The 142,999-nt window shown below is 34.7% G+C and overlaps 11 protein-coding genes and 2 long non-coding RNA genes across 30 annotated transcripts in view; 7 read left to right on the top strand and 6 right to left on the bottom strand.

The window, feature by feature from the left end:
• Positions 1 to 11,377: 11,377 nt before the first annotated feature.
• Positions 11,378 to 13,949, bottom strand: LOC138132979 (uncharacterized). Its single transcript, XM_069050736.1, has 2 exons — positions 13,494 to 13,949; positions 11,378 to 11,691 (listed from the first exon to the last, which is right to left on the bottom strand). The coding sequence occupies exons 1-2, from the start codon at positions 13,843 to 13,845 to the stop codon at positions 11,642 to 11,644; spliced, it is 402 nt and encodes a 133-aa protein (XP_068906837.1). The 5' UTR covers positions 13,846 to 13,949; the 3' UTR covers positions 11,378 to 11,641.
• Positions 13,950 to 17,806: 3,857 nt separating this feature from the next.
• LOC138132977 (enolase-phosphatase E1-like) lies at positions 17,807 to 22,553 on the bottom strand. The gene is made up of 5 exons (XM_069050735.1): positions 22,401 to 22,553; positions 18,876 to 22,072; positions 18,675 to 18,822; positions 18,432 to 18,596; positions 17,807 to 18,375 (listed from the first exon to the last, which is right to left on the bottom strand). Exons 1-5 carry the CDS (start codon positions 22,453 to 22,455, stop codon positions 18,212 to 18,214), a joined length of 3,729 nt encoding a protein of 1,242 aa, XP_068906836.1. The 5' UTR covers positions 22,456 to 22,553; the 3' UTR covers positions 17,807 to 18,211.
• A 22,243-nt stretch (positions 22,554 to 44,796) lies between these two features.
• On the top strand, positions 44,797 to 67,905 carry Hipk (Homeodomain interacting protein kinase). 10 transcript variants are annotated; one of them, XM_069052013.1, is made up of 14 exons: positions 44,797 to 45,399; positions 45,456 to 45,536; positions 55,185 to 55,478; positions 55,883 to 56,027; positions 57,005 to 57,198; positions 57,457 to 57,687; positions 58,013 to 58,603; positions 58,714 to 59,007; positions 59,058 to 59,318; positions 59,374 to 59,865; positions 59,922 to 60,161; positions 61,528 to 62,084; positions 62,458 to 62,640; positions 63,248 to 67,905. In XM_069052013.1, exons 3-14 carry the CDS (start codon positions 55,188 to 55,190, stop codon positions 63,435 to 63,437), a joined length of 3,669 nt encoding a protein of 1,222 aa, XP_068908114.1. In that variant the 5' UTR covers positions 44,797 to 45,399; positions 45,456 to 45,536; positions 55,185 to 55,187; the 3' UTR covers positions 63,438 to 67,905. The 10 variants fall into 10 exon arrangements, with proteins under 10 accessions (XP_068908114.1, XP_068908113.1, XP_068908117.1 ...); XM_069052012.1 differs by having other exon boundaries at positions 44,797 to 45,536; XM_069052016.1 differs by lacking the exon at positions 55,185 to 55,478 and having other exon boundaries at positions 44,799 to 45,399.
• LOC138133974 (uncharacterized) lies at positions 64,175 to 70,585 on the bottom strand. Its single transcript, XR_011160592.1, has 2 exons — positions 70,211 to 70,585; positions 64,175 to 70,152 (listed from the first exon to the last, which is right to left on the bottom strand). It is a non-coding gene; the product is annotated as an uncharacterized lncRNA (long non-coding RNA).
• Positions 70,586 to 70,746: 161 nt separating this feature from the next.
• LOC138133975 (uncharacterized) lies at positions 70,747 to 72,921 on the bottom strand. The gene is made up of 2 exons (XR_011160593.1): positions 72,736 to 72,921; positions 70,747 to 72,678 (listed from the first exon to the last, which is right to left on the bottom strand). It is a non-coding gene; the product is annotated as an uncharacterized lncRNA (long non-coding RNA).
• Positions 71,972 to 75,611, top strand: LOC138133973 (nuclear transcription factor Y subunit alpha-like). 2 transcript variants are annotated; one of them, XM_069052018.1, is made up of 6 exons: positions 71,972 to 72,361; positions 74,017 to 74,411; positions 74,464 to 74,636; positions 74,857 to 75,030; positions 75,081 to 75,293; positions 75,345 to 75,611. In XM_069052018.1, the coding sequence occupies exons 2-6, from the start codon at positions 74,051 to 74,053 to the stop codon at positions 75,396 to 75,398; spliced, it is 975 nt and encodes a 324-aa protein (XP_068908119.1). In that variant the 5' UTR covers positions 71,972 to 72,361; positions 74,017 to 74,050; the 3' UTR covers positions 75,399 to 75,611. The 2 variants fall into 2 exon arrangements, with proteins under 2 accessions (XP_068908119.1, XP_068908118.1); XM_069052017.1 differs by having other exon boundaries at positions 71,980 to 72,361; positions 74,464 to 74,654.
• A 437-nt stretch (positions 75,612 to 76,048) lies between these two features.
• Positions 76,049 to 81,753, top strand: pod1 (coronin pod1). 2 transcript variants are annotated; one of them, XM_069052252.1, is made up of 11 exons: positions 76,049 to 76,411; positions 76,466 to 77,357; positions 77,459 to 77,666; positions 77,936 to 78,080; positions 78,158 to 78,589; positions 78,776 to 79,454; positions 79,507 to 79,620; positions 79,673 to 80,610; positions 80,672 to 80,807; positions 80,863 to 81,008; positions 81,057 to 81,753. In XM_069052252.1, the coding sequence occupies exons 2-11, from the start codon at positions 76,508 to 76,510 to the stop codon at positions 81,147 to 81,149; spliced, it is 3,741 nt and encodes a 1,246-aa protein (XP_068908353.1). In that variant the 5' UTR covers positions 76,049 to 76,411; positions 76,466 to 76,507; the 3' UTR covers positions 81,150 to 81,753. The 2 variants fall into 2 exon arrangements, with proteins under 2 accessions (XP_068908353.1, XP_068908354.1); XM_069052253.1 differs by lacking the exon at positions 78,158 to 78,589 and having other exon boundaries at positions 76,053 to 76,411.
• Positions 81,745 to 83,641, bottom strand: Ufm1 (Ubiquitin-fold modifier 1). 2 transcript variants are annotated; one of them, XM_069052261.1, is made up of 3 exons: positions 83,392 to 83,606; positions 83,277 to 83,333; positions 81,745 to 82,056 (listed from the first exon to the last, which is right to left on the bottom strand). In XM_069052261.1, the coding sequence occupies exons 1-3, from the start codon at positions 83,397 to 83,399 to the stop codon at positions 81,855 to 81,857; spliced, it is 267 nt and encodes an 88-aa protein (XP_068908362.1). In that variant the 5' UTR covers positions 83,400 to 83,606; the 3' UTR covers positions 81,745 to 81,854. The 2 variants fall into 2 exon arrangements, with proteins under 2 accessions (XP_068908362.1, XP_068908361.1); XM_069052260.1 differs by lacking the exon at positions 81,745 to 82,056 and adding an exon at positions 82,067 to 83,180 and having other exon boundaries at positions 83,392 to 83,641.
• Positions 83,642 to 84,069: 428 nt separating this feature from the next.
• LOC138134156 (protein tumorous imaginal discs, mitochondrial) lies at positions 84,070 to 87,080 on the top strand. Of its 3 annotated transcripts, XM_069052256.1 has the most exons (7): positions 84,071 to 84,434; positions 84,589 to 84,794; positions 84,853 to 85,399; positions 85,871 to 86,064; positions 86,122 to 86,335; positions 86,792 to 86,857; positions 86,907 to 87,080. In XM_069052256.1, exons 1-7 carry the CDS (start codon positions 84,269 to 84,271, stop codon positions 86,915 to 86,917), a joined length of 1,404 nt encoding a protein of 467 aa, XP_068908357.1. In that variant the 5' UTR covers positions 84,071 to 84,268; the 3' UTR covers positions 86,918 to 87,080. The 3 variants fall into 3 exon arrangements, with proteins under 3 accessions (XP_068908356.1, XP_068908357.1, XP_068908355.1); XM_069052255.1 differs by lacking the exons at positions 86,792 to 86,857; positions 86,907 to 87,080 and adding an exon at positions 86,543 to 86,748 and having other exon boundaries at positions 84,070 to 84,434; XM_069052254.1 differs by having other exon boundaries at positions 86,792 to 87,080.
• On the bottom strand, positions 86,683 to 109,327 carry LOC138134157 (uncoordinated protein 58-like). 3 transcript variants are annotated; one of them, XM_069052258.1, is made up of 6 exons: positions 108,317 to 109,327; positions 107,928 to 108,012; positions 107,688 to 107,879; positions 97,771 to 98,097; positions 94,124 to 94,369; positions 86,683 to 90,456 (listed from the first exon to the last, which is right to left on the bottom strand). In XM_069052258.1, the coding sequence occupies exons 3-6, from the start codon at positions 107,863 to 107,865 to the stop codon at positions 89,987 to 89,989; spliced, it is 1,221 nt and encodes a 406-aa protein (XP_068908359.1). In that variant the 5' UTR covers positions 107,866 to 107,879; positions 107,928 to 108,012; positions 108,317 to 109,327; the 3' UTR covers positions 86,683 to 89,986. The 3 variants fall into 3 exon arrangements, with proteins under 3 accessions (XP_068908359.1, XP_068908358.1, XP_068908360.1); XM_069052257.1 differs by lacking the exons at positions 107,928 to 108,012; positions 108,317 to 109,327 and adding an exon at positions 98,343 to 98,363 and having other exon boundaries at positions 107,688 to 107,865; XM_069052259.1 differs by lacking the exons at positions 107,688 to 107,879; positions 107,928 to 108,012; positions 108,317 to 109,327 and adding an exon at positions 98,164 to 98,336.
• Positions 109,328 to 117,123: 7,796 nt separating this feature from the next.
• LOC138133227 (beta-1,4-glucuronyltransferase 1-like) lies at positions 117,124 to 119,651 on the top strand. The gene is made up of 5 exons (XM_069051061.1): positions 117,124 to 117,805; positions 117,862 to 118,314; positions 118,360 to 118,939; positions 118,990 to 119,115; positions 119,163 to 119,651. The coding sequence occupies exons 2-5, from the start codon at positions 117,923 to 117,925 to the stop codon at positions 119,370 to 119,372; spliced, it is 1,308 nt and encodes a 435-aa protein (XP_068907162.1). The 5' UTR covers positions 117,124 to 117,805; positions 117,862 to 117,922; the 3' UTR covers positions 119,373 to 119,651.
• A 3,851-nt stretch (positions 119,652 to 123,502) lies between these two features.
• Positions 123,503 to 132,006, top strand: LOC138134122 (nose resistant to fluoxetine protein 6-like). Its single transcript, XM_069052204.1, has 11 exons — positions 123,503 to 123,900; positions 123,954 to 124,150; positions 126,040 to 126,254; positions 126,305 to 126,381; positions 126,431 to 126,624; positions 126,678 to 127,007; positions 130,811 to 130,998; positions 131,054 to 131,379; positions 131,432 to 131,574; positions 131,700 to 131,814; positions 131,899 to 132,006. Exons 1-11 carry the CDS (start codon positions 123,543 to 123,545, stop codon positions 131,928 to 131,930), a joined length of 2,175 nt encoding a protein of 724 aa, XP_068908305.1. The 5' UTR covers positions 123,503 to 123,542; the 3' UTR covers positions 131,931 to 132,006.
• A 5,664-nt stretch (positions 132,007 to 137,670) lies between these two features.
• The window catches only part of LOC138133419 (U8-agatoxin-Ao1a-like), a 14,799-nt gene continuing 9,470 nt past the window's right edge, over positions 137,671 to 142,999 (top strand). The window contains exon 1 of one of the 2 annotated variants that reach the window (XM_069051327.1): positions 137,671 to 137,860. In XM_069051327.1, coding sequence (XP_068907428.1) covers positions 137,767 to 137,860 — 94 coding nt within the window. In that variant the 5' untranslated portion in view covers positions 137,671 to 137,766. The remainder of the gene's footprint in view (positions 137,861 to 142,999) is intronic. The other variant, XM_069051328.1, reaches the window with a different exon arrangement.

Below are 142,999 nucleotides of genomic sequence, written 5' to 3' on the forward strand. Positions count from 1 at the left end.
GCCAAATCAAGTGAAACTGTGGCGGGGCTCTCATTTGGTGTCGCGATTTACGACGCATGATTGTTTTTTCTCATATTTCACGGCGGACTCGGTCGATCTGCCATCTGCTCTCTTAAAATCACCCATTAAGGGACACGTTCACCTTAACAAGGTTAATGCAGAAAAAACGATGGAAACCATAAAAGTAACAAGATCCGGTGTGCAGGGGAGACACGTCGTTCCACAGGGTATCGGATCCCCATGTGTGGGCGCGTTTCCGGTGAAGGAAATTACATATGGCTGAGATGCAGGCCAGATTGAGCTGGAAGCGTGTGTGCTACACACCTTGGTTTACCTCAGGAAAGGAAACCGCATAAGTATTCGATAGATCTATAGCGGTGTGGTTGGTTCAAAAGCTATTTCCTGTCTTTGTAGGGTTTTGTCAACATCGGAGGCGCGACACGTTTGGTTAAGGCCAAGATTATAATATTTTTTCCGATTCTCTTAAAGGACTATTTGTGGAGCTATTTTAGAATCAGATTTACTATAATTGTCCGTTATTACTCCGTCCTTAACCGCCCCCAGTCATCCTCCCTTTTTCTGGTAGTGCCGTGACAACTACCGGGTGTTCATTTAATTTTATCCTCAAAGTAGGCGTTGAAGAGTCGATTGTGAATGGACCACGGACTACAGATCACGGATCAGCTGCTTAAATGTAACCTCACTTTTTGCGTTGTTTGTGTTTTTACTCTACAGACTGACTGGTGCGTTCACAATCACCTCTTCAACGCCAACTTTGAAAATACATTTAAACGAACACCGATATAAGCATAAAATCAAATCACTCAGGAAATCATTCCTAGTGCTGCTGACTGTTGCCGCAGTTCTGATTTATCAGGTGAGTGTCAAATTTTTACTTTCAGTTACGCAAATTTTTCCCAAAAATTACATTACAGACTGTTGAAGGTAAATCGCATGGAAAACACGATAAAGTTGACAAAGGCAACGTATCAAATGAGAGCGATGACAACCAAATTCCGGTAGTTCTCTTAAAAATGGCTACCATCAAGGTTACATTCCCAAACATGAAAAGCTTGATGCCCAAGAAAAAGATATTCATAAATGACATCCATGAAAGAAGAGAACTAATTTTGTTAAATAAAAAATAAACAAACTTGTGAAAAGTAATAAGTGAATATTTTTTTACATCTTTCTTTTATGTCGCTGGTAATACAATCTAAAATTCATGAATATACACATTGCACAGTGTATGTACAAAGTTAAAAAGGATAACAGTAGTGAATAGGATTCGGTACTAAATTGGTTAATATTGTTTCTTCTTGCGGTTTGTATGATTCGAGTTGATTCTTTGAAATACTCGTTGTAACCTGCAGCAACTTGTTTCATGTGTTTGACCTCCCGCACTGGTGACTGTTTATAAACATAACATTTATTTACTCTTTACATTAGATAAAACTTGTAATAAGTGCAGTCCAGTTATCGTAAAAATATTACTAAAATGTCCTAGATGTTCTCTTCGTTGAAAACATTTACTTGTTTGTTTCTGACTGGCACGAATTTGGACATGGTATCGTTGGAAACTCGGGCGTAGGTAGCATGTAGGATTTGCAACGACCATCGAGTAATAATTTGTAGACTTCCCATTCAATTACATTTTTAATTACATGACTGCACTTCCACTAAGTTTCAGTTATTCCAAGAAAATGTTTAAAACAAATTATAAAAAAAATAATTTGTTGTTGGTTGAAGAAGTCCGTTAGAGTCTTTGTATTTTGACATCATCTACCAATTGTGAGTCTATGGCTGAAAGGCGATAAAATCCCACGTAGCGTAAATTCAAAAACCTGGATTAATTTAGCCTTGATCTTAATTAACCAAACATGATGAATTGATGATTGTCCTGTCTTCCTACAGAGTATCAAGAGTTATGAAACAAAGCGGAATTTGCTGTTGCAAGTTACTGTTAAATATAAATTAATCATAATTTTATTAGCTTAGCGTTAACCATATGCACAAGTGTAGGTTTCTGTTGCTATGTTGTTTCGTAAAATGCGAACTATTTCTTCTATCAGTGACTAATTTTCATTGTTTAAAAATAACGTTTGTTTCTCAGGGTGGCCACATAACTGTTGTGACTTTATCGTTCCTGTGTATCATTTTTGCAGTAGTACAAAATATTTTTTTAAATAAAATATCTAAGTGTTAAATCAGATTAATACATATTATAATGTTGACTTATCTTCGCACGATCGAACGCACAAACACCTACATCTTTAGTTTTCTTTCATTAAATCTTTGTAATTTTCTGTCAAGAACTGAATACATTTTCAACGTCTTTTGACGTATACTATAACGTATCAAATAATCTTCACATTAAAAGTTAACCTATTTATTTAATAGGTTAATTTAATTTCTTCTCAACTGAAGAATTTTTAAAGGGAAGTAGATAACACTTTTGGATGACCCCTCCAAAGAGAACTGAAGCAAAGAAGTATTATAAGTGCTGCATAATATTATATATTTTAGCCAATTAACAAATCTTAACTTTGTGTCAAAATATGTGGAAGCTAAACATAACCTCACTAAACATTTTACAAAATTCCGATTTTTTTCACATTTTTCGTTACCATTCAGCTCTCTAGCAAATTGGTGCAACAGTTTTCACTAAAATCAAAGTTAAACACATATTCTAACTGCTATTAATGATGACCTCAATAAAATACAATTATGAAACTACAGTATGTTCGATAAATCTGGGACAATTTTATTTTTTGAGGGTAATGTGGGCTGAACATTGGACAATATTTCCATGGATTTTTTGCTGCCAGAAAAATTAGCAGACTTCATTTATTTGTCAAAGTTAACAAGTGATTATGATTATACTTTTCAAAGCAATTTTACTGCAAAATGCCTAATGATAATAAAATAACAACCATTGAATTGTTAATTTTAGCCAAAATATTTTTTAAAATAAAATGTTAATTAATTAACTGCTTGGAGTCACATTTAAAACCCAAAAAAAAAGTTGTTCCAGATTGATATGAACAAGTGAAATTGAGATCTACAGTTAATTTCAAAATTATAGAGTACACCTAATTATTCTACAGTGAAATACACTTATATTTTTTGCCAATGATCAATGTCAATTTTGACAAACAAAATATCTAATTTAACCGAAAACGCGAAAGTGCTCATTCTTTCGAAATGAGATGAAGGGTGGTCCGATAGCCCAGTACTATAACATCGCGAAGAGCACCGTGCAGAGCATAAAACAGACAATATAATGGTGTTCTAAAATATCAGCGACCTTTTATGTTGTCAACTTACCTAACCTATATAAAAAATATGACGTTCAATTTTCAAAAAGGCATCTTTACATGTAAAAAAAAACTGTAATAAATCGACTTGATTTTTGATTTTTCAGGTGTACTTTATAATTTTGAAATTAACTGTACGTTACAACAGTTGTCCCAGATTTATTTGAACATGACTGTAATTGTAAAATATCTCTCGTAAGAAGGTTTCACACTATGAGAAAATTGTAAATAAAGGCTTTGCCATTTCTATTGAAACACCACCTGTTGATTGTCAGTTTGGCAATGCTGCAAATATGTTTAGTAATTTTTTTACTATTATTGCCAATCTTGATTTTTGTTGAATGTCATGTCATATTTGACTTAACGCGTCTTTCATTCAATTATAAACCAATAATTATCAAGAATTTATTGTTTTTTCGCGAAAATAGAGCAAAATAGAAAAAAAAAACGAGTCCTTATGGGTGCTGACATGAAGAGAGTTCTTATTAAATTATATGATAAACTGCATTTAAGTCACCCAATGTGGTCAGTCAGAAAAATTTGTGTTGAAATTTCAGAAATCTTTTCCGTAAGTTAAAAAAAAGCGTCTTTCTATCATTCTAAAAAGCGTCAGCTTAGAACGTATTTACATTTGCTAACATTTAGGTATAACATCAAAATTAAATCCCGCACTTTTTATCACACGCCACTTGGCACATGCGCCTTGAGGGGACATCTTAAATTATTGTTCTAAAATCTAAATTGTAACTTTGATTGTCATCTCTTCAGCTAAGCTTTCAGCGAGTGCAGTTTTATTCGTTATTAATTATTATAACTCATTTAACTTTAACAGCAGAAAAGTGAGGTTAGGTGTAAGTTTGGTTCATCCTCTGTGGTTTCACCATAAGAAAAATTCAATAAAAAAAAGCATTTCAGCAAGTGTAGTTTATTAAAATACTTAATACATATAAGTACATTGAAATAATCCAAAATAAATATTTTAAATTTTTCCCCAAGTCATTCAATATTCAATTATGAGTTTTGAGTTCCTCAAACTCCTGATTTTTTTTTAATCCTTACAATCTTACCCCACATTACCAACATACCCCCATAACACCAATTTCTTTTTCCAGATATCTGATATTACTGTCTACAGAATTATCCAATCACACCTGAGAGGCGAAATCCTTCAAGATTCCAAAATTGGCGCCAATCCTTTGATTTTGTAATTTCCTTATTCATTGATTAAAATTCTTTGAGTTTCCCTTGGGTTTTACCTTCCAGCAGGAACATTAACAACGACAGATAACCATGCTAAAAACCACTCGCTCACATTTGTAGTGGTAGGATTCGCAGGCGTAAAATTTTTAGATTTCTATTAACATTTATATTAAATTATATTAAGAATGCACCATGCGTCGACGAGATCAATAATTGCTCAATGTGTAGTTAGATCATTGATTTATCAATTTACTGCATGTATGTCAAATGTGTGAACACTGTTTATTTATAAATTTTTAAATTGTTAGATTGTTGAGAGTTGCCTTTTCCATAAATTTGTGAATAAAAGTTTGAATTGTGTTTGTAGTAATTGGTAATACTTGCCTAATAAATAAGGCAAAACATTTACACACATTAAAATCTCTGAAAAATACATCGATCAAATCCAGCTATCATCACGGGTTTTGATACAGGTTTCTAAGTAACAACAACTAAAAGATAGGTTTACGATATGGCAATCTAGCCAAAGTTGTGCTCACTACTGGTACGTTTTTTTTTTAATAGAAGTGTACCTATTCAGAAAATATAACCCTAAACTGAAAACAACCTAACACAAAAAGATCGTGAATGCCTTGTACAATTGGTTGCAAAAAAAAACGGGAAACGAACCTTTTCCTAATGTAAATTTGGTTTTGTCCATTTGTCAATTAATTGTATACTTGACAATACCTATCAAATTATTTTTTTAAATGTCAGTGAATTTTGACGTTAATCTAACCTATCTCTCGTAAGAAGGTTTCACACTATGGAAAAATTGTAAAAATGTGTCAGTTTTATTCTGACAATTTCCATTTTTTTGCAACCAACTGTACCTACCTTTTTTTATTTATTTAATTAACAAAACTGTAAAACGTCAAAATTGTTTGTGGCTAAAACTCAATGACAATATTCGTCAATATTATTTGACATATTTCTGCTGTAGTACTACTCCACATATTTAACCTTTGACGCAGTTTATTTCTTCAAAATGATTGCATGACGACATACAATTATGGAGTTTTTGAACACACTAACCTAACAATTAAATTATGAACAAAAGCGTGACAGCATATAAAGAGCCAGTCAACGCATTATTTTTAAAGAGGCTTGAATTTGTCACTTTAAAAAATCCAATGAAAATGTATTTTCCATGGGTATTTTCAATATACAGTGTATTGATTATTACTGTAAATATATGATAATAAAATAGTTGTTTTTATTGGTAACCAATTTTGCTCATTTAAAACACGCCTGAGCGTGTATAAATCGAACTTTAAAAAACGCTCTTTTCCATGCCAACATCGCCCGTTTTCCATGGAAACATCACCAACCCGAGAGGACCGGAGAAACGTGAAGTCTAAATGTTAACTCATTTCACATAAAAAAAAATATATATCGTAAAGTATTCGTGGATAACTGGTCTTTAAAACACTTGCTATATTTCTACATACAAAAAAATTAAGTTGTATCTTTTCTGATAAAACAAAATAGAAAGTATTTTTGATTTTAAACCATTTTTTAATGAATGAGAACAACAACCAAATTAAGACTACAATAAAATAGTAAAAGTAAACTACTATTTTATTATGAAATCTTTATTCTTGATTGTTTCATTTTTAATTATAAGTGGATTAATCCTACACGTTACTGAGGTTTAATAACATTTAAATAAAAAATAACAAATCTCCAGTGAAAGGGGAAAACAAATTAAAATGCTAAAAATCTCTTTAACGTTATTTCTACAAAGAAAATAGAAAATGAGTGTTTTCAACAAAATAAAAAATATAATTCAATTAAACCTGCTGAATATCTGGCAGAATTTTTCACTAGTTTCAAGACATTCAGTTGAAGCACAAAAGAACCGACATGTGTCGTTTTTATTAAATTCGTTCATTAAGTGCTACCCTTGCACTTTGTTTATCGTAAGAGGGTGCTTTTAGAACTGCTTCCGCCACTTTATTATTTAATAGCAGATCCCTTGTGGTTGAATTAGATAAGTGGTACAATGAAAATAAGTCTTGATCATAACAGAAGAGAAAAAATATATTTGTACTTGTCACACTCGGTAAATAAGATACACTTTTCATTAAAACAATATTGTGGTGAGGAAGTTGATTATCTTTTCAGGAAATATTAGAGATACAATATAAATTATGTATTTTGGCTTGACCTCATTATGCTGCAGCACGCTGCGATGTATTGAAAAAAATGTAAGTTTCATTGTCAGAAAATCAATTTTGTCCTGACTGTTATTCAGTGTAGAAATGAAATGCAGGACGAACAAGACATGATGAAGAATTTTCAAATAAACCACGAAAAATTGAAGAACGGGGACCCTACATAACATATTACCTTATTCACTAAACAATTTCAATCAATTATTTATTTTCACTATTATTTTTAACACATTTTCAACAATGTTTTTGAAAAATGTTTTCCAGATATGTGTTTGGATTAGAAAAAATATATTAACTAGTCGCTAATCAAATTTTTGCGTAATTTCCTCTCCTTATCCATTCAAACTTCCAACATCCGTACAGATGAGTAAACTGCAACATTAATCCATTCAATAAAGATAAATATTAATAACATCTCGTGGATAACGTTCAAATTATCACTTCTATTTAAACACATATAATTAATTACATCCTGTTTATTAAAAAAGTAAACCAACTTATTGCATCAGTATTAATTTATTCAAATGCAACTTCCTTTCAAAATGATTTGCACGTTAATAGAGAGAACACGGTGTGAATACAAACTCGTGCCATATGTAAACGCAACACGATGCATATAAATAAAAATAATCCATTACAAATATTTACAAAGATAGAAACCGTCAAACCTCACTGTTTGCGATAGCTTTGTTGTAAATATTCGTTATTTGTGAACAAAAAATAAATCAAACATTATTATGTCATTAACCGATTTTTGTTTCTTTTAGACGTGAGTCATCCTCACGCAGTACACCTCCGTTGGCGTTGCGTCTTTTATTTACCTGTTGGGTGCTTATGAGCAACGCTCGAACTATGCGAAGCTCGAGATGAAGCTTTCATGTCCAGACAAGTTCGCCTGATGATCGCACGAGAAATAAATTTTTTACTCGACTCGACTGACTCAGTTCATGTGATGGAAATGAAGCGGTTGAACACCGCCTAGGCCGTTTATCCTTCTTGTCGAAGGTAGCAATTCCAATTGTGAATCCGGCACGGGCCAAAAACGGAGCACGCACTTCCATGCGGGTCCAAGAACGCCTCTTTATGCAAATTTTCGTCCATCTGTCACGCTTGTGCGTTTTTGAGCGAAGTGTTTTAGGCGGGACGGCGTTTAAAGGCCCGTTTCATCCCCTTTGATCCGTCCCCGGGTGCCCCATACCATGCGGGTTGCACCTGCCAAATTTGGATCAAGTTAACACAGTGAAAAATAATATCGGTTTTACATTACCTCTTGTGCATCTTGTGTTGGGCGTTGGGCGGATCTAAAGTTACCGTAACGGCTCATTGTGTTATTCAAAGCGAAATTTTTAAGTTGATGGTTCCGATCTTTTATCTAGGTTATTAAGATAATTACGATTGTCTGATGGGGATATAATTATGATGAAGTCATTATTGTTAGTGATTTTTCGATAAACCGACGATCTTTCGTATGGAAACAACAAATCATCTGCGGGCGCAGCAAATTCAACGATTTCAATTCTGGATGGATTTTTCGCCAGAATGTTTTTCTACAGTTTCATTCCATTTTGGAATGGACATAGATGGAGATCTAGGTCACCACAAGTCTGCAAAAATTAATTTTTCAATGTTTTGCGAAAGAGCGTGTAAAGTTGGGAGTAGGTCAAATTACAATTTTCTTTCACACCTGCCGTTTTTTATTGTTCAGGTGGTGTGCAAAAATTATTACTTGTATCAAATATTTCGCGTAAACTAGGACATGGTGCGTGCTGTCAAAACTGCAACCTTGGAAAAAAATGTGTTAGTCATAGATATAAATTACCTAAAATAAACAGGGAAAAAGTGAATCTTGTAAATTTTATGGTAACGCTATATCTTGTATCGGGTGTTCATTTAAATGTATTCTCAAAATTGGTGTTGAAGAGTCGATTGTGAACGCACCACTCGTCAAACTGCAGAGTAAAAACACAAACAACGCAAAAAGGTTATATTTAAACAGTTACCGTGAGCTGTAACGTGGCTGTAATCCATGGTACGTTTACAATCGACTCTTCAACGTAATCATAAAGTTTTTAGTTTTTAAATTAAAATATGTATCATTTTATTAAGAAAAATAAATACATACATAGTAAATAATTTCCTGACGAACTACTCAAATTGTTGTCGTAAATAAATTCGTTATATTTTTTATTTCTAAATGAATTATAAACGGAAGCAATAATTTTTTTTCAACAAGTCCAGGTTGATTTCTGATTGCCGGTGATTTTGGAGATGGACAAAAGGCTTGGCTTCATAAAAAAGAATAAGCGGGACATAACAAATGAATTTTTCTTATTAAAAAATCTTTCAGTTTTGGAAAAATGTTTCAATATACCTATTAAGAAAAATGTAAAATACGGGGTGATCAAGAAGGACTGTTTAAGTTGGTAACACTGGATCGTATTTTAAATCGTATAACAGGAGTAACTTCCGGTTGTTGGTGGCTTGTCGTTGTTAATGCTACCTATACCTATATAGTTCATTTCAGAAATATATGCAGTGACGTCACGTTTGAATCAAGAAGTCGACATGCCGTTCGTCCGTATTTGACATTTGACAGCAAGGCATAATGAGTTGTTTATGTTACCGCTATTGTCAAGAAATTATAGTATTTTCTAGTGTTGGGCATAATCGATATACATATTTTGATAATCGAATAAATCGAAATAATCCCTGTGAATAATCAAAATATCATTCGACTCTCCTATTATGGATGATGCGCATGCGCAGTTGTGCATTTATTTCGAATTACTTACGCCGCGTCGAGTCAGACGCATGTCAATAGTTCTATGTTACTCAAATCGTACGGTTGGGAGTGAGATACATAGAGCGACCATCTTAATAGCGCACGTAGCAGAGGCAACTAACTTGTTTAACATGTGTTGAAAGGAGATAGCTACATACAGGTAGTTCGTGTTATAAACTGATACAACTGCATATATTTTAGAAATAGACTATATCAGATATTTGTCAAATAAACCAACAAAACATATCCAGTTGCAGTGTTATAAATAACCGAATAAAAAATTTTTCTTAATTGTACTGCCAACTTAAACCTGGTATAAACAAGAGCAGCAGGACTTTTTTTGGAATACCTATATTGTGTAGCAACTACTTATGGAATAAATTCAGTCATTTCAAAACTATGTAATGACATTTATCGAAAACGCTGAAACATGTCCATTTTTACTTCTCATTATGCTTATTTTAAGTTGCTTCACTTGTCCATGACGTCATCCATTTCATCCATTTTTGAGCTATGTCGTCACACTCATTTTTTTTAATGCAATGCAATAACTTTAGTTTTAGTTTTGGATAGTACTCTTAACAGCCTTTGTAAAAAATCCTGCATGATATTATATTTAAAAAAATACGTATAACGTCACAACTCTGAAGGAAATGACGTCACAAATAGGTGCAGTAATTTAAAACCAGCGCACTTTAAAATACAAATTGACCTGTTTTTGCGTTTTACAAAAATATCATTCATTTTGAAATTACTGAATTTATTCCATAAACAGATGCCACATTGTATAATAAATTAGGACGGTCTGCAATTACCCATAAAATACTCTACTTTTACCACTATCTTTTTCTAAATTTCATTAAACTTCGTTATTATTAATTTTCTTTATAATTAATCTCAAATACACCATACTGCTATGAAATTAAAGAAATTGAAAATAATTATTGGAAAAACGAGCTTTTGCATGTATATACGATTATACTCCTATACATGATTACTATAAATTGAAAAAAATATCTTTATAGCTAGAGTCATTTATCCCACTTGCCTTGTTTTACTCACCTATATTTAGGGAAGCGGTTTATTTATTATGAAACCAGTGTGGTTAGTACTAGGTACTTTGCAATCACACAAGAGTATTATAAAATTGTCATTTACATACTTGGTTTACAAGCAAATTTTTTCAATATTTAAATTACGTTTAATATTTTACTAAACTCTCAAAGAAAATTGTAGATCTCTATTAGCGGGTAGACAACAAAAAAAAAACTTTCCTCGCAGTGTGACAAACTAGTACTTTCCACGCTAATTTGAGTGTGGAAAAACTTACTTTCAGAGATAGACGTCGTAAAATTACGGTCTTATCTTGTCTTATTCCATTAACATGTTACACTCACGAGTTAACTGTAGAATTTTTTTTTGACAGCTGGTCTAAAAATATCTTGTTATTAATTATGAACTTAATTAATTTACTCCATGTTTTCAACTTTCATTACAAGTTAGTTCTTTTCACTGAGAAGTTTTAGTACGCGGAATAAAAGGTAACAAAACCCAAAGTATGTATGTACTAACTATTGTATTATTTCCTTGATCGCTTGCGTGAAAGAATTGCTAGAATTAGAAAAAGTAATGCCTCTGCACTTTTTCTGTTTAAGCTTTCATTATTTATTAAATTTAATGAAATTTTCAAACATAATTTTTTGCGTTTGTATTTTTTTGTTGTACATATTATGTAGTTGTATGGATATTAGATGTGTGCATTAGATAGAGCTTACGATTAAGACTTGAAATTTTTATTCTAAAAAAATTCAAACGAAAGTACATTTTATAAGTTTCATAATGTGTCGAAGAGAAACAAGGTATCAATAATAAATAATTTTATTTTTATATCTATATACAATATTAATAATTACAATAATAAGGTAAGAGAATTTACAATTCATAGTTAACCAAATTCTTGAAGGACTAGACTAAAACGGCAATGTTTCTATTATCTACCTAAAGAACTTTGGATTAAATGCTGCATGGTAAATAACGTTAGGAAATCACACTTCATAATTATGTACTATATACATAATGAAATAAGTCTTTAAAAGTTACAATTAATCTAGATTAATTGTTCAGGATTACTTTTCTTTCTTCTCAGGTTGCGTCGCTTTCCTGACCTGGTAGAAATCTGCAACAAAAGAAAATTTGCGTTAAAATCTACCTCTTCAGACAAAGCACAACGCCGACAATGAGTAACACCCGTGAATTTGTCAGCGTAAAATTCGTATTTGTCGCATTTTTTCAGCAAACCTTCACGGTGTTATAACAATTCGCAAGAGAAAAAAGGTTCGAAAGAGTTGCAAAACAATTTCCCATCCACCTGGTCCAAAGCTGTTCATCGAAAAAAGAACGCCCGACATAGGGGCCATATGGCTGAAGCCTCCTCTACCTTTGAAATATTTTTAGATGAATATTCGCAGATGCTATTCCGTCAAACATATGATTTTACCAGATGTTCCCCTCTAATTGGATGCAGCAAAACCTATATAAGGCGATGCACGGCGCATCGGCCGATTCTAAAATTACGATTACGTCAATTAAGCCTCATAATTGGCTAATCGTGTCGCTTTTCTCAACACTTAGATAATTGTGCACTTGTGCCGAGCAATTGCTTCGCATTCGCCGAACATAAACATCCGAATTCGCCGCTCGACGACAAGGTCGCCACATACGACGGCCGTTGGATTAAAAGAAAATTGCCTGGAGGCCTCGAAAGTCTAACGTCACCCACTTATTCTTAGCACCTTGCTTTTCCCCAGATTTCACATGTTACAGCTTGCACTCGGATCGACCTTCGAATTATCATTCTCCCGCCGAGTTTTGGCGCCAAAACGCACCATCAGGTAGTTCGATGAATGAATCACCGGTGCTCGAGAGAGTGCACCTTTCTTTCAGGAATGATGGGCGCACGCTGGTTGTTGGGCGGGAAGGTGCGCCACAGATTAGGTCCTTTTGTGCGACTGATCAGGATGCGATGGGTGGAAGTCGGAATTTTTTATTGGAGCACTCTGCATTAAATTAATTAAGAGCAATTACGTAACTGATCTTCACAGTCAGTTGAACATATGGGAGATGGCCAACAACGAATTAGTTTGCAATTTTTAGAATGCGAAGACCTCTAAGCGTATAATTTTTAATTTTGCTTTGGTACTGTTCAAACTAGTTTTCGACACTAATTGGATCCGTTGTCACAATACAAATCAAAATTATGTAACGAAAATGAATCGGTCCATTGTGCTCCAGCTTGTTGGTAAAATAATGAACGTTCAAAATTCGTTAGACGAAAATTTGTTTTCATAAAAATCTCGTTAGGGCTCGTCATCAGCAATAATTGAATCTACTAAATAGAGGACAACACTTTAAGAGGTATCTAATGGATTTTAAATTGTCGTATTATTTGTGTACAGTGAAAGCGGCTAGACTGGATGGAGACGAAGCGATTAGAGTGTCTGCATGTCACAATAATTCATGCAGTTATTACACCAAAATGACAATAATTGACAGCGAGTCTGCTAGTCTGGCAACCCGACGAAAAGTTGCGCCAAAAGTACCACCACAAACAATTTATAAGTTGCCATAAACAACTTATCGTGGAGCGAAATATTCGGCCAAGAACAAACAATTCTAAGGGTTATTAAAACGCCGCTCTACTTCTTTCGAGGGTCGGGGGCGTCCCAGATTCAGACCAGATGGTAAAATCACACGATTTTCACCAGACCGTAACTATGTGGTAAATAAAACCGAGATAAATATCAAATAACATTCTTAACGTAACAGGAAAGCAATCCTGGAGTTCGCATGCTTTAGAAAAATTATTATTACCATGCATTGTGTTTTTTAACGGTCACTTCAACAAATATGGTACAGTTAAGCACCGCGGAAGTACCCAGACGGAAATACTAATTAGAATCGTTTAATGCAGTGACTCACCTGTGATTTTCCTGTCGTTGTAGGGTTCGAAAAGTCGCCGTTTTCTCATCGTCACAGATCTTCGACTCGCACTAGACTCCAGTTTCCGTTTTTTAGGAGTGTGCGATTCGAGTCTTCTCGTTTCCATATTTTCGATATCTTCTATGTTGATCCCGAACCGACTTTTGATTCTCTCCCAGTCCTCTTTGATCTGCTCGTGGAGTAAATTCTCGACGTCTTGCGCTTCAGGTACTCCAAACAAACATTTTTTTATCGAATTCACTTCCTGGAGGTTGTTGTTATTTTCGAGCGATCTTCGCGGTTTCAGAATCCTGAGTTCTTGGGGATTTTTGGAAATGTGGATGATTTCCATTTTTGCAGGACGTACACGTACGAAATGTCACGAGTGTGCAAGCACCACCAACACGCAACACCGAATGAGTACCACGGTACTATAAAACCAGCAGCATGCTGCAAGTTCTTTTACGAACGGTTCCCCACTATTAGGTACTCATGGAATTTGTCCAATCAGACGAAGGATCCGATTTTGTGGCGGGGAAATGTCCGTAGGAATAGGAGGACTTCTTACGTAACAATAAACGTGTATATACCTGTATATAGAGGTCCCTTTTTTAAAAAATACCTACGTAAAGAACAATGTGTTCGTCGGAAAAGGGAAAACAACACATTTAAGTCGATCAGACTTTTTTTTCGAAACTTTCCAAATGTCACAGTCCTTTTGGAAAACTGAAGGGGTTATGTGTTTACTGAGCAATAGATTAGTAAAATGAGCACAAATGTCAGTAGGTTTGTTTACGTATTATGTAATTAACAATCCTAAAAAGATAAACATTGAAGAAAATATTCGACTGTTGGCAATTGTGAATGATTTCTTTAAATAAGAATATTGTCATCATCAACAGTCATCTCAATCCATAGTAGTATCGAGGTAATCTCATGTCAAAACTCTCCTTGTGATATAAAAAAAATGATGACTTTGCCGTTAAAGAGAAAACAAAGCTAATTATAATCATACTTGTTTCAATTGTTTATTGTTATTAATCAAGTAATTTAAATATCTCTGACAAAGCAGTTCTGCAGTGTATTTTTTTACATTTTGCATTGTGTAATGTGTAGTAATTGTAGTAGTGTAGGTGGACTAGTAATTGTTTCATAATTGTATTACAAAAAGGAAATCTATTTTAGAGATTAAGTGGAGAAGTATAAAATAAGTCGAGTAAGATCAATAAAATTTGTTCATCCTTTTTTTAAGAATACCTAATTACTAATTAGAATTTAAATCGCGTTTAAGAATTACTTAAATTTGAAGGCAAATTATAAAGAAGAAAGAAAGGAAACGGACAAATCTCTGGTTTCTTGTCATATTCTACTCTTTTAACTGTTCTTATAAATTTAATATGTAGGAGTATTTTATTTTTTCATTAAGCTTGCAGCTGATGTGCAAAATTCAGAATGAAACTACATAGATGTATTAACAAAACAGAAATATGTATAACAAAGAAATAAAAAAATTTAGTTTATAGTTTAGATGTATGCATTCAGCTTTGAGTTAAATTAATAAAATTCTCTTATGTAATTTTGTAAATTTACGTGATAAAATTAATTGCATTTATCTGTTATTTCTTTTATGTACCGTTTATTACACAAATAGCTGATAACTTAGTGATTTAACGTTTGAATAAATACATTTAAAAATAGCTCAAAATTCTGTTCTACATTTTTGCCCTTGTATGCACCCAGGAATGATAAAAGCGGCGGAAGATGTGACGGTAATTAAACACTGATTGCGGCAGCTCTGTTTTCTGTACGTAGAGACAAGTTTTATGAACAATAACTTTGTCGGAAGTTTACATTTAAGTTTTTTATCAACACGTACGATTAAAAAATCCACCGAACATGAAAGTTACGCTCGCGTACCGTGCGTTTAACTTTTCGGTTACATTATAAATCAAATGGTAAAGATGCAAGGTTGTTAAAACTTAGAAGTGAAATGATTTTTCTAGCAATTAAATTTTAATGATTTACTCACTTCACTTAACTAGCAATCAGTGCCTTAATTAATGCAAATAAAAGTAAATTGCTTCACATTCCCGACTTATTAAACAAATGTTCGGTTGGGTAAATACGTGGTAATAACACAATTTGGAAACTTTCGTCAAAGCTGTGCTTGGATTTTTTGTGGCCATAATAAAATCTGTGGATCCCTAACTTCGTCATTATCGTCCCTCCTTGCACCTGTCTGGTGCGGTCGAGCAACCGCGACTTAAGGAAAATTGTGTGCACCCTGGCGTGAAAAAACTCCGCCAAAAACGTTTAGACGAAAAGGTTGTTGGCTAAGCCCAATTTAAATTAATCTTCTCGGACTAGTACTTTACTAATGATATAATTAGTACTTCCAGGTGACGTCGTCTCGACGTGTAATGAAGTAGAGACAGGTATTCTGTTATAGAGACAGGTAATGATATGTGAGAATATGTTGAAGGGTACAGTTCGCGTGGGAGTTGTAACCGTCACTAGCACAAAAATCTCTGCATGTAAATCAAGGGTAAAGAAACTATTGTGTATCTTCTAGTTTTAAATTATAGGTTGTGCATTTAAGATTTAATTTCACTAACGACGCACGCACGAAACAATCTGATCTTCTTCCAGAGACCGTTGAAATTTTCAGTGGTGTCCAGGATGTACAGTTTCCAGCGAATTTTTAAAATTGTGCCAGAGTGTTGGCAATTAGTTATCCCACCGTGGCCCCTGACGATGATAATGATACTGTTGTCAAAGTGGAGTGTGCATTGTGAGTGGAGACAGGATGTGATATTCCGGTAAAGTACGGGCGAGTGTCGTCACACTTCCCTGCCGATGACGGTTACAATCATCCACCATAACGTACACCACTGGAAGAATCAAACATTCCCATTACCAAACACAAGCACTTCAGACCCGTGTAATTACAACAGATTGTCGGAGGATATGTGCAATGTCAACATAAAGAGTTCATCTACCTGCATAACCACTCAACTTAAACCTAATAGCTATTGTCTTGGGGATTTCACCGCGATGACAGTTGTCGATGATAAAGCATTACTAGATTACTTCCAAGAAAGAAGTGTACTCATCTTGATAAAATGTACATTTTTGTTTAAAGTTAGGCAACCAACATTACACGGAAAACACAAATGTGTATTGTTGAATTGTTTTTTTTTATATCGCGTACAGTTTGAATTGTTACAAATTTAACATTAATTGTTGTTTAATTATTTGACTGATTTAATTTATTTTGTGATTATTATGACCTTGCAAATACAATTTGTTGTAAAATTGTAAAACGTCAGAAGCTCCAAAACAGTTAAAAATGGCACACATTTTTGTGGGTAATAGTAAAATAGTTGCTCGACAGGGGTGGACTGGGCCAATTTAAAGCACCCCTGTTTCCCACGACTATAAATTTATGGCATAAGATCTACATTATTTATGATATCTAATCAATTTTACATATTTTGAACTGAAGCAGGTACTGAAATGTGTTAAAGAGGAAATGAACTGGTGCACATGGGGAGAATGTAAAGCGTTCCCATGTATAGAGTTCAGAGAGTGGTGGGCGCGCCCCATCCAATACTTTTAATCGTTACAATTCAGTAATTTTAGTTAATGTGTCCGGTCCACTAAAATTCGTTATTAAGGAAATAAAATCAACCGTTGAATGTAAACTTTTAATTGTTTGGGCCGCCCCACAGTTCGCATTTTTACGAGGGATGTGATAAGATAACAACTAATTAAATTGTTGCAACTAAGTTTATGTTTACTTGTCCCAAGCACTTCTGTTTTAGTTAGATTGTGTCCAAGCATTCGTTCACTCTGCACCTCTAATTAATAGGCTTTTTGCATGTCCGACAAACGGTCGTGCAGTAAATGATTACGTGCAGACCATTTATCAGAATTTTTGTTGCTGATGAAACCGCCGACAACAAACCACATGACTCGGCGACATCACCGCCCACTCACATGTCGGGGTGCTCTTGGTAACCCTCTCGATTATTGTCAACTAACATGAAGCCTTATCATCAACTCGTCATCACAACATTTGCACCAGTTGTGCAGAATGACTTGAATTTTGTCAGATTTTGTGAATAATGAAAAATATCGATTGCTAGCGAGCAGATGTTTGCAACTATTATGATATAGATTACATCTGCATCATCATTTCGGGCAGGTGACAATTATCTACCACCAAAAAACTATAAGGCACGAGCTCGTACTATTATTATTAAATTAGTTCGATGCGTTGCAACACCTAATTCGCTTCAGCTGCCTGTTAAATGGGGGTGGGATGAGATACTTCAACACTTCGGTGACGCTTGTTTATTGAATGTTATGGCAGATGTAACTGACCATTGTTATAGATACACATTTGGAATTCAAAAAATACTCCTAATTAAGGCCAGCGAGATATGTGGTGTATAAGTGGTTGCCTAACAGCACATAAAATTTTTAATCTAAACAAGAAATTTAATACAAAATATACGAAACTTAACTGAGTAAACTAACATTAATTAACGTGTATTAATAATAAAAAATATATACAGTTTTCATAACGCATTCATACTAAATTTTTTGACCAAACTACAACTAAATATTGTACTTACGAAAGCAGTTACAAAAACAAAGCGTTTCTGTGGCTTTGTTACAATCAGTCCAAAGTAAGATGAATTTTGTTAGCTAAACTATGCAGGATCTGAACTGTTAGGTTTAAAGTTACGAGTGTTCCCTTTAAATTTCTTTATGGCCCAATAAACCAAAATCCCAGTTATCACAGACGTTCCCAAACAACCTCCTATTATTTCTGCAGTAAGTGCTCTTGCCTGCTTTGGAATCGAGGGTAATGCATCTATAAACATGTTAAATGAAAAATCTACTTCAGATTGCAACCCTGGTGAACTTAACCTGCTTGAAATCTAGCTTTATCTCCATGATCTGTTGCGAAGAATTTTGTATTGGAGAAATAAATCTTGACGCCATCGTCCAACGTAATTAACTTTGTGTCAACATCGTTTAATTTATTTTCGGTTTCGGGAATAAGCGCAGTCTTATGTATGTGCATTTGGGCACCTAAAAATAGGAAAGAATTACCGTTTGGATGGATAAATATAGGCAACATAATATAACAGCTGCAAATACGAAACTTACCTTTAACAATGTTGAGTTGCACCGATTTTCCCATTTTTAATTCAATTGAATTGTTTATATTAGGTATCGAAGATTTCCAAGTGATATTCACTGCATCTGGTGGAGCAATCGTTAAAAAAGCGTCCGAAGGAACGAAGAAACTGGTTTTCTGGAAACATAAAATACGATAATGAAAATTTACAATATGGTAGATTTACTCACATTGTAGACTATTTTAATTGTGAAATTAATATTCTTGTCGTCTATTTTCGTTGAAATGTGCGATTCCTTTACTTCACTATTTTTAAAATCATGCGAAGACAACGTTTTAAACTCTTTTCTAACCGAGTTGACAGAAGTTACTGAATTATCCGTTGCGCTATAACTTTTCAGATCTGTATATGTCGTTTCAGGATTCGTTGTAGTTGTAGGGTATTTTCCAGAGCTAAGTTCTTGTTGTGAGTTAGATGAGTCAGTGTTATCCATAAAGCATGGGCTTGGAGTAGTGGAGACAGCTTCATATGAATTAACTTCCGTTTCTGTTCTTTCAGGATTAATTGTAGTTTTTGTGACGAATTTTTCATAATTAAGTTCTTGTTGAGATTCTGGTAAATCTTTGTCATCCTTAGAAAATGTACTTACAGTAGTGAAATCTGCATCATTTGAATTCATTTCGTTATCATATCTCTCTGTAGTTGATACCACAAATTCATTTTCTGCACCAACGAAATAAGTAGCTGTTGTTTCCATTTCTTCGTTAATACCTTCGTCTTGTTTTTCCCAACGCACATTTTTTATTTCTCTTTTTGTTGTCGGTAACATTATAGTCGTTGTGTAAACCTCATAATTATCTCTAAACACATTTTTTTCAACTTCACCTTCACTTTCTATTATTATTCCACTTTCACTATCGCCTTCATCTAAGTGATCTTCTTCTTTAACCACACTCAATTTGTTTGGATTGTTAGTGGTTTCTTCATTTAAGAAATCCGTATTTTCTAAATCCTCGTTGACGAAAGACGTTTGAATTTCAGTTGTTGATATTGAATCTTCATTGTTAAAAACTCCACTTTCTTCATTAAATTCTTGATTTATCCCTTCTCCTCCAGAATTTCTTGTCCCTTTATTTTTTTCTGTTGGTTGCTCTCTATCATCTAATGTTGCCACTCCTTCATTTTCAGTTGTAATTATTACGGAAATTTCGTTAATATTTTTATAGTTTGTCTCATACTCCTCAACTTGACTTGTTGCTTTATCAGCTTCAATCATTCTCATTGTATCTTCATCTAATTCTTTAATTTCATTATCAACTTCATTTAAATTATAAAACTCGTTCAACTCTAATTCATAAACACCAGTTTCTGACAGTTTAAGGTTATCTTTGGAATAATACAATTCATTTTTATCACTGTTATCATTTGTACTATTTTCTTTCATAAACATTTCCGTAGATTCATAATCGCTTATCTTGACTGTTGTACTATCAATTGTATTATCTTGATTTTCGACAAACTCGTCAGTTTTCTCACTAAATAAATTTTCTTCGACTTGTTGCGTTGGTTTACTTGTAAATGATTCCATAACTTTTGTCATTTCTGTTGTGGTTTCAGCAACATATCTATAGGTAGATACTGTGTAGTATTCTTCTACTTCACTCACAGTACTTGCTTCGGTACCAATTTTATCGAATACTGTTGTAATCTCGTTCATTCGTTCAAAAAATTCTAACCGATCATTTACTTCTTCTTGCTTAGCCAATCCATTTTCTGTAGTACTCCTAAAATTCGAGCCTTCTTCTAATCTCGTAAGAATCGACGAAACATCTTCAATTGTTTCTTCTAGTTCTCTACTGTTAGTATTTTCATCCAAAACTGTACCGAGAAATTCTTCATCGACGTTAATAAATGACGATAAATCCTCAATATCGTCATGATCTTGAGTCAATTCTTCAGAGGCATCAACAACTCCACTTGAATCAGCAATCTGAGTCAGAATTACCGCACTCGCTGCATTCTCTTTAACTAAACGATTAGGTTCATTGAAAAGACCGTTCATTTCTAGTTCAAAGTTTTCAATAATGATGTTTTCTGTTGATACTGAAACACTCTCTTTATTATCGAATTTATCGCCGTTACTAGAAACAGTAAATGCGTCATCATACACTGAATCGGTTCCTTCATATTGGTAACTTGGACCTAAACGAAAAGTACTTGTGACTGACGGTTGGTGACTCGATGAGGTCTCAGCTTCACCGTAGTTTTGATTCCTCACTGTTGACATTTGAATTTGTTGTGTTAAAAGATCCATCGGCACAGTTTTGGTAGTTGCAAAATCCGCAGACAGCTCTTGGAATTCACTTGCACTTGTTGTCGAAGTAAATACTTCCTCATCATCTGAAACACCGTCGCGAATCTGACTTGCAATTAAAATAAGAGGCTGGGGAGTCGTTGAAGTCTTCGTTTCGCCAAATTCCTCGTGGACTATTGTTATTTCATTTGGTCGTGTTGAAATATCGGACAATGTAACTTCTGGAATTGCAAAGTTCGTCGATGTTTCATTTAGTGCGTTTGCGTTTGTTATTACAGCTGTCGAGTCCAAGATAATTTCGGTAGTTCTTGTAAACAAGGCACTTTGAGTGTCGGTTTTATCTACAGGTTCTTCGACCCTTTTTGGCTGATTTGTTGTGGACAACGTTGCAGTCTCAGGCTGCTTATCGCGTAATTGAAACGAAGTAAGCGTTGTTATTTCCTTCGGTGTTACTTCGGTGAGTGCCAATTTTGTGGTGTCTTCGCTTGGTTCGGTACCATCGATAAGATCGAATTCCGTCGCTACCGCTTCTTCTGTGTAATTTTCCGACTTGGCTTCAGAACTTGTGTCTAAAATTATACGTCGTGTCGTACTTCCAGTCACTAATTTTTCAGCAGCAGCGGTACCTACTGTTTCAGCGAGATCAGAATCATGAATTAGTTGGAAATGTAATGGCGTGACAGCGATTACTTTTTCTGTACTAGCCTGATCGGGCAAAGTGCCAGATGTGCTGTTAAAAACATCCATCAAACCGAACGGTCCTACACCATCTGTCGAAGCTTTTGTCGTATCTTCGGACAATAAAACAACTTTCTGTTGATTTTCCGTGATTGTTTGAATTTCGTCTTGTTTATTGCCGGTCGATGTTACCACCTCATTGGTGGTCTCGTCAGAAATATCCTTTTGTTCATTTTCAAACTCTTTGTTTATTAATTTATCAAGTGGTGTGTTTGTAGAAAGTACTTCTAAAGTAGTTAATTTGACATTACCACTTAAATTTTTAGTGCGTACATGTGTTAATTCATTATCAGCGGCCATTGTCGAATTTATGTCTGCATCTTCGGTACTTTCTTCCATTGAATAATAATCATCCAAACTTTGACATTGCACCGCTGAAAAATAATCATCTGCAAAATGAACTCAGAAAATGCTAAAATTGTTAATATCTACTTTTTCCTCTTTTAACACTGTAATTCAACAACAAACACCAAATGTGACTGTGGCATACAAATTTTAAATAATTAATAAATTGACAAAAAATGAGTAAATAACAACGCCACTTGTTCGTTAGTAGAAATTTATTGAAAGCTCGTTAAGTAGCAAAATTTTCAAGGGAATGCTAATTACTAAAACGGAATTTATCATTTTTCAAATTGGCAGTGGTTGCAGTTACGTGAATTGAAAGCAAATATTTTTTTAAAATAATGTTAAAAGACTCACGTGTTTCCTGATTCCCAAAAATTAAAAATAAAATCAGTATTTTTAACACTGCCATAGCACACCACTTATAAACTGCTACACAACGACTAGATGTTGAGCGTCTGGACCGATCTTTTCAGAAGAGCACCCCTGTCTGGAAACTGTCCGTAACGTCTTGAGTTTTTACAGTCATCGACGGCCTAGGGTAGGTCTGAACCGATTAGAACACAATGCGTGGCACCAGTTCGCACAAAATTTTACAACATTTGGAGCCCGTCGCCAGACTTTCAAATATTACGACCTTTTGCATATTAAAATCTCATTAAGCATTTTGTTCGGAATTACTGGACGTAATTTTGCATTTAAATGGTATTATCACTTTTTTGTGGGGATTGTTTGATGAAAAATTCCACATTCGCATGAGTTTTTGAGCCGACACATGAATAAATTAGTTTGGCTTTGGAGATAAAATTGATTTGGTGTAGGGAAATATCGGGGTTGGAGCGTATTGAAAATTTAATACCGAAGTGTTGGCGTGTTATAAATGGATGTACCTCGCATAAGCTGCAATAACAGTACTTTGTAGGTAAAATACAATACATAATATTATAACGTATACCGCTAGAATTTTACATGTAAAAATAAAGAGTTTCAATTATTGGCTCCCCTAACAATTTTATGGCAAAATAGTTAAAATGAAAGTTAGAGAGAATTAAAATTACTGTCTAATTTCAATCTTAGTTTTATTCTAACATCTTGTGGTACTGAAAGAAAGGCAAGAAAAGAGTTAACACAAAAATACGAAAAAGTACTACTAGGCATGAAATTTTATTTCTTTCTTTAAATGGTATTATGGAGGATCTTCTTTAAGAAACTTCCAAGCAATATTTGCTTCAGGTTTCCCAGACCGACTAATTTCAGTCATAGAAACAATTCGAAGAATTGGAGAGAAGTTTGAACAGTTAATGGAAGATACCTTTTCATTGGTCCTGTAGTCCTGTACGAGTTCATTTGAAGGTCAGATCAAAAGAAAATTAAATAATAGTGAAACCACCCGACAAATAATTTTTGAAGTCAAATTTCATTGCTATACCAACAGATATAGTAATAAAACCGCCCCCTAGTGCCCGCGTATTTTAAATAGCAGCTTCCAATTGGCTTATTCAAAACGTGCGCAGATTTTCGAAAACCTGATGTACATCCACAAAAATTACTTGACGGCATCCGGCATCTCATTCAAGTATAGTACTGCTTTTTAGTATTTTTGTCTTAACTCCTTTCTTGCTTTTCTTTCAGTACCATAAGATGTTAGAAAAAAACAAAGAGTGGAATTAGACAGTACTTTTAATTCTCTATAACTTTCATTTTAACCATTTTGCCATGTAAAATCCTATGTCTCGTATACCAATTCTACACCCGGTATAGTACGTATAAATAATCAATTTGTAGCGTTTTCCACTGTCAAATTCGATATAAATGACAGAAAAATATTTTTTTTAAATTAGTATAGGTACATATACAGGGTGTATCTGAAATACGTGTGTTAATTTTAACCAGCCAATTTATAAAACTTTTCAAAATTTGCAAATGTTTTCCAAGATTTTTTGCCCCCCAAGTTTTACCAAACGAGTTGTTTTTTGTGATTAACTACATAGTCTCTTTAAGGGGCTTGTCGAACAAAAAAAACATTGGATTCAACTCATTCGTGTATAAATTGGGCTGCTTTTGGCACTCGTGGACCTTTAAAACGCTCGTTTCACTCGCGTTTGGCGTTTGGCCTACTCATGCCAAAAAAAAAAAACAGTTTAAAGTGCGTCTATCGATATTTTAAAACGACCTTTTGCTTCCTTCAGTGGTTAATTGCCGGATAACAAAGATTGTCGTAAAAGTAGTGAGTAACCGATCCTCAATAATCCGCAGGTACTATTACGATCATAAAATTTTGGACATCAAACTTCTCACATTAAAAAAATTACTCTAAATCATGCTTTATTGAAACTGTCACATGAAATTGTTGTCAATTTGACACCGGTTTAAAATATATTTTTTTTAATATGCTAGTACATTTGGGTATTTGTTTTATATTTTTTATTAATTAAAACCTCGTTCTATTCCATTTGTCTGATTTTTACAACTTTTTGTATATTTTCTCGGTAAATCTGACATTCACATTTTCAAAATTGACACAATCAAAATTGAGGTTATGAATACATAAGGGCCGTTTTAGAATGTATGACAGCACGATGACATTAGTGTCCAAAATTTTTTGATCGCAATAGTACCATCGAGAGTTTTTGTTACAGGGTAGGTAAATAATGCCCTAGTAATGAGACCATCATAAACGACCCAAAATGTTAACTAGTGTTTAAAAAGTCGTTTCAAAATATCGATAGACGCACTTTACACACGAACTCGTTAAATAAACTACTATAGAATGTACAATCGTTGGCCAAAAAAAACCTCGTAGGTACAGTTGTGGACAAGGAATTTTAAACGTCAAATTTATATGTATCAATTCAAAAAATGTCAATGTAAACCACGTTATTTGTGATTATGATTGACGTTTCAAACTATTTGACATTTTAAAATTTATTTTTGGCATGTCAGTATGATAAAAATTACAAAAACGAAAGTTTTACATTTTTATGTCAATCGCATGACAAATCGTCCAAGATTCCGTGTCCGCAATAGTACAACCAAAATTTTAGCATTGTAAATCAAAGTCTACAACGTCAAATGTTACTGTCAGTGTCAAAGTCAATGTGAAAAAATGGGTTTAACTGAAATTCAAAAACAGACTATAGCACAACGTTTAAAGAGACTGGATTTCGATACCGACAATTGTTGCTGAGGTTGGTGTTGATAAAGATACCGTTTTATTGGCCAAACAAAAAATCAAATCTATGCATACATAACCTTCACTAAAAAAAGCGATGTTTACACAACTCAAATTTTTAATTTTTGGATCTGTTATTCTGTCATCTGTGTACAAGTTTTTTTTTTGGCAAGCGATAGTAGAGTCGATTGCAAAAAAAATCGAGTACATTGAATTTTCTATAGTTTCATTCATCCTTCTTGTTGTCAATATTGATGCTACCGGGACAAGCAAAACGACAAAACTTTTCTTTTCTTACGTCAGACATAATGACATTCCTTGTGTCAGACCTATTTGAAAAAGCATGCCATTAAAAGTCAGAAAAACCTGATTTACATGTGTAAAAATATGAAAATTCAATGCTCTTGATTTTTATAATGTACAGTTAATTTCAAAATTATATGTAAAGTACACCTAAAAAATCAAGAAGCCGATTTATTACAGTTTTTTCCACATGTAAAGATGCCTTCTTGAAATTTGAACGTCATATTTTTAAATAGGTTAGGTAAGTTTGACAACATAAAACGTCGCAGATATTTTAGAACACGATAATATTGTCTTTTTTATCCTCTGCATGGTGCTCTTCGCGATGTTATAAGAGGGTTACCCTCCGGATCGACCACCCTCCTTCTAATTTGGAAAGAATGAGCACTTTCGCGTTTTCGGTTAGATTACGCATTTTGTTTGTCAAAATTGACATTGATCATTAACAAAAAATGTAAGTACATTTTGAAATTAACTGTACTCGATCTTTTTGCAACCGACTGTATAGTTACGTTTTTACACGAGTAGTGCGTTCACAATCGACTTTTGAACGTCGACGTTTGATCGGAAATTTAAATGAACACCCGATACATATTATGTGCAAAGAATGTTTTTCTGTAATTACCTACTCTTGTTTGGTTTCGCTAAATTAAAAATTAGTAAATATGTATTTGTTGGTATTTGTTTTTATGATAAGCAAAATGTTTCATCTTCAAAATTTGAGTTGTCATAAATAAGCAAAGAAGACCGTAACTAATGTAGGTAAATTTACCTGTTATCAGTATTTTCGGAACTTGAAAGGTTCGAAAACTACCTTCAAATCAGTAGTTGTGTTGTGGTGCCGCATGGCCTACCTGTGGGTTACTCTTCAGGATAATTTAGGTAAGTAATTTTGTTCTATATTTTTTGTTTACTTGAATATTTTATCCGAAACCCCTTTATTTCCTTGTCAAGTTATGAACAATCGAAACATTCCAACTACAAATTAATTTTAATTTGATTCATATCCTGCCTGTGCCACGTGTTCTATCCACATATCAATTTCCTGGTTAATTAGTGGTTTTGTATGGAACAGCAATCAAACGTGGGGCACGCGAACTGCTTTTCAAAATCGACATAGCTAGTAGCTACCGTAATTAAGATTTAGAAGGGTTGGTTTTCAATTGATCGAAACGACTATTGTGAATGTTTAATTAGTGCAGATTTGTAAACAGCTGTTTTTATGCTTTTGTATGTTTGTCTAGAAACGACCGTAATCATTCACGTGATTTTTTTAGAGGTTAATGTAAAACGTGGAGAGGGCACTTAAGAACAGACATTTTTCTCTGACACGTGATTGACACATCACATGACATAAAACATGCTTTTTCTTCTTTTAGAAGACACCGAAATCATTTATAACTGGAAATTTATCTCCTTGTAGTTTCGGATTATGTTGAATGCCACCCCGGAGATGAATAATGGTTGGCTCTGTTTACGTATAAGTAATGTAAATTAATTCATAACTACTGAACCCGAACGTGTGCTGCTGAAGGCAAAATATAACTGGAGATGAAACAACTTTAAACAATGCGAGTTCGTAGTAGCTACATTTGTATTTTGTAGACGAACATATTATGTATATGTAAAATATTAAATATTGCAAACATGGGGTGGTTCAGGTTAGAATTTAAGAAATGTTGCAGTTCTAAACCAAACTTTAATTGATTTTATAAAAATTTTCTTGTCTTATCTAAGTTACGTCATAATAGATCTCTACCACTGCTTTTGAAATTTATTTACCCATTTTGCATAGTCAGCCAACTGCAAGATAGATATAAACATACGATAGATAATAATTATTTTATACAGTTTTTACTAAAATAACAAAAAATTGGTGGTTTCATTCTATCACCAAATTTCAGATAAACATGCCTTGTTGTAGATGATGTTAAGATGATATTTTTACTAGGAACAATATAACAATGATAATCCAACTCAAAATAAAGCGACTAATCAAATGCTTGCATTTGTGTGCAGTCCACCAATAACCTCCTTTTCTTCTTTCTAATTCTAATTTCTAATGTGAACGTTAAAATACCCGACCATTCGGTTTAAATTTGAAATAAATTTAATTTGTATTTGTCATAAAAAAAATTAATATGTAATACGTCGTGAAGTACTGAAGTACACAATTGTTGTAAATTACGTACTTCGTTTTCTTCACTGAAGGAATTCAGTCGTAGCCCTTGGATAGTGTTGTTTTTGACATATTGTTTAACATTGTCAATTGTTGTACAATATATTGTTTGTTTCATAAATAATTACAGTCATCATAAGACTACTAAAATTCTTAAACTTAAAAAATACGTTTCGATTCATTTCATCTTTTCATTGGATTGCCTTGCTAAATACAATTCGTGGTCTGATTATTTCTTAGAAATTTGTCGTTCAGACTGTATTTGAGCAGATTTTCATTAGTAATACAACGAGAGGGTACGAAATTGCCGGAAATTTTCGATCTCATTATACGAGTATTTGTTTCGACGACAATTGTCTAAAGCTAGTTTGACACGATACTAAATTTCACAGAAAATTCTGTAAAAATGACAAAGACAGACTATGATCCTGATCGTTCATTGGTCCTGATCGAGGGTCTCTCTCATTTTCTAACAAATTTTCTACAAAACTTAGAATCGTGTCAAACTACTAGATCAGGATCATAGTCTGTCTTTGTCAGATCCTGATCGTTCATTGGTCCTCTCTCATTTACTAGTAAATTTTCTCAAAAATTTAGTATCGTGTCAAACAAGCTTAAGAAACAAATACGATAATTCGCATTTATACGCCAAATGGTACGTCACAAAAATAAGAACGTTGAATAAATTTGATATAGACATGATTGTGTGCATGTAATAGAAAGTACGATAGCAGTTTTCATACTGTGAGACGAGTGGAACGACTGTTTTAGGAAATTTAATTAATAAAAAATTATCTGAAGAATGCCTCAAGGTAACTTCCGGCGCCGGCGGTGGAATTTATTATAGGAGTTGACAACCCTGAAATAAACGTCTTCAGATTGATCGATAACTTGGTTAGTGCTAAATCAAGCGAATTCTTATATCATTAATTTTGGTAAAGAGTTTTTTTTATATCTTTTACAAAACTGATTTTATTTTCACGTTTTTTTTTTAATGTGGCATTATGGGACCACAGAAAATTCCAGTATGTTAACTAATTAATAGTTTTTTTTTTTTTGTTTATTCATCGTGGGGAAGTATTTTTTTCCGTTAAGGATAATTTTTTTATTAAATTTATATATTTATAATTTTTACATTAAAAATAAATTTTCAGAAAGTCTTACTAATGTACTTATTATACATATTTAATTAACTTCCATTTACATTTTCTATTTTTTTTAATCCTATTTTTAAGCCCCGTTTCTTAATACAATTTTTTGTTAAATTAATTTAATGGCATCGACGGTTAATTAAAAACAACTTAGTAATGTTGAATGAAGACGCAACTGCATTGTTAATGAATATTAAAAAAATTGTAATGCAACCAACAATACATATGCCCCATATTTTTTTAGTTTGTGTTTTTATTGATTATTCCACATAATGATTTGGATTAAATTTGACAAATGTAATGTTGACTACGTTTTATAAAAATTAATAGTAGTTTATTTAACAAGTTCATGAGTAAATTGAACGTTTTAAGTGCCAAAAAGGGCCTAATTTACACACGAACGAGTCGAATACAACGTATTTTTGTTCGACAAGCCCCTTAAAGACTCCACATCGCTTAAATTAGCTTGACGTTTCGTTTTGACAAGTCGTGACATTTATCGAAATCCGTTCACACAGGAGAAAATTCTCAAGTTCTGACAGTGCCGAACAAAAATAATATATTATGATAAAAGTTTATAAGGAAGCCTTTAAAGGCCCTTATACGCGTGTATCATATGCTATTTTTTATTACACCTTTTTCGAAATCTGTGTCATTAATCATTGATATACAGGGTCATTATAAATGATTGTCCCATCGCAGCTGGCGTTGAAAACCCACACAAATTTGGAATGTGCCGCTAGCTTCGCAACGTTAGACAAACTAGTAGACAAATTTACACTACCGCCAGCAGCGCTACCTATCGGCGATGCTAGTCTCACTCATGTTATAAAGCTTGCGGCACATTCAACTACGTCACCAACGCCTACTGCGATGAGACAATCATTTATAATGACCCCGTAGAAATGGTCAATTGTTGTTATTTCGTTGTTATGTATACATATTTATTATAAATTTTGTATAAATGTGTATTTATCATTGTTCAAAATGCAGGTGAATTTGTGCTTATTTAAGCAATTTTAAAGCTTTAGTGCTTTAAAGGGACAATTTTAGTGTCAAAAATTCAAAATAGTTATTAATGAGCCAATCGTTTTTGTCAAAATCATTTTCTTCAGAAATTAATAAAACAAGAAGGAAAACTGAAGAAATTAATAACACTTCATTTAATTGCACGGATTATGAGAAGCAATTCGGATCTCAAGATAATCATTCTAGTGGACAACAAAGATTAAATTGTAATTTGTGTCCTGGAAAATCTTTTAAGTATAATACCAGATTGAAAATTCACGTAGATAAGTATCATACAAATAGTAACCTACCAACTTCTTCTAATTTCTCTTCAACGGTTTCTATCACAAAATTGCTTATTAATTTAAAACAGCAGCTACCAACTATTAGAAGATTGCCTAAAGCTTGTAGACATTTAGCTGCTGATAAATTAAGTTCAATTATTAATAATTGTCTTTCGACCAAATCAATCTCTTCATTTGAGGATCTTTTGCTATTCTCTTATAGAGCTTTCAATGTAGCCGAGAAATCTGATAAATCATTGAATAAGCATATAAAAGAAAATTTTAAAGTACCTCAAATACGAACATCTTCTAAGAGACGAACACATTTATCACTAGCTAAGAAAGTGGAAGCAAAAGTAGCCGATTTTGATATCAAAGGAGCTGTTAAATTATTGTCCTCGGATGACTCATTAGCTTCATTCAATGAAGATGTTGCTGAAGAATTAAAAAAAAAAAATCCTTCACCATCTCGCGAACTTTTTTTTCCAGACGCTTTCAAAACGGGAGACTTTTCTTTAATAGTTAATGAGCAAAACGTTCGAGAAGCTATCAATTCCTTTCCTGCCGGTTCTTCACTAGGTTTAGAGGGCATGAGACCACAATATTTAAAAGATATTATATCTTTATCAGCGGGCGAAGCAGGTCAGCGGGCACTAAGAGCTTTAACAAAACTGTGCAATTTTTTATTGTCTGGCCAACTTCCTTCAGAAATTTGTCATTTATTATATGGTGCGTCTTTATGCGCCCTTAATAAGAAAGATGGAGGAATTAGACCGATCGCTATAGGAAACTGTTTACGAAGATTGACTTCAAAGCTTGCTTGTTTTCAAAGTCGTAATATTGTAAATTCGTATTTATCTCCACACCAACTTGGAGTGGCAACTAAGCTAGGATGCGAAGCAGCAATTCATACTACACGTACCTTTGTGAATAACGACCTAAACCGTAGCAAAGTTGTTCTTAAATTAGATTTCAAAAACGCATTTAACTCAGTCGAACGAGATTGTATTCTAAAAGAAGTCCAATGTCATACCCCACTTCTTTACCCTTATCTTTATCAATGCTATAGGAATCCTTCAACTTTATTTTTTGGTGATCATTTAATTTCTTCTTCTGTTGGAGCTCAACAAGGAGATCCTTGTGGTCCTATGGAACCCTAGCTGATTACCCAGAAGTAGTTTTGTCCGACTTTAAGAAAGTTATCAATTTATCCAGAAAAATTGGTCTTGAATTAAACTTTAACAAATGCGAGATCTTTAGCTGTTCTGGAGACACAGATTTAAAAGTCATAAAGGAATTTCAAAATTTAGCACCAGGTATTAAAATTTGTGACCGAGGAAGTTTATCTCTTTTAGGCTCTCCAATCTTTGACCAAGGCTTCAAAAACACTGTCGAAAAAACTATTATTACAGTTGAAAATCTTTTAAATAAAGCTGAATTTCTTAGCAGACACGTGGCTTATACCTTAATCAAGAACTGTCTTACCAAAATTTAATTTTTTATTAAGAACAACTCCTTTTTGGAAATTTTCTAATTCCATTGATTCTTCTTTAAAGTCTTCTTTAGAAAAAATACTTAATTTACGTTTAACTGATTTACAATGGTGTCAGTCCACTTTACCGATTAGATTTGGTGGACTGGGAATTCGCCGCATTTCCGATATTTGCCTCCCTGCTTTCCTATCTTCAGTTCATGGTGTTAAAAAGCTTGTTTCTCAATTACTAAATTCAAAGGATAATGAGCTTATTATTCACCATTATGATGAAGCTTTAGCAGTCTGGGATGTAGAAAATGAGAACGAAAGACCAACAATTCCACAATTTCAGAAGAATTGGGATAATATCAATATCAAAAGAATAATTAACAATGACTTAATCTTTAATTCATCTAGGGACTTGGCTCGTTTTAAGGCTTTGCAATGCAGAGAATCAGGATCTTGGTTACATGCAATACCTTCTCCTAATATTGGTACTCTTTTAGATAACACTTCCTTCCAAGTTTGTATTGGTTTAAGATTGGGTTGTAATCTTTGTACACCTCATATTTGCAAATGCAATGCGAAAGTTGATGAAATTGGTATTCACGGTCTAAGTTGTTCCAAAAGCAGTGGTAGATTTTCAAGACACACTGAAATTAATTCTATTATCAACCGGTCTTTGACTTCTATTCATGTTAATTCAACTTTAGAACCAAACGGACTATCTCGTGATGACGGAAAACGCCCTGATGGGATGACTTTAGTACCGTGGAATAAAGGTCAACCTTTGGTTTGGGACGTTACTGTCGTAGATACACTTGCAGACAGTTACGTATTGAAAACATCTGAAGTCTCAGGTTTTGCCGCTGAAATGGCTTGCAAACGCAAACATAACAAATATCGTTCAATTATTTCGTCAAACTACATATTTAAAGGTTTAGCCTTTGAAACCTTAGGCCCTTGGTGCAAAGAAACAATAGATTTCATTAATGTCATCGGAGACTGACTTATCGCGGAATCAGGGGATTCAAAATCTAAGAAATTCCTTTTTGAGAGGATTTCCCTTGCCATTCAACGTGGAAACGCTGCAAGCATTCGGGGCACTTTTCCAGATTCCGCATTATTATCGGAAATTTTCGCATTGTAAATTAAAAATGTTATTTTATGTTAAATTTTAATAAATAATTATTTTTATTAGAAAAAAAAATAGTTATTTAAAAAAAAAATAGTTATTTATTATACGAGTTTTATAAGACACCATTTTGTCGCACGGGTTTTTTAGAGCACGATGAGCGCAGCGACGAGTGCTATAAAGCAAACAAGTGCGAAAAAATGGCTTGTAAAACAAGTATAATACAATATTTTTTCTATTTTGCCCCTTAAATTTAAAAAAATATAATGCTAGGAAAATTATATTTGCCAAATACAGGGTTATTCTAAATTATTGTAGTCGAAGCAAGCCATGCCCATGTTATGAAATTTTTGCCGCCTCACTGTGAACGGTGTATATTCACTTATTCACATTATTTTGAAAATTTTTATATGGAGCGGCAACCATAAATTTTACATTCAGTTTTTACACCAACTTGGACTACAATAATTTAGATTTTAGAATAACCCTGTATAAGGGTTGGTAACGCTGGTAAATAGACGTACAATTGTAAGTTTTGAATTTAAAGTGTCGTGAAATGCAGTGATCACGTAGCAACAACTCGCTATGAGTCACTGCCAACATTAAAAATTTAAGTAAAAGAGTTCCTTTTCGAAACCCGTTTGAGTGTTATACTGACTGTGTTATGCAAAATAGAAGTACAGACATTATGATTTAGATATAATAAAAAATATATTTTTTTAAATTCACATAATCAGTGCAAATGTAATGTTGACTGCATCACAAATTTCGTTAGGATAATTATTACTCGTGAATCACCCTGTAGGTACATATTTAAATAAAAATCACTAATTTAACTTACCTACCCCCAATTTCATAATCAGCCTAAAGTTACTTTAACATTAAAGTTTACCATTTACCATAGAAACATATTGTTGCAACAATCCATTAAAGTCACTTTAAGATAAAGTCGACTTTAAGTTTATTGTGAAACTGGCCCTTACTTATTTTGCAAGCCATTACTATAGTTCATTTTTTAATGCTGTAGAAAAAGTCAGGCAACCCAATATACAGTCATCAAGGCTGCCTAGATACCTTAAATTCATTTATAATTGATATGAATCCACGATGCCGCTAAAAATTGTTTGTCAAAATCTCCGTCAGTCTGACAAATTTTTGACGTTCGATAAAAAAATTTAATTGAAATGAGAAAACGTGTTTAATAATGGGTTTAATCTAGATTTCATGAATAAAAAAGCAGTAAGTTAGTAAATAGAAACAATAATTAACGATAACTCAGACATATTATGGATTTAAAAAATCAACTCTCATCTTCGAATTCTTCCGGTTAATCCGAATCGTCATCAGACTCGCCAAGGTGTATAATCAGTGGTTCCACGGTCACTTCAATACGCACATCCAATTCCCACATCTGCTCTTCTTTAGTTTAACCGTATCCCCACCCCTTAAGTTCCACATGTTCATCATAGACATGTTTGTAAATGTTCAACATCATGTTTTTTCGAATACGGATAAGGGCGACTTACTGTTTCGTTGAACATAATTTGTTCTGTGCAGCCCATCGATAATCCCCTTGACCAAACTAGCCTTTAAATGAATACCTAATTGACAGTGACACAAACTGACATTAATGCATTTATTGTGACATATGGCATCATGGATTGAAGTAACTTACAAAATTGAAATATTGAAAGTGTATATTTGGCTGCCTGACTTTTTCTACAGCATTAAAAAATGAACTATAGAATATTTATTTAAAAAATGTGTTTATTCTAAATATAATTATTGTTCATCAAATAAATAATACATATGTTAACTAATATTTAATTTATAAAATTACATAAACATTTTTGTTTTATAATACAAAAATTTCCGATAATATTGCGGAATCTGGAAAAGTGCCCCGAATGCTTGCAACGTTTCCACGTTGAATGGCAAGGGAAATCCTCTCGAAAAGGAATTTCTTTGATTTTGAATCGCCTGATTCCGCGACAAGTCGGTTTCCGATGACATTAATTATAAAATTAATAAATATAATAGGTGTTAATTCGATGTGTAATATGTGTTGTCTGCTTTTAAACTTTTTGCCTAATGCCAGCACTATACGATGCGTCCAATGCTACGACATTCTACACATCGTGTGGTGGAATGTTTCTTTCACACCATTCGATTTTATATAATTTAAATCAGGCAATGCGCAATGGATAGATTTTAAAACGGCCCCAAGTACATACAGTGCCTTTTTTTAACGCTGGCCATAGGGATTTACATGCTAAAAAGATTAGGGTCTGTTAATGAGCTTTTTAGTGGGAATTTTTAAATAAGTGAAATTTGGTAGGATATTAGATTAGTATTCTATAAATCAATTTCAGTTCGGCCCATTGTACAAAACAAAATAATCACGGAATTAGAGCAAAAATAAGTTTATTAAATTTACAACGTGGCTTGCCAAGTAGGCTGACGTAATGTAAACTCAACAAACGTCAGACAGTAATAATTTTCAATGGACACCTTTTCAAATAAAGAAATGATTGAATAGGATATACTTTGAAAAATGTGCAGTTTTATTTCATAAACATTAAACATAGGAAATCATAATTACATCAAAATAAATAAAATTCTGCTTCAACAATTTTTGTTGCTTTAATTATTTTTAAATTTTCATTTCATAATTTCTTCATACTGTCTTCCATAGCCTGCAAGACACTAATCAAGACGATCATAAAAATTTTGTCGAACATTTTATAACTGTCTCTAACGATTATAAAACCTTCTGGGCAAGAAATAATGTAATAAATTAAAAGTACTTTTTTTAAATTAATTCCGTAATTATTTTATTCTGTAGTATAAAATAAACTTAAATTGATTAATAAAATACTAATCTAATATTCTGCAAAATTTCACTTAAAAATTCCTGCTAAAAAGCTTATTAACACGATCCAAAGTTTTTGTCATGTAAATCCCTATGGCCAGCGCTAAAAAAAAGGCACTGTATAGAGCTTTACAGCAAGTCATGATGAACATCCTATAGTTGGCAATTCTGATTTTCAGTCTCTCATTTATCGGGTGTTTTTTAAATTTCACCTCAAAATAGGCGTTGGAGAATCGATTGTGAACGCACTATATGGATTACGGATCACGGATCAGCTGTTTAAATATTACGTTTTTACACGAGTGGTGCGTTCACAATCGACTCTTCAACGTCTAAGGTCAACGCCTACTTTGAGGTGAAATTTAAAACACAGCGATATATAAATGTTATTTCATCGGCAACTTCAACAAGCTAAGGGTTATATTCATTTATAATAAAATAGTTATTTAATCAACAAATGTATTAATCGCCCATTCACACAAGAGTTGATTACAATATTTTTTATTCGATCGAATTCTTATTAAACTTAAGTAAATCGTAAATCTAAATTTAAATGCACGCTAAAAGACCACGTTTACACATTTATAATTTTGCAAATTGTATCTTGCCTTGAATTGTTAAATTATTATATAAAATTGACAGTGAAGTTATTTCGCAATTATGGCAATTTCAGTGCGATTTTCAAATATTTTATCAGTGTCCTATCAGTAGTACATACCTACCAGCTTCCTGAAATATTACACTTATTTATTTTTCTATAATTGATTCAAAAAATTGAAATTCACGCATAGTTATCCGTGCATGAAGTGGGTCATTTTTTTACGTGTATTTTTTTTTTGCATTGTTAGTAAGATCGAAACCATAGAAACCATACAAAACAGTGTGTGAAATGCGATTTCACGCACAGGACTATTTCTGTGTTTCACTTCACGCACTGTTTTTTATTAGTTACCTAGCAACATGGTCACTGCATTGAAACTTCAGAGTTCCTTCAAAAATTTGAATTTTTAATTTCAATTTTTTGAATCAATTATAGAAAAAATATTGTTTATATTTCGTGCGTGAAGATGTTTTTGTGCATTCAAAGGCTTATACTGCCTCGACCTTCGTCTCGGCGTAAAAGACCTTTTCATGCACAAAAAACACTCTCTTCACGCACTTAATATAAAAATAACTATTTTTTATTTTTAAATTTAAGGTGCATAATAAATGTAAAATTGAAAATCTGTATTTTTTTTACTCGTTTTAGAATACGTACATAATATTGCACTTGTTCCTTTATGGGACAATAGGTACAACGTATGTACCTACCTATCATAATATTGTACTTTGTTTGTTTGTTTTGTTTTTAATATAAATAATAATATATTATTTGAACTAGTAACATCCCGTTTTAATTTTTACCTAGATGCATCAGGATGAAAGTCGGTAATTAGTTTGTGGTTGCATCCCTTTATCAGGTAATATTATACGGACCGGTGTCTTAACCTTTTTTCCTGGAAAATTGTACACACACAATCAACATCTTCATGAAGAAAATTAATACTACCCCTTTAAAATTATTTTGGTTCTAGAGAATTTCTGCGAAAATTTTTCAGAAGTTAAAATAATAGCAAATTTGTCATTATACATGCACTACAATCTGAAAATTATAACAAAAAAGTAAATTGAAATACTTTTCCCGAAGTAATCTGTGTCTTTAATCGTTGTTGTTTCGTTGCCATACATATATTTGTTATAAATTGTGTATAAATGTGTATTTATCATTGTTCAAAATGTAGGTGAATTTGTTGTTACCTTGGCAACTTTAAAGCTTTAGTATTTTAAAGGCCCTTTTTCGAATTTGCGTCTCTAAAAGGTGTATTTATTATTGTATTCAAGTTGGAGTCGTTTACTTATGGCTACGAGTATCTATTAAAGCACTCGTGGTACTGGTACAGATACGAAAAGTACTGGTGTTTTTGGTCTCGTAATTGGCACTGACAGGATTTTTTAACTTGAGACGACATTAAAAATATTTTTGGTTATGTCGGTTATGTTTATGCTATTACAGAAATGGACCTTTCATGGTAAATTTCAAAATTGCCAAATTTCATTGTTACCAACAGATTCAGTCATTCTTGATCACACCGTAGCAACCTTCAATTCTTTTTTGCAGATCTGATTTATGGCCATGCATGACCTTTGGTCCGATAAATTTTTAAAAAGTAAAATTCCAGTTGTGCCTAAGAATTTATTCAAAAATAAATTCTTGCTTGTTTGCAAAGAACAAAAATTATTGGGTACAGCTTCGAGGTTTCTAAATACATAGTTCGTTTCCATGGTTGAAAAACCACTTCTCATTTATCTGTTCTTGTTTATTTCCTACTCCAAGTTAGCAACAGGACACATTTTCCGAATTATAAAATTTTATAACAATATCTCATTTCAATCGTGCATCTTTCTTTAGTCATATTGGAAGTGCTACTGCTAAAGATGTCAGAAGTCATTACTAATTCTGATCAACGAGAAATAAGAACGGTATTTATTTATTTTATTTTTAACTTTTTTATTGTTAAATTATTCACATTCATCAGTGCTTATTCACAATGGACATAAGACATAAGAAATAAATAAGAGATACCTAAGAATAATTTGTAAATTTGGGCAATTGGAAAATAATTTATGAGTCCATATAACTCGAATATGATTCTTCATGCCTTTTTGTACACAACAACAATGTTCACTGAGGTCACTTCTCATAAGTTACGTAAAAATTAATAGTATATCCACTGCATGTATCATGAATTTCTTATGCCTTATGTCAAGCTTATGTCCATTGTGAATAAACACTCATATTAATTGTGTATTGGTACCTTAAAGGATAGATTGTAATCAAATGTTGTAATAGTACTATATTATTAGGAAATTACTAACACAACACTACTACTATGTACCTACTACTAAAAATATATTGCATTATTTTGACCATATTTGCTGAAAAGTATAAATTTATGTAAATTCAATAATTTTGCAATAACAAATAATTACATTTTAACCGATTTAATAGTATATTAAAGAATGAGTTTTATAAGGGTTGATTTGGCGCACGAGTCCCAAGTGTAGAAAACGAGCCGTAGGGCAGTTTTCTATGGGACGAGTGCGCCAATGCCCTTATAAAACGAGTTTTTTATGTTATTTTTTAGAATTTGCACCCTTCTTTTAATTTTTAAATAAAAAAATAAATTTTCAAATTCTAAGGAATTTTGTATTAATTGGTAATTCAAGGTAAAGGATGCAACTACATCTGCAACAGATGTTAAAAAGTAGAGTTTGAACATTAATATTGGAAGTTTTTTGGTGTAAAGGCTGTATGACACGATGCTAAATTTTGTAGAAAATTTGTTAGAAAATCAGAGAGGACTAATGAACGGTCAGGATCTGACAAAGACAGACTATGATCTTGATCGTTCATTGGTCCTGTCGAGGGTCTCTCTCATTTTCTAACAAATTTTCTACAAAATTTAGCATCGTGTCAAACAAGCTTAAATGATAATAATACACTGAAATATTGATAAACATTTTCTCAGAGATCTATTACACCACGAGTGCTTTAATAGATAGCCATATTTAAATAATTGCAAATGTAAAATTAAAATGTTATTTACATTTTATACAGTGTAATTACTAATTACATAAAATAATTACATACATATTAAAACAGGGTGAGAAATCCAACTGACTCCTCTTTTAATTATTATCGACTTATTTCAAAATTACTTTCTACTATTCCTAGCATCAGTTTCTTTTAGTTTTGAATTCTACTTTTCCAATGTTTAATGTTTACTAAGAATTACTTATCCGATTAACTAGACCTTGTTGTTTAGCCTTTTGCCCCTTTTACCTGAAATTCATAAACAGACCAGACTCTTAACGACCATTTCTCAGAAACTATGCCTGGTACAGAAATTTTTATGAAAAAATTTATTTAACACTCAATATGCTACAAAATTGGTCTGAACAGTTATTACCAAAGGAATGATTCTAAATGCGTTACTGTCAACAATCACTAGGGTGTATCTGAAATAGATGTCTTAATTTTAACACGTAGCAGCCTAGCAGCGCTTTTTAAATGAAACTTTTCTTCTATTTGAATTTTTTACGAAAAAGCGTTACAAATTGATTTAAAATTAGGGATAAATTAGCCATTAAAGTGTACGCACCTATAAGGGCGAACATTTTCTGTTGTGGTAGAAACGGAGCCTTGTCCAAAAAGTTACATTGTTATGGAAAAAAATTAAATAAAGAAAATTTAAAGTTCTCATGGTTACAAAAAAATTGAGACTAATAGGGTCGAATGCACCAACACCAGGTAAAGTTAACTGGAGGTTAAAATGCTTCGTTACTTTAGTTACCTATTGTTATTATTATTATTATTATTCTTTACAATGTCCAACAGGTGAAGCCCATGTTATGTTATAACAATGTTTTCGCATATTTTAATCTGTAGTTAAATTTAACTCACGTTGGTGCAACCGGACCTAATCATACAAAACGACTCGTTTGGAAAAAATTGTGTGGTAAAAAGTCTTGAAAAACTTTTGCGAATTCTGCAAAATGTTATAGAGAAAAGTTTCATAAATTGGCGAGTTCTTCCACTGGTTAAAATTAGCACACGTATTTCATATATCCTGTATATTTGTCATTAAAATATACATATTAAAAAATAGTCAGTTATAATACCACGAGTAGTCAAAGATTGTCGAATATTTTTGTGGTGGTATCTCGCTTTATGAACACCATGAGTGCGTAGCACGAATGGTGTTCAAAAGCGTAATGACCATGAGTGATACCATCGGAAAAATATTCTACTATCTTTGACTACGAGTTGTATTCAACAGACTATTCAATGAACCAAATCAATGATTAAAATAAAAATTTTCAAAGCTAGTTCGCAAATCTGCGTTACAGATGATTACATTGTTCAGTTAACTTCGTAAGAAAGTAATAATTTCCTTGAATAAAAATAATAATCAAGGTTTGTTTAAAATATTCACCTCGACCACGAGTGGAATAGTCAGTTATATTTTCACTAGTGGAATATTCGCTGAAATTTTCTGTTGCTAGGCTACGAAAGTAAATTTCTGCTATTTTATTGGTTAATATTTGAAAAATGACAGGTGAATTGAATAGTCAAAAAAATTTGATGCACCAGGCACCTACCTATACTTCAACTCCTGAATTTAGTTACATAAAGTTACTGTTTTTGTTGATGATTTATGATTACGGTTAATTTCAAAAATATAGAGACCGTTTGAGGAAATGTCTGAATCTATTTAATTTTTAACATATTTTTGACAAAAAAATCAGTAATTATCTTTATTTGCGTTGAAGAATGCTTGAAGAGAAGTAGTCACAATTATTTCCTAGTTCCAGGAAATCTTAAGTAGATATTTACCTAAAACTGTTTATCGGGTGTACAGCAACCCCTCCTTTTTGACCTCCCTCCCTTTAGTGATTATTTTCTTAAATAGTCAGTGCCTTTTTGAGTTTCACTCGTGTAGTGTCAGTTTGTTGAATTGTTGGTGACTTCGAGTGATAATTACTTTAAAAAATGTCGCGACCCTTTGAGAAAGTTTCTGAATCTATTTGGAGACCATTTGGGGGTAGAGAAGAGTCGATTTCTCGTTTTCAAATCAGAGAGGTAATTAAATAATTATTATTATAACTAGAGAAAAATCTTTTCTTCATTTTTTATCTCTTACAATAGTTTCTTTTTAAAATACAGTACAACTTCGATAATCCGGACAGATATAGTTTTGAGCCTCGCCGAATTAGAGAGTTTTCCGGATTAGCGAGGTATATACATTTTTGACTACTTGGGTTAAGAAAAAATCATGAATTCATCAATGACAATCTACATAATGTATTGAAGAATAAAAACGTACATTTAGAACGAAAAAAAACTGTCATCAGAGGTTTTTTTAAATGGCAATGTCGCATTTTTACTACCGTTTTTAATAGATCTTTTAATTGCCTACTCGACGGTCAAAAAAATCTTCAATTTAAATAAGAAATTTCCTGAAAAAAACAAATTTTTTTAAATAACATAACTTTTTCAAGGTCATCGAAAAGACCAAAAAGAAAATATCAGCAGAAATCTTTTTTAAAACACTAATTCACCAGTCTAGATTTTTTCAAAAATTATGTGTTACGTTTTCATTTGGGTGTTTCCAGACTATTTGGACACACTGTATGTATTTATAAACTATTTTATGCGGGTTTAAAATAATATGTGATAATTTTTGTTTGTTTTCGTCTAATTTGGATTATTCACATTCGTTTTCATCATCCCCATGATTATTGTTTAAAGTTTCTTGGACTATTTGTTCATCTGTTAAATCACAATCGACATTATTATTTTCACCGAGTGCCCATTCTTTTTTTTTATTATTGGAACTTGTCAACAGTTGCACAATATTGTCATCTTCATGTGATATTATGTAGTTTACCAAATCTTTTCGGTAAGAAACCTTAATGTTTTGATTTGTCCGAATTATGGAGACAAAAATTGCAAAGTGTCCGAAACGTGGAAGGCGCCGAATTATTGGAGTGTCCGATGTAACGTGTGTCCGGATTATCGAAGTTGTACTGTACTTAATTAAATTGGTGACACAAATACTACAAATTGGTTTTACTTTAGATTTTCTTGGTTGTAAATTGGATAACTTATGAAATTTCAATTTTTCTTTATTTCACTTATTTGCATTAAGTACATAATACTTTTTTTAGTCATAGCCTCAATATAAATATTTCCCGTTTATCCTCGGAGTGCAGGAAAACGTTTTTTAAATACGCGGGTGTTTTTTACTTTGCAAAGAAACTACGGCAAAATGCTTTGTAAGATTGGTATTAAATGACGTAAGATCGCCGGAAACGTCAATTCACTTTAAACAAAATGGGCGCTTCATCAGAAACATGAGAAAAAAAATTATGGACTAAGAATGACGACTCTTAAATTTTAAAAATCTAGTTAGTAATCGGCACGGAAAGTGGTAACAACCCAATAGTAAAAAAGTTACTATGATAGGTTATTTGCTTTTTAATTTTGTTTTTCAATATTTTTGAGTTATTCGTTACAAAAAATATTATTGTACCTCCCTGCGGTCGTAAATTAGGTAAATAACTATTACGTTACAGCCTTACCAGTTGTTATGGGAGTCATACGGATTTCGATTCAGACCTCAAGATTTGGAAGTTCGAAGAAACCTGACATTTTGTGATGAAAATGAATGTGAAGAGATTAACTACATGGATTTCACGAACAATGAGGAGACGACAAGTTCAGATTTAGATCTTGAAGGTATTATAATATACAGGGTCATTATAAATGTTTGTCCTATTGAAGTAGGCGTTGGTGACGTAGTTGAATGTGCCGCAAGCCTCATGACATGAGTGAAACTAGTATCGCCGATAGGTGGCGCTCCTGGCGGTAGTGGAAATCTGCTACTAGTTTGTCTAACGTTGCGAGGCTGGCGGCACATCCAAAATTTGTGTGGGTTTTCAACGCCAATACGATGGGACAATCATTTATAATGAGCCTGTATGTATGCCTATACTGAAAAATATCGTATGATCAAAAAGTTTTTGGATCGCGATAGCCATGAAATGTAAAACCCTCGATAGAATTTGGGTTTATTCGCCTCGTTTATGTTTAAATGAGTTCCGTGAGAGATTAGCGCTAATTTGAAGTATACATAAAAACTACGGGCAGTAGAAGTAAATAATTCTATAGATGGTTTTTACATTTCATCGCTATCGCGATCCAAAAACTTTTTGATCATACGATACCTATGTAAAAACACCTGACAATATTATTACTTGATCATCTATAGAGTACCTAATCTTCAAAATTAAATTAATATTGATATTAATTACATATTAGCGATAGAATAGTTATTTATTTAACGAGTTCGTGTGTAATTTGGGATTTTTTTGGCATGAGTGGACCAGTTTAAAACTCGAGTGAAACGAGAGTTTTAAAGGTCCACGAGTGCCAAAAAAGCGCAAATTACACAAGAACGAGTTGAATACAACGTTTTTTTGTTCGACGAGCCCCCCCAAAGGCTCCAAATGGCTGAAAATCTTTAAAATTAGCTTGACGTTTCGTTTTGACAAGTTGTCAAATTCATCAAAATCCGTTCACACAGGAGAAAATTCTCAAATTCTGACAGTGTCGAACAAAAAAGTTGTTTTTATTATGTATTTTTAAGGAATTGCAAAAAAAAACAATATTTTGGTCTTTTTTTGGAATTGTTAAGCAGACTTTCAACTTCCTTTCAACAATTATTAATTGTCTTTGTAGAATCCCCAGAGAGGACCTGCGTTTTCTGTGGAAAAATTATTCCCACGAGATATTCAGTGCTGGTGGAGCCAATAACTCCTGTGCAATTTGAAGAAGAGGTAATGTGTTAATTTTGTACTATAACTACTCGTACTATGATTTAAGTACGTTTGTAAAACTGACAATGTTACCATTGTTAGTAAAGTGACTAAATAATTACTTTAGTTGTATCAAGAAATTATGAAAAAACATGAAAAAGTTAGAAAAGTTCTTTCAATTGGGTCTATTGTTTATCTTTTCATAACGACAGCTTTTGCCTAACAAGTGTTGATTTATTACACATTGTTAACATTGAACAACATAATGTAAACAAACTCAACCACCACGTATATTTATTTATACGATTTTAAAAACTTGCTATGTTGACAATTTAATTGAAATAAGAATAATTACTTTCGTCACACATTATGGATTACATTGCATTTTCACATAACACCAGTTAAAATTCTTGCATGCTCAAAAAGTTTGTAGAAATTCGTGTCGAACAAGTGCTTGACGACAATTATTTGAGAATGACGGACGTTTGCCAATGAGCTCGGAATTAATGGAATTCGTGTTGCCGACATCATATTTTTATTTATTTGGTTTACAAACAGGGAATTCCTTCTGGTGAATCACCATGACGTCATTACCCCAACAAATTTAGAGCACACCGTTCACGCGGAGTAAGGTGGGTCATCTATAGAGCAGGCGTAGAAGCGGCATCGGATTGCTCTAAAATTACAATTTTCTCGAGCTCCAGCTCAGAACTGACACAATTTTCAGTCGTCTCCGCGTACAAACCGTAAATAACGTTGTGAAAGTGCGCTTTTAAAACGAAATCACTTGAATAGCATGAACGACTAAAAAACTGCGCATTAAAAAAATTGTGGGTACGGACAGAATTGTGACAGGACCGCAGCCGCGTCGTGCGTTTTTATGTAACACGAGACAGCACACGACCACATTTAAATTTAGCCCCACTTTATTTTCCCAGTTTGGTGAATTTTTGATTAGTGTCAGGGGCGGGACGGCACTTGTTGCTCGATTGTTTTCGGGTTGGTGTTGCAGATGTTGCAAGGCGGTTGCAATTATGCGGGAAAAGTGCACGGTTCTCACATAGCGACGGTTTCGGTTAGTTTTCTCGATTTAGGCGGCTAAATACGTAGAAGACGACCGCCAACCCACTTACTTATTCGATTTTCGTCCCCAATTTATCGACAGGCAGCGCCGTCCACGGCCGCGGTTCGAATCAGAACGAATACGTAGATTCTCGAAAGCGGACGTGTGTGGCACAGCATGAAGAAAAACGCGAAATATGGTGTAACCGTGCGACCGAAGTGATTAACTGTGGCGACTTCGTGTGCATAAGATGCGTGTGTTTGCGTGTGTGGATGGGAAATGTGCAAAACGGTGGTGAGGACTCGAAAAAGTCGGTTGTAAACAAACTGAATCAAGTCTGTAATTTCAAGATGGCTGGGTTTTGAAGGACCTCTTTGTCCGTATGTCAGTATGAAAGTTGAGCTGTTTGCCCAAGAAAGGAGGATAGAGAGGTAAAGATATTATTGCACAGTTAAATATATCGCGGCGCCTCTCCTCAATGATAAGACGGCCTCGTCGCGGCGCTAGCCGACATCTTGTTTGTCTACTCCCATCCGACGAAATTTTACACCTTGCTGGCCTCGTCCTCGTCCGCGCTAATTACGCATTTATTCTTCACCTCAACAGCAACACCTTCAATAACCAGACCGTCGACCGTCACTCCTCAACCCCGTCCCAGCCAACTCCGCTCGCACCCCCGGAAGTGCCGCAGGTCCTCGCGACAACCAGCACTGGACCGGTCAAGTGCCCCCATTTGGTTCTTCCAAATGGTTATCTCTATTTTGAAACTGCGCCACGGCGTGTGCGAATTGAGCCATATGGATCCGCGAACCAGCCTGTTTACGACAATATATTCAACACAAACATCGGACCGTTAAACATGAACACAAACACAATTATTATTGCCTCTATTGCGTAAGCTCGTACCGGGAATTAGAGATAACTAGGACGTTAAAATTTTGGCCGTAATTAAATTAGATCATTAGCCGACGTTGTGGGTCTCTTCCCCGAAGCACATTTGCGCCGGCTTTCAGATTTTGCTCGTCAGTCGCTCCGACAAATTGTAAAATACCAGACGACATTCGTATCATGTTTGTTACGTTCCTATCTTCCCAAAGACCACCAACTTGTTGCGGTGTTCCTCATGGGAAATTTATCAGAAACCGTGGTACGGAACGTTTTCAACACTAGCATATGTTGCTAGGTTGCACTAAGTTGTTGTGCAATTGCGTACGCTAGTTAACGAAGCGTCGTTTAATTGTTTAAAAAATTGGAAAATTCTGAAATGAAATCTGTTTATAGCACGAACTCTGTATATATTTCTTTGCTACATAACCACGTTAAAATTAGAAATTAAATCTGTTTACATACGGTTTGGTTAACATGAAATAACTTAAATATGTTGTGCCAAGATGGAAACAAATTAAAACAGAACATCAGATATCGATTGCATTATGGTTTATTTTCGAGCATTGAGAAACGTCACTCGTTTATATGTTGTTTGACATTTATCTTCTTCGAACTGGGTTTATGTGGTAGAAAATTTCAAATCAGTCTCTACACTTTTATCACATCTGAATAAATGAATAAAACACTGAAAAATTCAATTGATACGTATTGAACATTCTTCGAGTTGTGCTGCGCAATACCGTTATTTTTTGTTTATCCAATTTCATCTATTTGCTTGCCAAGTGAATTAAAGAAATTAAATGTCGACGGTTAGCAGTAAGACAACATTGTTGCTTTTCTAAACAAAATATGTCAGTAAAATATATTCATGTGTTGTAGAAAAGTCGCCGGCTGAAGAAACGAACAACAGTGTTTGTTGCTGTTTATCGTTAAATTGTTGCAACTTTGTTACCGAAATCATTTCACAATGTTTTAATTTCTCAACAATTATTAATGTTGTCAACAATCTTGGCTTGCCCGTATTGTTGGCACCAAAATTGCTTTGACGTGAACGCGCCTTAATCGTCTACAGTCCGCATCCATTCCGGTAAATGGAACATCGGAAATGAGAGAAATGTAACAGTTTGATGTCGTGATTGTCCGCATTTGCGTATTATTAATTTTGGATGTGGACAACACGATTGTCTGGAAACGTGTTAGAATCTGAAAGCGAACATAATTCGGAGTAAAAGGTGTGCAAATTCATTTTTAAATGGCTTAAATAGTTCAAGCAGACACAAGATTGAATCCAAAACAAGAAAAAACATGTTTTCGATGACTTATCGTTTATCAATCAGGGGAACTAACGATTAAAGACGTTATCGTTGGCTAAGGGGACCGCAATTTAGGTGATGTTGCTGCATATTTACATCCAGTTGATAAATGTTACGGCGTACCTCTGTTTATGCGGTATTTTTGAATTAGAATGCATAAAGTCGCAAGTTTGATAAGATATGCAGTGGCGGCTCGTGGGTTAATAACCAGGGGGGTCATTTTGGTTTTGGAATTTTAATTAATACGAAAAAGATATAAATACATGTGTACAAATCTTCAAAAATACGCGCCGTGCTGTATGTGATGATACACTGATAAAAATAAAAAAAATTATAATAAATTGATATATCATCAAAATAAAACATACCTTAAACGTGCTTATATTTCAAGTCAATTCTCCTCTCCTTCAGTTCTGCAAAATGATCTATGACCTTTTCGTTGAAGTTTGGAATGTTCTTCACAAGTGTTTTTTCGATGCTCAGCATAGACAAGGCACTAAGTCTAGATTGTCCCATTGTATTGCGTAAAAATGTTTTTACCCGTTTCAAAGTTGAAAAACATCTCTCACTTTCCACGGTCGTCATGGGTAGTGTACATAAGATATTTAATAATTTCACTGCTTCAGAAAATGTTTCAGACAAATTCATATTAATAAAAAGTTGAAGTATGGCGACTGCACCGGCACTGTTGCGAAAATCCTCACGACAATATATTACTTCAAGTTCTGATTTTAGTTTAGAAATATTTACTGTAGCATAATTAGCCTTCACCATATTTAAGATATTTTGGGGAAAATTGGTTGTGTATTCTTCAAATTTCTCCGCCTGGAATAACTGTGAAATCATCAGATGATCATTGAATCCGAATCTATGACCAATTTCAGACATAATAATGTCGCAAATTTCAAGTGAAATTAGTCGCTTAGAATCTTCTCCATTAGCTTTTCTCGTATTCGCTGATGATGTGCTTGGTTCTTCTGATTTTAAAATAGCACTTCTTACTTTTTGAATATTGCTGTTGAAAGACATTATGTAGTTTTTGACTAATATAACATCAATATTTCGCATTTGTAATTGTTTGAACAATATATCTACATGAGGCATTATTTTATGGAAAAAATTTAACCAAAATAAAAAAAGTTCATCTTCCAAATGTCTTTTTAAACCAGTTGCTTGATTTATATTGTTACCGTCTTCCTCCTCATCAATGATTTGCTCCAAACAACGTACTAAATCTTCTTTATAACTGTGTACAGTTTCAACACACTTTGTATTGAAAGCCCATCGAGTGGGTGCAGCTTTAGGTAATCTCACCTTAACCACCCTATCCAGTACCGCCGTACGTTTTGGGGATCGTCCGAAAAAAGACGAAAATGCATGTAAATTTGCAAAAAATATTTTTATCGGTTTGTGTTGACTCGCCGCTTTTTGGAGGATAAGATTAAGTTGGTGGGCATAACAGTGAATGAAGTGTGCATTTGGATATGTTTCTTTAATTTTTATTTGTACTCCTCCCAGCTTACCGCTCATAACTGATGCTCCATCGTAACTTTGACCAATCAATTTATGGGGTGCTTCATTAATTTTTAATAATTTGAGTTCTTCCTTTATTGCATCGGTTAAATGTTGTGCTGTGGTACCTGGAGGGTTGACAAACTTCCAAAACCTTTCATACACAATACCATGCAATGCATATCGAAAGATAAAAATCATTTGTGTTTTATTGGAGCTATCTGTGGTCTCATCCACTTGAATTGCCACAAAATTTGTCTGGTCAATTTCCTGTATTATATGTGTTTGTATAACGGCTAACATTGAATCTAAAATTTGGTTCTGAATTGTTTTCGATTTTCCTTTAAATACTGTACTTTTTTCCATATGCTCTTTAAATATTGAGTCTAGTTCAGAGACAAAATCAATAAGGCCTCTAAAAATCCCAGGATTATTGGACATGTCACTTTCGTCATGACCGCGTAATGCAAGTTCGAAGACTCCGCAAAATTTAACACAATCAATTATTTTGTTTAAAATATACCTATTTTTAGAAACCGATTCATTAAAGTCCTGCACTGATTTACGATACGCACTGTCAAGTTGCTGTCTTATGTCAACACGTCCTAAACAGGAGTAACTCATTGAACAATTTATATGCACAGCGGAAGACGCATGCTTTTTTATTTTGTCTTTTAAATGTTTAATATCGGTTACTCCATGTTTAGCCCATACGGGATCAGTTGAAAACAATAAACACGGATAGCAAAAAAACGCATTTTTCACACTACATCCGCAAATCCAGTTGCACAAATCGTACATCGATTCTTTAAAGTATCTGTGGATATCTTTACCCCTATCCTTTGTTGTTTGTTTCAAATCCATTTTTGGTTTTGGTCGCCCAATTTCCTTTTTTTCAAGTCGCCGTTCATAATTCAGTGTTCCAGCTGACTTCAGCGCAAATATCTCCTCAACAACACTCATTTTGTTTTGATAAAAGTAAAATTTCACAACATTCACAACTTGGACTGCAACTACACATAAACAATAAACACTCCAGTGACTTAACTCCGCAAGTCCTGAAGGCAATTATTATCACTGATCTCTATAATGCACATTGCACAATATTATGCACTGCTTTTTTTTACTCGCTGAACATACAATGTAAAATGGCAATGTTTTTTAAAGTCAACAATTCAAATCATTTGAGATAGGCAACCAAACTTACAGATGCATTATGCGTGTGTATCCCGATGCATAGATTCTATCCGAAAATTTGTTTGAGTGCATTGCTGTCAAAGTTATCAATCGATTGCTTTGTCAGCAATGCACCAAAATGGAATTTTCAGGATATGAATCTATGCAGAGTTATTTATATTCGTCAAGAAAATCGCATGAATACATTAACCATCAGTGAAGGACAAAAAGTATCTAAAGTTTTTTAAAAATACATATCGAAACTGTAGAATTTTAACTCCTCAACAAATTCAACTTTTATTTATAAAAATGTAGTAATTCGAATAAAAATGTTGCTATTTTTGTTATATTGGAAATATTTTTCTTTTCACCTAGAGTTGTCAAAATTCTTTCCGGAAATATTTTATGTATCCATGGTTATAACAATAAACGTAGCTTTCTTATTGGATAGTAGATTCATGAATGCAATTTTCAGTAAATTAAAAAACTCACGGCAGAGATCAGTGGCAGTTACGTATGCGCAGTTGAAACAAAACATTTATCGGGCCGTCGACCACATTAGCCGTATAGGAGTAAAAGGTGACTCTCACTTGCACTCAAGAAATTCGGTATCTGCTGTCACTGTTCTTCTTTACATGCATTTCTCCATAAGCCACTAGAGCTGTGTAGGGTCAATCTGAGTAACGGCCCGGCTTGCGGGCGGGCGCGCATTGCATTACTAGTTCTGAATGTAGATTGCTGAGGATTTTAAATTTGAGACTGTTAGACAAAAAATATTTGTATTAAAATTATGTGATTTTGATTAGAATATTTTAGGAGGGTCATTGACCAATTGACCCTAAGGAAAAGCCGCCATTGAAGATATGTGTTTTAACACGTCGGACGTATATTATTTATCTTGCATTCATACACGGGTACGTTCACGACGCATATTGTCATGTTTCATTCATTAATCATTGGTGGATGAATTGGTTCTTTATAGAATACGGGTAGTTATTTTGAGCATGAATGTGATTCAGATCTGGACAGAATTAAATATTTATGATATCATTTGAAACGCGACATTTTTTAAATGTTAGTAAAACTCGTTTCGTTCGTAAACTATTTGTTCCAAAACGTTTTGTGTTGAAAAATTATTTGATATGATTGAAATTAATAAATCTTTTCCAGACTCAAATAAATAAAATTCTAATAAACGCCCTGAATCACGAAGATAATACGTATTTTCATTATCGTTTATTACAAACTTTATTGCCTACACATCATTCAGCCCTTATGGCGAATTTACGAGAAACGTGTCGATAGATGTAGAACAACACAAAATCATCAACTTCACTTGAAATGCACATTGATTTTCATATCAGAGACTGGAAATCGAAAATCTAATTTATTTACGTCGGTCCTTCTCGGAAAGTTTAATTTTTCGTCGACGTTGCTAAGTAGTTTCGAATGTCGTGGGTTGAACAGATTCGACGAATTTGATGTGTTTTTCAAAAAGCGTTAACATACTTGCCATGTCTCGACGGCGTTCGATTTTAAAATGTAAAAGAGAGAACTTGGAATTATCGCCTGTTTGGGATTGTTATATCATCTGAGTCATTCCGTGAATTAGAATGGTGTGTCCATTAATTGAACCAAAAATAATGTTTTAACGGACCGTGCAAATCGCGATTTTTTTTTTCACGTGGTTATAGATGTAACTTAATTTAGTTACACAATATACGAATTTTGTAGGTTTAAAACCGGAACTCGCAGACTTCCGGTTTGGATTTATTCGCGTTCAAATTTGTAATTTTTATTGGGAGGTTGGTGTTACATAAAATTTGTAGAATTGGATCGAAATTAAATCCAGTTCTCTGTTTGTTCACTTGATAAGCGAAAATAAAAATTGTTGCCATTGTCTGCGTTACTTTCCACCAGACAAAAGATCGTAAGCTATCACAATTTATCGTTTTGGTTTTTCTTTTACGTTATCGTTAACGTTGTAATGGTACATATTGGTTGTTGAGAAATTGAACCAGCATTCAAAACAACTGTTTGTTTACATTTGTGCTAAACTTTGTGCACTGAAAACTTCCGTGCGACTCTGTGTGGGTGACGCTGACGACATTTTTGCCGTGAACCGTTAGGATTCGAGTCTAACGATTAATAAAAGTTATTTTAAATGTAATATATTCATACTTTTAAGCATTCGATGATGACAGATGGTGTAGAATTATGGCAAATGTTGCCGGAGCTAGGTTCGTGTAAACTTGGGCATTTCCACGACACCAGAGCGTTCTCAGAAATTTTCGATTCAGATTCAATTAATACGTGTTGTGCATTAACCAGTAAAACTGTACGGAATACATTTTTCTGTTAAAAGTGTATTGTTTTTGCTATCATCTAATGAAATTACGGGCACAATGGAAAACGTTGGACGATCGTGTGTTCGATTTGTTTAGTTCACATAACGTTACGGACGTTTTCGAGTATCCTAAACAAACTATCGATCAGTGCGACAATACAATCGATAACTGCCAGTCATTTTGAAATTCGTGTGTATTTGTGGAAACACCTTCACCTTTAACACTGTTACAAATTTCTTAGAACTTTTTTATTCGGATCGGAAAGAGGATACACGTGCCGCCATGAAAATTATGTTTTTAAATAAAAACTGGAGACACTGTTTTTGTTTCAAAATCAACGGAAAAATATTTGTTTTGTATTGTTTTCTCAAAGGACAAGGGCAAAATCGAATTTGTTGATTGAGTCGCAAACAGCGTATTATGTTGTCAATAACATTTTTAGAGCAAATTGTGTCTATGTATACGGGTTGATTATAGTATTGTTTTATGGTCTCGTTCAGATAATGGAAAGATAATAAAAGACAATAATTATTGTTACACTGTTGTTATTCGCGCAATATGTTTATAACTCGTTCTGTGTGGAGTAAAATTCAGATAACACCGAATTTGCAAAAATGTAGAATGGCGAACCTTATAATTCTCCTTTGATATGATTACGACATGACAACGTAATGCATCATCGGGGTGAAACGGTAATATTAAAAGTGCTCTGAATAAGTGGGTATACGTGGAATTTTGTTGAAATTTAGGTCGTCCGTTTTGTGTTTCGCCAGTCACTGCCGTGGTCGAACACTCCCCACAATTAACCACTATTCTTCATTTGGTGGCTTAAAATTAGCAATTTTAATTGTTGGTGATTTCAATAACAGCGAAATCGATGGTAGAAATTCGTTCCGATTAACGATTCGTCGGTCGACGAGCAACTCGGTTTGCATAGCAATACGTGCGTACCGATCGTGTATGTGGCAATTTAAAAAAAAAAAACAAAAAACAAAAACTTCAATATGAAGAAAGCGTGAAATTTCGCAATTGCGTTCTCAAAACAAACGAAAGTGCGGTGCGTATGTATATTCGCCGGATATTTTTGAACTTGAAAAAATCGACGGAAATCTGTTGATCATTAAAACGCGCAATAAGTGAAGTATTTGCAGCGATTTATCTTTTGAACGTATCGATTCATGAATGCGTCAGTTTGGCGATATTGTAATAATCACATTAAAAACAGTAAACAGATTTTTTTATTGTGCTAAAAATAATGTTCCTAGCGATTTTGTGTGGCAAACACGTGTCAAAAAATTTAATTAAACGCTAATAATGTTTGTGTTTGTGCGAATGTCGATTCCGATTTAAATAATAAGTATTGGCAAGTCGAGTGTAGCTTGTTAGGTGGATTCAGTGTTTTTTCCCGCTAAAAATGTTGCCAATACAGAAAATTGGCTATTTTTCCACTGTTTGTGCATTTTATTACACTAAATACATTGACGTGTTCAAGCTCGCGCCATAAATGGAGGCGCTATTGTCATGGGTCCAATTTTGTATAATTCCTGAGTCATGTAATAAGATTCCTGTTTCAATCCTGTCGCGATATAAAAAAAAAATGTAGCACAAATAACTCACTGTTGCTTTGCTATTGGACCGTGCAGATTGATCGATAAATTTTTGACATCTGTTTAAAGGACTCCAAACAATATTAATTTGTTTTTAATTACTTTAACTTGTTTGTAAATTACACGAACGCGAACAGATCGAGCTGTAATTTTTCTCGAGTGGTCGTCGTAACAGTAATTAATCATTCAAAGAAGTATTATTCCTGTTGGCATTTTGTTTGGTTTTTGCACGCAACAATGATGTGCTGGAAAACGGCTGGTTGTCGAGTGGGTCTAAATAAAAGCGAAGCAAAATTTACAGTGTCGAAGAAGTAAACTAAGCTGAAAGTGAAGGAAGTTTATGAAAAATCTTCAGCTTTTAAATGTAATTACTATTCGTACTTATGCGGAGATTGTTATAATCCTCCTCTAGCATAGTTTATCGATGTATATTTATCATTGTCAGACCAATCACTCAGTAACGATCATAATTTTATTCGACGGTTGGTTTTTCGTTGGCTTATATTTGTGTGAAAATCAAGTTTTCGTCACATAGTGAACACAATTAATCGTTAACAAATTTGCCAAAACTCATAACCTTAAACTTTGTAAAAATATCTATGATACCTACGTTCAGACAATGCGTCAGAGTAATGATAGGTTTCGAGCTTTTTTTTTCATAGTGTGAAGCTTCATCTTGGTACAAAAAATGTACAGTCATGCACGATTCCGTTAAAAAAGAAATTTCTTATACGCCGTCAGACCCTCTTGTTTTGGTTCCAGCTCGAAAATAAATTTTTAACTGTTTTGATTTTGCACTTGAAATAACTCGTTGGCAAATGCGATGTTTAGATAAATTCACTCTATCTATATAACATCTTTTTATTCACAATCATCTAGATGATAGGGACGGTTTTTTAAAATTGATGTAAAGTAAATTTGAAACTTTGTCTTCCTGTTCAACCAATTAACAATTTGCTCTTGGTTCAATGTTGGTCGGCATGTTTGTTGGAAAAAAATGACCTTGTTTATTTCTGGTAAAACATTGTTATACGGTTTTGTTACAAAAACATATTGTCTTTCAAATTGTATTTGTTCGAATGTTAAACGAGTTATTGCATAATGACTAATTTAATTGTTGCCGATGTAAGTTTCACAGTGGAAGTGTTTTGACAGTCGCTAGAGAGAGATTAAATGACGATAGATCTGCGAGAAATGTAAAATGTTTGGTGTTTAAATGATTTTTTTGTGTCCAGGGAATGCATGACATGTTCATCCAATCCCAACAATTGGTTACGAGTAGCAGCAGCAGCAGCGGGGTGGTTCAACCTAAAAAGCGTAAAGGAGAACATTACAACGGTGACAATAACAACAGCAGCAACAGCAACACGAACGTCGGTGATACAGCTTTCGTGCCACAGGAGTCAGTGTATGCAGTGACTAATTTTAGTCAGACTGACTTAAACAATGCAAGTCCAAGTAGTCAGCAACCGTTCGTACGTGCTTCTACTATCAAACTTTTAGACACATACCAGCGCTGTGGCCAAAAGGTGAGATCGCCAGGGCAGAACAGCATGCGCGATGCCAAAAACCCAACTTTGGTAGTTTGAAATTAAAATCGCACAATTCGCAATAACACAGACGTTCTCAATATAATTTTTTTTTCACACCAGAGTTTATTTATCTCCGCTTTATCTCATTGTATCAGCCCGTCTTGATATTCGAAATCTATTTTTTGCCCTTTGTTGTCGCCGGTGATGTTTATTGCGTTCTTGTCTCGATGATCGCAACGAAATCGACACAAATGCGACTTTCCATCGTAAATGTCACATTTTTCGGAACGTGTCACACGTTTGTCGTTTCGAGTTTCGTGCACTTGTTAAAAATATGAATCGTTCCAACGTACCAGTACCCGTGATCCAGACTCTAATCGGGTCCTGTTTGGATGTTGCAGCGTAAAGCCTGGTCGCAGGAAGGTAATGGTGATAGCGGCGAGGCTGTTTCCAATACAGATTGCAGCAGCTCAGCAACCACGACGGCCCACAGCAAGGTTACAGCGGCTCCGGGGGCGAACCCCCAGCCGCAAGGTAAGAAAAAATGTAATGAAATTTTTTAAAAGCTATCCGAACAGAAGATCTCGCCACAGTATAAAGATAACACTACGTTCAGCATTCGACACACGTGTACGTTTCCACGTGATCAGGCGTCAGATTCAATTAATTGGTGTAATCTCTAGATATAATTTTGTTACGAGTCGAAAGAATAATGAACCTAGAAGCTATAGTAATGCTGTGGTAGGGAGTCGGGCAGAAATAAGATATGTTTGATTTGAACCTCTACAATCAACACGAATTCAGTTCTTCCACATTGTTATTTTTTCTCGTCAACAGACTTATTATTCTATGTTGTATTTTAGCAGTTCATGTCAACCATTTGTACTAACTTTTAGTTTACTTTGTAAGAATTGGAAATAAAATGATGGATTAAAAGCAGCCATAAAGTAAATATTTTTGGTTTTACGTGGGTTCTAGAAAAATTGAAAAAGCGATTAATATCACAAAAATAATAATTGCAGCAGAGTGGAAAGTTTGTGCGATGTAGTTGGAGTGGTGTGGACTTGCACCGAGAATATTTCCAGACACTCGGCTAAAGTTAAAATGATATAAAATTAACGTACACCTTAGGGCTCACTAACAAGCATGAATTATTGTGAAATATGCGAACGTTACTGTTTAATTTACATGAATTTATAGTCAAAACCTGAGTATAACTTTAACTATCATTGTGATTAGCGACTCCATGACTAATGTTTTGTTGTGCTGTGAGTATTCTTCAAACTGGCAATAAGATATCGGTTTGCGTTTAAATAAATTCGTTTTTATTGCTAGATGTAGGCGCTTGTTAACATTGAATCGTTTTATAATTACAGTCAAAATTTCGTTCCGTATAAACGTGTTCGCCTCGAGTTTGTCGCGATAGGTCTTTATTTGTTCAAATGTTGCCAGTTGCTACGTACGTTCTCATTCGATATTGTAATCTCTGGACAGGCATTGTAAAGTTGTGTTTTTTTTATCAGGTTCTGGCAGTGGAGCGGACGGAGACTATCAGCTCGTACAACATGAGGTGCTCTATTCTATGGCAAATCAGTATGAGGTGCTCGAGTTTCTCGGACGCGGCACCTTCGGTCAGGTTGTCAAGTGTTGGAAAAAGGGCACCAACGAGATTGTGGCCATTAAAATACTCAAAAACCATCCTTCATACGCCAGACAGGTCAGTACACAAAATGTTGTCGTTCGGCTCGATGCAGATGTATGCACTATCTAAGTGTGTTTAGAATTGTTTCGATGTTGTCACAACTGACAACAATAAATGTCGAATATGTTCATCGTAAACGCGCGCAAACTCGGTTATGTTTTTGTTGGGACAAGATCGTAACAGTTTTATAACTGAGTGTTGGTGGAGTTTTTTCGATCATTTAATGATAGAGATGGTGACGTGTTGAAAATCTAATAAACTGTCAAATTTCAGGGACAAATCGAAGTCAGCATTCTATCTAGACTGAGTCAGGAAAATGCCGACGAATTCAATTTCGTCAGGGCATACGAGTGCTTCCAACACAAGAACCACACATGTCTTGTGTTTGAAATGCTTGAACAGAACCTTTACGATTTTCTAAAACAGAACAAGTTCAGCCCCTTGCCGCTCAAGTACATACGACCTATTTTACAACAGGTGCTGACGGCGTTGCTAAAATTAAAGGTAAGTCGTTTTGTGAAAGATCTCTTGTTTGTTGAGTGTTGCACGTACGACGCGGTGTTTGTTGTCAAAATTGATCGTCCCGAACACTTTGCGATTAAGAATGGAAACGGTTTCGGCATGTTTTGTTTAAATTTATGAGGTAAATATTTACCCAAGTCGAGCACTGTTTTAATGTCTGTTCAACAATTACGATGAATTGCTTTCACGGCTTGTTTACCGTTTCGGTTTTGTTACACTCGAAATCAATTTTAATTTTGACCGTTCAAATTCCATCGCGATTAGTTGGCGGATGATTGTAAAGTTTTCGTTGTTTTTCCTTTTGCAGCAATTGGGGTTGATCCACGCAGATCTCAAGCCTGAAAATATAATGTTGGTGGATCCGGTAAGACAGCCGTACAGAGTGAAAGTCATCGATTTTGGCAGTGCAAGTCACGTCAGCAAGGCAGTATGTAACACCTACTTGCAGTCGCGGTATTACCGCGCCCCCGAAATTATTTTGGGTCTACCTTTCTGCGAAGCCATCGACATGTGGTCACTGGGTTGCGTGGTGGCGGAATTGTTCCTCGGTTGGCCGCTCTATCCCGGATCTTCGGAATACGACCAAATCAGATACATCAGCCAAACGCAAGGTTTGCCCACGGAGCACATGCTGAATAATGCTTCGAAAACGACGAAATTCTTTTATCGAGACATGGATAGCACCTACCCGTTTTGGAGGTTGAAAACACCAGAAGAACACGAAGCTGAAACGGGAATCAAGTCCAAAGAGGCCAGAAAGTACATATTTAACTGTCTCGATGATATCGGACAAGTCAATGTGCCCACAGATCTCGAAGGGGGACAGCTATTGGCGGAAAAAGTTGACAGAAAAGAATTTATAGATCTTCTTAAAAGGATGTTAACAATGGACCAGGTAGCAATATTTAATCGGTTTCTTACTGTTATTCTTTCAAATCAGTTTTCAATATATTATTTTTTTTTGTAAGAAGATTTTTTTGATAATTTTGTTGTCTTTTTTTTTAACAGGAGCGACGCACCACACCAGGTGAAGCATTAAACCACCCGTTCGTTAGATTAGCGCACTTAGTGGACTACGCACATTGCAATAACGTGAAGGCTAGTGTACAAATGATGGAAGTTTGTCGTCGGAACGACTACAATAGTACAGCTTCGGGCTCACACCACCAGCCAACTCAACAGGCTGCATCACTTGTTAATTTCGTGCCAGGTTCGAATGGCAACGTGACATTTACAATTAATAATCAACTGACCAATCAAGTGCAAAGACTTGTCCGAGATCGTTCAGGCTACGATAACTTGGTAAGTACTTTCGAAAAAATATCGATCGTCGTTAATAATGAAACTTGCAGTACCAAATTTACAACGGACGAACGGTGGGACGACAATACGCAACCAGCAGTAGAGCAGATCCTTTCCAGCACCAGCTTGTATCAAGCATTCTGTGTCCTGCGGGTTACCAAGGAATGGGCGGTTCGCCCGCCAAACACGTGACGGTCGTCCAACAGCCGCCATTACAGATACAGCAACCCATACTAAGTCAGCCCGGACAACAGCAGTATGTACCAGTCAGCGTTGTCGAACCCACAGGACGACAAATGCTGCTTACGGTAGTAAATTTGTTAAATCATTTGCCTGACTCACCGCGCTAATACGATTACTGTTTAGAACGCCGTGCAAACATCGTGGCCGACAAACCGACAGCAGATGGCGATAGTACCGTCCTGGCAGCAGATACCTCAGCACGCGGCCATCCAACAACCGCTTTTGTCCGAAGCCGAATGGGGTAGACCGTTGTTGGTCGACTCGTCTGCGATCTTGCAAGAACAGAGACCCGTTTTTCCTGTTGACGTCGCCACTGATGTTTACAATTCTGCTCTCGTCGATCACACTGGCAGTACATGGGGCACGAGCAAAAGAAGTTCCAAAAATCATCACATGCAACAGTCGAATTCTCATCATAGCCACCACCATTTAATGGTTCCTACTCATCACAGGTCACAGCACGATAAAAAAGAACAAACACAGTTGAGTCCTGTTAAGAAACGGGTGAAAGAGAGCACTCCACCGTCAGATCAGATGAACTATTCGGGGAGCAACAGAAGAAATCACAGTCCCAATTCTAACGGGCACCATTGGCAACACGGATCCCACACACAGGTACATTTGAGTTGTTGAATGTACGATGGTGGTGTGTAATGTCAATAATTGTTTAGGTCAATTCGCACGATCACCATATACAGTCCCACGGTAGACAACATACGATAACCATCAATGATACACCCTCACCAGCTGTATCAGTAATAACCATATCCGATAGTGAGGATGAAGGATCGCCCGGTAAAAAGTCTAACAGGGTTCAAAATAACGCTCAGCCCACTGTTAGTAATAGGAAAAATGTGATAAGCTGTGTGTCAGTACCAGATAGTGATAACGAAGATAGAAGTTCTTCAAAAGTAAGTGGGAAATTTGTTTTATAATTTCTTGTCGACTTATTACTTCGCCGTCGGCATTGCGTTTTGATTACTTTAAGATAATTTTTAATTGCCCATAATGAAAAGTAAATAATGGAAAATTCAAATAAGTTTGACGTATTTCATTACGTACATATTTTCGATTCAATTGAAATTTGTTTGTTTAAACGCCGAAATATTGCGTTATTAGACATGTGAGAATGGAGAATTGTATCAGTTCAACCGTTTATATTTCGTGATGTTTGTAAAAACGAAAAGGTGTTTTTTTGTTGTTAAAAGTTGTGTTCAAAATAACTGAAAATGTGATGGAACGCCACGGTAGACAGTGTGTTCTGCTTTTTTGAGAAATTTATCATTGGGTGGCACTTGCAGTGTTTTCGTTTCATACGTCTGGAGTGAATGTTTTTCCCGACTTTACCTGTGTACTTTGAAACATACATTCCATGCCAAAGTAATTACTGATAAGCGGTCTTGGTTTATGATACAAATAACAAAAACTATTAGAATATGGTGAAGTTGCGTTAATTTACGCAATGAATGATGAAGTTGTGGAAAACAACTCACAGGCGATGGACAACTTTGATAGAAGCCGGAAGAATCCTTCAAGAAGGAAGTCACTGCAGAACCGGGACGTTTATCAATGAATTTTCTGCAGTGATAACATTTGTATAAAACTCTGTATATAGATCTGTAAATAATAATTAAAGTTTGCAATTGAAGAGTGAAATAATTTATTCTCTGCCTTTTACGAACATGTGTTGAAAAATAAATGGGCAGTAAACAAAATTGTTTTTATTAATTACATCAGACCCCGTCGTACGCATTCCGGCAAACAAAATTGGTGGGGACTTGTTATTTTGGTATTTGTCTGAAAGTGCTGACATTTATTTTGGCAATGAAAATTTGTGTGAGTGTTATGACCATGACTGCAACAAAATAGACTAGCGAAAGGTTTGATCGCTCGATTAGGAAATTATTTTGCTGTCTGTCCCATGGAATTCGCACTGTCACTGCTGACTGTAACGTTCTTAGGGATTTTATTAAATTACGTAAATTTTAGTGCTATATTCCCTATCCTTCAGTTGACTGAAAAAAACAAGCAATCAAATTTGTTACGTTGGTGTTAGGTAGTCTCTACTTGAAAAGAAAATTAGATGGGAGGATATTTTATGCTACAATTTTCATTTTTATTGATGGATTCCAAAATGCAGTAAATTTTGAGGATATTTTATGCTACAATTTTCATTAATGGATTCCAAAATGCAGTAAATAAAAATATCTATTATTGGGAAGATTTTCCTGTTTTCTGTACGTTTTTGAATTGTTACATCAATCCATGTTATTGCAGCACCAGTCGCAAGCTTACCAACAGCAAGTGATCAAAAACGAACCAACGCCGACCACAAACTACGCATCCGTTTCGCAAAAGAAGCGTTTATTAGCGAAGGCCCAATCAGAATGTATGTTGAATGTTCCAACCAAACAAGAACCCGGCATCGAGTACCACCGATCGAACGATTACAACATGCCCCAGCAGTCCCATTGTAGTTCAGCTTGCAAAGAACCAACCCAGGGATATCATTACGGAAATTCTGGTTCATCTGGTCACGGTCACGGCAGCGCTCAAGATCAGCAACCCGTAGTGTACGCCTCTAGCGATAAGAGAGTGTCATGGGCTCCACCCGTCGCTCACAATCCGAGTTCACACGGCGGTCACAGGAGGCATTCCGCCGTACCTGTCGTCAGTTTGAGAGAATACAACATTCCATCTCAGACTCACAAGGAGTACATACAGCCGCCAGCGGCGCACACGACGAGAGATAATCTGGCTGTGGCAAGGGAACAACACCTGCTAGCTCCCGGAAAGAGTTGGGGACCACCGCAGGCAATACATCAGAGTTATAGGTGAGTGACGGTTTGACGTTTAAAGACATGAATGAATGAATGTTCCTAAAATGGATTCACGTTGTTTTGGCATAATAATTTGGTAGTAAAGCTGTCTGTTGAATTAGGTTATATTTTTCTAAATTTGAGGTTATAAATAGCGGCAATGTCTAGTGCATTGCCTTTTAAAGTTCACTCGACAAAGATTTGTGTACTAACTTGGACATTTCAGTTGGTAAAATGCCTGGAATGTATTTAAAATAGAATGTATCGACATGAACTGAAGAGTAGTGATGGCATTAGATTTTAACATGCTTGCTTTTGAAATATGCACTACACATAGGTAGTTTAGTTGAAGTTGATTGTTAACACTGATACATGGGTGTTGTTATAGACACAGCAATGCTCACCTGTCGCCCCAGCCACTAGCTGGTGCTCCCAGATTATCGCCGCAACATCCTCTGGCCGCAGCCGGTCAGCCTCTTTACCATCAGACCGAGTTATATCGCCGGCCTGTTTACGTGACCACAGCACAACCAGCTTATTTACCGGCCACACATCAAGTGGCACCAGCAGGGTAAGTTAACTAAGTCATCCTTTAGAACGTAGATCAGATGTTTTCCATCCTTTCCTTTTCTAGCGAAATACCTGCAAAGAAAAGAAAATTGAACAGTGATATTTTTTTTCTAATGACTGACGATAGAACAGTTTTATCTAGAACGGTAGTTTTGTAGGAATAGTTGGTTAGGCATTTATTATGTAAGAATTACATTTCTTTTTAATTCTTAGTTTCTTTAGAGTAAGTAGTAAAAATTTGTTCTGGAAAAAATCAGTTGTGCCCGGATTAGGATTAGTTCAAACTTTTTGTATGCAGATTTTCCATTTTGTCAGTAGTTAGGTGTTGCGGAAAACATTTTTGTGTGCGTATTATATACCCGTCACGTGTATGCAGTTTTGATTGAAACATGTACATATTTTCTATTAAAAATTATTCATTCAATAAAGTATCTGTCGTTTAAAAAATTCCAAAAGTTCCCGCGTTTTCTGACCTAGTGTTAATACAACCCGCAAAAAGACACTGCTCGCTTTTTGATGAATTTTTTGCCGTATATTTTTTTGTTGAAATTTGACATCGACATTGGCATACCTGTATCGTTTTTTTAAACAGTCGTTTTTTGTTTTAGTCGTGCCCTGCCGCCTCCGCCAGCCCACCATTCGAGTGCTCGTCCTGTGCTAGCAAGTCATACAAGTCATCCGTTGCCTGCTCATCTTCAATTTCCATCCCAAGTTGCGGCCGCTTCGTACGGATTCGCCCCGTTGAGTCCCGCCAAAAGTCACCAATACCAACCTGCAAGCTTGTGGTTTGCCGAATAATCACCACAAAGCTCAAAGTTATTATTAAGTTTTCGTTAGTGTTGACGATTCGGTTCAAGGTAATATTGCATAATTATGTTTATTTTGACTGTATCTATTTTTTAAAAAATGTGTCTTTTGTGTATGAACTAAGTAGGTTTAAGCGATTTTAATATGCAATGTTATCTTTAATGTTTATGTGCAATGCTTTTTATCTCGTATTCAGGTACACTAAATGTTAAGTTATAATATTCAGTTTGTAGTTGAGGTTACACGTTTTACATTTTAGCCTTACCGTTTTTCACTCATTTTATTTTGTAGTATTATGCGAAAGGTATACTTTCATATGTTTTTAAGGGCATACACTAGCTTTAATTTCTGAATGCATGAGAAGTGATTCACAAACAGTGTGTACATATAGAAAATAACTTTGGTAAAACTTAACACTGTAACAAAAGTATCTTAGGTAGTATTTTCATGCAAAGGTAGTGTCCAATTTTTAATTTATTGCAAATTTTTAAAACTGCCTTCATATCAAAATGTTTCATATTGATCTTAAAAGCATTTTAGTCATGTTAGAAATAAGTAGTCTTCTACTTGTTGTAATTTGTATATTTTGTTCCGACTTGTTTAATTCCATAAAATAAAGTCGATCGCTCAAGCAATCAGTCTGATTTGATGTTGGAGTATTTTATGGAATTACTTAGAGTACATAATTGTTACTAAGTTTACGTGCATTTTTATTGTATATTTATTACTTTCGATTTAAAGCTTATGATGTCAAATTGTGTTTACCAGAATGTGGCAGTGTTGCATCTGGGTTATTGAATACGCTTTGTTTGCTATTTTAGGTGTGGGAAAGCTTATTTAAGCTTGAAACAGTGTCAAGTGATCCGTTTGGACGTCACACAGTTTTCCTAAAATCACTACTAAAAAGTTACTAGTCATATGGTGTATTATATTTTTTGTGTCTCCAATGAAACGGGTGATTGCGTGACGTACACTATGATCGCCCATATGGTATGTTAAAAAAAATTGATGTGCCTGTTATAATATTATGTATGACCCTCTTGGACGTACACTCTATGTTTGACGTTTAAAAAAAAACAGTGTGCACTAGCTGTCTTCAGTGTTTTTTCAACAGGGATTGACGTCAATAGAGTTGCGGCATATATAGTTGTGATATTTAATAAATCATTTTAATTGTATATAACGTATATTTGCCTAAATGTAGGGTGGGAAATTCGTAAAAATGTTTATACTTTTTTTGGTTAGGGTAATAGTTTTTACGGGTTTCGGCAAAATATTTTATTTAGGAGTAGTCAGTACGATACCTATAACTCTAGATGTAGAGTATTAATGGTAGTTGTACAAATAAATAATATTTTTGGATTGTGTAGAATTAGATTTGGGTAAAATATTAATATTGATAATATAATAATCAGGTGTTTTTTGCGTAGATTTTCTTCATAATGTTCACATTGATGCATGTTGATGTGTAGGGTTTATTTTTCTCCTCCAGTTCCTTCGGATTCGAGGTCCCCGCCTTTTTTTTTGACAAAAAGTATGTATATAATTTCGTTTGTTGATACTGTGATCATAAATTTTGTCGTCTTGTGTAGGTATCACTTTATTGATTCGCATACGTTTCTGAAATGTTATTTTATTCCACTTTAGTATTAACAGTAATTGCAATAATAAATAAGTTGGCCAAATGTTGGTTTTGAGACTTTATAATGCCTTATTCTCAGAACAATATTGTATTGATAGCTACTCACAATTAAATTAATTAAAATCTCAGACAAAATAGAGTGGACAAATAAATTCTGTTTTATGTAGCTGTAAATATTACTAATGTTAGATATTATGTGATACCGACATGAAAGAAGCGTTTCGAATGTTTAGCAGAATTAAAATTTTATAACGTTCAGTCCACTTTTGCTGGTCTGAGTTGAAAAAAATTTGCTTTCATTCTCATTTTTAATAATGCACAGGGTGAAATGTTTATACTAAAAAATGAACACAGCGAATTAGTGTAGTCTCGTAGCATTTGCCAAATTTCCATTTGATGTATAATAATCATCGAATTACTTTGCTTCTGTATGTTGCTTTGGTTATTTTTTAAAGACTGGCCTATATATAATTATTGTTAATTAATATGTTAGTTTGCATATATCGGCAGTATTATAATAATCTTTCATCAGCTTTAGTTGTATATAATATGCTTTTAATATGCAAGTAATGCATTTTTATCCTATGTAATTGGTACAACTTTAATTTTAAAACTTTGACTATTTTATATTTGCTCCCTCTAACACAACTGTATGTTATTCTTGTAAAATTATGCCACTATTATATAATGCGATTTAATGTATTATTGGATCGTTCTGTGTAATATCAAAATGAAAAGCACAATAATTAAGAGTACCTCATCTATTAAATTAGCCGATCTCTCTATACTGTAGAATTGATTAAAATACATTGAATTGTGTTATTATTACTCATCGTATCTGGCTTATAATTGGGTTGGTTTATTTTTTTATATATATTAGTTACCACATATATATTATTTATATAACATAGAAGCGCTTAAAATGGTTGTAGTTTTTTCTAATTCTGTTTTGCGATTAGATCAAATTTTATAAATATCAAAAAAAAAATGTAATCACTTCCGATCTGATATGTAATAAATATTTAAGATTTTTACTAATGATCTAAAGGCTGCACTACAGAATAGATTCGTGAATGAATCGGACGAATTGCCGTTGGATGTTCAGTCGTATCCCAAAGTTTGTGAACGGCTGACGGCAATTCTCTGATTCATCCTTCGTAGATTTACTATATTATTAGTGTTACACAAGACTGGTGTAGTTTGATGTCAATATATAGCGAAATTAGAGGTGTTCGCACCTAAATTTATATGGTGATAGGCTGTCGTAGTGAGTTAATCTTAATGTATATTGTTAATTAACTAACGTAACCATTTGTATATGGAATGTCGGACTTTTTGGTGTTTTTATTTTTTTAAGACTGCGCAATTTCTCGGACGGATGTCGGTCGTGCTGTCCCACATATACAAAATGATGAATAGTACAAACACGTTACATTGTTTAAATATGTAGATATTTACGAATTGTATATAGGTTGTGTAAATTTGAAAAGGTTTGAAAAATTCTATCCTCATTTCGAAATTTCGTAGTAATTGAAGATTCTGTGATTCGAAATTAATTTATAGTCAGCGGGGCCGAAATTCGTGGACGAAGTTGCGTCAGTTAGGTACTATTTAAGCATGGGTGATTTATTATATTTATTTAAGTACAAAAAAATGTATAAGATGGTTACAATTTTACTAAAAAGAAAGAACTACTAAAAATTTAACACTGCTGTTTTTTATCTTACAAAATTAGAAATTGATAATGTAGTGTATGTCAGTCATATTACCTACTATTAGCTGTTTTTTCAATAAAAAAAATAATTGTAATGTTGAAAATATCCTTCATCAGAACTATTTGCACTTGATGATTCCCGTAATTCTTAGACAATCCGATATGGAGTTGAAAAATTACAATTAATTTCTAAGAACGTACATGTCTGCAACTGATTTTGTTGCAGGTGTGTACTCGCAAAAGTTATTTTTTCGAATCTTTAACATTGTGAAATTTATAAGCTTATAATGCAACTTTTAAAATATAATAATACTAAGTAGGCAAAAATTAGAAGAATGTATTAAAATTTAGGAAAATTGGTCCTACAAAATTAAAGATCAGTTGTATACTGCTAATGGAATGATTTCTTAGCGTAGTAATCGACATATCATTTACTTCACACAAATCAGTTCGTTCAGATAATATCCAATTTTCAACGAATTACGCAAACAATTCACCGTTTAGTTGATGTTTCGTGAAGTTCGAGTTGTTTGCGCTCTATCACGGGAATTGGTTGAGGTGAAATGGTATTTCTCGTTGTTTTGGTATAGTTGCGTTTGAACTGTGGTAATCGGAAACATTAGCAGGGTACATGACTTTTGTGATTATTTGTGACGTCCATATTTTCTGAATTCCCGATTTTATTTCAACTCTTCAATGATTGGGCAATTCAGAACTATATGTTACTAAATTCTGACTGCACATACTGACTGCATTAAGTAACCTGCCACAACCGTGTTAGTTGGACCAAGAGATAAATATTTAAACCACATTTTCATGTTCGTACAAGTTATCAATGTTCTTACGATAATAGATATTAATGTGATTTGGCCTGAAACCATTTGTAAACTTAATGTAACATAGGGATATCTGCATGTAACATAGATTTATAACTGTAAAGCTTGCATAGGATTTATTAAATATTTTAGTATGTTTTCTCTATAATATGACTAAATGTTGCCTTTTTGTCAGAAAATGTACATCTATGCTGATGTAGAAGCATACCGGAGACACGTTGTGTCGTACGGGTGCATTTGGCATTAATAAACAGTCTATCCAAGGCTTTTGCGCGCTTCCTTGGCTTCTGCACCGCCTTCGATCCAAGTCTAACGAAAAAATCCTATATTTTACGAATCGCCACGACAACAATATTCGCAAGGCTGTGGTCAAATGTTTAAAGCTTAGAAAAAATCACAACGTCCTTCCAATTGTTTCTAATTTAATCTCGGAAATAACATCAGTTAATTCAGTAAACAGGTAAATTCCGATGGTGATTTTTTACTCGCGTAAACAATGGAAAGAAAAAAGGTTTTCAATTGCATAAATATTTATGTCATTATATTGTAATTTGAGGGCGACATTTTCACATGATCAATTCAAACTACACGTTTGTGACTGTTTTAAATAAACAGAAAAGTATTTGATACAGTAAAAAAATTTCAAAGAAGAACATTCTTGTAAAGATTTAAAACTTCAAAAGAGACGTTAAAACAAAAGATGTATATAAAAGTGCTTGTAAATTCAAGAAGAGATGCTGTGGTGATTAGTTTTCTTAAGCAAACTTACATAAAGTGAGTTGTACGTTGTACCTATGTATTTTATATTCTTGAGAATTAAACATTAGATAGTTCAATGAAAACCTATAACGACCTTTGTTTAAATAAAAAATGAAAAAAGAGCTTACCTTGGTCGAGATAAAACTACCCGATATTACTTTCATACTAATTTACTGGACAAAGGTAGGTAGTGAGACTTCTCAAAACTGGCGTTAATATCGTTTTTCTCTAAAAGATACCCCAGCTGTATACAGGGTTTTTCACAACTCGCGCCCTAGAGAAAAAGAGGAAACAAGAGATCGCATTTGAATGTGTAATTTTGAAGAAAAATAATCTAACTTAAAAGATATTCGAGAAAAGACAACTTAAAGTTAACCAATCAGAGATCTACACCTCCAAGATGTGTTTGCCGTAATTTTACGTTGCTAGGATTTCACTTAAGAAAAAACATCTTTAAAATATTTGGGCGATTGGAGTTGTTTTTGAAAGATGTCACTGTCAAATTAAATTTGTAATAAAAAAAGCCAAAACCTTTGTTTATTTGGTTGCAATCTTGTATTCAGCCGCTGATTATTTAGAAAAGATAATAATTTTTGGGGAATGAGCGTAACGCCAGGGAGCCAGCAAGAGTCTTCGAAGAACGTTTTCCGGGCAGAAATGACAATTATTTTTTCGTTTGCAACACATTTTTTTTTTATTTTTTGCTACAATACGTTGTAATAATAATTGAAATGACCTAGAATGCCATTTAGTTGCTACTATCAAGCATCAACCAATACCCCACAAGTCCGAGGGCCGCGGGCCGTCCAAGACAAAACTTGAGAGCGTGGCCGACCTGGTCATACCAGCCAAAAATCATGGGTGGGTTTTGCGCATCAGAGTCTCTGTAACCGATTTATTGTCATTGTCAGATCCGACACTGGTGGCTCAGCTCAGGTCCGTGGAGTCGCTACACTGAGAGCATCTCCTAGAATCGCCCATAGGCTTTGCAGTAGACATCTGAACTTGCAATAATGACATCTCTAACATTTCAGATGGTTAACCTAAATTTGTTGAGAATAAAGTCAAATCTAATGTCAAAATTACAGTAATCCAAACATTTTTTGTAGCTGATGGTATTATTTTTGAAACCTAGCAACTGGCTTTATTTGGTTGAAATAACATCACACCTCGAGGCGCCCTTCTGGGATTGGTAGAATTAAAAGTCTTGTATAACTCAGTTATGAAAGCAGTAGTAAATTCTTTGTTTCTATTTTTTAACAACTTATTGTCGTCGGCAGGTGCCCTTTTTCTCTAAGGCCCAAGTTGTGAAAGGCCCTGTATAATACTAATACCTAATACAAGTGAATAGTACAACATCCCAGGTACAAATTTAATTTTATGGTCCTCTTTATATTTGCAAACAATTCTTGTAATAATTTCTGGACAATTATCCGTCTTCGCAAACATTAAAGCGGTTTTGTTGAAAAGGAAAACGATAGTTGGTACGCCACTGTTGCAATTAACTCAAAGTCGGCCTTTTAGTAAAATTGTGTATACCTACATACGGTACTTTCAAAGTTCCCATGCAGAAACTTAAATGCCGTCATAAATTACAAACACAAAGAACAACCCCAGGCTATTTAGGAAAGAAGGTATACCTCTTGTTCTCTGTCTGCCACTTACAGTAGGTACGAAAGGGATGCAAGATATAATTTGTTTGAAAAAATTATCCCTCGGAAATCGAACGAGAAGTTAGTAGGGGTCAGGTAGTGCCTAAAAATAGTATACTTTTATTATACAGTGTCCCTGAAATTCGCGGCAAAATTTTAACCACGAGCTATCGCGCGTTCAAATGAAATCCTGGGCTGGGAAGGCGTTGGAAACCGTCAATTGTTGTGCTTTTTTAAAGCGTAGATTAATTGGAGCATGTTGACAGCTAACCTAAAATTTAGAGCCAAAAATGTTTTCTTTTTTTTCTTTCTTTGCAATGTTTTACATCAAAACTAGAATAACGTAACGATTCCTATTCTCGAAGCGAATATCTAAGGGCACCCTTTGCTGAAAACAAACACGTTCAATTATGTCCCGATTAAACATAAACAAATCTCATTCGTGTCAAACGGCGGGAAATTCAAACTTTACACTGTTCTAAACGGTTTAATTTTTCCAACGCCTACTCAGCCCAGGATTTCATTTGAACGCCCGATACTAGGTTTCATGTAGAACTCGGAAAAAATATTTAAAAAATTCATGTCACATGCATAATAATGTTTATTGTTAAGATCAAGAAGTTGAGCAGCTTGAAGTAGACTTCTCGTTCTGAATGAAATATTCTGTTATTGGGTGTGACACAAGAAAAAACATAAATACCTAATAGCTACCCATTTAATTGTTTCAATTAATTTTCTAGACTTCTATACACCTGTCAAATGGCATTACTCCACCAATCATTTAATACCTACCATTTATAAGCACTTTCAACCAATCCCTAACTAGCGTTTGTTGTGTGATAGTTTTCACTACTTATCAATAATTATGTTATAATACATAATGTCACATTAAACATGGAGACAGTTTGATACTTATTTTCGTTGCTTTACGTACGGTTTAAAACGATTTTTTAGCAATTTTAAATAATTCATAGTTTTATTTAAAAAATGCAAAACGAATTTTTTTAATAACTTTTTTCGATGTCTCCAACGCGAAGCACAATACAGTATATAGATGGTATTCGATTCGCAAAATCGCAGTTGGTTTGGCACAACTTAAGAGTTGAGATGAATATCTCAAAAAATGCATTCCACGAAGCTGTGCAACTGTGCAAACATTCAGATTTCCAATCTCTATGCATATCGGGCGGTCCACACATTACTGCATAACATATTCATAACTTATTCATAAATATTACGCCTTTCCTCTCTTTTAGGTTATTTCAACTTTTCTTCAACGATTTATGCAGCAGTCATGCGAAACACATTTAATTCATTTATTTTGTCCTAGTAATTCTGACAGGTACGGTTGGCTTCAAAAAAAGTTCTGTCAGATTTTATTAAATTTTTATAGTTTGAAACGATCTTTTAGAATTTAGGTTAAAAAACTGCACTTATGTGTCAGAAATACTACTGTCAAACAGAGACAAATTGACATAAATTGACAAATTAAATTTCCAATTCACATTAGGTCAAATTTCATTTCCAGTTTTTTTGAAGCCAACTGTAGGTATCTGTATTCTTCCTTATTTCTCCTGAAAATTTGCACTCCTGTTTCACATTGTGCAAATTTTCCTCTAATAAGCAATTGTTCGTGTTCCTACCAGAGTTACCGATAAAAATGAGTGAAGTCCACTGTCCAAGTCCAATATGTTACAATTTATAAACTCTCTCGAACATTCATTTCGCCATTTCGGTGACGAATATTGTCCAAATTTCGGGCCCCTTTTTGCTGCGCGCTACGCCACTGCCTGCCTTGACGTATCACTGTTGGCAATCGCCCACAGACGGCGCCACATTGCCAGCGGGCTTCCGAAAAGTCGTCAAATTTTGACTAATTCGAGATGGAGTTTCGGTGACAACACAGCAAGGTCGTCCGTCGTATCAACATCCACTATCTGTCGAGATAATTCCCGAAGCGCTGAATCTCGCCCCGCAAAAAATCCTGATCGAACTGACGCAACCCACCTCGCTCTGTTCTTAATTAGCGCCCGTTAAAAAAAAAAACAGATTTGGTGTCGCGATTTCGTCTTGAGCGTAGTGCTGAACTTTTCCTTTTCTACTTTTGTAATTGGCCACGGGTTTCCCGCCGCGTGCAGTTTGCGCCCGTCGATAAGCTAACGGGGCATCGACCGCTGTTAGCTCGCAAGGGAGTGGTAGCCATCACCACCAATACACAACCAGGTTCCAACGAAACGTGTGTAGTGCGTCGCGACCATTGGTCTACAATTTGTCGACCAATCATTGGGAAAGTGCAGACTAAAATATCCAATGTAAGTCCACAAATTATCAAACATATTCAGTGCATGATTCGAGGGTTGACCGGCAAAATACAATTGTTTATTACTAATCCACGCTCGAATTTTGGAATTTTACAACGTTACGACACGATCTCGGCGTAATGGCGACCAAGCTTTCCTAATCTGAAGGCTACCTGATTAACATTTTGCCAGCGACAAAAAGGCGGTTTTCCACGCTTTTCACCCCGAAAACTGCTCAAGCTCGACAATCGTCCCTCATTTTCACCGTCTAATGCCATTTCGTGTCTCTTTATTTCCTTTCTGATTAATTTACACGTTTGAATCCACACCTTAAACACATAACCTATACAATGTCACATATCAGCTTTCAAAAAAAAAAACTCTACATGTAAATCATTTACGTCGTTTTTAAATCACTTCTCGTTCACGTAAAAGTCTGCGTTTTTACTTCTTCAAGAAATGTTAACACACATCTACCATCGGTGATGTGTCAAGAACTTGATTCTTATCTGCAGTTGTACATAAAATACCAGACAGGAACATAACGAATGTTTATTCTGTGCAATGACAATATTTTCGATAATATTTTGAACTATCAGCTTTCACAGAAGAATTATTCAACATTAGATACGTTACAAATACCTACCTACCAATAACTTCTATTGTATTGTATTGTTATTATTACATGTTTTATTTTGTTTGTTTAATTTTAGTATTTTTTATTCTTACTAATAGATCGTTATTGTGCCAATTGACTTCAAAAAAGAGTTTTTACCCTTCATAACATTCTAGTCAGCACAAGAAATGGGAATAATAACCAACGGCTTCCGCATCTGTCATTGACATGATATTTCGTGATCGTTATCGGTTCTAAATGTACAGCTTTACGCGTCTTCTGTTGCATTTATTAAACAAATATTCAACAGTTCTGATAGGTATGAAGTAGTAAATAATTTTATGAAAGTAAGGACTTTAAGAGTCATAAAACGGTAAATGTTGAAAACTCCGTGCCACTTCTTCTGGTGGTAAATCCTCCCATAAACTCTGTCGACCTAACTTTGGCGCTGATTTATGATTTCCAATAACAAGTATGCCGCCGGTTGGAATTTTGGCCCAAAATATCTTTATTTATTGTATCTAGTCTTAAACGTCGATATATTTTTAGCTCTTAGGAATTTTTTTCTCTTGTTCGGAAATATTCGCCGTGTTTTGGTAAGTACAGCTCAAAAGAACTACTCTTCGACATCCACCGTGTCTACTAATCGTCAGGAATTGAAAAAAAAGTGAATTACTTACTGCTTTTGCGTATGTTGAATTTTAAGAAGAGCGTAATGCGTCTAATGCGGAACCTTTATCATTATCACTTTTGAAACAGGAAGGCAGGTGTGATACATTCATTGGCAGAAAGATCAAGTGAATTTTAGATTGATCCAACGAAGAGTCTAGACGATTTGCATAGATCTCTTGTTACGTACTTAAAGAACTAGAAAAACCATTACTAAAAACGTGAAAAAAGTTTTTTTTGTCTGAATTTACAAGAACACCATATATTTTGGACGATCATTTGAGTGATAAAACTGGAAAGATTAATAATTACGTTAACGAGAAGTTAATTTTCTTTGTGTGCGAGACGTGTTGTTTGTTTGAGCGTTTGTTTCTGGTTATAGCGCCTAAACGTTGGAGTCCGAGGAGCCTCCAGTGATGGAGCAGATTGCCACCTCAACAGATGGCCAAGTGGTCATGCAGACCGTGCAGGGCGTCAGTCCGCAGCAAGTGCAAGTGATGCAGATGAACACCGGTCAAGTGATTCAGGGAGCGAACGGTCAACAAATAATGGTGCACGCGGTGCCGCAAAGTGGTCAAATCCAAGTGGCACCGGCGGGCACCCAGAGCCTCCAACAGATCCAAGTGTTGCCGGTGTCGAGCCTGCAGACCGCCCAGGGCCAAGTTCTCCTGCAACAGCCTCAGCAGGCGCAAATCGTCCAGTCGTTGGACGGTCAGACTTTTATTTATCAGCCGGTAGCTATCGACAATGCGACGCTGCAACAAGCGCAGCCTACAGGTTTTTATGCCGAGATTGAATTTTTCGCTTTATGACATCGTTCCGATTTTAGTGCTGAACATAAACGGGAGTTTAGTACAAATTGCAAGTAGTCCGCCAGCTGCCACAACCACGACGGCGGTAGCCCAGCCCGCGGTCACGTCGCCCACGCAGACTGTGGTTCCCCAAACAATCGCCACGGCTTCGGGAAACCAGCTGACTATGGCTAACGGCAATTTAGTCATGGTGAGAAACGCCTCCGACGTACGTAACATTATTAACAATACCTAACGCCAGTTGCGATCAAACATAACTCCTAACATATTAGACTTTATGACCAAACGGTTAGAGATTTCGAACCTACGAGCCTGATCGATAAAACTTCAAGACTTTGATCGTGCGAGATTGAAACGCGCGTCTCGATTTGGATTGTTTCCACTCGTTCATTGAACGCTCTTGTCGGTAGATGGTGCCAGGAACCAGTGGAACCCAGTTTCAAAGAGTGCCTATTCCGGGAACAGCGGAGTTTTTAGAAGAAGAGCCCCTCTACGTAAATGCGAAGCAGTACAGGAGAATATTGAAGAGGCGACAAGCTCGAGCCAAGTTAGAAGCGGAGGGCAAAATACCCAAAGAGCGACCTGTAATGTACCGAAAAAATCACGGAAAAACGTGCTAATTGATGTGTTGCAGAAATATCTACATGAGTCGAGGCACAGACATGCGATGAACAGAATAAGAGGTGAAGGTGGGAGGTTTCATTCGGGATCGGTTAAGAAAAGACGAGAGGAGATGCAGAGGCAGCAGCAGCAACAGCAACAGCAGCAGCAACAGCAACAAACGCAGCAGAGGTCGATCGGTGTTCCTTATAATAATTTAGAACTTGCCACACCAATAATTATCGAAGTAAGTGAGTTAAGAGTGTTGTAAGGGCGGAAATTGTACGTTTTGTTTCAGAATGTGATGCCAGATATAATCAAACCGGACCCTCTCTCGATCGAGGGTAATTAGAAAAAAATCAATTATTTAATTTGTAAAGTGTTAGAAATTTTGTAAATAGCTTTTTACCTTTTAATTATTTGTACATAGTTATTATAGGCACTTTTGTCTGATTCACATATCTCGTTTTTATGTTTTATACTGTAATTGCAGTTGAGAATTTTGTATTAAACAGTTTTTGACTGACCTTGTAATTAATTTTGTTAATAAATTATTTCATTCGAATCGTGTTGTCTTTTTCATAATTGAACCTCTCAAAAACTTTAGATGATATTAGCATCGATATAAGTACCAAAAAAACACGTGATAATCGTTTTTAGGTGAAACATTTCTGGAAAACCACTTTTTTGATTTTTAAATGATATCTGAGCGACAGGTGTGCTTCGAAAAATTTAAAACCGGTTAAAAATAAGAAATATTACTGGCGTAAACCAGTGCAGGACACGGTTTCTAATTAGCATTTAATTAAACAAACAGGCAAAACGTATTAAATGTGAATAAATCTGTTAAAACGTTTTTTGTTTTAAATATTGTCTTGTTAATATAAAAGAAAGTGGTTAATTATAATCAATATTTTTAGAAAACAAAAATAATTGCAGTGATTTATGTAATTTATGCAACCAGCAATACAGAAAGCATTATCCTTTGTTTAAAGCGTGTTCCCTTGTTTGCAATGGACAATTGGTCAGTTCGTCTTTTCTTCTCGGTTCGTTGAAATACGTTTAGCTGACGTATAAAACGTTAACAGACAGATCTGAATACAATAAGCTGTAATATCTTAGAAAGTTTTAAAGCGAGTAATTTTTTAAAAACTTTGCGTCTGACGTAGGAAGCGGACCAAGCGAACAGAGTTGTCGGCAGTGTCAGCGAGTGTTGTCATCGACCTGTCAATAGTTTGGTTTTGGGGAAGCTTTGGGTGTAAAAGCTTGGTTTAGTGCGTGTACAATTAGTGATTTAGTTAAATGCACGTTTAATTACGTTTTGCCTAGAAAAGTTTGTGTTTTTTTATTTGAGTCAACGCACACGTAAGTTTTGTGAAAATTTTCCGCTTGTGGGGTGTAACTGTTTTGTTTGTACAGTTTTCCGCACCGTTCTTACATAGATTATATGTAAACACCGATATGGCTTGGAGATTTAAAGCTTCTAAATACAAAAACGCCGCACCCATAGTTCCCAAACCAGAAAACTATGTCCGGGATATATGCGTCGGCTCGTATCAGACCTACGGCAACAACATTGCCGCCTCCGCCAAGTTCATGGCTTTCAACTGGGACCACGCCGGGTCCAGTTTGGCGGTTTTGCCCATCGACGACTCGGGACGCAAAAGCAAGCTCATGCCACTGCTACACGCACATTCCGACACAGTGACTGACATGGAATTTTCCCCTTTTCACGACGGACTCCTAGCGACTGGTTCGCAAGACTGCCTAGTTAAGATTTGGCACATTCCAGAGCACGGCCTACAAGAATCTCTGAGCAACCCTGAGTGCACTTTTTCGCACAAACAGCGACGAGTTGAGACCGTCGGTTTTCACCCCACCGCGGATTTTCTTCTACATTCCACTTCTTACACGACTTTGACTCTTTGGGACTTGATTTCCGGACAAGAATTCTTCTCGAACGCCGACCCAACAGACGTCATACAATCCGTTAGCTGGAAACGCGACGGTACTCTCCTTGCGACGTCGTCGAAAGACAAGCAAGTCAGAATTCTTGACCCCCGAGTCGAAGAGTCGTGCGTCAAGACTGCCAACAGCCATCAAAGTATTAAAGATTCGAGAGTAGTCTGGTTGGGAGACAGCAACAGGGTATTGACGACGGGCTTCGACTCACAGCGGCTTCGTCAGATTATTATTCGGGACTTGAGAAATTTTGGAGAAGCTGAGAAGTCATTGGAACTGGATTGTTCAACGGGAATTTTGATTCCGCTTTATGACGCCGACACCGGAATGCTCTTCCTGGCTGGAAAAGGTAATTTGGGTAAATTACACGGGCTCTAATTTTTATGGTTTAAGCCCGCCGCCCGTTAATTAATTGGTGTTTATTTAATTCGAATTGAATGCGATTTAAAGGAGATACGACTATCGGGTACATGGAAGTCATGGAGAAGGAGCCTTATCTGATGGAGGGTATTCGGCACTCTGGCGAACAGAGTAAGGGGGCGTGCTTGGTCCCCAAGAGAGCGCTCAACGTGATGCAAGGCGAGGTCAACAGGATTTTACAGCTGACCAGCACGTGCGTCATTCCCATCACCTATCAAGTTCCAAGGAAAACATACAGGTAATGTTTGTACTCGCGTTTAAATTGTCGCGTGATTAGATAGCATTTTTCCAAGTAAATAATGTTTTCGACTCTCCATTTCGCTAATTGTAATGTCCACTTTAGAAAGAGAAGTATGTGTTGCTGATTTGAACGAGCGTTTGCTGTCTTGAGCTATCCTTAAGATAGATTCAGTTTGATATTTGCGCCCTCTGCTTGACAAGAACAGCAGGTTGTATGTGTTCGCGGTTGTGTTGTTGAGCTACAGAGACGTAATTTTTTTTCTCCAGGGATTTCCACGCCGACTTGTACCCGGACACTCCCGGTTACAAAACGGAATTGACAGCGGAACAATGGATGAACGGCAAAAATATCCCGATCCCCAGGATCAGTTTGGATCCTGCGAAGCGAGAAAACGGCGAAGAACCGATCATTGTAAGTTTCTGCATTACCGTAACGATCGAATGTTGTACAGTTGCCAACATAAATGTATTGCTGCATTCAAAAATTAGGTACATAGAGGAGCTCTTTCAAAACTGAAAGAAGAGTACGAAACGGAAAAAGTCATAGACACAAAACCCGTCCCCAAAAAACCCTTTCAACCTAAAATCACGGCGGCGATCACTAAAAGCGATTTCCATCCAGTCAAGGAGATAATCAAAGATCTCGAAAGAGACAAGTCGCCCATTTCTGATAGTAAACCGGAAATTGTACAAGATAACAAAGTTGCGGAAAACAACAAGATCAATCTGGAAGAAACAGCCACAGCGCAAAACGTTGTACCGCCTAAACCGTTGCCGCGTACTTCCAGAACGGGTTCGATTTGCGAGCCCCTCGAAGACCCAAATAATCTCCCAAAACCCGTCGCTAGACCTAGGACTAATAGTGCGACACCTGTCGTCACGTCGGTCAATCCGAACGTGCCCATAGCCGGAGGATACAAGGTTAATGTTGTGGTGTTAGGATTTTTTTTTTAAATTTTACTTTCTCTATTTGCAATGCAAGTTTTATTTTAGTTGTCGCTAGGTACCAAGTTGGTCTAGGAATAGTTTGGCTTTTTACAGTTTTTGTTTTGTGTGTTTTTATCAATCTCGGATTGTTTCTTTGTTTAAAAAGCGAAACATTTTCAGCCGAGGTTGGGTCCGAAGCCTTTCACACCGCCGAAACTCAACGAACCGGAGAGTTTCGACAAAGTATTTTGCGTACCCGCCGTTCCCGGCCAACAAGTGCAACAGTCAAATGGCGTACACGAGCCCAAAACTCCGGTGTCGGAGACGTCTCCGGCTGTCGAAGAGATTTGTCAAGAGAAAGAAGTTGTAGAGAACGACGACGATCCGAAGTCGGAAAGTGAGACTGTCAAAAGTGAGACTGTGGAAGAAAACGAGAGCAGCGCGGTATCCGGTCACGCGCCGAAAACACCGAGCACGGCTGAGAGGAGGAAAATGTTCGAGAGTAACACTAAAGAGAACGAACCGGAAGACAACTTTGACGTTATTGATCAGAGCGGAACTTTTGAAAGGGCATCCGTTCAGAGAAGCAGCATAGCCGAGCGGAGGAAGATGTACGAGAATAGATCGCAGTCCGTACAGGAGACGCCGACTGTCATCATTGAAAAGGCGGGAGGGTCGCCTGTCATGTTGAGGCGAAAGGATTCGTTCAAGAACCGAAAGAACGCGGAGGACGTCTTGAAAGACGACAACAGCAGGAAGAGCGGACAGGTCTCGAAGCAGCTGTCTTTGGATCATCAAGCGGGGAAGAAGGGGGACAATTTCGCGGCGCCCACCCCCAAACGCACGTCAACGGTGTTTGGTAATGCTGAGACTTCCTCCCAATATTGCGATTTTAACGTGAGTGTGTGCAGGTCGGGTTTCCAAATTCCGCCACCTGAAAGGAACGCCGGCTCACAAGTCGTTCCACATCGAGAACATACGAAACCTGAGCCGTCAGATTTCAGGCGAATGCGACGGCTTCCACGGTAACACCCGATCGAAATCGATTGATGAATTTTTTAAAACTCGATGTTGCAGCAAATCCGGACCGCGTGGCGGTCCCCTTGAGCGGTCCAGGTGGAAAAATCGCGATTTTTGAACTGAGCAAGACGGGCAAGCTTCCCGACGGAGTGATTCCAGCTCTGGTGCACGGAAACAACGTGATGGATTTCGCGTGGGACCCCTTCGACACGCGCAGATTGGCTGTGGCCTGCGACGACGGAATCGTCAAACTGTGGAGAATTCCCGACGACGGTCTAAGCGAACCGACGAACGAGCCGGAGGGCGAGTTCAACGCGCATCCCGACAAAATTTACTTCATCAAGTTCCATCCCACTGCCAAAGATGTTCTAGCATCAGGGTCTTACGACATGACAATCAAAATCTGGGATCTCGCCACGCTCACCGAAAAAATCGTTCTCAAGGGACACACGGATCAGATGTTCAGTTTCGCGTGGTCGCCGTGCGGGGCGTTCTGTTCCACCGTCAGCAAAGACGCAAAGATTCGCATCTACAAGCCGAGATCTAACGACGCCCCGATCCGGGAGGGCAAAGGACCGGTGGGGAGTCGAGGGGCGAGGGTCGTTTGGGCTCTGGACGGTCATTTTATCGTGGTCATGGGTTTCGATAAGGTTTCCGAAAGGCAAATTATGGTTTTCAAATCGACGGATCTGAGCAATCCGCTGAACACGGTGGGGCTGGACGTGTCCCCCGCCATTTTGATACCGTTCTACGACGAGGACAGTTCGACTTTGTTCCTGACGGGCAAAGGCGACTCCACTATCTATGCGTTCGAGATCACCGAAGAAACTCCGTACATTTGTCCCCTAAGTCACCACAGGTGTAACAATCTGCATCAAGGTCTTTCGTTTTTGTTTAAGAACGTGTGTGATGTATCCAACGTCGAATTTGCGAAAGCGCTTAGGCTCACAAATAACACTATCGAACCCTTGTCTTTCACCGTGCCGAGGATCAAGGTAGACAAATTGATTTTTGAAGCGAATCAACTCATAACTTTACTCATGACTTTTTTTTAAGACGGAACTTTTCCAAGACGATCTGTTTCCTCCCACGCGGGTCGTCTGGAAACCGGCTTTGACCAGCGCGGAGTGGTTCGGTGGCAAGGATAAGGCTCCGCAAAGGATCAGCCTGAAGCCGGAGGGTATGGATTTGTGTAAGTTTGTGCGACCTAATTGCGCCGTGATGAGTCACTTGATAAGATATTTTAGTATCAGAGTCCCAAGGACAAGTAAACAGCTCGGACAGGACCATCAATAAATCAGCGTCGTCTCCGTTTATCGGTGCCTCTCAGCCTTACAATAGGTTAGCGTGGAACGCGGAATTAACAGGGCAGACAAAAATGAAACAGGAAGAGGTGAGATCTTGATATGACGAGTTCAAACATGCACGTTGATTTTTGTAGATTCAGAAGTCGGTCAGCAACAAACTGGAGATGAACTTAAAATTGGAACAGGACGAGATGGAGGGAGTGGACGAAAAAGAATGGAATGATTAATTAATTCTCGATACTTTAGTGTAAAGTTAGTTTGCTCTCTTTCCAAGAGTTTTTAAGTATAATTCGATGAAATAATACCTAGCCCGCCTTATTCAAAAATAATTACAGTTACGACATAATCTTATTTATCAATGCGTAAGATATAACCATCGCTTAATTATTATTTTTGTATATTTATAACATGGCTCAGCAACATTAATAATGACAAAGGTGATTTTTGATATTTTTTATGAAATAGGTGTTTGTACGCTTCGATATTTTTCTATTACAGTTATTTAATGACATCTAGTCAGTTTTATATTGCGCTTTAATTAACAATGTGATCTCTTCAGTAATTTAATATTTGGTACACATTCCGAATTTTGCATTTTAAGCCATAGATCAAGGGTTCGTGCCAAATCGATGAAAAAAAATGACCAAATTTGTGCTCATTTTTCCAAAATTGAATCGCTCAAAACTTTCATGTTTTTAGTCATTTAAGTGCTATATACATTTTGATAATTATTTTGTTATCATTATTTGTAGGTGTATTTATTTGTACTAGTGTTGTGACAGTGTAGGATGTAGTTTTCATGTAAGGTTAAATGTAACTAAATTATTTATAGTTGGCCGTTTTTATTCTTTCCCAAATAAAAAAAACAATATACACATCTGTTCGGATAAATAATAGATTTTTTAAAATTGCAATAAGAGTCGTTTAAATAATCATAATGGAGCACCTACTCGATCTCTGGGAATGAGTCTGAGTTCTGAACCATGTTTCAGAAAGACGTTACCGGCGGTTTGTTGAGGGTTAATCCCCACACCATCGTCTGTGATTATCGCTGAAGTTGCCGGCGGGACTTTAAATTCTTCGGCGGCAAATTTTAACACAGCTGTAAAGGGTGTGGCTTCTGGAACACTTAATCTACAACAAAATTTCTTTATATTTTATTGTGTAAAATTACAAAACATTTAAACAGCTTTTTTTTTTATAAACATTTGCTTCGAATATGTTCCCATATAGACGAATCTGTATACTTCTGAGCCTCCTTCAATCTGTTTATTACATACTCTTTAACAGTGGAATTTTCCGATTGGCATAAAAATGTAATGATCGATTCTAATTCGCTACTTGTTATTTCAGGACACAACGTCATGTTCGGGTTGCTAACCCATTGTACTTTATCATTTGTCTTTTTTTCGTCCATCATGCCGCCAATATAAATTAAAAAATTACAGTAAGAATCTAAGAATTCCACATAGTGAACACACACTTCTCTTAAACACACTAGATCAACGTTCTTTACGAGAGTGAGCCAAAAGTTTTTACTCAAAATACTGCGATCCAACATTTTCTCTAAAATTTTGTCCAATATTAATTTCGTAACAGAATGATTCAGATTTAAGGATAAAACACCAATTAGAGTTGACAGAGAAGTTTCAACTTTATAGCTTGCTAATGAATCGTTGATCAGTGATGCAATCTCGTCTTTATCGTCATTTTCTATTTTTTTACACCAATCATGTGCTATTAGTTCATATTTTAACTTATCTACATTGATGGCACGTTTGTTAGCAACTGTAAAGGCAAAAATGGCTTCAAAAGAAGCTGAAGTCATTATTAAATCTTTTAAGACAGACTGCAACCTTTCTTTGGGGAAAAGAGAAGTGTACATTCTTACAGCAACATCAATGATGTTCTCACTAATATTTTCATTTTTAAAGAAATTTAATAACAGATGATCACAAACTTTCGAATAAAATTTTTGGTCATGTTTTACTACTCTATTGTTACTTTCTCCCCAAAGTTTGAGAGTATTGAGAAACTGAGATACACAATTTTGTTCATGGAACTTGTTCATCGATTTTTCAACAAAACAAGCCACTTTAAAGGCTATTTTGATGTCTTCAGAGGTAACAGTTTTGATCCAATGGTGATTTTCGCAGATGGTTATGACATGGTCAAATGCTGTTAAAATCTGCTTTATGTTTGCTGTGGATGTTTCATTCATAATTTTGGTAGCTACTGTCATTTTTTACCGTGATTATCTGTCAACAAAAAAAGTGTGTTAGTTTTTTGCTAAGCTAAATTCTGTGCAGATCGACAGTAACTACCAAATCTCAAATCTAATGAACTAAACTTACACTTTGAATGGCAACTTGGGATCCGACGTCAGCGTAATTTTAAATGTAACTTTAGAACTGTAAATAACAATTATTACTCATTCATTAAGCATATGTTGCTAACCTAAAAACTTACGCAGCCATTTCGAATAAAATTACTAGAGCAATGAAATTAATTGGGGTTTTGTTTCCAAGCGTAGATTTGATAATTTATTATAAGCTAATGTTATTTGTAGCAAATATTTATGTTTTAACAGGAGTATTTAACTTCCACACCAATAACTAACGAACTAACATCTGTCATCTGTCATTAAACTGTCAACTGTCACATGTCACAGAGATGTCACATGTGTGAGATATGTGGCACATGGCACCAACACCAAACAAACTGACAGAAATCCAGATGGCACCACTTTTTTAATGATGCGAATTGAAACGCATGAAATAAAAATATTTGATACTAAAAAGCTGCTTCAACATCTTCTGGTCAAGCAGAATATTAACATAAATTATCATTCTTATCGAAATAAATTACTTCAATAGTTAAAATTATAGAAAAATTGGGCGAGAATAATTGCCAATATGTAGAAATTTAACCGATACAACTCGCCCGCCCTATTGCAGATTTCAATTTTTAAATATTTCATAGTTTGACGAAAATTGAAAGAAAAATAAAGACTAATTTTGAATGGAAAGAGACTGAGGGCATTATCTTTACTTGAATAAATAGTGTTGTTTTGAAATTTTTCATTTATGTGGCTAATGACGTTATGTATTTTAGTGAAATAGGTTTTTGACTTTTTGACAACTAATTCCCGTCGCTTATTTTGTCAGCGGATAATCAAGTGATACGGTTAAAGTTAAAGTAAACATTAACACAAATGTTTAGTTTTAAATTGAAAATTCTTGCTCGAGTCAGTTTTTCCCCTTCGGGTTGGTTATTTAGGTGCGCAGACTAACAAAAGTACGGGTTGTGTGAATGCGCGTGCAAAGTGTTCTGTTTTGTCAAAAAAATGGCGACTGTTAGAGGTCTTATTGGCATTTTGTCTACAAAACAGTTAAATATCTTCGTGACACCTCAAGTAAACAAAATTTCAGCAAGATTTCTACACAACTGTTTACAGTGCCGAAAATTTGGTGTATCAAATGTGAAAAGTTCGAATGTTCTCACTCAAAACCGTAAGTTTCGCCATGCATTTATTGATTACATCATTTTACAGAATAAAAGTTCTTGGACTTTGTTATTGAGATTATAGAGCCCTAAGCCGGCTGTATTAGAATCGTCGTAATGTTTTTTTATAGGTTGTAATTATACATAACCTCACTTTTTCAGACTTCCAAATCAGTTCTAGAAAGATACATTTAAATCACGTGTTAAATGCCAAAGATTATTACCAAGTTTTGGGAGTTAGTAGAAACGCATCTGGGGCGGAAATAAAGAAGGCGTATTATAAATTAGCAAAAAAGTATCACCCTGACGTTAACAAAAATGACCCAAATGCGGCAAAGAAATTTCAAGAAGTTTCTGAAGCCTATGAGGTCGGTTTTTGTATTTTGTTTTCTAATAAAATGTAGGCAAATTTTATTGAATGTGCAGATATTGGGGGATGAGACAAAACGCAAGCAGTTCGATACATGGGGGGCCACCTCTGAACAAATGGGTGGCATGGGAGGAGGTGGTCCTCATTCCGGTCATCAAGGCTTTGCTGAAAGTTGGCAATATCAGTCGAGCATCGATCCAGAAGAACTATTTAGAAAAATTTTTGGTGAGGCTGGTTTTGGCAGAAGCACAGGTTTCGACGATTTTGCCGAGTCATCGTATGGATTTGGTCAAGCGCAAGAAGTCATAGTCAAACTGACTTTTACGCAAGCAGCTCGCGGCACAAATAAAGATCTAACAGTAAATGTCATTGATACTTGCCCTAAGTGTCAAGGAAGTCGATGCGAATTAGGTACCAAGGCTACTCGATGTACACACTGTGACGGTACTGGGATGGAGAGTGTGACACGGGGACCTTTCATTATGAGGTCTACATGTCGATATTGTCAGGGTACTCGCATGTTCATCAAACACAAGTGCGTGGAATGTGAGGGAAAGGGTTCCACTGTACAGAGAAAGAAGATAACGGTTCCTGTCCCAGCAGGTATATTTTTTATACAGGGTGTGTCAGAATTCCACCGACAAACTTTCAGGGCTGATTCTGTGATCAAAAATAAGCATAAAACTCTTAATACACATGGGGTCAAAAACGCTTAGTTTGCGAGATAATCGACTAAAAAGTTTTACCAGCAACAAAAGCGATCGGATGGAATTTATTGATGAAACGTACAAACATAAAAATGAGCTATGTACAATTTACAAAAATTGTCAAAATTTCGCCCCCACCTCCTGTTCAATACACAGATGACCCCATAAAATCCAAGGGATTTAGATCGTAATTGTTTGTAGGTTTTTGATTATCTCGCAAATTAAGCGTTTTTGACCCCATATGTATAAACAGTTTTATGCTTATTTTTGATCATAGAATTAGCCCTGAAAATTTGTTGGTGGAATTCTGACACACCTCGTATTTTGTTTTTATCTTGATGAATTATACATATTTTAAATTTTGTAGGTATTGAAGATGGACAGACAGTGAGGATGTCTGTAGGAAACAAGGAGTTGTTTATTACATTTCAAGTTGAGAAATCAAGGTACTTTAAAAGGGATGGACCAGATGTTCATACAGAAGCTGAAATTTCAGTTGGTCAGTCTTTACTTGGCGGCACAATCAGGATTGAGGGACTGTATGAGGATCATACGATTCAGGTATTCTTTTCTTAAATAAAAAAAAAACAATTACGTTTTTATTTCTAATTGTAATAGGTCATGCCAGGAACGTCATCACATACTCGAATAAGACTCACTGGTAAAGGTATGAAGAAGGTGAACGGATATGGTCACGGCGATCACTATGTTGTTCTAAAAATTCAAGTCCCCAAACATCTTTCTGCAAAACAGAAGGCTCTGGTTCAAGCTTATGCCGAACTTGAAACAGATACACCAGGACAAATTTTAGGAGTCACGATGAAAACTGATGGTGAGTTTATAATTTGTAGTATCCCAATAAAACGGTCACGAATTTTGTTACATTATTTATTGATGGTTCGATTGTGCGTTTTTTTTGCCAAGTGAGAATGCGTTGCGAGTTAATATAATTTATAGCTTGAAATTTAGCAAAATTGTTCCTTGTTTTTGATTGTCAGACCACAATTTTTGGTGTACTTACCAAGTTTTTCTTTGGCAGGCAAAGACAAGGACGAGATGCCTCTGGCAGGCTCTGAGGCTAAATCTCAAGCGAGTCAGGACGGAGAAAAACCTAGTCTGCTGTCAAAAATTAAAACGGCATTGTTTGGTTGATAATTTTTTTTTTAAATGAAACCAAGATCTAGTTGAATTTTTTATTTCATGTATATAACAGTTAAGTTACTAAATAAATAGACTATACAATAATTCATCTCTCATTTAACATTGATAGATTTTTTTATTTTTATAGGTAGCAAAATGTTTGTGTCCAAAGACAAACAAGAACTTTTAGAAGCCCTTAGGTTAGTGCTACAAGGTAAGAATGTTGACACCGCCACAGAATCAGACTCACAAAAAACCACTAGGAAAGTTGTAGATAATAGAGATGTAAAAGTAGAAAATGTTGATGTTAAAAACGAAACCGAAGATCATAGTGACACTGAAGAAGCTAAACGAAATAAAATGCCGTAATTTTCCTTAACTAGTTTTATAAATGTGATTTAAATGTTATAAAGAAAAAATAAATCGACTAGAGTCTATTTTTGCTTTTCAGTAACAATGGCATTATAAGGCAGTCCCGCGTTTAAAGGCTACATCAGCGCGATGTTGTTTTAGGTGATCACAGTTGTTAGCGCTTCAGTGCTTTTTTTTTCCTCTAAAAGTCACGTTTTAACAGCAACAAAAGTTGACTAGCGCCTATCATGACAAAGTTTACGTATCAAATGGAACACTACTCTTATTTGTCTTATATTTAGAATGTTTACACTATATTCTTTGTGAAAGATGACTGGATAAGATAAGCCCGAGAATAGTGTTTCCTTCCATTAACACCCGTTCGCCTAAAAGAGTAATACTGAAAATGTGCGTCGTTTTATTTATAGACATTTTCGAATATTTAGTGACATTTAAGTATAAAATGTTATCTATTAAAATATTACATATAAATAAAAAAGAACTTAAAATACGGAAGTTTGGATTCATCTTTTTCCTAATGTTTTTTCTTTTGATTTTATATACAAAAATTTGTTCGGTAATCAAGTTACTTAAATAAAAATGTAAACATTTCCCAGTTCTACGTAATTCCACTCTTTTAAATGTCTGTCATAGTTGGACTAATATGCGATAGGTTCTGTGCGATGTTTACTTTATTTATTTTACTATACCAAAGTAATTCCACGACCATAGTATACAAATTTAAATTTGGACAACACTGCAAGCATTGTTGAATTAAATTTGTCGTAACATATTTTTTTGATTTTTTTGTATGTAACGAAAGCTTGGTTACTTGTGCACAGATCACAAAGTTCATATAAAGCATCGAAACTTACAAACTGTCTTCACCACAATGATGGAGATGAATCTATTTGTGTTCGAAAAGCGATCTTTCAGACAGTTTTGAAAATACATACTTCGTCTTAATCGGATTTTAGGTCTGTCGTTGAATAACTAATTTTTTATTAAAAAATTAGGTAACTTTCTTGTTGACAGTTTTCCTTTGAAGAATTAAAACCATTAATTTTATTTTCAATTTGAATAATACATCTGTCCAGACTTTATTGTTGGATGCATTCAAGTGGGGACAAATGAATTAGTGTACTTATTTTAAATTGCAAATTGTGGCTCAGACGTCGAGTGCACAGATCGTTTTATTTCTGGAGCTGCGAGATGGAAGACGGAAGCAGAGTCGCTGCAGTAAAGGAGAAACTGACAGCTTAGGACAGAACCATGAGTGAAAGCCAGCCTTAGCGATGTTTTCGAAAGAAATTACACAGGACGAGACTAGACCTGAACGATGTGAAGTGTTTGGTGATGACCTCTTGACGACGATGGTGAAACGAAATCCTATTGTCATCGTTGAGAAACTTTCCGAGGACTTGATCGTATTCACTCGACTATGCATCAACTCCTTAAACCGGAAAGATTTCCAAACGGGGTCAATGGTTGTCATGAATTATAAAATAGAATTTTCAACAAAGAACTTTTTATCTACTCGTTTTATTTATTTTGTTTGGAAAATGATCTTTCGAGACGAACTTTAAAAGGGACGAAATATGGATTCTTCAGCGAATCAAGATGAAGTCTAGCTCTACGATTTAATTGGTTTAACCAGTTAATAGTTAAAGCGGTGAACTTGATTAATAGCTGAGGATTAAACCTGTTAAAAAATTAACCTGACTAGGCCCGAAATGTTTTAACTGAATTAACCGGTTAAATGGCTGATGGTTAAACCACTTATAACAGTTGGTTAATTAGTTCTTAGGTAGTAAAATTCAATAAAAACAATTTGTTGTTGAAAACCAATTCGCATTAAGTTGGTTTTAAGACATAATCACATAGCCAAAAAATAAAATTATTTGACCTTGAAATACGGAATTTATCCAGAATTTACTTTAGCCTCTAGCTGATTAAACTACGTAGTTAAACTGTACCTACAGCCCTGGTAAGAGATGTTATCATCATCGTTGAAATAAAACTCAAAGAAAAGTCTCGTCTCATTTTACAAGTTAGGGATAAGATTAGCTGTTGTGAGGTTTTGAATTACCGAAGAAACTGCTATGATCAGCCGGAGAGTTTTAAGGAAAAGTTGAAACAGAAAGATTTGGCCCCATCAGTGTCAGTAGGTATATGTGTTAATTCTTCAATCCAATTTAACTGGGACACCTGTATATGTAGATTTCAATTCAGTGCTCAATCTGCATTAGATCACTTCAAAGTTCAGAGAAAGGATTATTTCTCAGAAAACGGTTTCCGGATAAAAAATTTAAGTAAAAATATTTTTCCCTAAAAGAAAGGAAACTCGAATTTTTAAAATTGATTGATTCCTTATTTCATTTTTTTTTGTTTATCCGAATTCAGTTACCGGTAAAGAACATGTTTAAAATTGATTGATTGTCAAACTTCGATTTTGTAATTTTGTTACACTTTGTTACGTCTGAAATTTAAAGTAACAGACTGTTACTATTAAAGATCAAAATTTTACCAAGGAGATTATGCAATTATTGTGACATGTTCTCGTATTCGTATGAAATATTTTTGGTTTTTGATTTTTTTTTTTTTGTAATTTTAATGGAAGGCCCTTATTTATGCGTTTGTACAGAACGTTAGTGCGTTTTACTGTAATGTTGTTATCGCACACTTTAGATTGTTAGGATTTTGTGGGTGTTAATGGCATTTTGGCTAATTCTTTGTACATTTACGGAAGTACGTGGACCGGCTAACAGACTGTCCTCCTCGGCCGATCGCCCTGACGCACCCTTAATATTCTTATGCTTGTCTTAAAAATCGTGTCGAAATAGTAAAAGCCACAGCGGGCCGAAGAATTCTTTTATTGTCTTTGGTGGAGAAACAACGTGTCTGTCGAATTAGGGCGCTGTGATATGTATAATCGATTGACTTCAGCAAACCAAACGTGCAGCGCGAAGAACTAAGGCACTTCCTACACAGCTCAAGTGTTCGTCAGCAGTCCTAATCTCAGTCCTACATCTACGATACCCCTCGTAGCGGAAGCTTGTATCAAAGACAGCACGAGCGCCGCCAGCGTCACGGCGAATTCTAAATAGAGCGCGTACAATATTCTGACGTGGCCGTCGGTGGTGGCCACCCCACCTGCTGCGGTGAAATCTAACGGAAACATGAAACTGTCTACGGCACACCTCTGCCTCACGAAACCGAACAAGATGACGCCCATCAAGTAATAGAAAGCGATCGCAGCGACGGGGAACCATTTCAGCCATTTGGGGCGCGGCAAGATAGGTATGTCGGTGGAGGAACTCCCGAAGGCGAGCTGCTGGAGTCGGACTGCGCCCAGATTGCCCATGTTGAGAATGAGGAGGAAGTGTAACGGAATGCCGATCGCGGAGAAGAGGACGGCCGCACCTCGACCGAGGGAGGTTCGTGGGACCGGTGCGCCGAAACCTGCAAAATTATAAATCATAACATGGGATGAATGATCACTTCGATATCACGTTCGAGGCCCGAAGGACCTTTCTTTAGGACAAGAGTGAATGGCTTGCTTTCAAACTATTTTATTAGTTTAGTCCACCCAATGCTTCACTCCTATCCTTACGGATTTCAGCAAACCCTTTGAGTCGCTGCTCGTATCTTGGTGTCATTTCTTGTTGAAGAACAAATTTCACCCAATAGTGGTCCGCAACAACCCCCAACACAATTTTCATATCAGTTGCCCCGAGTTTTCTCCCCTGGGAACAATAAACGATGGACCCCCATTGTAATTTTTCACTAATTCTACTTTACAATAGTTTCTCGTTTATTCCTATTTGTATTTAAAATATATTTTTTAAGCACCCTTAATGAAAACGGTAATTTTACGTACTCACAAGCGGATGAAAAGTAAACTCTTTTTCGGACGCTGGCCGTGGCGCCATCTGTTAGTCTATTTAGTAAGTTAGCAACGAAATCGACAAAACCGATAATTGTCCTCTCATCATAAATTATGTAAATAATTGTATTGGAAATAGTAAATTTCTAGTTTTGTTGCCAAGCTGATAACAAATACTATTTAAAAAAATGGTTCATATTTATTAATAAATCTATTTTTTGTTCGACACTGTCAGAATTTGAGAATTTTCTCCTGTGTGAATGGATTTTGATAAATGTCACAACTTGTCAAAACCAAACGTCAAGCGAATTTTGAAGATTTTAAGCGTTTTGAATCCTTTAAGGGGCTCGTCGAACAAAAAAACGTTGTATTCAACTCGTTCTTGGGTAAATTGGCCTTTTTTGGCACTCAAAAAAGCCCAATTTACACACGAACTCGTTAAATAAACTACTATTATCTATTTGGAAAAGGTAGGTACAAAATAAATTTGTAATTTTTCCAATGATGTTTTTTGCTTTGTAGTTTTTTTTATGCTCAAGTTATTTGCGACATACTCGTATAACACCACAATAATTAAAATTATTATTTCGAATTAAATTTAAATTTTAAAGTAGGAACACGAAACTTGAATTTATTACACAATAAAGTAAGGAGAGGTAAACTTCTTAACTCTTGCGGGTTAACTAGAAGTGCCTCCAATCAAAAAATGAGTTTTTTGTTGTCAACTTTACATGCTTTTATTTTTACGACCTAAATTTTAATTACCAAAAACTGAAATGAAAAAATAGTTTTATAATGTTATATTAATACGTAGGTCGCGTTTTTACTCTCCTAGGTGCCAACGTTGACTGCCAGAAAGACTGTCTTACTTTATTCCTCTTTAATGTAAACATATAATCCATCAAACATTCGATCAATCAATGAAATGAGTCTTTTGACGTCATATTGCTTCGGAACAAAAATCTTTACAAACCGCCACGTCACGAATTAAACTTTCCTTGATCATAATTCTTTAGTAATTTGCATAAATTAAGTTAGCGTGAGTTTGCCGTGATGTTGGGTCGGACAATGAAAATTTGCAGTCAAGTTAAGAATGGAACACGTACACGATTCTATTGATTCAGAGCGCAGGATATATTAAGCGGAGGTTGCTAAGAATAAGAGAAAAAGAGATTTTTTGGAGGGGAAACACAATATGTAGTAAATTCTGATCGACATCAAATTGTTAGCTCGAATGTGTTAAATGTTCTAAAATGAAAATATGAATATTTTTGTTCATTATATTTACTAGATTCTCTTGGAAAATGTGCTACTCGTACCATACAAGATGATTCACGAATAATAATGAGTCTCACAAAATTTGCGATGCAACCAACAATACACTACCCCTATACAACTAAAGATTGTTAAGTTAAACAATTATTCCACATAATGATTTTGATTGAATTTGACAAATGTAATGTCGAGCATCTTGACTACCTCTTATGAAATTAATAGTTATTTAACAAACTAGTTTGTTAATGAAGGCGATTAATAATCGAAACTGTTTAAAGCACGAACGAGTGTAGCGAGTGAGTGGCTTTAATAGTTGAGATTATTAATCGCCCATTAACAAAAGAGTTGATTACAAAATTTTTTCGTTGACCGCAAACTTTTTTTTTTGGTGACAAATTTTGAAATTAAAGCCAAATCAAAACCAATTTCATCTTTTTCCATAAAGATGAGACCTTATAAATACCGTCATTCTTTTTTTGTCCTCAGAGTAGGCCATTTTTAAATTTTTCAACACTTTCTATTCACTTTTCCACAAAGAGTGTCAGAAGACGTCAGCTCTATTCACATTCAATTTCACGTAAAAATCACGGTTGCTACGGAAACCTAGTTACCTTTGAAAAATATGACATGCGAATTATAATCAAAAATGTCGGTTTTTGAAAAAGTGAATTTGTAATTATGCAGTTATGGAGCTATAAAATATAGAAAACCCTGCTGCAGTGTTGGTAAGTGCAAACAATGCATGTTCGAGGTTGTTTATACATCAAAATTTAATCAAAACGTCAAAATCGTAAAAATCGTTGATTCATGAAAAATAGTGTATTAATGAGGTCCATTAATACACTATAACTTAGACAAAAGAATTAATTAATGTTGAAATTAGCAAGCGGTCAACGGAAAAATATATTTTTTAAATACACATAATCGGTGCAAGTGTAATGTTGGTTGCATAATAAATTTCGTTAGAGTCGTTATTACTCGTGAATCGCCTTGTATAAGCTAACCATTAACGAATATGGGTTAAAAACTAGACTTGCTATCCGCTTTGTTATTGTTAGAGCTTAATGGCTTTACAAAAAAGAACAATTTGAAATCCACTCTTATCAACATACCACACAAAGAAAATTTACATAATTGTGTAGGGGAGAATTGTGTACTTTAAACTTTAACACAACTCTAATTTATCTTTCTCGTTACGAAGTGTCTAGATTTTCATTTTAAACTAAGATTTAAAAAAAAGCTAGCGTGAACAGGGGTTTTAAATGACGCAGCAGCTTTGTCGTGCAAATGTTATCTAGAGATAAGGTTTTTGGGCGAGCAGAAATTTTTTAAATCAAACTTTTTTGTTTCGTTTTATCTAAATACCGAATACAAAATTTGATGGTTTAGATTTGTGAAAGCAGGTAACCCAAAATACACGTGACACTTCCCAGAACTGATCGCGGGTTTGTTAACACTCACCAAGCGGAAATTTATTCTGACTACCAACACTCCAGTTTACTTGTTATTTGCAATTGTCAGAACAATAGCCGACCGTTTTAGGGACAGTCTCATAAAATATTTAGTTTTACGAGTCTGAGACTCTCTATTTTTATTTGGGCGATACACGAAAGCGGACTAAAATGCCCGACTAATTAATTGTTGCCTTCATTTTAGTAGGGGGCAACGTCTTTGTCTTTTGTCGAGTTTCATGCTCAAATGACAGCATGATTGATTACACGCACTATTACAATTTTTTTAAGAGAACACAATGACGTTGAGTTTTGTAAAAAACATCTTTTTGTTAAGTGTTATTTAAAATGTGACATTTATTATTTCTCCCAGGTTTTGTACTCTTAATTGTTCCAAATTCCAACAAAAGCCTTAGTTAGGAGTACAAAGGCATTGTGTTTTACTCGGGGTAAATGCTAGGTAAACTTCTTTTAAAAACCCTTGAAAAATAATATTTTGAAAAATGGTCAAACTTACCTAGTGTCGTCAGTAAAGAAACAGCAAACAAGATGCATCCAGGGTACGTCCAAATACTTCCGCCTCCTCCTTCTCCTAATCCAGCGCTTACAGCTTCCAGGAGACTAGTTTCGTGTTTTTTTAGGTAATTGTTTATTATGAATGTCCAGTGTTGTTGGTCTGTTTGTTGCAACGTTTTCGCTAAATTCACGGAAAGATTATTTTGTAATTTGGCTAGATTTTCCGATTGTTCTAGTTCTCTAGGACCTATAAGAACATAACACAAAGAAACTCAGATTCACGCAACACATTATAAGAATTTATATTTTACGTATTATAATTTTTTATTTTATACTTATAAGATAGTTACTGATTAAGTCACAGCAACACACGTTAATAAAATTTGAAACTCATTTCAACTAATCTATGACATTTTAATATTAAAAAATACATACGTCTCAAATTATTTGCATTACCTTTCCATTATTCTCTTAATGAATTTTTACGACCTACAAATTGTATTTTTTTTAACTAAAAAGTGTTAATACTTTTTAATGTTAATTCTTTGACGTACTGCACGCTGCACTGTAATAACTATTCAAAAAAAAGCTGATAAATGCCATTTCGCTAATAAGGTACTTTGGAAGTTAGTACAAACTTTAACCATTTTTCTCTCGGAAAAGACGTAAATAAAGTATTAAATCGATTAGTAAATTAAGAGGTATCTACTGAAGCATTATAATTTATTGCATTTTAGTAGTATTACGCGATTCTTCGAAAAATATTTATTTGCAAACTACTCGTCGGCGATCGATAATTTCATTCAAGAATCTACGATCCGCAACTCTTGTGTCGCTTTATTTTCAATTGAAAGAAGTCACTAGGGCCCAGATTGAGCTGTGGGGCCTTGAATTCGTACAGGACGTTTCCCAGCTTGTAAACTAGGGTGGTGTCGTGGAAAAGCAAAGTTTCTAGCAGAAGTTTACCTCATTAAATCTTTTTCACGGCTTCTCACAGTTAAACAATCAGTTTGTTTTCTTACGAACAGATTAAGAAAGATTACGGGAAGATGCTGACGAATTGGATAATTTAAAAGATGAAGATTTTGTTTGGGCGGAGGATGAAAGTCGGCTAGATTGCGTTAATGGATCTTCGCACAATACTAATGAAGAAGAGTAGGGTTAGAAGTGTACTAATAATAATAAGAGGGCAAAAATGCGAAGTGCGTTTTGTTCATATTAGCACAAAAATGATAAATTATAAATTAGGAATGAATAAATCTGCAAGCGAAGACAGAATATCAAATTAAACACACTTAACGTTAATATTTAGATGGTATAACAACCGTCATCAATTAATTCTTTAGTAAAAAATAAAAGAAACAAATGAGATTGTCTTGAATTAATTAAGTTTGTCGTGTTTGTAAATCTTTCAAACAAAATTATAAAGATTTAGGAGCAACTACTGAAACAAGAGTTCTAATTTTTAGAAATACAAATAATTTGAAATAACAAATTTTTGCTTTGGCTGATGTACAGGTTAGAGATAAACCATAGAGAATAAATAAATCAACAAATCCAAAATCTAGAAACTTTTTTTCAGTTGAACGGAATGTCAAACGTCAGTATGAATTTTAGCAAGGCTTGAAGTCTTTTTTGATTGAAAATGTCCACATTTTTACGGATGTTTGGGCAGGGCGGCACCATTGAATACATGGTCCATAATGAGGTTGGTCTATATTTTTGTCTTTGCACATCGAAGTATGCGATGTAATAGGATATTTTCAGGTATCCCATGGATCTGGTTCTCGGCACACCATTTTTCAAAGTGACGATATTGTTTTTCGTATTTATTCTGTAATTTTACAGGCAGCAAATTTACTGTGTCACCCTCTAGGGTGTCTCTGATATTTGCCGTATTCCTGGCGGAGTGTAAGACATTTCTGAATATGTAATTCATTTTTAATTGTAATTTCACTTGCGAAAAATAACAATTATGTTTAGTGTACTTGATTCAAATTTAAAATTTTATTTTAAATGTCATCTTTGAAATAAAAGTGTCCCCAACTGTCACAAAATTCCCTAAATTACCAAAATTGGATTTATTTGTAAAAAACATGTACCGGGTTAGTACCGGGTGATCAAGAAGGACTGTTTAAGTTGGCAATACAATTAAGAACATTTTTTTATTCCGCTATTTACAACACTGCAACCGGATATGTTTTGTGAGTTTATTTGACAGATATCTGACGTAGCATTAATAACGACAAAATGGTAGGTTATGAGTAAAAAGTAAGGGCAAAAAGAAATCAAAGTTGGAATTCGGAATAATAATCTAAAAATTAACTAAAAGTAGTTCTCCAAGTGCTCCCCATTTTGCTCTAAACATAAATTAACTCTTCTCTCGAACGATTCACCAGCATGTTTAATTTAATTTGAAATGTCAAATTTGACTTGTCACTGATGCCGCTGTCAGTGTGAAGCCGTCAACTACCGGAAGTTACTCCAGTTGTACCATTTAAAAATAAAATTCAGTATTACCAACTTAAACAGTCCGTCTTGATCACCCCGGATTTAATATGGAGATTAGAAAAAATAGCATAAAACTTAAGACTACTCGTCATTTACCTGACTCGTGTCTTAATATTAATCTTGATAAAACTTGTGTTTTAATATACTAATTTTGAATTCCATGATTTCCATACAAATTACGAGTAAATAAAAAAAATTGTAATAACACCTTGTATTAATTAAAATCTGCACAGTAAGACGATATAAAAATGTGCATATCCTTCACATTTGAATCATAATATCATACTTCCTTTATTTACACACGAACTAGGAGGCCAAATGTTTGAGACTCATGGTATATTTATGACTATCCTTTTTAACGGAAACCTTACCAATGATTATGATATGCAAACAATGTAACGTAGTATATTTTATGGATGATAACTCAAAAGAAACCGTGGAAGTTATCTTCTTGATACATTTTTAAAATAACTGTAATTTTTATCAGTCATTCTTGGTTTACGTTGAACTCCATGATTTATTAATTTAACCAAATAAATTCCTCTTAAATTTGAAACAAGTCAATTACGTGTCAGTCAATATAGAATAAATATGTAAATTAAATATGTATCCATAAGCCAGAACAGTGCTCATAAATTACATTTCTATTTTCTGTAATAATAATTGTAATCATTTTGTATTCTTGTCTGTTTAATGCTTACGTGACATGAATTTTAATTAAGCTTCCAAAGAGAAGGATTATATAACAGAGACTACCACATTCGGAACGGAACGAAGTACATCGAAGATTTCTCTAATTTTCCAATTTGACCTCGTCCCGTAATTTGTTTACTCATAGAAATTCGGCATCACCAATCGATGCGAATCTTATCAGATTGCTATACATTTTTGATCAGATGTCTCCTGGCGCGTCTACAATTTCCATTGAAAAACATCGAACGGATGTCGGTAATTCTGTAATAATTCATGATTCGCAACAATCGTGTTTGGCTCGTTAGCACATCACGAAGCGCTATGACAAATGTTTAATCTGCGATTTCGCAATGCAGAGGATCACCGGCAAGAAATCAACACATTCCTGCTTTATCGACTCCGGTCTCACGTGCTACTACACATCCTTGAATCGGCGAAACTCACCTTCCGTCTTGTAAAACGCGAAGGCGCCCAGCAACGCCCACGACAGCACCACCACGGTCAACCCCACCTGGGACAGGACCCACTGGCTCAGTATCCTGCAGCAGCAAGTCAGTCTGATCTTGGTGCAGCAGCCGTTCTCGTTGGGGTCGCACTTCACGTCGCACGTACTCCTCGGCCAAAACCTGAGTCTGTATGGAATGAGGGGGGAAGTCTGGACGGAGGCGTTAGTGTACTTGTTCTTGTAGTTGTTGGCTTCTAGGGTGACGTGGTCCACGTCGATGCAAGTGTCGCCGTTTTCGCTTTTCATTTTGGTGGAGTTTTTCGTTTCTGGAACAGAGAGGGTTAGTGGACGTGCGAGGGTCGGAGGTCGCCTTTTGCCGGTTCTGGAGTTACCTTCGCGACGGTGGTTTTCGAGAGCGATTTTCATAGCGCGAAATGGAACGATTCGTCTGAGTCCATTGTATTTTCACTAACCATCATTTTCAACGTGAGTTTATTACGAAAGCGGACCATAAATTAATTTTAACACGCTTGCGTAGAATTCACAATGTTTAAATTAACGTGGTACTTACTTAATGATACCCCGTCACAAACTGAAACGAAAACAATTCGATGATTTAATGTTAATGATAATTTCCCTGATTATATGATTCGTGATGTACTTTTAATTATTCATCTGATATTTACCGCGTGTGTCCATATGGCACGTGTGTGTCAGGTTCATATCGCGTCATAATATAAATTAATTTTATTACTAATATAATTTTTATGTTGTTACAAAAATAGTCAAAAACAAGTTTCTAATTTTACCCAAACGTTTTATCGCACATTAAAATTTTTCATTCATCTATGCAGGATTTGCATTATCATTAAACCGTTGCTTCACTAATGTTTATTACCTTACTACGTGTGGTAGTTTGGAAAAGTTTAATCGTGTAATGTTTATTTAAATACTTCCAGATAGTCACTAAATACGGTGACTTTTGATATCGTTATGTTATAAGCATTATTTGAATTAAGAATTTCTTTGCATATTTATATGGCGGAAGTGACTTTACATTTATTATTGCAAATGGAACATCCCGTACATATATTTCAACAATTTTTTTTCCATCTATTTTTGGAATAATTCTAGGGTATTAGACAGAGTTATTCACGAGAGACTTCCGATGAAAATTTCGTTGTATGCAACCCAAAATATAAGAAACCCTTAGAACTTGATATTTTGTTTAATTCGAAATAAGTTAGCAATCCAAGTAGATTGGCGAATAAGATTAATCCTGACACTTTCTTTTTATTGAGGTTATGAGCAAAAGTTAATAGAAATGTGAAAACTGACATGACAGACAATAAGGGCCAGCAATCGTTGATTTAAGTGTAAGTTTTTATAAATTTAGGAAGCTAGAAACAATTGGAAATTGTAGTTTCGGTTGCATATAACGAAATTTTCATCGGTAGTCTCTCGTGAACAACCCCGTACAGCTCAATTTTATTTCAGCTTTAAAAAAATATCAAGTTTTATTTATTTTTGCAACAAAATGAAAGCAGGAAATTAAAATGTAAGTATTTCATAAATTTACAATCATTATTATGGATGGGTTAAGAACTCATTGCATATACATTTCGTATTGGAATTTTTGACATGGATGTCAAAAACGTTATTGGTGGCATTTTGATTTTTATTATGCGTGACAGAACACAACAATTTTGAATGTCAGTCATAATGACAAGAAAGCTTAGGCTACATAAGTACGGGGTGATCAAGAAGGACTGTTTAAGTTGGTAACACTGGATCGTATTTTAAATCGTATAACAGGAGTAACTTCCGGTTGTTGGTGGCTTGTCGTTAGTAATGATCTACCTATATCACATATTTGTCAAATAAACCAACAAAACATATCCAGTTGCAGTGTTATAAATAACCGAATTAAAAAAATTTCTTAATTGTATTACCAACTTAAACAGTCCTTCTTGATCACCCGGTATTTTCGAATTGACAGTAAAATAACTGACGAAATTCCGTGGCCGTAACTGTACCTGTTTAATAAATGGAGAAGAAAACTTATTACAATAAATAAAACAAATATATCTCAATTTTTAAACCGTGTTTAACAGTTTAAAATTTGTCACCACTTTTACCACGAACATGTTTTAGCAAGGATTTGACCTACAAAGTTTTTACAAATTTATTACACCTTTAACACTATAATTAATTTGAGATTTTTATTTTTGTTTCTGTAAATGCGCTTCTTACTTTGTCAACAAGTAGATTTGCATTTAAACTCGCTGATTCGTGATTATGGTAAAAAATGTAATTATAGTGGTGATTTAATGAACACTCATGAAATAGTGACGTATGACACAAATTATACATCTGCTGGAGGTTTTTTTCTTCTTGACTACACAGAATGAGCATGTTCAAAAATTGTAAATTAAGTCAACTGAGCGTGTTTTAAATTTATTTAAAAAATGCATCATGTTTTATCTGATTACAAAATCTCTTATTAATTAATTTGACAAGCAAGTCATTTAGTTCTTGTGTAATATGGCGTACATGTGTCAAAAAGACTAATTATAATTTTGAATTGAAATTCAGTTAGTTTTATATGTTGGAAAGATTTTGAATCGTTTTAAATCTTTCATGAAGAGCTCAGGCGGTTTTGTTTTTTCATAATTAATTCTTTAAAAATGAAGCTTTTCGAAAGACAAGTTTTTGATCGTGTGTTATAAAATGTACAGGGTTATTCACGACAGGGGTACTTCTGATTTTTTTTTTGACACTAACTACTAAATCAAATATATTATTTCTTTTAAATTAGAAATCAAAGTAAGTTAGATAGATTTGTTAGAAATGTCAGATTGGCAGATAACCTGTACTTAATCAAAATTCAATAAACAAATTAACAAATTAAGTTAATGTAAAAGGTGTTCGAACTAGTTCGAAGTGTCTTTCCACACTCTCCATAAATGAGGATCATGTCAGTCTTTTCGTCGTTATTGTAAAAATACATTTTTCGAATTGACAAAGATTTTTTGCTTTAATGTCAAAGTTACAGAACTAAGAGGTAAGAGCCATTGTGGATTCAGTTATAATTATTTTCAAAATTTGAGATCAAGAAGTTGTTGCAATATGTCTAATGGGTTGCGGCAAAAAAAATATTCAGAAGTACCCCTACCCCTCTCGTGAATAACCCTGTATAAATAAATGAGGGAAGCTAGCGTTCAGTGAAATAAATATTATGTCATAGAAGATACAACAGCAATAATAAACATGACCAACGTCATTTATTGTTCCCCACGTAGAGGACCGGATAGTCAACTAGAAATTAGTTTATCAACGATTAGTTATTTATGACACATTATGGGGAAATTGTATAATGACGGATCAATAGTTCAATGAAGTGAAGCGATATTTTTTCAATCTCTATAAAAAGGTTTTACTGCAAAAAAATCTATTAGGAAATGGGCGAAATGTTGGGAAATCTGTACCTACTTTTATCTTGTGCATTTAAAAATTTGGCTCAGGACAGAGAAGTCACAATAAATAAAGTAAATAAAAATATGTACACTTCTATTAAAAAAAAGCATACATGTATTGAGGGCTACTGTAAATGGAATAGTAATTATACACCAAGGTAGAGAAGACATTTTTTTAAGCCGAGGTAGAATAAAGAAGTGAGGCTTAAAATTGTCTTCTCTACCGTGGTGTATATATTATTTTTTTCACTACTAGATACGTTAAAACCCTTTCTAATATTTTTTTATTATTAATTAAATTATTTTGTCCGATGCGACGATCCGAGTTCTCATTTTTCAACGGTTGCTATGAAAATTGAAAATCGTCTGTCTACGTTAACCAATAAAATCAAAGAAAATCTTTCGTTGCTAGGTGACGGCTGTTCATTATTTTATTAACCACTGGTTAATTGTGGTAGATTGGCTGCCGAACGCAATGAGGCAGACAAACCAGCCAAAACAGTGGGGAGAGAAACGACCGTTTCACCAAATTTATCAATCGAAAAGTTTACGCTGAAAAACTCGCAAAGTGGAGTTTGGATCCAAACAATTTTAACCATATTTTTTCACATTTATATTGAAAGCTAAACTCCGCTGCACATAGTATTTTTAATGTAAATGGGAAATTGGTAATAGAGAAAAACAATTTAAACTACAGGTCAATAGGTTGCTCTGGGATATTTTCCCTCTTGAAAAATAGTAATTATCATCAAACTGTTTTGACAAATGAATATTCAGAGCTTACTTAGTCACTTCGAGCATTTAGAACAAACTTCTCTCTTGTTTATTTTGGTCACTTGATTTTTAAATTTTGTACATTTACTCTTTAATTTCTTGACTTTTGTTTAATGAATGGGTACGGTTCTTTGCATTTTTATATTCAGAAGACAAATCTCTACAATACTGAATAAAAAAATGTACAGTGCTATTTGAAAAAAAGAAGCTGATGTTCATCTGTCAAAAAGTGGACGGAAGTTTTTTTCTTTAATTAGTTGGTAATCAAGTGTTTTCAAAATTATTTCATTTTATGTGTCACTTATTCAAATCGGATAAAAAATAAGCAAGATACAGCATCAAAGGTCACCCCGTATGTTTTTCCAGAATAAGTTCTAAATATTGCATCGATTTTTTTTTCCTTTTGGTATTCCTAAATTTTCAATAGATTGACCATTATATCCACTTTTAAGATTAAACCTTGGAAAATCAATTAAATAATATAAATTTTTAACAACTATTAAAACATCACCTGAAGGTCTTTGATAAATATGTGAAATTTCTTGAAAATCATTTGGCAAAAAATATAAATAATCTGTAATTAATTTCGGTTCTTTATCATAAGTCATGTCTTTTAAATTGACTAACCAAACATATTTCTTATAAAAAAATATACATATGATGATATGCAGTTAAAAATGTATCAATTTCTTTATTAAAATCACATAAATTACCAACTGTATCTTAGGCTTCGACTTCGCCTCTGGGCTGGCCTGCGGAGCCGTAGTCTCCTTCAGGTACACTTTGCCAGACTTTGCTTACAGTAGGTTTAACTGTTGTTGTTGTTGTTGTTGGTATTAATTCATATTTTAGTCGTTCAGGTCTTCCATATAAATATTGAATTGCCTACATATCGTCTTGGGTTAATTTATCAATATCACTTTTATAATAGGCGTACATAATTGAATTATTATTTGCAGAATGTTCAATGCCTAATGTATGCCCGATTTCGTGTAATAATACTGTATAAAAATTAGTTTGACCATCAGGTCTATAGCCTGATTCACCAAAATACCAATTTTCTGATTTATTCCCAAAAAGTCTTGGATTTTTCACAATTTCATTTAATCAAGCGAATGACGTTTATGTCACATTTACGAAACTGGAAAGTTATCTACGTTAACTTTGCAAATGTATTGTGGATTGCATTTTCAATTCCGTCGGGGTCATTATTACTCGTGAAATACTTTGTAGAAGTGTGGGGAAAATGTTTGCTTTTGTTTCGTTAAAATTGGTCTCTTTGCAAGGATTGGTTTGAGGCATCAGGGCACAATTAATTTAGAATTTAAAAAACTGATCTGCCATTTTCATGTCCTGGACAAACTTTGGAAAGGTTAAAAATCTTGTTTCTGAATTAAAGCAGGAAGAGTGGAATGTTTGTTTTTGTTTCCATAACTGGTTTCATCGAATGCACAAATCTAGTGAACTGAATAGTGAAACATATGTTTTTTTTAACAAATTTGTCTCATTCAAAGGAGAATCTTTCTGTCTAATTAATAGGGATGTGAGATGTATTAGTCTAGATTAAATTTACTTTTTTGGGGACAAAAAATTGTAAAACTTTTTGTTGCTCTCTGTCTTTTGTGTGTAACTTCATTAATGTTTTGACATAATACAGACATTTCTTCAAATAAATAAAATTACGATTAAGCTTGTTATAAGCGGTTAGGTACATCCGCAAGAAAAGTTTCCAAATGGCTGCCATGATTCTCAAGAAAAAAAGAACTGAATAAGTTTCTTAATTAATATAAGTGTGCCTGTAGCCCTGATACCCAAAAGAAAAAAATATGTTGATAAATTAAGAGAATAGGAACATCTTGAAAATTAACTATTGATTTTACTTCCCTGTTCCGTAAGAAAATGGAAATAGGTGATCGGGTCGAAAAATTGTCTCCGAGATAAGATCATATTCTGATTGTTCTACGCTCAAAACGTAAGGAAAAGTGATTTCCCCATGGCGGCTGTGTGTGTCTGTGTGTCTGCGTCTCTCTCTGTGTGTCTATCTGCGGAATTTTCTTTCGTTTCACAACTTCTGCAAAAATTTACCGATTTCAATATTCCTTTGACCAAGATGATGACGACTCAAGATCCTCTCGCCTCTACCTCAGCCGCAGAGCGAAAAAACTTTTTTGTACTCATAGCCTTGAAAGCAACGCTTCCAACATTCAACGCTCGCTCCGAAACGAGTGCTTCCCGGTCGACTCGAATGTAAAAATTACAAAAAACACTGGCCCTTTGAGGCATTCAAAAAAAAATCTGTCTTGATAATAATAAAATTTAGGTCATAAAATACAACTTCCCTGGGTTTTCCTCCATTAAAAAATTACGGTAAGATTTATAATCGTTGAAAATTGTTCCTACAAAATTCACAAATTATTGCAAACATTGAAATATCAAGTGAAGCAATTGTTTCCAACAACCAAAGATCACTGCCTACTTGGTTTTATGTTCGTTTATGTTTAATGTATTAAAACAATAGTTATTTACGAACCAAGTGCGGGAAGACGATGTTCCCGCATGAGCGCATTTTTTAAACCACGAGCGACGAAGGAGCGAGTGCCTTTAATTAATGCGCGAATGAACGGAAGATGTCTTCACGCAAGTGGTTCGTACAATATTTTTTGTACGAAAATTAAATTTTTTTTTTTGTTTTAATACATTAATCATAAACGAACATAAAACCAAGTAGGCAGTGATCTTTGGTTATTGGAAACACTTGCTTCACTTGATATTTCAATTTTTGCAATAATTTGTGAATTTTGTAGGAACAATTTTCAACGATTATAAATCTTTCCGTAATTTTTTAATGGAGGGAAGTTGTATTTTATGAACTAAATTTTATTATTATCAAGACAGATTTTTTTTTGAATTCCTCAAAGGGCCAGTGTTTTTTGCAATTTTTACATTCGAGTCGACCGGGAAGCACTCGTTTCGGAGCGAGCGTTGGATGTTGGAAGCGTTGCTTTCAAGGCTATGAGTACAAAAAAAAAAAATTAATTTAATTTTCGTACAAAAAACATTGTACGAAACACTTGCGTGAAGACATCTTGCGTTCGTTCGCGCTTTAATTAAAGGCACTCGCTCCTTCGTCGCTCGTGCTTTAAAAAATGCGCTCATGCGGGAACATCGTCTTCCCGCACTTGGTTCGGAAATAACTATATTCTAAAAACACAATGTTTTGGCGCTGATTTTACAAAAACTACTATTTCACGGTCACTATTATTAGGTCACATAACTTGAAAATAGACAGCTCGTTAATTTATGGAGGGGTAAAATAGTGAAATGAAAATTATACATATTTCGAAAAAATGGTAGGTACTATTGGGAGCAAAAAAAGTGGAACATCAATGTCACTGTCTTGACTTTCAATGTGAAATAACCCTTATCTGTTTCTAACCCTACTTTGAATTGATTGACGTCATTAAGTGTTGTAGGGAATGAGTGTAAGTAAGCACGTAGTGAATATTTATTTAATGCAAAGTCCCAATCAAAATCTACCTTTATTAAAAGAAGAGGACATTTGGAAAAGAAAAATAGGAGTATAAAATAAATTTTTAAACTGTCAGCTAGAATAGTGTCAAATTTCTATGACAGTAATCAAAGGCAAAATGACAATTAAGCTTGAACTACATCGAATTTTACATAATAGTACAGAATAGTACATAACAATTTTGTTGTCCTTGACGAGATCTGTCACTGGTTAAAATTAATGTACTTATTTCTGAGACACGTTGTATTTCATTTTTGACGCTTTGTAGCATATTGTGGTACTAAATAGAAAAACAGAGGTTATGTAATATCAAATTCGTGAAAAACTAGTACAGTAAAATATAAACGTCTGTCATTATGACAGTTCGAATTTAGCAATGATCAATCCAACGTTAAAAGTATTTAGGTTATCTACTTGACATGTTAAACATTAGTAACCAGTTTAACATAAAGTACGTAGAAACGTTACACTACAACATTTTTGAAAAGTTGACATAACTACGACGTTTTGCTATCCTAGTTTTTTATGATTAGATCAGATTAGAATATAGAAAAAGTGAAGAAAATCGGAAGCAGAACAACTAAGACGTCGAACGCACAACTGACGCTAAGATTTAATAATTTGACGTTTGACTGTTGACATCTGATTTGAGTGATTTGACAGCTTCAGCAGCTCGACATACCGGGTGATCAAAAAGGACTGTTTAAGTTGGCAGTACAATTAAGAAAATTTTATATTTCGGTTATTTATAACACTGCAACCGGGTATGTTTTGTTGGTTTATTTGACAAATATCTGATGTAGGTATAGCATTAACAACGACAAGCCATCAACAACCGAAAGTTACTCCTGTTATACAATTTAAAATACAATTCAGTGTTACCAACTTAAACAGTCCTATTTGATCACCCCGTAGTTCGACACAATAAAATTATAGAGCCTCGCAATTCCACAGGACTCTTGATATACGTTCTTTTACAAATTACATTACGATTTTTCCGGGATCAGACTAGAAACAGCGCTCTTCCATTTTCATTCTCAAATGCAAAACAGTAATTTCGCAATCTAGAGCCAAAAATAACTATTTTGTTCATTTTAGGTCGCAATTTTACTAAAAATAATTGTTTTGTTAAATTAACTGATATTGAAAAAAACATTTTGTCGAAAATGTTTCCTCAACGGGCGCAAGATCAACGGTGAATGATCCTTACCTGGACCTGCATTCGTAATATTTTTCAAAATACTATTAACCAGATTTATAAGTATTTAGACATCCAGTATTTGGTGCTTACACTTGTCCAAGTATCGTATAAGGACCTTCTGTCAAATTCTACTAAAACTTCATAATTATATTGAACATTTTTTTTCGTAATGAGGATTTTTTTCAAACCATTAATTTTGGGAATTTGTGGGTAGAGTTTCGGAGATACATTTTCGAAATCCTTTTCTATAAGAAAAAGCTACCCCGCAAGGGGTAGTTCTGTGAATATAATCAGGAAACAATTCATTCTACGCAAGCATTTACGGATTCACTTTCTTTCATATACATATGTAATTTTGGATTAATGACTGACTGACCAATGAAAATACAAAAATTTTGTTTTTCCAAAAAAAGTTGATTTGTAATCTTTTCGGTTTAACAAATCGTATTAATTTTATTACTTATTTGAAATTTATCTTTTGAAGACGTACAGAAAAACTTTAAAAATACTGTTAGAACTATTCAAAAATTATAAATTAATGCTTATTAAAATAAATTCGTTTCAAATAGAACGGTTCTTTCAAAACGGCATTTATTTTATAATTTCCTTCATTTGAATTTGTAACGAAAAATATAGCCAGCAAGTCTTTTGTTTTTTGTAAACTGTTATAGTCTAGCCAAAGAAGATACAAATAATACCGACTTCAAAACGAACTAATTACTAATTCTTAACTTACTTGAACTTGAAGAAATGTCGCAAAGGTGACCGACAAAATAACAAAAACAATCGCCGGCCTGAATTTTTCATGACGAAAACAATTACTCGGAGGGAAACTACCATTGAATAATAAAAATTAGATAGTTACATTATTAATCAATCAGCATGACGCAGCTGCGTTTCTATCGTAGGTGAACATTCACAAAATGAGAGACCTACCTTCGTTGGATTCCTGTTTGGACTGCTTGTTCATCTTGTTTTTCCTGGGTGGCTTCTCCGGCGGCACCAACTCATTGGTCCTGGTGCACCCCTCGTCGCCGGGGTCGAAGGCGTTGTGGTTGGCGTACTTCGGACTAATGATAGTGGTGACACATCGGTCAGAGACTGGCTCGTACATGTCGATCGAATCACCTGAAATTCATCCGTAAAAACCCCCAAGTCGACTCAGATCGGACGAACCTTGGCAACCCTATGGCAATTAAAGGCGGTTTTCGGGCGGAGATAAAACGATTAGACGGTGGAAGCGAAACGTTGCACGATTGATCTACAAAAGAATATTTTGTGCAAGAGTGAAAAATCGCTGGAAGCCTGCCAAATTAGAAGATTTCAACGGCGAACTTTTAAGCTAATTGTGATAGGAAAAAGTTCCACGATTTGCAATCCCGTGGAACGAGTTCAGACGCCATTGATCCTTTAATCGATATAATTACGTAAAATCATTAGCGACGGCATTGTTATGAATGACCGGAGCAATGACGTCACAGGAAAACATTTCCCCCAAATTGATTTCTTGATTGTCACTAAATTGTGTTAACTCTGCCAATCACTGGGGACCGACGTCTAATTACCTGTAGACAATCTAAACAAGAACTGTTGGGTTTTGATCACATTTTGACCGTGAACAATTAATTTTTTGGACAGTTCGGGGTGCACCTGGAGGGGCGACTGGACTCGCTTTCTTTGCTATTGGACGATCTCATGGCCTCGTCGAGGGCCGTTCTGTTACGACGCGCACCATCGCGTAGACAGCGTGTCGGCGTCGCGACGCTTCTCTTTGCACTGTTTTAATCTGCCGCACCAAGGCTGGGAGCGGCAGGCGCGCCTCGCCATAGCGTGCCGACGTCCGTCACTGACACCCTGGCGCTTATCACCTTAAGACCCGTGCCTGATCGCTGCCACCGCCAGTGGACCCCCATATTAATTGCGGCGACATATGCCTAATTTTAATAGAGATAAGGGCGCTATCTGGAAAATATTCCGTTTGTTTGTCACGTAGTATCACTCCGGGGTACGATGGGAGATAACAGATGTGACGTGTGGGCATTCTCGCACCGCAAAATATGGCAAGCGCTTTAATTAAATTAGCACATATTATTCTCTGTCACTTTTTGCGGATGTATTTGGGGAAGTGGTGATCGATCCGGAGTGATTTATTCTATTGATTGGTTGTAAGAGGAGATGGAATCAAGGAAACAATATTTCTACAGGATGAGCTGAACGGAAGTAGTAAAATGAAACTTTAGACAAGAGTTGCAAAGGGCAAAGGTTAAGAAAGAAAAGCAGGAAATGTGCCAGAAAATACATTAAGACGTTAGATAAACAAAAAGTGAAAAATAGAACTACTGAAAGTAGGATTTGCGAATTTGCCATTCTACATTTTTGCTTTGTGGAGGAAATGTAAAGAGGGTACTTAGTTATAATTTATTCCTACCGGAGAAGGGATTTTAGCAAAACAAGTTTATAAAAGATCAGGTCCGAGATTTATTCGTAATATAAAATCTTACGATGTATTTGGAGCAGCAGAAAAGACATTGAGTTTGTATTTTGCAACCGAATTATCTACACTTGTTTACTTATTTCTTCTAAAATTATATTACATATTTCATAAAATATCTAACTTACTCTGTTTAATTTAAATAAAACATAACTTGTAGACTATACAATAAAAACAATAAAAACAATAAAAACAATAAAAACAATAAAAAACTGAGATAAACAAATCCGACGTTTACTTCATTTCAGTCTTTCAGTTTGATAAAAAAAGTTTAATAAAATGTCAGTGTTAGCTTTAATTTCTCTAACACCGTTTTGAAGGAGAGATTTCTGATAAATTGGATTAGTGATTGAAAAGAACGAAGGGATCTCGTGGCAAGTAATTTTGTTATACTTTAAAGTAGAGTTCTTTAATTTTTTTGACAGTATTAGGTGTATAGAAACCATTACCTCTCGAAATAAGAAAAATAAAAAATAATTGTTTAAGTAGGTATCTGAGAAGTAAATTCAACTAATCTGATTATACAACTTCAGAACCTTGCTCTGCAAATCCCGTTGAGATTTATTTTCAGCATTGCAAAAAACAAATCTACAAATCAATAACGTTATGAGAGAAAGAAAGGAAAGAAGGTAGGTACTGCTGATAAGTGGGAAAACTGAAAACAATGTCATATTAAGTTACTGTGATAAAGTCTTCTGGAGATATAACATTTAAAGGTATACAGGGAGGATAACAAAATCCACTCCGAGATCTAAAGACTTTATTATAGATCATATCTTTATGCCTAAACGGCGAGGTAAAACATAGGGACCTACGACGTGATTTTCAACAATCCCAACCCACACGTTAATTAAAATGACTGATTTCGTGAGAATGTCTTCTTCTGCAACTAAAATGCGATCTTGTCGTTGGCGGTCAAGATCACGTTTATTCCTTTCGAAACGCCCGAAATTGCGTAGATGCTGCACAACGTTTACAAAGGTTCGTGCATTGGGAAGTGTCCTTTGAGGCAATCTTTCACCGTAGATTTGCCGTGCTGGCTCTGAATGTCCACGGGCTTCGTCATAGATCAACAATCATATCGGTTTTTTCCAGGTTGGTGAAAGACATTTGTGATTTAAATTGAAGTTAAGATTGATGTTCTTGTCAAAGTGAGTTAATTTTGAATTAAATTACAACATAAAAAGTCTACTATGATTGTTTTTGACCCATTTTTTCATAAAATTTAGTGGTTTGGTTTCCAAACTTTTTTTGAAAAACTTTTAGCCACTTTTATTTTCGAAAAATATCAACATTTGTATAAGGTCACCCTGTATTAAGGCAATTTTTAATTTGTGAAGCAAATTTCTTTCTTTTCACAGCACTGTATTGCAAATATATGCAAATTTTGTGTCTAAAGCATATGCGTCAATTTGAAAAAAATTGGCTATAGTTTCAGTTGTACCAAATTTTGTCCTCTTCATTTACCTTATTAGATTATGGGGAATGTACTGGGTAACCAACATAAGTCAACAGGTTGTGGATCTCTGATTTGTGAACAGAATAAATGACGTCTTTTGAAATTCTGCAAAAAATCTATTATTATTATTATTATTTAGGTGAGCTTGCCAACAGGTAATGACCTAATTACATGCAAGCTATCATTAGTTAAGGCAATAAGTGGAATGAGTAGCAGCAGGATACTACTCTCCCATTAGGAATCATACTTACTGCCAGCTTATTTATATTCTTACTATACTAAGAGGCATATGTCAGGACAGATCTAAGTTCAGAGGGTCTTGTAAAGAATATGACCAGCATACCAGCATACACGCACATGAACCTTATAAAGCGATACAATTGCCTCAGTACTATGGAATAAGCTCCTGTTACGAAGAACAAAACCCAGAGATTTGTAGACAGCAGACGTCACATATTCAATATGATTGCGAAAAGTGAGACCACAAATACAACTCCAAGATCCCTGAATTCAGTAGCACGCAATATCCTTACCCCACCTATCCAGTAGTCACATATAACCTTGTCTAACTTCCTTGAGAAAGTCAACACATAGCACTTCTTAGTATTGATAAGCTGATCATTCTCATTGCACCATTTTTGAATAATGTCAAGATCTTGCTGTAACCTAGAACAATCATCAAGTGTCGAAACTGTACGATAAATCTTCAAATCATCAGCATACATTTGAAAATTTTCATTTAATAAAGAGGTCAGATCATTGATAAATATATTAAAAAACAGGGGTCCAAGGACAGAACCCTGAGGAACCCCTGAAGTTTGAGAGAAAGATTCCGATCTGAAGCCTCTATATTGAACAAACTGAACCCTTTCCTGAAGATATGACTCAATGAGCAAAATCAATCCATCGGACAAACCAAAATCATCTAACTTATAAAGTAGTAACCTGTGATTGACGCGATCAAAAGCTTTGGACAGGTCCATACATATAAAATCAACCTGCCCATGCGCATCCAAACTTTCACACAAAAATTGCGTGGTGGAAACTAAATTAGTGACGGTCGATCTTCGAGCCATAAGACCATGCTGATTAACAGAGATTTTTGAAGATATATGATGATATATTCTTTCAGACAGAATAAATTCAAAAATTTTAGCAAAGTTGTTGATTATTGCTATTGGCCGATAGTTGGTTATATCAGATTTATCACCATTTTTGAATATTGGGCAAAGTCGAGATTCCTTCCACTTAGCTGGAAACACAGAAGTTTTAACAATAAGATTAAAGATTATTTTTAGGGGACTTTAGAGAATTGTTTTACAGTCACAAAGTAAACAAGAGGGTATCTGGTCAGGGCCCGCCGTTTGACTATTTTTCAGTTTTTTTTATAGCTTTTTGTACATCATCATCAGATATATCGTTTAAGTATAACACGTTTTTCTTCACAAGTTCAGTAAGATGTTGATTAGATTGTTGATTTTTATTATTTACCATAAATGCTTTCGAGAAGTACTTACTCAGCAAACTTATCTACGATATCTTTCGGATCTTTTAATATAGACCCATCATAGTTCATGACGTCTGGAATTGAGGTGAATTTTTTTATCGAGTTCACAAAACTCCAAAAGTATTTAGGATTAGCTTTGACATTGGCGTTCATCCTAGTCACGTAATTATTGTATGCGTGCCTTTCTTTCTCCTTAACCTCGGCTCTGAGTTGTTTAAAAATATTGTAGTCATGAATTCGATCTGAACGCTTATATCTTTGACATGCCTTAAACTTCCTCCTTATTAAGTATATCAGTTCCCTGTCAAACCAAGCAGGATACGTGCCAAGAGACCTACCCCTCCTCGGAATATGTTTATCAAAAACTGAGTATAATTTTTGATAAAGTAAATCAACAGCACTCTCAGTTTCATATGCTTGTTCTAGAAACGACCAATCTATACCAATCTATTCGTTGCTTATTTTTTTAGATGGATAATTTTTCACTATAAAAAAAAAAAAAGAAATTGTAATAGTAGCCAACGTGTATACTCAGGTGATCGCTATGTGAAATAATGCTTTCTTTGTGGCTATTTCCACTATTTTTTGAATTTTCTCGTCTAAGTAGTTCAAAAGATGTGCATGGTGTTCCCTTGAAATGATCTGGTCCTCTCACAAATAGTCAACTGAGATTATTCTTGTAGAATTCTGGAATACCGACACTATGACATTTCCAACAGACTTGGAATGTTTCTGCTCTTTTGAATTTTGATGCTTCTTTTCATTCAGGAAAGTAGTCGTAGATCCACGTTTTATCACTGAAGAAGTGGTTGCATCTTTCGTTAATCCGTGAAACGCTCCTTTTCTTTGGAATCATTTTACTTTTGTCTTGACTTGCTTTGTGTTAATTTCTTTGTATGTATAAGATGCGATACATCCGCTCATGTGAAATATTCAAAGTTTCAGCTCAAGAGCTTTTCATTTTCTGTCTTCTGGTACTATACTGTGGCTTCCAGTGAAAGTGTCTTTCTAGTTGCAATTAGGGATGATTCATTGCAAGCATTATCTTTAGTGTTTTTGTGATCATGTTTGAAGAGAACTGCCCACTTCTTGATCGTGGTGCATGAACTCCATTCCTTTCTGACTTCAATAGACTACTGTCAAGGTGTTGGTGATACAACCTACACCATTTTAATATACGTGTATTAAATACAGATCAGAATTAGGAATTATGAGAAATCAAAACGATTACGGATCATACGAGTATGTATATCAACACATTTCAGAGAACAAACTTTTCAAACTACCCTTGTATTTATTCCTTAAGTTGTTTTAAAGTATCGGGCCTTCAAATAAATATATATTTAGAGTAGGCGTAGGCGACATTTTAATTCTGTTAACAGTGTAAAGTAATGTTTGTTACGGAGTTACGCAGGTTACATAGTAAACTTTTTCCCAATTTCATATTGTCATATTCCGTGGAGAGGGAATAGGGAGAATGCACTACAAAAATTAAAAATATTTTAATGTCAGACGTTTCTTGTGTCATTTTCTACGCTGGAAAAATATTGCAAACAATTGAATTTCCATAGGTTGCTCTAAATATAAATTTATTTGAAGGCCCGTTATATCCAATCATACGAAAACATTTTTGAAAATCTTGTTCATTAATTATTTTTCTCTGAATTCATAAACTTCAGCATTTGTTCTTTTCGTTTAAATAAAGTTCATGTGTGCTTGATTGCTTTAGCGTTTCTGCCTTCCGAATTCTACCGAAAGCTTTTGATGTTCCTTCTTTTCTTTTTCTATCAACGTAACGTTAGCTTTAAAAGGAACTGATGGTGGGTACATTTCAAAGGAAAAACATTGGAGATACTTTATTTCTTTTACAAGACTCGTTCTTAATTATGTTTTTTTGTGTTTGAGAAATCAACAGGAAATTGAACATTCGATATTGAAACGTTCCAATAATAAAGCTACCTTTTTTACAAAGATGACAATTTTTTAACGAATTAATCAGTTCATTTAGTTACCATTCAGACGTGGCAGTATTTGTGCAACCCAAATTTATTGCCACGTTCATTATTTATGGAAGAAAATAATTAAAGTTCGTTGCAGCTTTGTTGGCAATTGATTGATGGTGCGTTTAATTGCGATAAAAGTGCAATAAAAACGATTTTTAAAGCCCGCAGATTGGTTACACGGATTGAATTTCCTGATAACATTAGTGCAGCATAAATTACGAGTGAATAATAATATGTAAAATATTTTTACGATAAGAAGATACCTATCTGTTTGTGCAATCCTGGATGTTCCTGCATTCATATTTCAACTAGCGGTTTGTGTCGGTACAAACCTTTGCCAGCTGGGTCGACACTTATTTATAACTAATAAATTTGCGAACTTGTACGATTTAGAGATAGTCGCTAATGGCTGCCATGTTCTCAACCCTCTCAATGAATATTCTAAAAATAGGTTGCTGTTTATCGTCGTGTTTGCTTATTCCTCGTTTCTGTTTTGCGGATTCGTTGTTGAGAAAACGGCACGCGAGATCATTAAATTTTAACGTAACAAATGATCCGAGAATCTTCATGTTGAGATGTTCTTTATGTCGGTTTAATTGATTTACCACAAATTTTCATTTTTTTATTTGTTTACACCATTTCATAATCTGGGAGTGGTGATGTCGGTGGAAGAGAAGTCTAAATAAATGCTTCTCATGAAAATCAATTTTACGAAGGTTTGGTGCAGGTGCGGCAAAATACCGAAGTCGGAAATAATGAAAATATGACACACAAATGAAATATTTTACTTCGTGGATGGTGTACTTTAATACGACCTAAATTAGTTTTATGCGCTGGTGTTATTGGATTTTGTAACAATTACTGACAAAAAATGTACACCTGATACTGAAACAGAACAAAACATTATCAAGCAAAGTAATAATGGAGATAACTATATACAGTATGTACCAAGAAGTTCACAGCACATGCGAAAATTCTTTATTCAGACAAAAATTATGACGGACAAGAGTTATCAGTTATCACCTGACTTCCGATATGCCTATTAAAAAAAGATCTCATGATGGCGTTTGTGTTAAATATGTCGAAAAACGTTATAGGTAAAGGTTGATTCTAATGACATTTTATACCTACCGATGTGTAAATTTTCAAGACAAAATTAAAAAAAAAATTTGTCTCGAGGTTGTCAAAATACTTGCTACAATATAGGATGATTCACGAGTAATAGTGAGCCTAACGAAATTTGTGATGCAGCCAACAATACATTTGCACCGATTATGTGTACATATTTAAAAAATTATATTTTAATTTTATAAAACATACAGTACAATTCAGAATAAGTGGCATCGCGGTAGGCGTGGATTATCTGAAGTGAGCTTTATGTTATGTCAAAAAATTTACTAAACATGTGAAACCGCGATTACTTTATTTTGAGGAAATAAAAATATCCTGAGCGCAAAGACTTTTCGTAAATGAAACAAGGAAACTCCAAATACTACAGGGTTATTTATATATGATTGTAGTCCAAGTAGGCGTAAAAACTGAATGTAAAATTTACGGTTGCCGCTCCATAAAAAACAACTCAATAATTTTGGATTCAATCGTTAATTTAAAATAAATAAATAAAATTATCATCACCGCACTCCTAAAAAATAACAGTGACAGCGACAAAAATTGACAGTTCATCACATCAAAACGGCAAACATTTCATAACATGGGCAGGGCCTGCTTCGACTACAATCATTTATAATAACCCTGTATAACAAGAACATAAAACGATTCCAATGGCGAAGGATACCAACAGCGTCGAAACTGGGGTATTTTTAGCAAAGGTCTTACTGCCAACCTAAATTTAAATTTCCAACGCCTACCGCCATGCCACTTATTCTGAATTATTATAATATAGTCATGTTAATGCCCATGCACTACATTTGTCAAATTTAATCAAAATCATAATGTGAAATAATAAAAAAACACACACAAATTAAAAAACTATGAGGGGGTTGCATCACAAATTTTGTTAGGCTCATTGTTACTCGTGAATCACCTTGTATTTACAAAATAGATCCAAAATAGCGTTTAGAATAAAGATTATTGCAAGTTTAAGGTGTTTAAAACTCAAATTTGGTTCGTCTTGGAATTTGGAATTCAATTTCGAAATTTTGATTTTTTTAAATAAATAATTGAATTGAATTTTATCGAATCAAAAATCCTATTTTCAATACAACACTAAATTATTGACGTATACCGAATCCCAGATTCATGATAAGAAAAACTTTCCCATGTGATGCGAACAAACAATGGTTTAAATTTTTAGGAGAATGCGGGCGGAGTAGCTAAAATTCATTATGGGGAGAAAAACACCTTTGTTTTTATAGGCAATTAATTCTAAGACGAAAGAAGTTGTCAGGTCATGAGAAAAATGTCTTACTGAAACGAAAGCATAAGAAGAATAATAGAGCTTGTACATGGTAAATTTAAATTAGCCTCATATATTCTGCTTTTATTCGTTTTTGAACAAAATAAACGTTTTTACAAATTGATACCAATTAACACGGACATTAAAAAATTATGTTTTAAGAATAGAACGACCCAAAGTTTTGTCGACACAAACTAATTACATATTCAAGAACTGAACTGGAAGAATAAGTAACTTTGAGGTTGTTGGCTCTACAGGAAGTCATAATTTAAACATTATGTTTGGTGTGTACATAGACTCTACATAGAAAGAAGAAGAAACAAACTCCAAAATTAATACACTACAAAAGTACAATTATAACAACAAGAAACAATTTTGTTTTTATATTCCTCCCCAATTGTTGCTTTGCTCTTATATTGTGTAGAGCAATTTCTCAGTTTTCAGGAAAACAACGCTGTGATAAGCCTCATTTAAATAATCTGCAATTTTGCGAACAGTTGTAGATGGAAAGAAACATAACGTTGATGGTTACATAATTTATGTTGGACGACTGGAAAAAAATTCCGCATAACAAACCTCTCCAAAACATAATTATAGTTTTGCATGAATTTTTTAGAATTGGTCGATAACAGTTACAATGCACGACATCAAATACAAAGAGGCTATAGCTTATCTTCAAGTCGTTCAACTTAATTTTTGTGAATCGATATAAATGTAATGTACATGCGAGCAACTAAATGGATTTTTTCCTGGAATTATGATAATTTTGAAATGGGTGGATGTCTGTTTCGACTAGATAATGATGTCACCATGATGACTTGCAAAATATAAATAGAAATATATTTAGGTTTGTGATTAAACAATATCGTTGCGCATTTCATATATGAGGCTATCAGTTTGAACTTTGAGTTAGCAACTGTACAATTATTTCAACGATGAAAGACGTGTTAGTTTCACGAGCTAGACTTTTCAAATCTGTGCACGTTGTGAAAACGGGGGAAATTCCGTACCACTATTGATTTATCACTGCGGCCATTTTCCCGCATACTGCAACTTTTCTTTACACATTTCCACCGCCAGGGTGAGCCACTGTACTGTTGTGTCTTTACCCAGGCCATGTGGATGCCACAATATACTCCCTTTGATAGTTAAGGAATTCTGTACGACACGTGAACAACGTAAGTAACCATTTTAAAACGTTTTTGTACCATGACACCCACTCAGAATCTTACAGTTCCACTGCACCGGAATGTGACACAAAATACCTACGAATCATCAGATCAGAAAAAAATGCCATGTATAGGATTCGGTACAGAATAAGAAGGGTTTTTCTCCCGCCTTTACTGGCTGGAATCTTGATAACCTTTACTCTGATCATCATCAACAACAATGGTTCTTTACTTCGCCAGGTGTTCTACAATTACCAGATAAACTTCCACGGAATACCGGGAAGCTACTTGTCAACGAAGACCCCAAACGAGAGTTACTGCAATTTCAGATATGGCTTACCGGAAGAGTTGCTTTACGAAGAAAGCGATCTCAGTTTTCCTTTTGAAGAAAAAGACAAAAGTCCTTACAGAATCCTCCGGGATGCTGTTGAAGCCAAATGGGACAAATCAGTACCTGAAGTGACGTACGCCACGCACGCTACCGCCGATTTCATCAACTACATTCCAGAAATAGTCAGGTAGATTGGTTCTTTTGGGCGACCAACACTAACTACTTCTTTTAGATTCTGGGAGGGTCCTCTTAGTATCGCGGTGTTCATTCCAGATTCTGACGCAGACTTGACCATAAGACAACTCGCTCAGTTGTGTTTTTGTACCCCTGAAATGGGTCGAGTTTCTGTCCATTTCGTTTTTCCTTTGAGCGCTCCTCCGTACTTGCAGAATCACCCGGAGAAGTTGACTTGCGAGCTTCCCGACTCGTCGAAACTGTCAACGTTCAGGATGACCAACGAGATTATGTATCCGATCAACGTTTGCCGAAATATCGCTCGAAGCTACTCCCAGACTGATTTTGTGATGGTGACTGATATCCAGTTGGTTCCTAGCGAAGAGTTGGCTTCGCGATTCGTGGAGATGACTAGAGCTTTGCACGTCAACAAGCCAAAACCTCCGTCCCGCGTTTACGTAGTGCCTGTTTTTGAGGTGGAGGCGTACGATGTGATCCCGAGGACGAAAGATGAGTTGTTGATGATGGTCAAAGAAGAGAGAGCGGTATATTTTCATAGACATATTTGCTCACATTGCCAAAAATTTCCAGGAGTCAAGACTTGGCTAGAGATTAATCCTGGAAGTGTCAATATCAAGGTGACGTGACCGAGATGATGCAGTTGTCGATAAAAACTTGCTTATTTCAGCCTTTCGTGTCCGTCAAAAGAGAGTATCCTTTTCATCGATGGGAGCCGATTTATATCGGAGGTAAGAATGACCCTTTATACAGCGAAGCGTTATCCTGGGAGGGATTACAAGATAAGATGACTCAGGTCAGGGATACAATTTTAATACGGTCACGTCATGATGGAACTTTCAGATGTTGGAGATGTGCCTTATAGGATACCAGTTCGTTATTTTGGATGGTGCGTTCCTCGTCCACTGGCCTGGAATTAAAAAGGAGAAACACAAATTCAATTTGAAAAATTCGTGGAGAATGTCCTTCCAACAACAAAATTCCAAACAATATTCGAAAATTATCAAGGAACTGCGCAGAAAGTACGAAGATAATCCTAAATGCAAATTGTAATAATCAAATTGTTGATTACTAGACTGAATTTATGATTCCTTAGCCAAAGTTACCTATTTACGTGTTTCTAATTCAATTAGAATTCATTCATTACGATAGTTGGTTGTATTGTTATGGTAGATGTTGTTTTGTAGAAGTTGGAGAGTGCTCAACTCAAACAATAGATGTCTCTAGCGGACGTGTTTGAATCCTGCGCCTGTTGATTAGATTTAGTTTGTTGAATTTGAACAGACCTGTGATGAAGGCTTATTTTGACAAATAAAGTTATCTCATTACTTTCATCTTTTTTGTTTTCTTTCTCTCGTATCATATAAAATACACAATAATCGAGTAATGATACTGTAAATATGTAGTAAACAATTATTTAGTAAAATGTAGTTATCGATAATAATAATCAATGTCCTACAATTAAAATAGCTTAAATTGGAATATACAACGTGTCTCAGAAATAAGTACATTAATTTTAACTCGTTAATAACAACAATATATTTAAATGATAACATATATTTTTTTCCTAAACCTTGAAGTTATCCAATTAAAATTATTGAAAGATTTGGCACAAATTTTATTACCAACCAACGGGAATTAATTGTTTCGCCGATGTCGATAAGCGAAGAACAAAAAACAAATGCAAGAAAAATTTCACTTGTTTTTTTGCTAACTTAAGTACAGCGGCTAAATACTGCGACCGTTACTGTGACCTATAATAATGATAAGGGTGGAGGAGAAAAAGGAGAATCATATGGTAGATAGTAAATGAAAGCGATTTTAATAATAAATATTTTGAACTGACCCTAATGAATCGCCCATACTTAAGGTTATAACAAAATGTCTCCCAAAATTAGTGTATTAATCTGTAAAATATCTGATGAAGTAATTAAAGTAATCATTAATCATTACAAGAAGTGTTCAAAGTGACCGTCGTTATTGTTCGCCGCCGAAATGATTCTTCCACTCTTTCCAGCATTCCTCTGTCATTGCGAATTGTTGTGGCAGCATTTTCCAACCGTTCTCTTAAAACGTCAATTGTATCAGTTGGAACCGAATATACCAAATCATTCATGCACCCCCACAAGAAGTCGCATCGAAATTTTCTGGGCCCGAAGAGCACTCCCGCACGCTTCACCATACGCCAACACAATATCTATGTACATACTCACTAATCGAAAATAAACGCGCCATTTTCACAAAATGTTAGCTCAAATTTCAAACCATACCTGCCTTTTGGAGTCGCGTAAAACTAAACCTAGGCCGCAGAGCGAAAAAACTTTATTGTAAAAACCCAATGTTTTGCGCTGATTTTACAAAAACTATTATTTCACGGTACGGTCATTGGATCAAATAACTAGAAAATACGAGTAAATAGACAACTCGTTAATTTATGGGGGAGTAAAATACTGAAATGAAAATTATATTTCGAAAAAATGGTACATACTTAACAATTTTGTTGTTCGTGACCAGATCTGTCACTGGTTAAAATTAATGTACTTATTTCTGCGACACGTTGTACGTTTTTGTTAATTTGGTACTACAAAAAGGGGGGATAAATAATTACATTGAACTAAACTAAAAAAAAGATTTAATAATTTAAATTAGTCGGTTTGAAGTAATATCGAGCTTAAAATTATAACTTATAAAAAAAAGTAATATAATTAATTATACAATTAAATTTAAAATAATATGTACTAGAGAATAATAGAGAATACAACAATTTTTGAAATTATTCAATGTAAGATTCGGAAAATAGAGACATTTACAGTTACATTTTTTTTTGTATAATTTTTTAACAAAAAAAAATTAATAATGAATTCATGTTTGTCACAAAAAATATGCCTACTTAATTATTCAATAAATTGAGTTATCCTACAAGTGGCATAGGCACAGAACTAAACAGCAAGCATGCAAAAGCTCCATTTGTAGGATCGTGGGAAGGGGTTTTTTAAAAATTTATAGGAAATTCTTCCTGCAGGATAATTTAAAAATCCTATTCTGTTCTTAAGGGAAACTTTAGGTCTCGTTTGGCTTTCAGCGACTTACGACTGCTTTTTTATGTGGAAATTACTTAATTTTCTAGAAACACTTTCCCAGATAACATAAACTGAAATAGGTTTTTGATGAACCTGTAATATTTTTGCAAGTTGCAGTTTGTTACTGTAGAACGAATGAAAAAGTAAGGCTGAAAATAAGTAAATGTCAAAAATATTCATTCAGTCGTAAATAAATATCCTTTTCAAAAATGCTTACAATATGGATATAGATATGTATTATTTAAATCGAAAAATCGGAAGCAGTGGAACGTGAAAATGTTTAAAAACAGATGTTTGATTATTAGAATGTTTGTAATTAGTACTTACAAAGAAGCGATAAATAATTTTCTCAAGGAAAGTTTACAAGCAAATTTTACATTGTTGATGTTGCGAGAGAACAACACACGCTTCAAATTATTTCGACTAACAAGATTGAAAATTGTTTATGCTAAAAGTGGTTTACCAATGTCAATTAATTTGTCGAGTTACGTTTACTTTGTCAAAGCTTTTGCTAATATCGCTGTAAAGAGCATTAATTTTGTCTAGCTACTCGAAAATTTTTCAAATATATAATTTCCATGAGACGCTGCAAGTTTGTACTCATTAGTCGAGCTCTCTAAAATTCCAGGTTTTTTCTGTTATTTTTAATTTATCATACATTATCATACCTTAGATAATTGTGGAGTTATACATACAATATGGCTTCAAAGTCTCGAAATATATTTAAATGATGAATTATTCTAATACATTAGATTTTTTTTTTGTTTAGTTTATTTTTCTTCTCAGTTTTCAATGTTTTTTTAATGAAAATAAATTAACAAGGGTCTGTTTTTATTTAAATTAAGTTTAAGAAATTTGTGTCCTTAGGCACATTATTTTCGTGAAAGCGATTTTTTTTATGTGATAATTTGTGTAGGTACTTTTCGAGAATTGAAAGTCGTTTACGTTTTTCGATTTTTTCCATATAAAAATAAGATGGACAGAAAAACAATCCATAATAATCAATTCATCACCAATATTTTCCAATTGTTTACATTCTACCGTACGATTTAAAAAATGTATAATCAAGAGCGGCTGTGAAAAACAAAATCATCGTAAACGTATGGCTCAGCTTGACATTATCACACATAACCTAACTTAAAATTTATGAATTACAGCCCAATTGGATCGTATATACGAGACGCGGTCGAATGGTAACGGTGACTCATTCCTATAGGAACCACCTTTGTCTAAGATAATTTTTGATATGCCGGTATGATCATAAACAAAAGCTGGAAAAACATACTCCTTGCCAACTCACTTTTTAATACAACATCTGCAAGAAGAATTTCATCACTCCATAAATTTCTTCGTCTTCTACAGACTAATGTTGAATCTTGTTGGAATGTCTTTATCTTACCACACACCTTGTGTGGTGGTTTTAGAAAAATTGAAGTATCAAAGTCTTTGTAATGCAGTCTAAAAATACATGCTTCGCTAGCGTTTTATTAACCGAACACCAAGTATTGAATAAATGTTCTTTTTAATATCGTAAGGCAATAAAGTATCTGGTGAAGTCAAATAACCTCGCTGAAATTCCTAAAATATTTTATGGGTAAAATATACTCCTTATTGGAGTAGAAAGAATCCAAGGAAATGTCGTCTATAAGAATATCAGGTTTCGTTTTGAATGTATTCAATTATGTAATCTGGCGAAGAAAATGAAATTGCTGAATAGAGCAACTGAAACAAGCTGTGCACACTCCGTTTAATAAAGCTTCAAATGACTGAATCCATGAAAGTCATTTCTAATTATTATCATATTAACCGCCCTTGTACTAAAGTTCCGATCAGCGTTCTCGCTGAACCATTACATGGTACAATTAAGGAATTAATTATATAAATGTACAACGAACAAGACTTCTACATCTGCGTTGGAAGCACAGTTGTGAAAGTAAATTAGAGTTGAACTCAACTATGTCCCATCCGCCATAAATAATTAAAGTCGGAATGCAAATATCTCCAATAGAGGTGCAATTATTTCCTTGACATGAAAGTACCTAGTTGCGATGTGAATTTTGACAAGCGGTAATTTAGCGTAAACTTGTAAAAGAAACTTGCAAGTATAAAAAGCATTTCGAATCGGTCCCTCTTCAATTTCAAGATGAAACTACCTAACGTACCAATTTTCTTTTCAATATGTTCATTTCTAAAGTGTCCCGCGATTTCCGCAACTCCCACCACCGCAAACACGGTAACTACGACAAGTTCGATAAAAATTTCCGAGAACGAAGATCATAAATCAGAAAATGTAACTGGAAATAACGAAGCTGAAAAACGAGCATTTAACGGTGCGGAAATAACCGACAGACAGCCTGTAAAATTAAATATGAGACAAGGATTGCTCATGAACCAAGTTTTGGCTATGTACACTTTGGGAGAGGAGTCTAATCAGCTTTGTAAGAACCATTCGAAAGAGCTTAATATCGGGCTGAGAGCCTTGGAGCCTTGGGCTTTGAAAAGTAAATATAGCTTTTTGCAGAGGTGAGTTTTACGAAATTATTGTGTGTTTTAGTGTTTGACTCGTCGTCCAAGTTGCAAGCGGGAATTTTAGAAGGGAACTTGTTTGAATTCGGGGATTTTCAGCAGTGTGTACAAACATATAAAAATTCGCTTTATGGCCCGATTAGAGGGAAACACTGCTCGCTCAAAATCATTCCCGATGTTCAGCTCTTGAGGAAAGTGCTTCAGTTTCGAAACGTATCCACCAAAGTAAGATTACTCCGAATTTGATCAAAGCTTTAACTATAAAGGGCGCACGCAGTGATTAATCAAAAATGTCGAAATTGTTTCACGCTGTTTTGATTAAACTTTTAATACGGAATCATTTCTTCCATTGATTGCAGCCGAATTTTTCGCAATTACTTCCGCAAGATAGACTTCACAATGTTAAATCGAATTTAGCGTTGATGGATCGTGATAAATTGCTATTCTTGGACTGAGTAGTTATAAATTTAAAATCAAATAAATCTGAAAACTCATTCAGAACCAAAAACAAATTATTCATAAATGAAATTATTACACAACTATAATGTTGAAATAGTTATTTATGGTACGAGTGTGTTATCTTGGCTATAAGTCACGCGAGAAAAAGTTTTGTGTAATTTTCTCAAGTAACTTATTGAACATAACACATGAGTGGCATACAAAATTTTATCCAACAATTGCAACAGTTGCAAATAAATGTAATTGTAACTCAACGGTGATTTACAGTTATAATTCACACGTGAGTTACGACACGCGTGACTTATGGGCCACTTTACTGGTCTAAAATGAGAACAATTATGACTCTATAAGTGGCAGGTGTTGGATAAAAAAATAAATATTAAACTTTTAATGCTGCTGCACGTCAAAAATATTATAAAAATATATAATGGGGAGTTTTGAGAAGTTTTTCAAGTACAGTTTTTTGTCTTTTATTTATTTATTTATTTCACAATCGACTCTCCAACGCCAACTTTGAGCATAAATTTAAATGAATACACGATATTTAAAATTTGGTTGGCGCCACTCTGTCAGAATTAATCGGTCAGTTATTTAGTGAAATTTGTCTTTTTTAAATATGGATAAATCTGAAATCTGAATCGTAATAAAGTACTTTTCTAAAAAGAGTTTGGTATAATCTGCTACACAGGTTTTAAACTTGTCAAAAAATCTTGTGAACATGTTCAGCCACTGGACATCCCGGAACAGTTTTCATACAAGAAAACATTGATTTAATCCATAACACGGGTTTTCACGAGAGACGATTCGCTGTGAAATTTATTTTAGAGTTGTGGCAGGTTAGAAAAAATTTGATCAGGTATTTAGCTGGGAGCAAATTAACGAATTAACAAATAAATTAAAAAACAATCTTGCAAAATTAAATTTGTAGTAGCATGTTGGAATTTGAACAATTTTCAAGGCTCTTTTTGTATCGGATTTAATCGTTAGGATTGCTACGTATTTAGAAAATGACGAGCCGCTGATAAATCAAAGCCTCTTTGTATTGTTCAGTCATGGATAAAATTTATCAGTTCTATAGAGCAAAATATTTGTAACGTAGCCAACAGAAAATTGAATTTTTCCCATTTCAAACCAACATTAAAATTTTGCATCCAGAACTATTCTATTATATCTCCATAAATAAAATGTATTTTCACTGGATTGTAAAATTAGATTTCGTGTTCACACGAAATTATAGTGGGTATTTCACGAGTGATAATGAACCCGACGGAATTGAAAATGCAACCCAAAATACATTTCCAAAGTTAAGGCGGCTAGTTTATATATCGTATTGTTTTAAAGTGAAATTATGAATTCATGATGGCTTTGCTTCCAATAATTTTATTTGTCACAACTGACAATTACGAAAAAATAAACATTTCCCCACAAACTCTTCGTTTTTCCACAATTTCATTTAACCAAGCGAATGACGTTTATGTCAAAATTTACGAAACTGCACAGCTAACTATGTTTTATGTTTTTTAAATCCAAAAAAAATATACACGTTAACTTTGGAGATGTATTGTGGGTTGCAATTCCGTCGGGCTCATTATCACTCGTGAAATACCCTGTATCTGACAACATGTTTTAATATGAATTTATTTTACTTAAATCAGAGGTTCGCGAAAGTGTACCAGTTTGTGAAAAATGCAGCTTTTGTGTGGTCCGTGTGCGTACCAGACTCGTGCCACAGCGAAGATGTTTACAACCACTTTTCCAAATCAATTTATGGTTTGTCTGAAGGATTAAATGTGACAATATCTCTGGAAGAAGCCGACTGTGTAACAGTTTTCGACGACAAGTCACTTAATCAAACGGAATTAATAATTATGTAATATTCGCAACAAGCAATTCGTTAAACTGATCGGATCGTCGTTTCAGTGGTTTATTGGTGGGGTTCATCGCCATCGTCACAGTCTCTACTGTTGTTGATTTGTTTTATCTCACCCCCGAGGAGGGTAATTCACCCGTTGCACTCAACTTCCAGGCTTGATTATCTATTTGTAGCATCCAGCAACAAACTTGTGAATATATTTTCAGCTTATACGAATTCTAAACGAATATTTGCCAGAGGCGATGGCAATTCTGACCTAGATTGTGTGCATGGAATCCGCTTCTTGAGCACTTGTTATGTGGTCATCGGTCACAGATATCTCATGCTCATGTTCTTCCCCTCCATCAACAGTCTTAAAATTATGGATGTAAGTGAGAGCGACTCTAAATCAGTGAAATTCTCTCAAGAGTTCTTTTTAAGTGGGTATTGTATTATAGAAGTACGGCAATTACAGGGGGCACGCTTTGTGTGGATACATTTTTCATGATAAGTGGAATGCTTGTGAGCTTGGGGTTTTTTCAGGAAGTAAAAAAATCCGGAAGAATGAATTGGATTCTTTTTTATTTATACCGTTATATGAGAATAACACCCCCGCTGGCTCTCGTTGTTCTTTGCTACGCCACTCTGGTCCATCATTTAGGATCCGGGCCATTGTGGCATGACATGCTGGAGATTGTGCAGAAGCCGTGTCAGGAATACTGGTGGGCCACCTTGTTGCATATACAAAATTACGTGCACCCCTTTCCTCTGGTGAGTTTCCGACAAATTAGACACACTAGACAGCTTGCAAAAAAGTTGGATAAATATAATTGGTGTTGTTTACAATACTATGCTGGGGAAGGTCACTTCAAATAACAATCATATTCAATTATTTCATTAAAGTTAATTGAAAACGCTGCCCTAAAAGTATTGATTTAGGGAAAATAAAACGTAATATTTTTTTACAACCGATTACCTTTTTCCAGCTGGTAGCGACTTTCGTTCATCGAAAAATAATGGGAAAAGTTATCTTCAATCTTTTCTCTGTTTTCGATTATCAGCTCCCCTAATAAAAGAATTAAACTCCAGAGAATTTAGGGTGGTTACTACCAGTGGGGTCACTACGCTGTCGATCAACTTTGTAGTTGTGCAGCTCGCGTGAAAGAAGTTGAAAATATGTTCGATAAATTGAATTTCCCGAATTCACCCCACATTTTCTTTATCTGAAATCTGTCTCGAGTGTCCGAAAGACATATGTTTCGATCTTATTGTTCTCTTATTCAGTCGTTCAGCAGAAGAGTTTTTATCAAAATTATTTGAGACGAGGGTGGTGACAAAAGTACTGATTTGAAGGGGTCTCAATAGGAATAATTTTTCAAAGTCTGAATAACATTTAATTAAGTGTCTGCGTTTTACGCAATTTATGCGAACTGTAAATTTTGATTGTTACTGAGAATTCTATAGAAACCATCTGCGATGTCTTGCAAATTAAAAATTGTTGAATGCGCCGAATGAGAAAAATCTCCAGCTCAAAAGAAATTTCCATTGCTTTTTTTAAATACTTGAACGTGTTTTATCAAAATCGCTTTAAACCTAGGTGATGAATTATTTAAACATTGCTCGTAGAAGAAATATTGTCAATACTGTGTAAGATTTCTTGATTCAATAAACAAAAATGACCTCTAATATTAAGTATGGTGAACGTATGTCGAGGGAGAAACATACTTCATATTAAATAAGTTGTTAATGTAGAACCCACACTTCACACATAATACACAGAAGGGTTTTTATCAAAGTAATTTTTAAACAAGGGCGGCCCCAGACAAAAAATGTAAATGAGATATGTATGTAACATGAATTAGTTTATTAAATATTATTATTATATTAAAAGTATTTTTAAATGAGGGTAGTCACAAAAGAATGGGTTTATAACGAATGTGAATAACAACGACACTTAATTAAGGGGTTACACCACCTTGAGACTTCCAAAAAATCGAATTTTTTTTTGGCTAGATTGATTATTAATAGTTTTTAGGCACTCTTAATAATTTTACGTACTCGCAAGCGGACGAAAAGTAACTCTTTTTCGGGCGCTGACCAGGGCGCCATTTGTTGGTCGAAACCGACAAAACCCACAATTGTCCTGTCACCATAAATCATGTAAATAAGTTCTTAATTGTATTGCAAATAGTAAATTTCTCGTTTTGTTGGCAAGCTGATAAAAAATACTAAGTACAAGAAGAAAATTGTTAATATGTATTAATAAATTTATCTATTTGAAAAAGTTAGATACAAAATAAATTTCTAATTTTTCCGATGATGTCTTTTGCTTTGTTGTTTGTTCGGTCGACTAAAAAATTTAATGTGCACTTCTGCCAAAAAGTGCCTTCTGTCCTCGCCTGTTTTCAAGTCTCGGTCAGAAAACTCAGTCTCGGACGAAAAAGATGCACTTTTTGGCCTTGATACACAAATAACTATTTAAGAATATGTATTTTAAGCGTCTAATGCCCGGTTTCTGAAATGACCCAATAACTAAAAGTTCAGTTAAATCGAGCATTGCTATAGAAACGCTAAAAAGTAACCAATCACATTACATGATTTTTGTATTTATCGGAAAGTTAACTTTAACTGGCCCAATAAAATTGTTTCCAGAAATCGGGCCTAAAACGTTTTTAACATTTACATTTTTAACATGTACGCTAACACGGTGCTTTATTTTCTTTTGCGTTTTTCTCGAAACTAAAACAACTTTTTCAAATTGGTGGAAAATATATCTCGAGATAATTTTTTTAAACAGCTGTCATTTCTACAAAAAGAAATTTTCCTTATGCTACACTTCAGCCATTAGCTTACTTTACAAGAATTTTTTAAAGTTTTTTTTTCGGACGATTTGTGACAGAAAAAAATTCCACCATTGGCAAAGATTTTTAAAGAGACGACTTCATATCTCCCCTATTTTTTAATTTCTTTTGTTCGTTTTTTTTTTTAATTTGTTCATAAAATTATAATGTACTCATATTTGTAAAAAATAAAAATGATCTCACACATTTAATAGTGGCGTCAAAAAAAATTATACAAATTTTTCCAAGCGCCAAGATGGTATGAAGTTAATTTTAAATTGGTGGAGGCGCCGGGCAAGAATTGCACATTGTCGTGCATGATTCAAATTTAATATTTCATTTATAAGATTTAATAATAATAACGATTTGAAAATAATTCGGGACAATATCTTGAATTAATTGTTTATATTTAATGTATTAATTCAAAAAGGAAAATTGTTTTTAAATTTAAAATTGGTGGATGCGCCAGGTAAAACAATGTTTACTCCAGATTAATGTCTTACCAAACTTGGTACATTTTATAAGAGGACAGTGACAGAAATTAAAGCAGATGTGTGGATGTCTGATCCATTTAATAAACCTACTTATCTCGTAAATCGTAGAATGTTGCTGCAAATGGCAAGTAAAAATTATATACATTTCATTTAAAGAAATATCCGTTGCAGATCTGAAGATGGAAGAAGTATTTTCAAAATAATTGTAGGATGTAATTTTCATGCAATACTTTTTTTGATTAAATATTTTGTTGTTTCAAATTTTCAAAAATGAATTACATTAGAGTACGGGAGGTGAAGTTTCTGGCACGACAACTAAGTTTCAGGCACGATGGCGAAGCCGAGTTCCTGATTAGTGGGAGTATTAGCCTTTTTTGAAAAATCATGGCTAATTTTATTATAGAATTTGACATCGTCAATAAAGGATCGTATGTTGTGGGATCAATTCCTTGACAACGGTGACGCTGCTTTGTTTTTTTCCAAACAAATTATTTGCTGTGTTTATTAGGCTAAATTTTCACTGTTAGTGCTCGAAAAATTGATTTTGGTGTGTTAATCGACTGGAAAAAATGTCTAGTGAGTTAAATGTGACACCAGATGCAGTAAGAGTCGTAAAAGAAGGCCTAAATTCTGAATTACACTGTCAAACTTTTTGACACACAGAGCTGCCAACCCGATAAGTTGTATTTTCTCTATTATGATTATGATTGGTCAATAAAAATGAAAGAAAGACATTTATCGGAAAAATAATACAGGGAAATGTGTTTTTTTACACTAAATCAAAGTAACACTTTAATTTTAAAGTAACTGTAAAAAGAATAAATTAACGGTGTGCCCACATTTTTCCCGCACTCCACCAGAAATTTTTGACATTATTCGGGAAATCGCAGCTCCCTTGACCTAAAGTGTAAGGTAACGGTCAGTTATGGAGGCCGAAAAGTAATTTCAAACTAACTTAAGTAGTTGGAACCTGGAAATGGTATAAATTTATATTTTCAATATTTACTTTAATGCAGGACACGAGAAAGTTTTTGTTTATACTTTCAGAAAATATTAGAACATAATTCGACCTTTGAGTGATTTTCATTCTTTTGCATTTTTATATTGTGCTCAAATAAATAATTTCCCAAAGAATGACTCAAACTTGGTGCTTGACATACATCACGTAATAAATTTTTACTGAAGTAATTTTAGACGGACAAATTCTCGTCAGTCTATTTAAAAAATTGTTGTTTTTCAGTGCATGACTCAGGCGTGGTACTTGACTTGCGACATGCAGTACTACTTCCTGTCCCCTCTGATTCTGATTCCGCTGTGGAAATGTCGCATTTTCGGGTACATTAATTACGTTCTCGTGTACGTGCTATCAATAGCAAGCAATTTTTATCTTGCCTGGATCAATAGGTATGGTGGCGGAGTTCCCGTGACGTAAGAGCAAACGTCTAGAGCTGGCCAACAGAACTGATAACCGTGTGAATTGCAGCAATCAACTCTTTTCCACAAAATATTTCCAACATCACTACATCGCACCGCACACGAGAGCCGCCACCTACATAATCGGCCTGGGCCTCGGCTATTCAATCCACAAGACAAGAGGGAAAAAAATTCCAATTAGCTATCCATTTGTTGTAACCCTCTGGACGATATCTGTTGCAACGATGTTGGCAGCTTTGGTTGGTTGTCACGCATTCCACAAAGAGAACCACGAATACAACAGACTTGAGGCTTCGGTTTTCCATTCTTGTTCGCGGTCGGCTTGGACGTTCGGTATTGTCTGGATGGTGTGGGCTTGTATCAACGGATACGGAGGTACTTCAATATCGGAAAGTTTCGTTCGTTTTGTTGCAGTTTCAGGATTCAGGACCGATAAATTACGTGCTGTCGTCTTATGTGTTCCGCGTGCTGGCCAGAATAAGCTATTCGATGTATCTTCTGCACATGTTGATGCAATATGTAATGAGTGGGGCGGCGAAAATGCCCGGATATTTCTCTGATTTCAGCGCTGTAAGTAGCTCGCGGAAAGTATTGCAAGTCCCAGGAAGTAACCACAATCTTGTCGGATGAAAAATTAATCCCTCCATTGTTTGTTGACCTCTTTAATGTTGGATAGTCGCAATGTTCTTTTTCAGCTTTGTGCTGCTTTCGGTGACTTATTTATAATGGTTGTAATCGGATTTGCGTTTACGATCTGCTTTGAGATGCCCCTGGTTAAGTTTGTGACCATGGTTTTAAGGGGAGGTAATGGTACGGCAGAGATATGAAAGTTGTAGAGATTAGTTTGATTAACTTTCTCTTTCTTGGTTTTCATGATAATCCAATCTTTTTCAGGACGTGTGGTAAAAGTGGAGCCAAAGAATTAACTCCGGCATTTTATCCAATTTACTTGGATAAATTATAACAGAAATTTAAAGTTTACCGATTCCTTTTTCTTATTTTATAACACACTTCCGCTGGTTAATGTAAATTGGATGGATCATAACTTTATAAATTTATAAACTACACTCGTTCTTCACTTAAAATTAAATTATAATGCTAATACTGTATTTCATGAATTCACCTCTCCCCTACCCTACACGACAAAAAAAGAAAATTGTTACAATTTTACAAATAATAGTTATTTGTATATCAAGGCCACGAAGTCGTTTTTTAACGTACCGAGAGAAAAATTGTCGCCGAGGCCGCTTGCGGCCCAGGCAAAACAATCTCGAGGATGTTCAAGAATTTCGCGGCCAAGCTGTACACAATATTTTTTGTGCACCCGAAAAAAACAAGTAAAATGTACTTCACAATTTACAATTCATTTTGGAAATACATAATCGTAAAAATGTCGGAAGAAAATGACGATGTTTTATTTTTGTGTACTCCTCCAGAGTTAAAAAATATAAATTGTGCGGTGTCTAATTTGATATGTGAAAAATCGAAATTGCAACATGAAAAATGTTACAGTAACTTTAGAGATTGGGTTAACAATAAGAATGTGAAATGTTAGATATTAATAAAAATGTAGATCTTGTATCACAAATTAAATTTTTACCCAATTTTTTATTTGAAAAGTTTTATTGGCCACTTTGCAATCACTTAACTTTCTGAATATTACGACAAGCTGCATATTTTATGCTAATGCGGCATCAGCATTACGAAAATATTATACATTATCCTGGCCAAAGTTTAAGTAATAATGGAATGGGTTGCCTCGGTTAGATTTTTCGTCGAGTCAAGACTTGTTAATGAAATCTGAAACATGTTTTCATAAAATGTCAGAAGCATTTGCGTTCTCAGGTATCGACTGAAAATAATAATTCTATTTAGTGTTAATGATCAAGTCTGTAAACCTAAATACTAACAGATCCATCAGAATTTATGGTAATTGCAATGTCGATGTAAACATGTTTACAATTAATGAAGTTAATTAGTTTTCTTATAGCTTTGTAATTTGGATGAAAAGAGCACTATTGTAGCTGAAGGGTGAATATTGACAAACGCGGCATCTTCCTACATGTTCTCCCATTTCTATTCACTTCGGGTTGCTATTCCATTTGACGTTTAATTAGTTTCATAATTAAACGGATTTGTTTCGTAAAACCATCGAAAAATAAGTGCGTTTATTTTGATTATTATTTATCTACAAGTTGTACATCAGTGGTAGATAATCAATATTATTAAAATAAGAAAAATATTCAGGAGAGAGAAATTGGTGTAAGTGCTAAAGACATGAACCAAGGTTTAAGAAAAAAAAAACTGAAGAGGAAGTATTGAATCAATTAATACTAACATAGGTACAGGGTGGTTTAGAAATAAACTTACAAAAAAAAAGATTCTTTAGAGACGGTGGTTAGAAGTTATTAACAATTTTTATCTACGATCGCGTAAAAAGTAGGCACTTTTTGCACTAAAAATCGTTGTCAAAGTTGACGTTTAGAGAAACTGACGGAATCGTTCTCTAAAAGTTTTAGAGCACGATTTCTCGCTTTTATGGCACAGAACTGTCAGAATACAACAATTGAATTTGTTTGAAACATTGTTTAGGTTGCTAAACGACGTGGTTCTCAAACGACTTTGGTTATTCATGAAATATTAAACCAATGAATTATTTTATACAAATTTATGTTGAAACCGGTGTGATGATCTCCCGATCGTAGATAAAATGTTGTAAGACATACGTGTAAAAAGTTCCTTTGTTGCACTCACATCTTTTAAAATACTCCCTCGTACCTCGGTGGTATTTTAAACCCGTTCGTGCAATAAAGGATAACTTTTTACACTTATATCTTAAATAACTATTATCTACGATCGTATAAAAAGTAGGCACTTTTTGCACTAAAAATCGTTGTCAAAGTTGACGTTTAGTGAAACTGACGGAATCGTGCCATAAAACTTTTAGTGCACACTTTTATGGCACAGAACTGTCAAAATACAACAATACAATTTGTTGGAAACATTGTTTAGAAGTAGGTTGCTAAACGACGTGGTTCTCAAACGACTTTGGTTATTCATAAAATATTGAATCAATGATAATTATTTTATACAAATTTATGTTGAAACCGGTGCGATGATCTCACGATCGTAGATAAAATGTTGTAAGACAAACGTGTAAAAAATTCCTTTGTTGCACTCACATCCTTTAAAATACCCCCTCGTACCTCGGTCGTATTTTAAACCCGTTCGTGCAATAAAGGATAACTTTTTACACTTATACCTTAAATAACTATTTTATAATAAAAATCTTTGCGTTTACGAGATAAAAACGATAATAAACGTAATCCTGGTTACTTAGCTACAATAATATGTAATAATAAAAATAATCATTATTATATGGTAAAATAACAAAATGTATCAATGGCGTGAATGGTGAAGTATCCGCAAGGGACTGAAAGTTGAACAATTTTATTTCAAGAACCACTATGATGACTGCGTCACCATTTCGACAAAGAGTGTCATGGAGTGTTTTTTAAATTTTGATAATAAGTAAGTACAGTAAAAATAATGTAAGAAGTCCCCTGTCAAATTTGACAGTGGCGCTAATAGTTCTGTAAGTACACTTAAAACTAACATTTTAATTTTGTAGTAAATTGTGTGACTGTTTTTTACACATTAAATAATGTCTATCCTGCAAAGATTAAAATTTAGAGTTTCAATTGTTCAAATAAATGACGTCTTAAACGTAGATTTATTGTTTTGAATGTGTTTCCGCATTAACATAGAAATATTCATTAGTTCGTATTTTTGCCGCGGGATTTCTTACATTATTTTTACTATCGGGTGTTTTTTTAGATTTCACCTCGTAGTAGGCATTGAAGACTTGATCCGTGATCCATAACCTAGATAGTGCGTTCATCAATACCTACTATGAGGTGAAATTTAAAAAAACACCCAATATAATTACTGGAGGCTAAATCTCACAAATAGGGTTATTCCAATCATTCTAAATTGGAACATTACGGATATCACTCATGGAAATAGAGCTATTGTGAGCTGGAACGTTACCTAAATAGTTTAGTAATTAATTTAGCATGATAGTTGTTCGTTGTTCACTGTCCATGCAACTCAATCACAATCCCTGTCAGAATTCCAAAAATGGTTGCCTCAACTCGTCCTTCTAAGCTGCTGGTGAATTTGTGTCTTCATTTTCTGTATGAGGAACCAAATTCACAGTAATTAAGAAGTCTATTCAGGTTTTAGTTAAATTTCTTTCCTTGATTAAATTTCTGATTTCTCTATATTTTTGGTATTGATTAAAGACTCAAACTTTTAAATATAATTTATTGCACACCTTTTTTTATACTTGCTACAGGAAAGCCAGTTTTCTCTGTTGTAAATTTCACTGCGACTAAATCCTTATTTTCTTGTATCACATTTTGCCAAGTTTAAAATCTCTGCAGCAGTTCTTAACCTAATACTAATATGTACCTAATATTTTTTTACTCATTTTCTCTAACTCTCAACCATTTGACAGTCTAATTTCACATACATACGTATGTGAAAATAACGGGTCTCTACAAAATATTTGTTACCTGTTATCGATAACTTTCCTCAATAAATTACGTAGACATAACATTTTGTTTTTAGTTCCAGTGAAATTAATTCATTTTCTGGAATTATTAAAAAAAAAGCTATGATCATAAACATTAACGCTTTACGATGGAAATGTCTGAGAGAACTGTTCAGTTTACTACTTAATTTCTTGTACGAAGGTAAAATATCTGAAATATATATGAAATATTTAGGTCTGCTGCCTTTTTTACTGCGAACACTGGTCCCACTTAGTTTTTTGCGTAAACTGGACGAGTCTCTTAGCTCCATTTTCTTTTAATGTAACTCATATCGCACACATACAGGGTGTCTCAAAAACGGTGCCCAATCTCTTGAGGGGTTAAACTATTTGAAGAGTTGAGTTCAGTTTCGTTGTGAATTTTTTTTCCTTTGGCTAGTTTCCAAGTTATACACATTTTAAAATAAGCAAATTTGGCAACATCGGTTGATATGCTCAATCAACTAAACCAATTCTCTTTTGAGGTCAATGTTGCCACTGTTTTTTAGCATATTTTGGTAGGTCATTACTCTAAAAAGAAGGACTTCTGTGTTGTTCCAATACCCAAAGGGTCTTGGAAAAAGGAAATTGTAAAGTATATTAGGAGATTGGGCGGCATTTTTGAGACATTCTGTATACACATTTTTATATTTATTTGATATTTTGTTAGGGAATCTTCTCGATAACAAATATTTTCTGAAGAAATATATTGTAATACTCATCTGTATTATAGATACAGGGTGTTTTCGAAGTTGAGGCGTTCCTTGTAACACGAGGTACTATATATTATTCTTAAGAATTTTAGCCTAAATCTTCTTAGTAAATTGTTTGTATTAACGGAGATTATTGATTGTATATTTTTATTGTTTTCTAAAATTTTGAGTCCGGTCCTGTCTATTTCTCCGCTGTACTAGATTAATAACTGACGTGGCCCAGGATGGTGTCTTTCTGGAAATCGCTCTGCGTACTCTCTGGACGCCGCAGCTGCATTCTGATAACGTGATAACATTGCCCATACATTAGCAACATATCTGTGAGCTCATTCTTTTCCTAATAATAAAGCCATTCCGACTAATTAGATGACAACTCTTTCAGTATTTTTGATTAACGTCCATGCTCCTTTGATTTTTTTTTTGTCAATTCTAATTTGTAACAAATCAGCGCAAATTTGAGCAGGACCGGTTTCAAAAATTTCAAAAAAATTAACTTATTGTATCTTCATTGCCGTACACATTTTACTAAGGTAATTTTGGCTAAAACTCTTTAGAACAACGCATACTATCACATGTTAAAAGGAACCCCTCAACTTCGAAAACATTTTAGTTTATTTTCTTAAATCTAGTACAAAATCAATTAATTGAATGTATTTATTGATTTTACTGTTAATTGATGAATGGGTAGTGTCAAAGTTTAGGAATCTGTCGCAATATACACATCTACATCTGGAATGTGGCTTCTATGTTATGTGCGGTATTTACTACATCTGTCAGGGTTTCAGAAACTTCCAGCCGGTACTGGTTTAATTATTATTAAATTCTTGCCATTTCACAAAAACCCTCAAGTCAAGTGTAATGATCAGTTGCATCCAGAAGCGGATATATTTAGAACACCCCGGGACCCAATTATATCAAATTACTAAGGACGAGATCGAATTTAAGTCTGAAATCTCACATGATTCGGGATTTTAATGCAAATTATACCGAATCCGTCTAGTAATTCACTCCGGGAGGGTTAGAAGCTCGGCGCTTGATATTTTTGCCAATTAATAGAATAATCGGGCGACAAGTACCTCAAACTCCTGTGGGAGTAGATCAGAAGCAATTACGTCGACATCAGAGTTTGGCACTCAAACTATGCTAAGTTTGCGCTTTCGACTCGTCCGCATTAAGCTAAGTTATGAAGCAAATTGGCTAAGTAATCGTCACGCCGATACCCCAAAAGTAATTATCGACACATGTCAGGCCGGCAGTTAATGAATGACGGATGCAACAAGGTCTGAATACTCGTCGTGGGCGCGTGTATGGAACGCATGCCCTACGGAGGGGAGGCGTTGTCCTGCAGTATAACCGCGCCACGACGTCGAGGACGCCCATTCATCGGCGAAAATCCACCTGTGACACTACAGAGCGTCTTTAGTTTGGTTTTCGTTCGGATTATTTCACGTAACCATGAAGTATACTTGGTTGGTACTGGCATCCTGCACGGTGATGGTCCTCGCGGAACTACTTCCGGGGGCCACTGCAGGACCCTATTTAGAAGACGGTGAGTCCCATAAAAATATTTATGAAGATGCGCCCAATTCAACTTGTTGCAATCCGGCGGAGGCGCCGGGTTTCTTACATTTTATTTTAAATTTAGAATTTACAGCAGAAATATTATTCTCCTACAAATACAATTCAGTACTTGTTGCGGACTTGCAGAAATATTTTGTTTGCGTTTTTTCCTCCGGTAACCTCTTCAGGATGAGGTTGCCCTAATTTACGTAGTATTTGTCTTAAAATGCCGTCGCAAACAACCACCAAGGCCTTAATACTCGCGAAGGATGCTTACCTTGGCTACAACTATTACAGCAACTACTACTTGCTTTTAGGAATATATTCATGCGGCAACACTAAAAGCACTTCTTTTTTGAATGTGGAAAATGTATAAACTTTACTAATATGTATTCCGATGGTATCTTCTCCATTGAAATTTATGCCAAAACAAACAAGACTGGATTTTCCAGACAGTGTAGTTGTATCATAACATATTCCGACGTAAATAATTTCTTGATGTATCTTCATAGTACAGACTTATTAAATTTGACTTAAGTTCGTAACTGTGCTGGTTAGAACTTCATTTTACGTTGTGGTAACAACTGAAGGTGGTGGAGCGCTTAGTTAGAGTACATAAAAACTAACATGATTGTATTGAAGTTGTTAAAAAAATTTGTACAAAAGAAAATGAGTGAATTTTACAATTCGTTCGGTTTCTATTAATCAACAAAAAATATTTTTATCTTAAGTGCTTTCGTAAAATTGATAAAATCTTAAGTTTAAGAATCTGGAGAAACAATAGAGGTTATTAATCCTCAGGGAATTTGTTGAGTTCTGATTTAACCCCCGAGCATCAAAATTTACATATTCTTTATTCCCTAAAGGAAAATTTTAAATTCTAAATTGCGTATAACTCCCCTATCAAAAGATTTTCTACTGCTTATTGGATGGCCTAACTCGATTTTGCAAGCTTTATTTGATAAATATATAAATAAATAAATAAATGATATGCTATACGATGCCGGTGTCAATTAAGGAATACAATTTCTTAAATTTATGTCGTTAATTTTTGTCAAAAATCCTTGAACAGACCAATTTGTATTTCTAAATGGCCATCTTTTGGATACACGTTTCAATACCACTCAGTAGCGGCCCAAGGTGGAGCAAATGAAAACTTTTATGTGGCAACAGGGGCCAAGTATTATATTTCTTGAAAGGTCTTTTTAACTCCGTCGATTAAAACAAGAAATTGGACCACACATTATTCGTATAATCGCAATGAAATTCTCACCGACCGATTTAAAAATTATATCTTGGTTATTGAATGACGATAGAAAGACCTTTTAAAAAATACAATATTTGATACCTGTTGCCATTTAAAGTTTTTCAATTACATATGTAAATATATATAGTAAAAACGTTTTAGATGTGGATTGTCAAACTCAAGGTCGCTTAAGGCTTATGATTGAACTGTACATTAGTGAGAAATCTGTCATAAATTCCACATACCTACCTTATATACTCCATTCTTTATCTTGGTGAGTGGTCGATGCGATCAAGCAAGCCATGGGTAGCATTGTAAGATTTACTTTTTCCACCAAATTTGTGTGTCGTGTAAATCAAATATTAACTGTCATCGCTGTCATTCGAATTCAGAATCTTCGTCAAGCATTCATCTCCAAATCTCACAATCTTATGTCGCGAAATGTAAATATATAAGCCGTACACATCGATTCTTAAATTTATACGTTCCCGATATGAAAATTATGGGCGTCCGTCGTCGGTCAATCCGACCGTCGACCGAACATTATTCCCGTCCCGTGCCGGGCAATGTTGCTGTTGCAAAGAAGTTTGGGTGTGAGAAATTAACTGGATTCTTAAACCATAAACCGGATCAAATTTGACCGGAAAGTGTGTGACCAGTCTAGAACATTTTGAAATTCCCAAGCAAGTTATTAAAATTTTTGAAAACGATGCGACATGAAGATGACACGTTTGAGGTTATGTGTCGGTGGTCTCGGTCCATATGAATCATGAGCAATTTAACCAGGAAAATAATAAATAGAAAGACTTTGCGGCGTCTTTGTACTAAGTACATTATTGTAATATCTAAATATTTTTCAACAACTACCAACGCACTTTTCCATTGGAACTTTCAAAAACCCCTAAATTCAACCTGACGGCTGAAAATTTCCCAAAGACCACTCACCAAGATAAAGAATGGAGTATAAGCCCGTCTATATTATAATTCAGATTCAGAATAAGTGGCATCGCGGTAGGCGTTGGAAATTCAAATTTATATTGGCAGCAAGACCCTTGCTAATAATACCCTAGTTTCAATGCTGTTGGTAACCTTCGCTTTTAATTTGGCCTTGATATTATCAATGGAATCGTTTTGTGTTTATTTTCTTGTTATAATATTTGGAATTTCCTTCTTTCATTTATGAAAGTGTATTATTTTTCTGGGGGTATCTCTGCTGTGGGCAAAAACCATGTCAAAATTATGTAACGCATAACCTCAGAATAAAGTAATGACGGTTTCACATGTTCGCAAAATTTTTTGACATAACATAAAGCTCGCTTTAGAGAATCAACACCTACCGCGAGGCCACTCATTCTGAATTATACTATAGTAACTTTGCCTGGCAGTGCCAACTTAACGACAAGTCCCCAATCCACATCTATAACGTTCCAGCAATAGAGAGTGATGTAAAATTTAAATTTAGTAAACATTTTTTGGAAATCAAGAAGCAAAGGAAAATTTTTAAAATAAAAAAAATATTCATCTATAAAATGGTTTCTGCAATTTTCGGTTCAAATGTGCCTTAAGAAAATTGTTATTTTCAATTACATACATACATACTTATAATATGTAGAAAATTTTGTTAGTATTTCTTTAATGATGAATGTATAAGTATGATGTGATGGTCCTTACTGAATAAGGCCAGGATAATGGAAATATGTTTTCAATAATTTATTTATGAGATGCCCTTGAAGAAATAATATAAAATACAGGGTTAGTCACGAGAGACTTCGTTTTGAGCAACCGAAACTATGTACAATTTCCTAAATTTATAAAAAGTAATACTTAAATCAACGATTGCTGGCCCTTATTGTCTGTCATGTCAGTTTTCACATTTATATTAATTTTTGCTCATCACCTCAATAAAGAGAAAGTGTCATGATTAATCTTATTCGCCAAGCTACTTGGATTGCTAACTTATTTCGAATTAAACAAAATATCAAGTTCTAGGGGTTTCTTGTATTTTGGGTTGCATATAACGAAATTTTCCAAGTTAATATTTTAGGTGAATAAGATAACTAAAAAATAAAAATTATAACAATTCATGATCAAATAGCTGAAGATATTCGTAAAGTTCTAAAATTAAAAACATTCAACATTTAAGATATGTATTCTTAATATGTTTTATCAAAATTTTAAATAATTAGCTTACTTACAAAATTTGACTCTGTTATTATGAGAAAATTGTGTTTTTCATAAATGTAATTTTGTTTAAATAAAATTCAAATGTTTTATTTGTTTCCTATTTCGTAAGCAAACTGTAGACATAATGAGAGTGACGTCAAACTTTGTGACGCGGAACTAACACTTAGATCCAGTTTCTATTATTAAACTTGTTGAGTTGTTTTAAAATATTAATGAATTACTTTTCTTTAATAATTAACTTCATTAGAAATCTTTAATATTTGGTATTTTGTCTTGAGCAACTTGGGAATTTTACGAGTAGAAGCTTCACTCGTTACCTCCACAAAAAGCTTTTCGGATAAATACCAATAATCACCGAACCATAAAAATAATATCCTTGCTTGACAATTATATTTATAGTCCTTTCAAGTCCATAACGAACTCAAGGTTAATGATGGGAAAAATCATTAAATCCACTGTTGATTCATATTTATCGTTTTATTTATTCACATAGGTCGCTGTAAACAACCATCAACCCACGAAGAGACAAAGGGAACAAAGCAACCCTTGCATTATGTTATGTATGTACAACCCTCAGCAGTCCTGAACTGTTTATCAAACGGGTACACATTTGCATAGATCGACAAGTTTCTATTCTGAAATTTAGATGCTTGCAATTGTGTTCAGCAGCTTCCAACAAGTATCTTAATTAAGTTGCAACAGAGACGAGATTTTCATAAATTTAATCAAGTCGATGGTGACATCCTTACAAGGACGACGACGTAACTCGTTTGCTTGTGTCAATAGAACAACACAAATATCATTATTATGTGATCAACGATCAGGTTTCTTGTCAACGTTGTAAATACAGACTTGAAGAAATTGTGAACAAATTGTGAAGGTTATATAAATAATCCCGAGCATAAACTCGCTTCGTGTTATACAATTTAGCCGGAAAATGCCACCGGCTTGCGATTTATTATCACTTGGTACAACCACCAAGCTTGCCTTTAACTTTTTTAATTATGTTTTATAACGTCCTGATTCTATTTTATATCTGCGATAGTTCTCGTTACTTTCAGTTATATTTTAATTTAATTTGCGACGAAGGAACTTCGAGTTTAACGTGGACGACTCGCGCAATTAGATTTGTCCAACAATTGATTGTAGAGAAATAAATAGAAGATAAAATAATCAACAATAACAGGATTAGTTTGAACGTGCCTGACGAATTGGTGCCAATAAAAGAAAATTCCTGTTGCCCTCCTGCTGGGTAAACACTGCTCCGATTCGATTCATCTGGGTTCTAATAAATGTCCACTTTTATCAATTAAAACAAGCAAATAAGACGACACCGTGGGTGCGAGGAAAAATTTCTGCCCGGGAACAATTTAGGTTAAAGCGATTTAACCTGGAAATCGAGATGAAAGTTGAGATATCCAATCAAATCTGGATGAATGCAGTGACAAATTAGCTCTGACGGAATTCTTTCACCTGGAAAGATTTGATTGGGGTAAGTTCGACAAGTTTGAAGCGTGACGAACGATCCCCGCTGACTTTGAAATTTATAGGAGTTTTTAATTTAGTGTAAAAGATTCAATTCAATTCGTACGGAAGTTATTGATTAGACGAACTCCCTTATTTAATTTCCGTTTGATGAAATATAACTTTCGATGACCTGCAACTTTCAAGGGCCTCTGGAGACCACTTTGAAGGAGC

Source organism: Tenebrio molitor, chromosome 6 (genome assembly GCF_963966145.1).
Source record: "Tenebrio molitor chromosome 6, icTenMoli1.1, whole genome shotgun sequence".
Taxonomy (NCBI): domain Eukaryota; kingdom Metazoa; phylum Arthropoda; class Insecta; order Coleoptera; family Tenebrionidae; genus Tenebrio; species Tenebrio molitor.

Excerpts from the sequence above, each read along its gene's own strand:
- LOC138132979 (XM_069050736.1), bottom strand. The coding sequence starts at position 13,845 with ATGGAAATCATCCACATTTCCAAAAATCCCCAAGAACTCAGGATTCTG. Across the intron at positions 11,692-13,493 it reads CAACGACAGGAAAATCACAG|ATTTCTACCAGGTCAGGAAA; the intron begins GTGAGTCACTGC and ends CTTTTGTTGCAG.
- LOC138132977 (XM_069050735.1), bottom strand. The coding sequence starts at position 22,455 with ATGGCAGTGTTAAAAATACTGATTTTATTTTTAATTTTTGGGAATCAG. Across the intron at positions 22,073-22,400 it reads TTTTGGGAATCAGGAAACAC|CGGTGCAATGTCAAAGTTTG; the intron begins GTGAGTCTTTTA and ends ATTATTTTTCAG. Across the intron at positions 18,823-18,875 it reads CAATTAAAATAGTCTACAAT|AAAACCAGTTTCTTCGTTCC; the intron begins GTGAGTAAATCT and ends TTATGTTTCCAG.
- Hipk (XM_069052006.1), top strand. The coding sequence starts at position 54,290 with ATGAAAAATCTTCAGCTTTTAAAT. Across the intron at positions 59,008-59,057 it reads GTTCAGGCTACGATAACTTG|TACCAAATTTACAACGGACG; the intron begins GTAAGTACTTTC and ends TGAAACTTGCAG. Across the intron at positions 60,162-61,527 it reads AAGATAGAAGTTCTTCAAAA|CACCAGTCGCAAGCTTACCA; the intron begins GTAAGTGGGAAA and ends ATGTTATTGCAG.
- LOC138133973 (XM_069052017.1), top strand. The coding sequence starts at position 74,051 with ATGGAGCAGATTGCCACCTCAACAGATGGCCAAGTGGTCATGCAGACC. Across the intron at positions 74,412-74,463 it reads GCAACAAGCGCAGCCTACAG|TGCTGAACATAAACGGGAGT; the intron begins GTTTTTATGCCG and ends TTCCGATTTTAG. Across the intron at positions 75,294-75,344 it reads CCACACCAATAATTATCGAA|AATGTGATGCCAGATATAAT; the intron begins GTAAGTGAGTTA and ends GTTTTGTTTCAG.
- pod1 (XM_069052252.1), top strand. The coding sequence starts at position 76,508 with ATGGCTTGGAGATTTAAAGCTTCTAAATACAAAAACGCCGCACCCATA. Across the intron at positions 78,081-78,157 it reads ACGGCGAAGAACCGATCATT|GTACATAGAGGAGCTCTTTC; the intron begins GTAAGTTTCTGC and ends TTCAAAAATTAG. Across the intron at positions 78,590-78,775 it reads CCATAGCCGGAGGATACAAG|CCGAGGTTGGGTCCGAAGCC; the intron begins GTTAATGTTGTG and ends AAACATTTTCAG.
- Ufm1 (XM_069052260.1), bottom strand. The coding sequence starts at position 83,164 with ATGACAGTAGCTACCAAAATTATGAATGAAACATCCACAGCAAACATA.
- LOC138134156 (XM_069052254.1), top strand. The coding sequence starts at position 84,269 with ATGGCGACTGTTAGAGGTCTTATTGGCATTTTGTCTACAAAACAGTTA. Across the intron at positions 84,795-84,852 it reads AAGTTTCTGAAGCCTATGAG|ATATTGGGGGATGAGACAAA; the intron begins GTCGGTTTTTGT and ends TTGAATGTGCAG. Across the intron at positions 86,336-86,791 it reads AGTCACGATGAAAACTGATG|GTAGCAAAATGTTTGTGTCC; the intron begins GTGAGTTTATAA and ends TTATTTTTATAG.
- LOC138134157 (XM_069052257.1), bottom strand. The coding sequence starts at position 107,865 with ATGTACGAGCCAGTCTCTGACCGATGTGTCACCACTATCATTAGTCCG. Across the intron at positions 98,098-98,342 it reads TTGTGACGGGGTATCATTAA|AAACGAAAAACTCCACCAAA; the intron begins GTAAGTACCACG and ends TCTCTGTTCCAG. Across the intron at positions 94,370-97,770 it reads CGCGTTTTACAAGACGGAAG|GTCCTAGAGAACTAGAACAA; the intron begins GTGAGTTTCGCC and ends ATGTTCTTATAG.
- LOC138133227 (XM_069051061.1), top strand. The coding sequence starts at position 117,923 with ATGTATAGGATTCGGTACAGAATAAGAAGGGTTTTTCTCCCGCCTTTA. Across the intron at positions 118,315-118,359 it reads TACATTCCAGAAATAGTCAG|ATTCTGGGAGGGTCCTCTTA; the intron begins GTAGATTGGTTC and ends TACTTCTTTTAG. Across the intron at positions 119,116-119,162 it reads TACAAGATAAGATGACTCAG|ATGTTGGAGATGTGCCTTAT; the intron begins GTCAGGGATACA and ends TGGAACTTTCAG.
- LOC138134122 (XM_069052204.1), top strand. The coding sequence starts at position 123,543 with ATGAAACTACCTAACGTACCAATTTTCTTTTCAATATGTTCATTTCTA. Across the intron at positions 126,382-126,430 it reads TTATCTCACCCCCGAGGAGG|CATCCAGCAACAAACTTGTG; the intron begins GTAATTCACCCG and ends ATCTATTTGTAG. Across the intron at positions 127,008-130,810 it reads ACGTGCACCCCTTTCCTCTG|TGCATGACTCAGGCGTGGTA; the intron begins GTGAGTTTCCGA and ends GTTGTTTTTCAG.